Source organism: Sapajus apella, unplaced genomic scaffold (genome assembly GCF_009761245.1).
Source record: "Sapajus apella isolate SASKATOON/1434 unplaced genomic scaffold, GSC_monkey_1.0 scaffold106, whole genome shotgun sequence".
NCBI classification, from domain to species: domain Eukaryota; kingdom Metazoa; phylum Chordata; class Mammalia; order Primates; family Cebidae; genus Sapajus; species Sapajus apella.
The window spans coordinates 5,949,644-6,084,699 of record NW_022437046.1 but is presented as its reverse complement, the minus strand read 5'-3'; the positions used below and the strand labels follow the sequence as shown (position 1 = coordinate 6,084,699).

Here is a 135,056-nt window from a genome sequence, read left to right as displayed (position 1 = left end):
GCTGGGGCAGGAGACTTGCTGGCCCGGAGGGGGGGGTGTTTCGTATGCGCCGAGATCCCCCCTTACACCTCCACCTGGGGAAAAAAAGTAAAATTCCCGTCAAAAAAAAAAAAAAAAAAAAAAAAGACAGTAATAGCAAATCTGCCAGTCATTCTAGGCTACATAGCTAATGGGACCACTCTAGCCACCCAGTGGATTAGCCCGGACTACTTAACCAGGGTGGTTTTATTTTTATTTATTATTGCTGTTGCTATTAATGTTATTATTTTAACCAAAGTGGATTTAGACCACAGAATTGATCTTTATAATCTGACAGCCAAAGGGTGGTCTGTGTCCTAATCTACACATCTTATTGTTTATGGATCATGATTACCAGTAAGTAAAATAATCAGCATTCCATATATAGGAAAAGGCATATGGTTATCTAATTTACTCCTCTTCTCTTGGCTGAGTCTGGGCTCCTTTAGCCCTTGATTTAAGTTAGGACTATTCATGGTTTTCCCTGTTCCAGTGACTTTCAAAGTGTGGTTCCCGGACCAGCAACATTAGCATCAACTGGGAACTCCTTAAAAATGCTAATTCTCAGGGCCCTCTGTGGATCTGCAGTCTGTGTTTTAATAGGCCCTCAAGGTGTTTCTGATATAGCTCAAGTTTGAGAACCACTGCCATAGTTGCTGTATTAACCATTCTTTGTAGTTGCCTATAGGTTGAAGTAGCATATATTACTGATGGAACAGGGTATGATGCATAGAGGCCACATAGAGATTGGAGGTGGAGAACTGCAGTGGTGGAGAAATACAGTTAACTTGGGCCTTCCCTGCAGGCTGGCCTCCCAGAAAAGGAGTTGGCCTTCAAGCTCCATGGAAACTGGCTACAGCCAAATGCTTAAGGCAATTGATCCTACTAGAATGCTGACCAGGCCACTTGTCTGCCATAACAAGACATGGACTTTTGCCCCTTATATTGTCAGGAGAGAGCCTGTGCACTCCTAATAAATGAAGCGGTGGAACAGACCAGAAGCCATGGTTCTACCAGCCACATCATGTATCTGTTGGATTGCTGCCCTTGTCAGGCCAGCCATTCTTTGATGTTTCACCTTTTACTCAAAAACATGAAGGAATAGCCTTCCTCACTGACATTTAGGGGCTTGGTGGATGAGGAGACACTACACCATCATATTCACACAAGGACCAGGCTCTCTTTCATTCCTATGTGCTGACTCCAAATGGAATGGGCTACAGCGGATCTCCACACCTGCTACTGACCCAATAAATGTTGAAGGGAAGATAATATAATTCTTTTTTGTACCCATATAAATTCTTTTTTTTTTTAGACGGAGTCTTGCACTGTGGCCCTGGGCTGGAGTGTAATGGCATGATCTCTGCTCATTGTAACCTCCACCTCCAGGGTTCAAGCAATTCTCCTGCCTCAGCCTCTGGAGTAGCTGGGATTACAGGCCTGTGCCACCATGCCTGGCTAATTTTTTGTATTTTTACTAGAGACAGGATTTCACTGTATTGGCCAGGCTGGTCTCGAACTCCTGACCTTGTGATTTACCCGCCTTGGCTTCCCAAAGTGCTGAGATTACAAGTGTGAGCCACTGCACCTGGCCTCCCATATAAAGTCTTAGTTGAGACATTCTCCTTAAAACCAAAGTCAGATTTACAAGAGAAAAACCAGCAGAAGTTTGACATGTGCTGACATCATATGGGAGAGGGCTCAGTTCCAAAGTATCTTTCTCAAGGCAGTGGCTTAGGAGCCTTGTTTAAATAGCATTTTAACAAAGAGTAAAAAATCCCATAATGGCAAGACAAAGGAGAGCACAGTTGTCTTTTAAGAGGTGTGAAAACGTGGGAAAGCAGCAAAATCTGTTTCCAGGTTTCTCTGGTGCCTGCTGGTGCCCTCTCTGGGCAGATAAGCAAGTGCTGTTTATTGTGAGGAAAGATTTATGTTCTGCCATCAGGCCAGTAGAAGCTGAGACAGAGTGTTCCTCTGTGTTTTCAGTGTCTTTAACAATTCTCAATATTTTGGGGAGAAATATGTTGGTTTCCTTCAATGCTATTCTAGAAAGCCCACTATGTGTGCTGTCTCATCTTTTGGCTTTGTTTGCTCCATGTTATTCAATTATACGAATATGTTGATATTTTGCATTCTTCTGTTGATAAACATTCGGGTTGTTTCCTGTTTGAGGCTATGACAAACAATGCTGCTATGAAGGTTGTCGTATATTTACCCTGATGTATTATAAGCACAAATTTATATCTAGGAGAATGCTGTGGTTTGGATATTGTTTGTTTGGCCTCAACAAGTCTCATGTTGAAATGTGATCCCAATGTTGGAGGTGGAGCCTGGGGAAAGGTGTTTTGATCGTGGGGGTGGATCCCTCGTGAATGGCTTGGTCTCATTCTCGTGGGACTAAATGAGTTCTCACTTTTAGTTCCCATGGGAACTGGTTGCTTTAAAAAGCCTGGCACCTTCCTCCTCCCTCTCTTGCTTTCTGGCTCTGGCCATGTGATCTCTGTGTGTGTCTTCTCCCCATCCCCTTCCACTGTGAGTGGAGGCAGCCTGAAGCCCTCCACAGAAGCAGATGCTGGTGCCATGCTTCTGGTACAGCCTGCAGAACCAAGAACCAAATACACTGTTTTGTTTTGTTTTTTCCTTTAGAAATTACCCAGCTTCAGATATACCTTGATAGCAACACAAAATCCAACTAAGACAGAGATCTTGGGTGTGGAATTACTGAATCATCACAGGTGTATATTTCGCCAACTTTGAAGATAATGACTAAGGGTTTCCCAAAGGGATTGTACCAATTTACAGGTGTCACTAGTGTGGGAGGATACCTTGCTCAACATCCTTGCTAACACTTGATACTGTTAAACTGTTTGATTATAACCAATCTAATGTGTGTATAATATTAATAGTATTTCATTGTGCTTTTACTCATTTGTAAAGTGCCATTTCAAATATTTTCCTCATTGTTTCTATTGTTACCTTTTTGTGTGTATTTTTTGGTTAAAATTCTTTATATATTTTGGATAATTAATCCTTTTTACCTATGTGTTGTAAGCTCTACTTTGTTGTTTGCTAAATTCAACTTTTTATTTTTCGATAACTTGTAGGTTCACATGCAGTTGTAAGAAATAACAGAGAGATCTCCCACCAAAGGTAGTTTCTTTAATGGTAATGCTTTAACAGTTTCCTCCAATAGCAGCATCTTGCAAAACCATAGTACGATATCTTAAGATACAGCCAAGATTCAGAACATCTCCATCACCATGAGGATCCCTCATCTTGCTCTTTTATAGCCATACCCACGGTCCCCTTTCCCCCACTCCTTCCTTATTTCTTTCCTTCTACTTGCTTTAGCTTTATTTTGCTCTTCTTTTTCTAGGTTCTTGAGGTAGAAGCATATTATTGATTTGAGATTGTCTCCTTTTCTAATGTATGCATTTAATCCTGTAAAATTCAATCTCAACATAACCTTAGATGAGTCCCACAAATTTCATGTTGTATTCACTTTCATTCAGTTCCATATATTTTTAAAGTTTATACTGAGACTTGTTCTTTGACCTCTATATTATTAGAACTGTGTTGTTTAGTTCCCTAATGTTTGTAGATTTTTCTGTTATCTTTCTGTTATAATTTCTATTTTGATTCTATGGTCAGAAAATACATTGTATGATTTAAATCAAATTTGTTGAAGTTCAGTTGAAGGCTCAGAATATGATATATCTTGTACACGTTCCATTAGCACTTAAAAAGAACCTACACACTGATGTTGTCGGGAAGGATGTTCCATAACTATTAATTAGATCTTGTTGGTTGATGTTCTGTTTTTCTATATATTGCTTGATTTTCTGCTTCCTTGTTCTATCAATTGTTGAAAGATGAGTGTTGAAGACTTGAACTATTACTGTGGATTTGTCTATTTCTTCTTTCAATTCTATACATATTTTTTGCAATTTTATTGTTCATTGTACACATATTTAGGGTTGCTGCATCTTCTTAGTGGACTGACCTTTTTATCATTATATGATGTCCTTCTTTGTTTCTTATAATTTTCTTTGCTCTGAAGCCCTATTTATCTGAGATTAACGTCACCTCTTCTGCTTTTTTAAATTTATGTTTACATATATAACTTTCTTCATCTATTTACTTTCAATCTGTCTATATTATTATCAATGAAATGAGTTTCTTATGGACAGCATATAGTTGGCTCATATGTTCTAGTCTGAATCTTATACTAAGGAAGTCACACAAAATCAAACCATGTGTCCTGATTTTTATTTATTTATATTTATGTTTTGCCTTTTCTACAAAGGATTTAAGAAAACCTATAACAAGCATATCTACAATGAAACAATAACAAGTAAATACAGGTAGAAAATCAGGACCAAGAAAAAGATGAGCATGAATATGTTGATCACAAGGATTAAGGTATTGCTATACTTAAGCTTACATTTGCAGTCAAACTTTCTGTCAAAGTACCAAAATAATTTGTGTTGTTTGCATTATCAGGACAGAGAAAGAGGGAATATCCCAGTTACTTATGACCCTGGACCAGCACTGTACAATACACTTTCTGCAATAATGGATTCTATATCTGCATTGTCCAGTATGGAAGCCACTAGCCCCATGTGGCTATTAAGTACTTGAATTGTGGCTAGTGACTAAGGAACTGAATTTTAAATTTTATTTACTTTTTATTAATTTAAATTTAAATAGCTAATATATTAGCTACTTAACTGGTAGCTATATTACTCGTCCATTATGTGGCTAGTAGCTACATTACTGGACACCAAAGTTCTAAAGGAAACAATGCAGTATAGTGTAATTGCAATCAAGTGTGCTGTGTTTAAATTTGGCTCTGTCACAGTGTTTGTGACCTTGGAGAAGCTTCTGAGCTCCAGTTTTCAGATCTGTAAAGTGAGTATAATAATAGCACCAGAGTCAGACATGGTGATAAGCACCTGTAATCCCAGCTACTGGGGAGGCTGAGGTGGGAGGATTGCTTGCGCTCAGGAGTTCAAGACCAGCCGAGGTCACATAGCAGGACCCTGTCTCAAAACAAAACAGTATCTACTTTTGTGGTTCTGAGGAAACAGTAATGTATGCAAAGCATTTAATACATTCCCTGGCACATGGCAAACACAGTTCTATTTTAGAATGCTTGAAATTACCTGGTTTGTCAGCAGACTATGACAACTCTGACTCTTTCACTGGCACTAAAAGGAAGGTTTTAAAGAAGAACCAATAACTGGGAGTCTGAGTTGTGCTTAAACCTCTTAGTCAATAACTAGATTCTGGTCCACAGAATCAAACACTGATTTTTTTTTTTTTTTTGAAACAGAGTCTGGCTCTGTCGCCCAGGCTAGAGTGCAATGGTGCGATCTCGGCTGACTGCAACCTCTGCCTCCTGGGTTCAAGTGATTCTTCTGCCTCAGCCTCCCTAGTAGCTGGGATTACAGGTGTCCGCCACCATGCCTAACTTACTTTTTTGTATTTTTAGTAGAGACAGGGTTTCACCAGATTGGCCAGGCTGGTCTCGAGCTCCTGACCTCAAGTGATCCACCTGCCTTGGCCTCTCAAAGTGCTGAGATTACAGGCGTGAGCCACCATGCCTGGCCCAAACACTGATTTTTAAAAACTTTTATCCATTTGAAGTTGCTTGAGGGTACTTTGTTCGAAAACCTGGACCTCTTTTTTCTTCCTTTCAAGCTGCTGAGGGATTAAGCACCTAATATTATCTCTTTCAGCTTGTATTTCAACTCTTCTTCATCATGAGTATGTTAAAAGCAAATGTATTAATTTCAATGACCTTTCACTTAAAAGGAGATTCATTACTTTTAGTAAAAGGGACACTCCTTGAAACAAGAATATATGCATTTGACAAAGATAGTGTCCAAACTTTGGGTTTGATACACTACTGGTGCCCTGTTGACTAGGGTCTGGCAAACTTCAGATGCTGCCAAGAAAGAGAAATCAGAAGCTGGCACCCAACAGTGAGGTGACATATGCTTCCACAGGTCCTGAGTTTATCCCTTTCTTTATGTCACTTTTATCATTGTGTAGATTTAGATAACTGCCTCTTAAAACAACCCTTGACTAGGCCGGGTGCAGTAGCTCACTCCTATAATCGAAGCACTTTGGGAGGCTGAGGCGGGTGAATCACCTGAGCTCAGGAATTAAAGACCAGCCTGCCCAACGTGATTAAACCCTGTCTCTATTAAAAATACAGGCTGGGTGCGGGGGCTCATGCCTATAATCCCAGCACTTTGGGAGGCCGAGGCGGGTGGATCACGAGGTCCAAGAGATTGAGACCATCCTGGCCAACATGGTGAAACCCCGTCTCTACTAAAAATACAAAAAAATTAGCTGGGTGTGGTGGCACGCGCCTGTGGTCCCAGCTACTCGGGAGGCTGAGGTGGAAGAATCGCTTGAACCCAGGAGGCAGAGGTTGCAGTGAGCCGAGATTGCACACTCCAGCCTGGTGACAGAGCAAGACTCCGTCTCAAAAAAACAAAAAAACAAAAATTAGCTGGGTATGATGCTGGGCACCTGTAATCCCAGCTATTTGGGAGGCTGAAGCAGGAGAATTGCTTGAACCTGGGAGGCAGAGGTTGCAGTGAGCCAAGATTGTGCCATTGCACTCCAGCCTGGCTAACAGAGGGAGACTCTGACTCAAAAACAAACACAACAACAACAAAAACCCTCAACTATCCATTCTGCAATCCAAGGACTCAGTGATAAAATTGCTCTTATAATAATGAGAAAGTGGCCTGGAACGGTGGCTCAAGCCTGTAATCAGCACTTTGGGAGGCTGAGGTGGGTGGATCACCTGAGATCGGGAGTTTGAGACCAGCCTGACCAACATTGAGAAACCCTGTCTCTACTAAAAATACAAAATTAGCTGGGCATGGTGGTGCATGCCTGTAATCCCAGCTACTCGGGAAGCTGAGGCAGGAGAATCACTTGAACGCGGGAGGCGGACGTTGCAGTGAGCCAACATCATGCCATTGCACTACAGCTTGGGCTACAAGAGCGAGATTCCAACTCAAAATAATAATAATAATGAGAAAGTTACAAAGGATAGGATAACTACTGCCTAGGCTTCAGGCTGCAGCGAAAGTTGGATTGGCTGTGTTTTTATAACATTACTAACTAAGAAGCCTCTCCTATACACAAAGGCCTAGGTGAACATGTGCCATTTTAGATGTTTAAAGAGCAAATGGGATATGTGTGTGTGTGTGAATACATGTTTGCAAAATATTTGAAATAGGCCTTATGGACTACAGCAAATTGCAAACTCTCTTATGTTATTTTTCGCAGAATTCTCCATATGATGATAGTGTAACAATGATCACTAAGAAACCTTTTACCTGAAGTTGGTTTGCTTCTTATGAAAACTATTAGACTAAGAGACCCTACTCTCCAGACTGAAGCAGGAGTTTTGAAGAAATGACTAGCTTACTTTCAGTTTGCAGTTTTGAAAGAGCTTTTTTTTTTTTTAAACTGAGTCCTAACACAATCTTATTAGAGTTCATTACACTTTTTGCCCAGGATTAGACAAAACCCACAAGACTTTAAACAATATTTAGTGCAAAAGGACCATTTAATTAGCTGAATAATGAGCCTACAAAATCGAGTCAGTTCTGTTGGCTGTTGGGACAATAAAGCTGGGGAGAAAATCTTTCCCAGATATTGGTGGGAACCTGTGGTTTTCAAGACACCACATCAGGTCCTCAAGCCTACCTTCATTACTGATTTTTAACAGCCAGGGTTGAAGCCTCCTACAGAGATTAATTGAACACTTATATACTTTTTGAAATAAGAATGTTATAATTCGACTTATTTGATAAACTCTTTGGTACCCTTTTTTATATTCTGTTTTGCCTGCTTTGGTTTTGTTTGCCTTGCTTTTTGATATACCTTTAAAACCAGGAATAACAGGATCAGACCTGTATTTGCTCAAACTTGGGACCAACCATCAGAGCTTGTTTCACTCTCTGTTGATAAGAGATGAGGGAAAGTCTCTCAAGAAGCAATCAGAATGGAGTTTCAAAAAAAAAATCTTCCTATCACAAAAGACTGTTTAATCCCTTGATTGGCACTGAGTGGGTGCCAACAGTTTAGTACTGTTATGTCAAGGGTTAAGCTAGGGTTCAGAATGGAACTTAGAAGGGAGAGGGTAAATATCTCAAGGTTCAATCGACTCCTCTCCCTCTACTCTATCACCGACCCATCATCCAAGCTAACAATTTCTCTTCAGGATATTACCAGATCCTCCTAATTGGTTACTGGGAGTCACACTCCAGAGAATTCAGCTGGGTCAGAAAAGATGCAGCCTAACTGCCTAATACACTTTAAGGGTTGATGGGTCTGTAGCTTCTGGCTATTTAAGTAACCAACCGATTGACTGACATGTGCCAAGCAAAAGACACAAGTTAGATATTGTCTCTCCTGCAGGTAGATTACAATTAGAAGGGGGAAGCAGAAACTAAAACATTAGCAAAACAAAATAGCCAATTATATTCAATGTGGTAGTACAGTAATAAGAGGTTTATTTGGAGGGATATATAGAACACACAGGAGAAGGTAGTTAATCAAGCCTGGTGGTGAGAAATAGGGGTAAGGATAAACAAAGAAGGCTTCCTGAGTTGCGCCTCACACTGAGAGGAGTGTTAGCCAGGTCAAAGTTGGGAATGCGTAAACCTGGCAGTATGGACAGCATGAATAGATATACAGAATGGTGCAGGGAGTAGAACAAGAGGTTTGCTTTGCTGGAGCTTCAGTGTAATTGGGGGTGGAGGAAAGTTGGGGCAAGATGAGGCTGGAGAGAAAGGTGAGATCTAATTTAAGGAGCTTTAAATTTAGGAATGTGTTTTAGACATAGTCAGATTTGCATTTTTAAAAGATTAACAGTTGGTCTTACCTTGGAGAGGTAATCTGGAAGCAGGGAGGCTCTTTGGGAGTTTGCTGCAGTAACTATCTTAACATAGCAATATTAAGCTGGTTGGCATGTACTGAGATGATTAGGGCCTAGTGGGCATTGAAATGCAAAAAGACAATGACTAGGAGAAACAGGAAGTATCTAACAAGCAGAATTTAGTAACTCTGTGTAAGGCGGAGGGTTGGGGGGTTGCAAAGGAATAGGAGGAATTGAGGATGAGACATCTGTTTCAGATTTTGTCATTTAGTGATTTAGAGCCATAGAAGATGGAGCACATATGAAGGAAAGATAACGAATTTAAGTTAGGGTTTACTGAGTTTGAGGTGTCTGCAGCAGGACATTCAGATGAAGACCAGTGGCTGGCAGTTGAAGATAAAAATCTAGAGCTCAGGAAAGAGGTCACAGTTGGAGAAATGGCCAGAAACAAACAAACAAGCAAAAGCAAAAACAGGCCCACTGTGACCCTTTGAATGTTTGAAACGGGTTTAAAAAAAGTAAGGCAAAGTGGGGATGGTTAAAGGGTACAACAAATATATAGTTAGAATAAATAGGATCTAGTATTTAACAGCACAATAGGGTGACTACAGTTAGCAACAATTTATTGTACATATAAAAATAACTAAGTATAATTGGAACGTTCATAATGCAAAGAAATAATAAATGCTTGAGATGATGTGATTTTTTTTTTCAAGATGGAGTTTTGCTGGAGTGCAGTGGCACAATCTCGGTTTACTACAACCTCTGCCTCCCAGGTTCAAGCCATTCTCCTGTCTCAGCCTCCCAAATTAAGCTGGGATTACAGGCGCCTGCCACTGTGCCTGGCTAATTTTTTTGTATTTTTAGTAAAGACAGGGTTTCATCATGTTGGCCAAGCTGGTCTCAAACTCCTGACCTCAGGCAATCCACCCACCTTAGCCTCCCAGAGTGCTGGTATTACAGGCATGAGCCACCATGCCTGGCCTCCTGATGTGATTCTCACAAATTGTATGCCTGTATCAGAATATCTCATGTATGCCTACTATGAGGTATATAGATAATATACCTATTACGCACCCATAAAAATTTTAAAAGGCAGAAAAAGTAATTAAAAATAAAATAAAGAGGTAGGCTGGGTGTGGTGGGTACATGGCTGTAGTCCCAGCTACTCTTCAAGTTGAGGCAGGAGGCTGCTTGAGTCCAAGCTTGAAGCCCAGACTAGGCAACAAGACTCTGTCTCTTAAAAAATATATAAATAAATAAATATATATAGATGTATACATATTTATACATATACATCTATATATAATTGCATCTACATATACATATTTATATGTATACTCTCTCTATATAATTGCCATATATATGGCAATTTTATGAATAACTGGTATAGAAAAAATAGTTACAGTAATGCCTGAACTAAATTATTAACAAGGATTAAACTTACAGTTAAGTCCTTTCAGTAAGAAACAAACCAAACCAAAAACAAAGAGAGCATACCTTACCGGACATTTGAGAGGTGGGGCTCTGAGCCAAGGCTGGGCATCCGGCCTTAGCTTCAGCCCTGCTCGGGCAGAGTGCCCTTGGCCACGCCCACAGCCCCGCTAGGCCACGCCCACAGCCCAGCTAGGCCACGCCCTCCCACCCGGCCTGCCTCGGGCTGCTCCTCCAGCCAGGCCTCCATCTTAAGAGACGTTGGTCTCCTCAAGCGTGAAGCTTGGATTTGGGTTGGGACTGGGAAGCCTCCGTAAGTAAATGTGTCCAGTTCCCTGCTTCCAACGTAAGCAGCATCAGAAACAGGAGGTTCTGTTAGTATCATTAGTCGGCAGCCAAACCTGAGGCCCTTTGACGCGTTCACTCACTCGTCGGGTCGTTTGTTTCCCCTCTGGAGGATCCCGGGCCTGGACGGACCTTCTGTTCAGTATCTGACAGCAGCGGCTTCGTGTATTTTCTAGTTTTCTAGTTGTGCATGGCGAAGGGGATAAGACTGCTTCGACTATCCCAATCCTGGCCGGCAACCCCTGGGTTTTGACCTCACGAGCAGGGGCATGGCAGTGTCCTTTACTGAGATGGGACAGATTGCAGGAGAGATGGATTTTAGAGAGAAAAAACATCAAGGGTTCCGTTTTGGACAAATTGCCTTTGAGGTGCCTGTGAGAAATCCAAATGGAGCTTTCAGTAGACTGTCAGATACGTGAATGTAGAATTCAGAGAAGAGGTCTGGGAAGGAAACAGTGTTTATTGGTCTCACCTTAAATATTAGGAATTTTCATGTAAACTTGGCTACCCTGGCTGGTGCGTAGACACAAAGTAAAGTATCTGCAGGTATGTAGACAATGGTGGTGGTAATTACTCTGGTGAAAAAGCTGCCTTTTATTCAGTAATCCATGCAGCTTACCATCCTCCCATAGAGCTTTTTGTTCATAACGTCTGCGTTTGGACACCCCAATATTTGCAATTAGTCACACCAAGTTCTAAATATATGCAGTTTAGCCATTAACCAACTGAAAGATTTTTCTCATTTCCATTGTGATTATTTTTCTTTGACCCATCCTTAGGTTTTTATCAATGTTTAATTCCCAAATGTGGAATTTTTTAGTTATGTTTTCCTTACTGATTTCCAGTTAAATTACACTGTAGTTAGAAGATATATTCTTAAGATGTCAATTCTTTAAGTTTATTAAAACCAGTTATGATCATTTTTGATAAATGTTCCATGTCCATTTGAAAAAAAAAAAGTACATTCTACATTTGTTGAGTACAGTGTTCTATAAATGTTAAGACTAGTTTGTAAATCAAGTTTTATAGTCATCTATATCCTTACGGACCTTTTTTCTGCTTATTCTGTTCTTTTTTTTAAAGGTGTGCTTAATTTCCCACCATGATTGTGCATTTGTCCATTTCTCCTTTAGAGACTAGGTAATACCTACAAATTGCAAATTTAAAAAAAATTTCATCACTATGAAATGTCCCTCTTTGTCTCTAGTAATGCTTTGATACCTCAAGGTTAACTTTGCTGGTAATATAGAGAGGTAGATTATATTATTTGACTCCAGCTCTTCACCCTTCCCTTAGTTACATTCTTTGTGTTCCGTGTAACTTTACTGTGCCCACCTACCATGAGGTGACCTGCCCTGATTTTTGACTTTGAGCTCAACCGTGTGAATAGACATCCCATGAGGCAGAGGGTTGAAATGGACATGCGTTTGGGACTTTTCTTGGATAACTTCCAGCACCATGAGAACATACTCAGGTCAACCTGGTTGAGTGACACATGAAGCAAAGCCAAGTCATCCTAGTCATTCTAGCTGAGGCAGAACAGATCAGCAGAACAGATAACCCACTAGCTCAGATGTGTAAGCAATAAACTCTTATTGTTAAATGTGGTTAATACTTTGTCTCTGGTTGATATATGGCATTAACCTGGCAATGAAAACGTGCATATAAAAGGTATGTCATTTTCCATTCTTTTACTTTCAATCTCAGCAAACGAAGCTCTTGAACATATAATAGGTTTTTATTTTAAACAGTTAGACAGTTTTAAAAAATTTGAGCATTTAGGTTTAAATTTGGCATTTATTATTCCTACTTGTTTTCCTGTATTCTTTTTTAAACTTCATTTTGCTTTCTTTTGGAATGATCATTTGTTTTATTCTACATTCCCCCTCTATTAGCTTTTCAAAAAGCTTGTTTAATGTATAACTGGATAAAATAAATTGCATATATTTTAAAATACACTCTTTATTTAAGATTACTCTGGAATAGAGGGTGAATTTGGAAGAACAAGACTGGACACAGATCATTTAGAATGCTGGGGAAATACTGAGGATGAGGACCTGAGTGGGAGCACTGGCTCTGACTGAAACTATGAAACTAGATCATCTCCAAGTTCTCTATTGGCTCTGTGGATCTGTTATTTTAGGCTTTAAGGGGAAGACCAGGGTCACCTAGAAAGTGACTCTGGTAGGCTGACTTACGATCACCCTGAAGATGTCCAACTTCTAATCGTCAGATCCTGTGAATCACAGAGTCTTGCCCTGACATAGTAAAAAGCACTGTGAAAATGTGATTAAGAGTCTTGAGATGGGGAGATTGTCTGGATTCTCCAGGTAAGCCCAGTGTCTTAACAAGGATCCTTGAAAGAGGTAGGCAAGAGAATCAGAGAGAAGGAGATGTGATGATGGAAGCAGAAGACAGAGAAACTTGAAGATTCTGCAGTGCTGATTTTGAAGCTGAGGAAGGGGCATAGGTCAAGGAATGCAGGCAGCCTGTAAGAAGCTGGAAAAAGCAAGTTTATGGATTCTCTGTTAGAGCCTCTAGAAGGAATACAGTACTGCCAACACTTTGATTTCTACCCAGTGAAATTCATTTTGCAGTTATCTCCAGAACTGTAAGATGATAAATGTGCATTGTTTAAGCCACTAAGTTTGTGGTAATTTGTTACAGTATCAGTAGGAAATGAATACAGTTGTTTTCACAATTATTTGGCTTATGAGAACATATTCATTTGTTTGACAGACATTTATTGAGTGCCTACTCCATACCAATAGGGATACATCAGGGAACAAAAAAAAGACCTTATCTTCCACAGAACACACACTTTAGGAGGTAAAGACAGACAGCAAACAGTAAATATCCTAAATTAAATATATTATATAATATATTCCTTTTTTTTTTTCTTGAGACAGAGCCTCACTCTGTTGCCCAGGCTGGAGTGCAGTGCGTGGTCTCAGCTCACTGCAACCTCTGCCTCCCAGGTTCAAGTGATTCTCCTGCCTCAGCCTCCTGAGTAGCTAGGACTACAGGTGCGTGCCACCATGCCCGGATAATTTTTTGTATTTTTAGTAGAAATGAGGTTTCACCGTGTTAGCAAGGATGGTCTTGATCTCCTGACCTCATGATCCTCCACCCACCTCAGCCTCCCAAGTGCTGGGATTACAGACATAAGCCACTGCGCCTGGCCAATATTTTATTTTCTATAGAAAAAATAAAAAGTAGAGCACAGTAGAGATTTAGAAGGAGGGAACAGGTTGCAGTATTAAATAAGGTGTTTAGGGTTGACCTTGTTGAGATGGTGACATTTGAGCAAGGAATTGAAGGAAGTGAGGTAACTACTTTCGAGGGTGAGATAGTCATTTGGGATTTCTTCTTTCTTTGGGCAAATTAATTGGGATGGAGTACCTAATTCTTATATTGAGGATGCTGATGGTAGTCCATGGGGCTGGTGAGAAGCTGTGGGGTGGTTAGTGTTGCCTAGCAACTGCCACCTCTGGCCCCTGTCTCATAAGGAGGGTCCAGGATGGGAATGTGTGATATTCTGGGTGAGAGGAATTACCTGGTTTTCGTATGAGGCCAGTGTAAGAACTAAACACTGATTTTTTTTTTTTTTTTTTTTTTTAAAGACAAAGTCTCGCTCTGTTGCCCAGGCTGGAGTGTAGTGGTGCAATCTCAGCTCATCACAACCTCCACCTCCCAGGTTCAAGCGATTCTCCTGCTTCAGCCTCCTGAGTAGCTGGGACTACAAGTGTGCACCACCATGCCTGGCTAATTTTTGTATTTTTAGTAGAGATGGGGTTTCACTATGTTGGCCAGTCTGGTCTCAAACTCCTGACCTCAGGTTATCTGCACACCTTGGTCTCCCAAAATGCTGGGATTACAAGCATGAGCCACTGTGCCTGGCCTGATTATACTTTTCCAGTGTCACTTAAAGAGGTTTGCAAGGAAATGGAAGGCAAATGTATGTGCCCAATTCCTTTTCTTAAACTGAATCTCCAAGATCTTTTTATTTCAATCTGCTTTTTAAAAAAAACAACAAAACAACAGCAACAAAAAAATTGTAGGTAGCCTTCATTTTCCCTGTCTTTTTCACCTCCCTCCTGAACTTCCAAAATGTCTTTCTTTATGCTCTAAGACTGGGTTAATCACTGTATTCTCCATGCTGCCTAGTGCATTGTACAGATGTTTATTCTAGACGTTATTACATTATACTCAATTGCTAATGTACATCTCTCCCACTATATTTAAGTCTTATCAATAATAGGAGCTTTGACTTATTCATCATTTTGTTCTTGATGCATAGCCTAAGGCTTGATCATTTTAGTGCTCAAAGTGTGCTGAATGGGTAACAGTAATCATTATTTTGAAAGCCAACATTCAGTTTACAATATTTCCAGAACTAAGTCCTTCACTTATATTGATTCAATCAATAATCCCCACAAACCATATTGGTGCATACCATTATCATCCACATTTAAAGATGAGAAAACTGCAGTACAGAATGCTTACATAACTTGCCTAAAGTTGCACAGGTAAATATGGCAAAGCTGGGATCTGAAACCTAGGCAAGGGGCTTCAGAGCATCTTTAAATTATGAACTATTTTAAATATATAGGAAAATATAACCCCATATATTTATAATTGTTAACATTCTTCCAATATTTGCCTTATCTTTTAGATGAAGTATTTGAAAGTGAATTGCAGACACCATCCATCTTACCTGTAAATGATTTGTGTGAAACTCTAAAGGAGTTTTTTTACATAATCATATCATTTTCACACCTAAAATTAACAATAATTTACTAAACTAACTGAATGTAAATAAGTTAATATCCAAATTTCTACCAATTTATCCCAAAAAGTCTTTTCATGGGTTCCAATCAAGATCTATACATCAAATCATATAAGAAATTTCTAATTAAGATAGAATTTATATACACTAAAATTCACCCTTATTTAGTGTATAATTCTGCAAGTTTTGACAAATGCGTATAATTGTGTAAGCACACCACCATCAAGATATAGGACAGTTTTTCTCCTAATCTGTGGCCTGCCTTTTTATTTCTTAAGAATGTTTTTTGAAGACTAGAAGTTATTAATATTGATGAAGTCCAGTTTATCTGTTTTTTCTTTTATGGATTATGCTTTTGGTGTTATACCTAACAAATCTTTGCTTAAAGCAGGGACACAGATTTTGTCTCTGTTTTCTCCTATAAGTTTTATAGCTTTAGGTTTTATTTGTTTATTCATTTAGAGATAGGGTCTCATTCTATCACCCAGAATGGAGTATAGTGGCACCATCATGGCTTGCTGCAGCCTCAGCCTCCCCCACTCAGTGATCCTCTTGCCTCAGCCTTCTGAGTAGCTGGAACTGCAGGTGTGAGCCACCACATTTGGCTAATTTTTGTATTTTCTATGGAAATGGGGTCCCACTATGTTGCAGAGGCTGGTCTCAAACTCCTGGGCTCAAGTGGTCCTCCTGCCTCAGCCTCCCAAAGTGCTGGGATTACAAGCATGAGATGCCACAAATGGCCAGCTTTAGATTTTATATTTAGGTCTGTGATGCATTTAATTTTTACAAAGAATGCAAAGTTGTGGATTGAGGTTCATTTGTTTGCAGATGAATATCCAGTTGTTCCGAACCATTTGTCAAAAAATCTGTCCTTTCTCCGTCCTTTGTAATGCTGTCAAACATAAATTGACCATATATATATGGGCCTTTTTCTGGAACCCATATTCTGTTTCACCATCTCTCTGTCTGTCTTTTTGCTGATTCCACACTGTCTTGATAACTGTGGCTTTATATTATGTCTTGAACTCAGGTAGTTTGAGTCAAAATACATTGTTTCTCAAACTTGTTTTGGATATTCTATTTTCTTTGCCTTCCCATATAAATCTTAGAATCATCTTATTGATTTCTACAAAAAAGGTCCTCAGAGATTTTGATTGGAATTGTGTTGAACCTGTAGATCTGTTCGGGAAGAATTGAGATTATAACAATATTGAGTCTTCTAATCCAAGAACATAGTACTTAGATTAAAAGACTCAGTATTGCTATGAGTCTTTACTTGAGTCTTTGATTTCTTTTATCAGTGTCTTATAGTTTTTAGCATACAGATCCTGCACATATTTTGTTAGATTTCTACCTAAGTATATGTTTGTTGCTATTGTAAATCATCACTTTAATTTAATTTTTTTTTTTTTTTTGATGGAGTCTTGCTCTTGTAGCCCAGGCTGGAGTGCAGTGGTGCAATCTCAGCTCACTGCAACCTCCACCTCCTAGGTTCAAGCAATTCTCCTGCCTTAGCTTCCCAAGTAGCTGGGATTATAGACTCACACCACCACGCCTAGCTAATTTTTCTATTTTTAGAAGAGATGGGGTTTCACGATGTTGGCCAGGCTGGTCTCGAACTCCTGACCTCAGGTGATCCACCCACCTCAGCCTCCCAAAGTGCTGGGATTACAGATGTGAGCTACCGAGCCTGGCTTAAATTTAATTTTTAAATACATGTTTCATCTTGGAATAATTTTAGATTTACAGAAAAGTTAGAAAGATAATACAGACAGTTCCTGTTTACTCTTACCCAGTTTCACTTTTCCCCAGCATTATCATTTTACTATGGTTTATTTGTTAAAACTAAGATAACATTAGTACATTACTGGTAACTAAACTTCTGATATTATTCAGATTTCACCAATTTTCCCACTCATCTTTTTCTGTTTTATGATGTAAATAGTGATTTAAAAATTTTACCTTCTATTTGTTCATTTGTAGTCTATAAAAATTTTTTATTTTTGCATATGGTTCTACCTTGCCAAACTCACTTATTAATTCTAAGAGCCTTTTTGTAGAATTCTGGAGATTTTCTACATAGATAATCTTCTTGTCTGGAAATAGGGCTTTACTTATTTATTTCTATTCTTTACGCCTTTTATTTCTTTTTCTAGCCTTATTGCACGGCTAGCACTGCCAGTACAATGTTAAACAGCATTGGTGATAACAGACATCTTTACTTTGTTTCTGATCTTAGGGAAAATCATTTAGCCTTTAGAAAGCAATCAGTCTTTCACCATTAAGTGCGAAGTTAGATCTTGGCTTTTAATATATTCTCTATATAAAGACATATTTGCCTTTATTCCTAGTGTGCCGAGGGTTTTTGTCAGGAATGGAGTTAGAATTTGCTCAAAAGTGTTTATGTATCTATTTAGATGGCCATGTAGTTTGTCTTCTTTAGTTTGATAATATGGTTAATTAAGTTTATTGATTTTTTTTTTTTTTTTCCCGAAACAGGGTCTCACTTTCTTGCCCAAGCTGGAGTGCAATGGTGTGTGATCTCGGCTCACTGCAACCTCCATCTCCAGGCTCAAGCAATCCTGCTGCCTCAGTCTCCTGAGAAGCTGGGACTACAGGCATATGTCACCACACCAGCTAATTTTTGTATTTTTTTGTGGATAGAGGATTTGGCCATGTCGCCCATACTGATCTTGAACTTTGGGCTCAAGTAGTCTGCCTGCCTCAGCCTCCCAAAGTTGTAGGATTGCAGAAGTGAGTCACCATGCCTGGCCCCAAGTTAATTGATTTTTAAATGTTGAATAATCTTTGCAGTCCTTAGGAAAACTACACTTGGTCAGAAGGTATTGATATATGGTAAGAATTTTTGCACCTGGATTTGTAAGGGATATTGGTTTGTACTTTTCTCATGATATCTTTTTCTGGTTTTGGTGTCAGGATATTAGTCACATAAAATGCTTTGGAAAGTCTTCCCTTCTCTTCTAATGTAAGAGTTTCTATAGAATTGGTATTATTTTTTCCTTAGATGTTTGGTAGAATTCACCAGTGAACCCATTTGTTTTTCTTTTTCTTTTTTTTTTTTTTTTTTTTTTTCTTGAGACGGGGTTTCACTCTCGTTACCCAGGGTGGAGTGCAATGGCGTGATCTCGGCTCACCACAACCTCCGCCTCCTGGGTTCAGGCAATTCTCCTGCCTCAGCCTCCTTAGTAGCTGGGATTACAGGCACGTGCCACCATGCCCAGCTAATTTTTTGTATTTTTTTTTTTTAGTAGAGACGGGGTTTCACCATGTTGACCAGGATGGTCTCGATCTCTTGACCTTGTGATCCGCCCGCCTCGGCCTCCCAAAGTGCTGGGATTACAGGCTTGAGCCATCGCGCCCGGCCTGTTTTTCTTTTTCTTAATGGAAAGACTTTTTAACAACAAATTCAATTCAGTTGATAGACAAATGGCTATTCAAGTTTTATATTCCTTCCTGAGTGAACTTTAGTAGTTTTTGTCTTTCAAAGAATTTGCCAGTTTCATGTATCTATAGAATTTATGGGAATGAAGTTGTGCTAAATTCTTTATTGTTACTCTTTTGATATCTCTAGGGTCTAGGTGATAGTTCTCTCTTATTCCTGATATTGATAATTTGTATTTCATTCTTTTTTGATCTCCTTAATGATCCTGGTTGGAAATTTATTAGTTTTGTTGGTCTTCTCAAAGAACCAGATTTTGATTTCATTGACTTTTTTCCTATTATTCTATAATCTCTTATTGTTATTATTCCTATTCTTCCATTAACTGTGTGTTTAATTTGCTCCGCTTTTACTGATTGTCTAAAGATGGAAACTGAGGTCATTGATTTTGAAATTTTTGTTTTTTTCTAGTATGGGCATTTAGCATTATAAATATCCATCTAAGTACTGCTTTAATTATACCTTACAAATGTTTCTATGTTGTGTTTTCATTTTTATTCAGTTCAAAAGCTTTTAATTTCCGTTTTGATTGTTTTAATCCAGAGTAACTTAGAAGTTGCTATTTAATTTAAAAATATTTAGGATTTTTCCAACTATCTTATTATTATTGATTTCTAATTTAATTCTAGTATTTTCAGTTCTAGTGTTTTTCAAGTCTACTCTATCCCATTTTACTATTATTGAGAAAGGGGTTTTGAAATCCAGACTATAATTTTGGATTTGTCTGTTTCTCTTTGGAAGAGCAATGAATTTTGGTTTATAATACTTTAGGGTTTTTTAAAAAACATTTTGCAGATTTATTAATAAAAATGAGAATGTAATCACATACCAAAACCACATCAGATATGAATAATTATACATTAACTCTCAAATATGTAAATGTCTATGCTGATGGAAGAAACAAAAGGGAATATTAGAGTTTCTAAAAATTTATTTTTATTAATACCTAATGTGTATACTTATTTTTTTAAATTTTTCCTTTTTTTTTTTTTTCTGCCAGAATTCAAGTGGAAATGTGTATACTTATTTATGGTATACATGTGATATTTTGATACATGCATAGAATGTGTAATGGTAAAATCAGGGTATTCAGGATATCTATCACTTTGAACATTTATTATTATTTCTTTGTACTGGGGATATTTCAAATCTTCTAGCTATTTTAAAGTATATGATATATTGTTACCTATAGTCACCCCACTATGCTGTCAAACACTAGAACTTACTCCTCTCTAACTGTATGTGTGTACTTATTGTACTTATTAACCTACCTTTCTTCATTCCCTCCCCCCACCCCAGTCCATTTCCATGTCCTTCCCAGAATCTGGTAATTATCATTCTATTCTCTACCTCCATAAGATCAATTTTTTAAGCTCCCACATGAGTGAGAATATACAATATTTGTCTTTTTGTGCCTGACTTATTTCATTGAACATAATGACCACCAGTACCATCTATACTGCTGCAAATGACAGAATTTCATTTTCTTTTTATGGCTGAATAGTATTGCATTGTATATATAAGCTCATTTTATCTGTTTGTCCATTGATGGACACTTAGGGGTGGTTCTCCATCTTTGCAATTGTGAATATTCCTGCAATAAACATGGGGGTGCAGGTATCCCTTTGATATACTGATTTCCTTTCTTTGGATAACTACCAAGTGGTGGGATTGCTGGATCATATGGTTACTACAATATTTTAGTTTTTTGAGAAACTTCATATTGTTTTTATAGGTGGTACTAATTTATATTGGTGGGAACATAAATTAGAGTGTGTAAGCCCTCTATCTTTGCCAGCTTCTTTATTTTTTGTCTTTTTGATAATAGCCCTTCTAACAGGGGTAATATAATATCTCATTGTGGTTTTGATTTTCATTTTCCTAACTATTAGTGATGTTGAACATTTTTTCATATATCTGTTAGCTGTTTGTATGTCTTCTGATGAGAAATGTCTGTTTAGGTTTTTGGCCCACTTTCTGATGGATTATTATTATTATTATTATTTTTTTTTTTTTGCTGTTGAGTTATTTGAATTCCTCGTGTATTCTGGATACGTTTCCCTTGTTGGATGAATAGTTTGCAAATATTTTGTTTCATTCAGCAGTTTATCACTTTATTCTGTTTGTTGTTTCATTTGCTGTGCAGAAACATTGTAGTTTAAAATAGTCCCATTTATCTATTTTTGTTTTTGTTGCTTGTGCTTTTGAGATCCTAGCTATAAAATATTTTCCCATTCCAATGTCTTACGGCCTTTCTCCTGTGTTTTCTTCCAGTGGTTTTATAGTTTTAGGTTTTACATTTGAGTCTTTAATCCATTTTGTGTTTTTTTCTTTTTTTTGGATATGGTGAGAGATAGGGTTCTAGTTTTATTATTCTGCCTATGAATATCATTTCCTGGCCTCATTTATTGAAGAAGGTGTCCTTTCTCCAATGTGTGTTCTTGGTGCCACTGTTAAAAATCAATTGACTATAAATACGTGGATTTATTTGTGGGTTCTCTATTCTTTTTCATTGGTCTATGTGTCTATTTTTATGCCAAGACCATGCCGTTTTGGTTACTATAGCTTTATAGCGTATTTTGAAATCAGGTGTTGTGATACCTCCACCTTTGTCCATTTTGCTCTGGATTGCTTTTGCTATTCAGAGTCTTTTGTGGTTCCATATAAAGTTTGGATTGTTTCTCCTATTTCTGTCAAGGATGTTATGATTGTTTTGATATGGATTGTATTACATCTGTAGATTGCTTTGGGTAGTATGGTCATTTTTACAATATTAATGCTACTAATCCATGAGTATGGGATGTCTTTTCATTTGTCTGTGTCCTCTTCAGTTTCTTTCATCAGTGTTTTGTAATTTTCACTGTAGAGATCTCCATTTTAATTTCTGATTTTGTTTTTTGGGGGGTCTTTTAGTGGTTTATCAGTTTCGTTTATCTTTTCAGAAAACCAACTTTCTTTTCATTGAATTCTTTGTATTGTTTTTTAGTTTCTATTTCATTTAGTTCGGCTCTAATATTTATTATTTCTTTCCTTCTACTAATTTTGGGTTTGGTTTGTTTTTGCTTTTCTGGTTCCTTGAGGTACATAATTTTATTTATTTGAAATCTTTCTACTTTTTGATGTAGATTTTTACTGCTATAAATTTCCGTCTCAGCATTGCTCTTGCTGTATCCCATAGGTTTGGGTACGTGTGTTTTCATTTCATTTGTTTCAAGATTTTTGTTTGTTTGTTTTTCTTCTTAATATCTTTGTTGACCAATTGTCAATCAGGAGCATGTTGTTAAAATAATTTCCCGAGGTCAAGAGATCAAGACCATCCTGGTCAACATGGTGAAACCCCGTCTCTACTAAAAATACAAAAAATTAGCTGGGCATGGTGGTGCGTGCCTGTAATCCCAGCTACTCAGGAGGTTGAGGCAGGAGAATTGCCTGAACCCTGGAGGCGGAGGTTGCGGTGAGCCGAGATCGCGGCTCCAGCCTGGGTAACATGAGTGAAACTCCGTCTCAAAAAAAAAAAAAAAAAAATTCCATGTTTTTTTACAGTTTCGAAAATTTCTCATTATTAATTTCTATTTTTTTCCCATTGTGATCAGAAAAGATTCTTAATGTGATTCAAATTTTTACAAATTTGTTTAGACTTGTTTTATGGCCTAACATGTAGCCTATCCTGGAGAATTTTTATGTGCTGATGGGAAGAATGTGTATTCTGTAATTGTTGGATAAAATGTTCTGTATATATCTGTTAGGTCCATTTGGTCTTTGTTTTCTTCAGCACATTGAAAGTTTTTCTTTCATTCCATCCTCTCTAGAGTGTAAGATTTCTACTGAGGAATCCACTATTAGTCTGAGTTCCCTTACATGTGACTTGATGCTTTTCTCTTGTTTTTGGAATTCTCTGTCTTTGACTTTTGGTAGTTTGACTATAAAGTGCCTTGGAGAAGACCTTTCTGGGTTGAATCTGTTTGGGGAGCTTTAGCTTCCACTATCTGGATGTCTGAATCCCTTGCAAGACTTGGGAAATTTTTGGTGATCATCTTATTAAATAAGTTTTCTAGGCTTTTCCAAAATGTCATGTAGGGTTTCTTTATTTTTTTCCCTCCCTCCCTCCCTCCTCTCCTTTCTTAACTCCCTTCCTCTCTCCCTCCCTCTCTTTCCCTCCCCTCTCTCCATCCCTCCCTCCTTGCCTGCCTGCCTTCTTCCTTTCGTTTTTGAGATGGAGTCTGGCTCTGTCACCCAGGCTGGAGTGCAGTGGTGTGATCTTGGCTCACTGCAACCTCTGCCTTCCAGGTTGAAGTGATTCTCCTGCCTCAGCCTCCCAGGTACCTGGGATTATAGATGTGCACTACCACGCCTGGCTAATTTTTGTATTTTTAGTAGAGATGGGGTTTTGCCATGTTGGCCAGGCTGGTCTTGAACTCCTGACCTCAAATGATCCACCCACCTTGCCTTCCCAAAGTGTTGGTATTACAGATGTGAGCCACTGTAGCCAGCTGGCCGGCCGGCCTTCCTTCCTTCCTTCCTTCCCTCCCTCCCTCCCTCCTTTTTCCCTCCCCTTTTCCTTTCCCTTCTCCTTCCCTTTTTTGAGATAGAGTCTCACCCTTTGCCCAGGCTGGATTGCAGTGATGCAATCTCAGTTCACTGCAACCTTCGCCTTCTAGGTTCAAGTGATTATCCTGCCTCAGTCTTCCAAGTACTTGGGATTACAGACATGCATTACCATGCCCAGCTAATTTTTGTATTTTTGGTAGAGACATGGTTTTACCATGTTGGCCAGGCTGGTCTCAAACTCCTGACCTCAAATGATCCTCCCACCTCCGCCTCCCAAAATTCTGGGTGTGAAACACCATGCATGCATGCATGCATGCATGGCTGGCTGGCTTCCTTCCTTCCTTCCTTCCGTCCTTCCTTCCTTCCTTCCTTCCTTCCTTTCTCCCTCCCTCCCTCCCTCCTTCCTTTCCCCCCCCTCCCTTCCCCCCTTCCCTCCTTCCCTCCTTCCTTTTCTTTTTCTTTTCTTTCTCCCCTTCTCTTCCCCTTCCCTTTCCATTTTCCTTTCCCCTCTCATTTCCCCCCTCCTTTCCCCTCTCCTTTCCCCGTCCTTTCCCTTCCCCTCTCCCCTTCCCTCACCTCCCCTCCCATCTACTTTCCTTTCCTTTCTCTGTTTCTTTCACCTTACTGGGTTATTTCAAATGACTTGCCCTCAGGTTCTGAAATAATATCTCCTTATTGAATTATCTCATTTGATTTCTGAATTGTTTTTCTGAATTCTTTTATTATTTATCAGTGTTCTCTTGTATCTCACTGAGTATATTTAAATTGTTATTTTAAATTATTTGTAGGCATTTCACACATTTCTTTTACGTTGGAATCTCTTGCTGGAGAATTATTGTTACTCTAAGTTGTCATGTTTCCTTGCTTTTTCATGTTTCTTGTGTCCTTATGTTGGCATCTGCACATCTGCTGTAACAGTTGCTTTTTCTAATTTTTTGGATTGGCTTTCATAGGGGAAGGTTTTTTTTTTTTTTTCCTGTAGATTTATCTATAGTGTTGGTTGAGTAGGGCACTTTAGCTTTGATTCTGGGTTCATGTAGTAGTATAGTCTCCCTGGCATTTCTTTGGCTATAATCAGTATCCTTGGTGTCTGTGATTTTATTAGTGGTTTAGGCTGTGGCTGTTAACTGAGGCTGTGGTGAGGCTTTGCTGGCAATGGGGACATCAGTCAGGTCAATCCTCAGGCCCCAGTGGTGGTGGTAGCAGGCCGAGTGTTCCTGTCCTTAGGCCCCTGACCAGTGTACATAGGCAGTGGTGTTAGCAGGTCTAGGCGGGCCAATTTTTAGGTCTCTAGGTGGCTTGCCTGGGTACTGACAGTGTCAGCAGTGTGCTGGGCAGGTGGGTGGGACCTTGGAGCCCTGGGGAGCATATGTGGTGTCAGTGATGCCAGTCGCTTTCCCAGGTGGCATGCACTGGTGCTATTAGTGACAGCAATAGGATGGGTGGGTCAGTATATAGGTACCCAGGTGGCACATGTGGGTAGGCATTGGTGGTGGTAGTGGTACCAGGTGATGTTGGCTTGCCCGCAGGCCCCTTAATGATGTACATAGGTGCAGGTTGTGGTGGGTGCCTGTGTTCTTAATGCCATTGTGAAGCCACATGCTATATATTTTGTTCTTTCTATCTCTGAAATATTTTTTGTTGGCAAAGGAAAAATAAACATCATATTTCAGTCATTGTTGTTTCGAAGGTTTCATTATTCACAACTGAAGCTAACCCTAACTGATTCCACATGGGAGAGGAAAGAAAGGGAAGAAGCAGCCAGCTGTATGTCTGAGTCACTTGTTAGTCAAGGATTGTATTTTCATATACCTCACTTGGGCCTTTACTTTCTCAACTTATTTCAACAGGATGTTGCAATTTACAAAGCATATTTGTATGTATTATCTAATTTGATTCTTTCAGCATCTATTAGTTGATAAGGACAGGGAATATGGTCCCATTTTAGAGGTAAGAAAAGTAAACCTAAAATGGTACAATGATCACAATAAACAGTCAAAAAGTTAGTGGGAAAGGTAGGATGAAGCTCTATTCTTCTGCCCCAAATCCAATATATTATCCTTTGTTATAAACAGTGTTTTAAAAATTCATCTATCATTGATAAAATTTTCTGTAGAATGGTGGGATAAGGTACATTAAGGGGAGCTACAGTAGATCCTGATTATTTTATTTGTCTTTCCAGCCAAAGGGTTGAATCATGTTTAAGAAGGTCAACAGGATTGAGCCCAAGAGGAACAAGACAAGAAAACCAAAAAAGCTTAATCCATGGATTTCACACATCTCCTGCCACCAACGCTATGTCACCTTCCTTACTGGCTGCTATAGTTGCCTCTGGAAATTCAGAAAATTGGAAAAAACTAAAGTTGGATTTTGTTGCTGCAGTTGGGTATGGACTGATAAGGAGCTGGACCACATTTTCTCAGATGTGGGGAGCATAGACTGGCCCCTGGCCCCATGGGGGCTCTTTACAGTCTCTGGGACTGGGGATGCTAGGGCTCCATTTCTTCCATAAAAGTACTGCACCAATGTTAGACTTATTAAAACATGTACTTGCTTTCTTCATTTTCTTTCACTTTTATTCTTCACTTTTCCTTACTATCTCTCTGTCATCCATTTATTCATTAATTCCCTTTTGCATTTATTCATTCAGTAAATCTTGAAGAAAAAGTGAGGTTGGGTACAATTAGATATTTTTGTCTAGGGATTATGGGGATGCGTTAATTGTAATTTGCTCTCCTCTGTGAATTTCTCTTCTCAGGAGAAAAAAATAGCAAGTGGGCAACAAGGTGCTCCTGTATTATTGGTCAAGCTAGTGCCTGATTTTCCCAAAGGAAGAGCTCTAGTAAGCCTGAGTGGTGGCATGTGGCCTAGCCTCTTCTAGGCCATCTTTCTATTTGTAAGCCATATGTTGGGACCCTTTGGTGAGCAACATGGCATAAGAGATTAAATGATCAGCACATTGAAATGAGAAAAGAAGAGCGAAATCATGTACCTTTACTTATTTGTAAATGTGGTCCAGCTAGGGTCCTAGAATCAGACCAATTAAATCATGAGTTTCTTATACCTGGGGTGGGGAACACAAGGAAAGGGGTAGGAAATGGGAGGTTTCCCTGGAGTAGGCAGGAATGTTCTTCTGTCCCCTATATCTTTCCTGCCCAGATATTTGGCCTCTATGCCAGTCACTGGAGATAATACGAGTGCTTCAGGCATGGTTCCAGCTCTCAAGGAATTCAATCTGCTGTGGGGAAAGATAAGTACACACACATACACAGTCTCCATATAGTAAGAGAAGTGCTGTAACTGTATGTGCATGTGCACAGGCAGGTACCAAGGGAGGGCCAAAGATCACTATTTTAGAAGGTGACGGGTGATTAAGAATTGGATAGGTAGAGAATCGGGGATAGTAAAGAATTGACATTGGAGGAGGAACCAAAGGGCATAATGAGTTTGGAGATTGGTATAGGTTTATTTTAGTTGAAGGAGAGGATATGAATGAAGTGAGGGGGAAAGAAGCTAGAGAGGGAGATGGGTCCAGTGTTGTGTGGTTTTAAGAATTTGACCTCTGCCATGTGGGGAATAAAGAATCCCCAAAGACTTTAAGTTGGTGATGTAGTCTGAGCTGTGTTTTGAATGATTATTTGATTGTGTGGAGGACATATTACTGGAAGGGACAAAACTAACACAGGGAGACTTCTTTGCCTTCAAAGAGAAAGCAGTACCTCCTCCATAATGATAACCTCCATTTTGGCTTTGAGCTTACACAGATCTGGGTTCTAGTCCTGCTGCTGCCACTTCTTAGCTGCATGATCTTGAGTCAATTATTTTACCTCTCTGAGCTTTCTTCTGCAAAAAATTAGTTAATGCCTAACTCATATGGCTCTAATGAGAAATAAATCAACTGAAGGTAGCTTGTAAAATTCCTAGCATTTTACTAGAACAAATAGGTACTTTAAAAAAAAAATTCATTCTTTAACTCTGATTCCTCTTTTCTTCTCCAGTGGGGTAGATTGATGACTAAATGAACTGATTAATGATGAATGAATTAATTACTCAATAAATTAATCACTAAATAAAATGTGGTAACTGGAGAGGCAGATGAATTCAACGGATGATTGTCTAGAGTCAGCTACATTCAAGAAACTATGCTATGTATTGGTAATGCAGAGATGTTCCCTTTCCTCAAAGAGGAAGCAGTGTAGCATCAGATAAAACATATAAATGTGTAATTCCAGTTCAGTGTAAGAAAGATTATAGATAGGTTTATACAGGATTTGGTAGGGGTAAAAAGAAGAGAGTGATCACTCCAGCCTCAGGAGGGTAATACATGGCAGTTGCAACTATGATGACCTTTGGCAAGTGTATATAGAAACTGCTGAGGTAGCAAGGATAAATGGAGCTAAGTTAGATTTCTTTTTTCTCTTCCTAGAAAGAGCAATTATTTTGCCCGTGCCTGATAATTTCATTTGTCTTATCTGTGATGTTGCTGTTCCTGTGGTTAGAAACATCCAACGAATACTTTAACTTTGACTGGTGAGTTTCATTTTTTGTACTTTCATTTGTATAAGGGCATTTTGGTCTGATAGCCACCTGGATTCTACCTCAGGTTGAAAAGATCTGGTGACATAGTAGGGAAGGCAGACAAAACTGGGCTTTCCTCAGCTTATGGGTGAAAGACCTGCCTTTGGGGCTGGGGTAGGATGCTTAGCACCCTAACCTGTTGCACTTTCTTCCACTGTGCTCAGTCTCACACTTAGACCAAACGTGGCTCAGTGGGAAGCTTCATGCTTCCAATGTCCACAGTCCTTCTACTCAGATAATGTTTGCCTGGTATCTTTTCTTTAGTCTCTTTGTCTGAGTTACTGATACCTAAACTAGTTGGTCTTCATGATCTCTGCCTCTGAACCCTGCCTTCTCTGCTGCTTCTATACCCTCTTCCTTCCCGTATTGTTCTTAAGGGGCTTCCTAGGATTCTGAACACAGTGACAGGTATTCCTTCCAACACCCTTTCATGGCTAAACTCCTACTCTGGGACTGTCCCCACCCTTTTAGTTTTTCTGGCTTGATGTCTTCTAACCTTCCTGCAAATCTTACTTGTTATTTGGTATTTGGGGGAAAAAAATTTGTTCAGATATGGGGCTTTTAAAAATGGAATACAGTTATATTTTCCTTTATAGAAGTAAAACATGGTTTGTTATTTTATGTGTAAAATACAAAATGTTAGAAAATATGGCATATGTTTATTCTCATTCTTGAGAGATAATCACTTGGTATATTTTTCTATGCTTATTTTTATATTATTATGCTCATATTGTATACCTAATTTTACTTTTCATTTTTGCTTAAAATAACTAAGCATTTAAACATTTTAAAACTCCTAATGAATATCATTTAAAATGGTTTAAAAATATTTCATGACAGATGCTATAATACACTTAGCCATTTAATTATTAGGCATTATAAGTGTGTCCAGTTTTCTTGTTTTTATAAACTAGTAATGCAGAGAAATCTTTGTATTCTGACTAATGTTCCTAGAATAGATTCCCACAAAGGGCATTATTGAGTCAAGAAGAATAAACATTGTGAAAATGTATTATGCCCCAAAATTAGCCAGGCATGGTGGTGTGTGCCTGTAGTCCCAGCTACTTAGGAGGCTGAGGTGGGAGGATCTCTTGGGCCCAAGAGGCCCTCTGCACTCCAGTCTGGGTGACAGAGCCAGACCTTGTCTCAAAAAAAAAAAAAAAAGAAAAGAAATCATTATGTCTATTGCCGAAGTACTTTCTCAAAATGTTATAGCAATTTCTGTTTAAAATAGAGCTATATGACAGTCAACATTAAATAGTCTAATATTATGAAAGTTTTTTCTTGATGAAATTTTTTTGTTTTAATTTGAATAATTTAGTTTCAGAACAAGTTTATTTAACTAATTTCTTTTCTTTTAAAATTTATTTTCCTCTGCCTACTTATCCATTGGGGGTTATCAGTTAGCCTTCTCATTGGTTCATCTGCAATTTTATTTATGGGCCAGTTTCTGAATTATTCCACAGAACTTGTATTTCAGCTTAAAATATAAATATTATTAGATAATTCATTTCTTTATATTTATAAATTTTAAAATACCAGCTCTGAGATCCATAGTTGACAAGGTTTATGCAAAGTCTAATATCCAAATCTTTCTGCCTCTCTCCCCACCACTTGAGTGGTATCAAAGACCTGGGGCTTACCACAAGACAGCAAAAATAGTGTGGTAGTGGTAAGAGGAAACTCTGGTTATCAAAATGACACCGGTCACTCTGGTCATTATTACTTCCATTACACAATGCCTCAGTTGAACACTTGTCCCTAGCCACTTTTTGGAATTGCTCTTCCAGGCATTCTACAGAAATATTCCTCACAACAGGCTTTTACATTGACCACAAGCATGGCTTGGAACCCTCACCATTGTTCCCAAGACTGAGATGCCAACTGGCCAGCTTCCATGATCTTCCTTGCAGCCATTTCCCATTTGTGATCCTCTTCTGCCAGGATGTAGCATGTAAGTTAGTCACAAGTCTGAGTACCAATGAAGTCTTTGATCCTAGTGCAAAGTTGCAGCATAGTCTTTCATTTTCTTCATACGTTTTTAACTTGAAGACTATTTTGTATAATAACTAATATAGCTATACTAGCTTTGCATGGTTTATCTTTTCCATCCTTTTTTTTCCAACGTTTCTATATCTCATGTTTTGGAAGTTTCGCTTATAAATAGCATATGGTTGAGTTTCTCAAATTCAGTTTGGCAATACTTTATGTTCCAAATTAAAAAAAATCTCTGAACTAATATAATTGCTAATATATTTTATTTGAGCTTACATCCATAATCTTTCAAATGCTATTGTCATATCAGTCCTGTGTTCTTTTTTTTTTTTTTTTTTTTTTTTTTTGAGGCAAGGTCTTGCTCTTGCTCTGTTGCCCAAGCTGAGTACAGTGGCGTGATTTTGGCTCATTGCAGCCTCTGCCTCCCAAGCTTGAGCGATCCTCCCACTTCAACCTCCCAGGTAGCTAGGACTACAGGTGCAAGCCACCACACCCAGCTGATTTTTGTATTTTTTGTGAAGACAGGGTTTCCCCATGTTGCCCAGGCTGGTCTCAAACTCCAGAGCTCAAGTGATTTGCCTGCCTCGACCTCCCAGATTGCTGGGATTACAGGTGTGGGCCAACACACCCAGCCCTGCTTTTTCTTTTCTTTCCCCTCTTTTCTTGCCTTATTTTTTATTAAGTATTTTTTATTACTTCATTTTTTCCTCTATCAACTTAGAGGATATACCCATATTTTCTCTCCTACTCACTCTTGCTTTTTTGTAACTACCCTGGAAATTACAATATGGAATCTTGACTCACTAAAGTTTTATATTAATTAGATTTTAACATTTTTTCTGGACAATACAAGGATCTTGAAACACCTTAACTTCATTTACCTCCTTCTGACTTATAAGCCATTCTCATCATGTATTTTAATCCTACATAATTTTCGAACCACATATGACATTATTGTTGTTTTGTATAGCTCATGTTCATTTAGATTAACCTACATATTTACTTTTTTTAATTGCTCTTCATTTCATCATGCACCTCTGATCTTTCATCTAGAATCTTTTTTTCCCTGTGTAACAAATAACCCCTAGGTGTCCCATAGAAGGTGACTTTGTTAGGAAGAGGAGAGGCCTGAGCTGTGTACGCCATCAAGCCGGTACCTAGAGGGAGCAGACTAATAATGTCTGTTCACACATTTAGATGCTTCAAAGCTAGGATTCATTCCCCCACAAATCACAAACTGGAAAAGTTTGTGCTTACTTCTAGGAAGTAACCCTGAAAGGTTCCAAATCAAAGTGTATTGCATTTATAAGATTACCTTCTCACCTGTAGCCCTATGAAGTTTACGAGCTTCCTGTACCTCAGCCAATTCTTCTAAAGAAAAATTACCTCACAGGCCACACTGTCTCTGGATTTCCTTCCTTTTTTGGATCTTGGCTCCATAGTTCTTTACTGTCTGGTAGATGTCTGATGCCTTCATTTAGGTTTTTCGAAACATTTTGTCTAGCTTTTCTAGTTGTTCCCCTTAGCTAGAGAGAGCAGAATTTTCTGGTAGGGTAATTGTAACTTCCCTCTTTTCCACTCTATGTGTTGTCTCTCTCTTTCTCACTATGTGACTGTTCCTAAGGTTTCTACCATCCATGTGTCTTTTTTTTTCTCATCTACAGTTACTGTCAGCTGACAGTTGGTGATGCTGATATAAAACATTGTAATATGTATTACGGAAAGGTGCAAGAAAGTTGCATCTTACAGCTGTGAGAGGCAGGGAAGGAGTCCTTGAAGTTTTCTTTAAACATTGTGACAGAAACTTTTAGATGAGTAGGTTGCATTGACTAGGCTGCCCCAAAAAATCTGTCTTGGTTGAGTGAGTAGGCCTACATCCAAAATGGAGGTGTGATTATGCTGCTAGAGGGTTATAACATAATGGTCCAGAGCAGAGAGACAACTGCTTAAAAATACTAAGTTAGAAGAAGCCTAAATTGGACACATTCATGTTGAGTAAGCCTACTGCATAGTCATCAGCATTGTATATTCCCAGCATAAAGAAGTGATGGCCAAGAAAGATTTCCTTTTTCAATTCCCACTGATGTTCAGGCAGTCACATAAGCAAACTCCTTCTCACTCTTTTCACTCCCTTTTTTCACACCACTACCAACAAGAGTAAGTATAGTGACTGGGATAGGAAGGAGTAGAAGAGGGAGAGAGAAAAACCAGTTCTTTTTTAGCCTATAATCCATAGCTGGGGGGTGAGAACTTCACCTGAGTTTGGTGAGAGGGCATTGAAGTAAACCAAACTAATAGTAATACTTATATATGATCGGATATCCAAAAGAAAACCTTTTAGGTTGAAAGGGATTAAAATAAAATATCAATATGGCCAGTAAAATGATGAGAAGAAGAATACCATGAAATGACAAACCTTAAGTTTTCCTTATTACATCAAAAGCAAAGTCAATATCATGATTTGGTTAAACTGATTAATTCTTTGGCTACCTCTAGAGTGCTATTAAGGCCAAATTTCAAGTTTTTTTATTTCAAAAATTTGTTTTTCAAAATCTCTGTTTCATTGTTTTGATAACCACCTTTGCTTGGGTTAAAACATCCTACTCTTGTTTCATGGATGTGAATCCTTGCTTTACATCACGGAAGATCTTAAATATATTTTTATTTATTTATTTATTTATTTAGTGGATTTTTTTCTGATTGTTCTATTAATTATGTTTTCTTGGGTCAAAGTTTTTCTATTTGTTGGCTTCATGAGTTTCATTTGTTGACATCCCTTACATGTTTTCTGATTCTTGATTGTTAGCTCATCTTCTACAGAGTACTTTTCCCAGTGTCTTGATCTGGGATACCTTTTGATAGCAAGGCTGTCTACCTGTTTACTTGTTCTTAGCATATCTAATGGTCCTTGTGCAAGGAGAATTTCCTTTCTAATTCCTATTAATGTAGTTGTATGTTCACTAACCTATAGTTTGCATCTTAAAAAATAAAATTTCTCCAGGTTTTGTATGGAGAGGAGGTAATTTCTGTCTTCTTGAGATGAAGATTTGAATTTCTTTGATGTGTAATACCTAGACCAAGTATAAAAGTGTTTCTCCTAACAAATCATTAACAATTTTCTCTCATATGCTACTTTGGGAACACAAAAATTGGGCTTTTTTTTGATAGAAAAAGTCTCATTTGGAAATTTTTTATTTTATTTTATTTTATTGCATTTTAGGTTTTGGGGTACACATGAAGAACATGCAAGATTGTTGCATAGGTACACACATGGCAGCGTGATTTGCTGCCTTCCTCCCCTTCACCTATATCTGGCATTTCTCCCCGTGCTATCTCTCCCCAACTCCCCACCCCGACTGTCCCTCCCCTATTTCCCCCCAACAGACACCAGCGTGTGATGCTCCCCTCCCTGTGTCCATGTGTTCTCATTGTTCAACACCCACCTATGAGTGAGAACATGTGGTGTTTGATCTTCTGTTCTTGTGTCAGTTTGCTGAGAATGATGGTTTCCAGCTTCATCCATGTCCCTACAAAGGACACAAACTCATCATTTTTGATGGCTGCATAATATTCCATGGTGTATATTTGCCACATTTTCCCTGTCCAGTCTGTCATCGATGGGCATTTGGGTTGGTTCTAGGTCTTTGCTATTGTAAACTGTGCTGCAATGAACATTCATGTTCCTGTGTCCTTATAGTAGAACAATTTATAATCCTTTGGATATATACCCAGTAATGGGATTGCTGGGTCAAATGGAATTTCTATTTCTAGGTCCTTGAAGAATCGCCACACTGTCTTCCACAATGGTTGAACTAATTGACACTCCCACCAACAGTGTAAAAATGTTCCTATTTCTCCACATCCTCTCCAGCATCTGTTGTCTCCAGATATTTTAATGATGGCCATTCTAACTGGCGTGAGATGGTACCTCAATGTAGTTTTTATTTGCATGTCTCTAATGACCAGTGCTGATGAGCATTTTTTCATATGTTTGTTGGCCTCATATATGTCTTCTTTTGTAAAGTGTCTGTTCATATCCTTTGCCCACTTTTGAATGGGCTTGTTTGTTTTTTTCTTGTAAATCTGTTTTAGCTCTTTGTAAATTCTGGATATCAGCCCTTTGTCAGATGGGTATACTGCAAAAATTTTTTCCCATTCTGTTGGTTGCTGTCTTCACTCTAATGACTGTTTCTTTTGCCATGCAGAAGCTGTGGAGTTTAATTAGGTCCCATTTGTCTATTGTGGCTTTTGTTGCCAATGCTTTTGGCGTTTTGGTCACGAAGTCCTTGCCTACGCCTATGTCCTGAATGGTTTTGCCTAGATTTGCTTCTTGGGTTTTTATGGTGTTAGGTCTTATGTTTAAGTCTTTAATCCATCTGGAGTTAATTTTAGTGTAAGGTGTCAGGGAGGGATCCAGTTTCTGCCTTCTGCACATGGCTAGCCAGTTTTCCCGACACCATTTATTAAACAGGGAATCCTTTCCCCATTGCTTGTTTTTGTCAGGTTTGTCAAAGATCACATGGTTGTAGATATGTTGTGTTGCCTCCGAGGCCTCTGTTCTGTTCCATTGGTCTATATCTCTTTTTTGGTACCACTACCATGCTGTTTTGATTACTGTAGCCTTGTAGTATAGTTTGAAGTCCAGTAGTGTGATGGCTCCTGCTTTGTTCTTTTTGCTTAGAATTGACTTGGCTATGCGGGCTCTCTTTTGGTTCCATATGAAGTTTAAGGTGCTTTTTTCCACTTTTGTGAAGAAGGTCATTGGTAGCTTGATGGGGATAGCGTTGAATCTGTAAATTACTTAGGGGAGTATGGCCATTTTCACAGTATTGATTCTTCCTAACCATGAACATGGAATGTTTCTCCATCTGTTTTTGTCCTCTCTTATTTTGTTGAGCAGTGGCTTGTAGTTCTCCTTGAAGAGGTCCTTTACATTCTTTGTTAGTTATATTCCTAGGTATTTTATTCTCTTTGTAGCAATTGTGAATGGCAGTTTGTTCTTGATTAGGCTCTCTTTAAGTCTGTTATTGGTGTATAGGAATGCTTGTGATTTTTGCACATTGATTTTGTATCCTGAGACTTTGCTGAACTTGCTTATCAGTTTCAGGAGATTTGGGGCTGAGATAATGGGGTCTTCTAGATATACAATCATGTCGTCTGCAAATAGAGACAATTTGACTTCCTCCTTTCCTATTTGAATACCCTTTATTTCTTTTTCTTGCCTCATTGCTCTGGCTAGAACTTCCAATACTATATTGAATAGGAGTGGTGAGAGAGGGCATCCTTGTCTGCTGCCAGATTTCAAAGGGAATGCTTCCAGTTTTTGCCCATTCAGTATGATATTGGCTGTTGGTTTGTCATAAATAGCTTTTATTATTTTGAGGTACGTTCCGTCAATACCTATTTTATTGAGGGTTTTTAGCATAAAGTGCTGTTGAATTTTTTCAAAGGCCTTCTCTGCATCTATTGAGATAATCAAGTGTTTTTGTCTTTGGTTCTGTTTATGTGATGAATTACATTTATAGACTTGTGTATGTTGAGCCAGCCTTGCATCCCTAGGATGAATCCTACTTAATCATGGTGGATAAGCTTTTTGATGTGCTGTTGCAATCAGCTTGCCAGCATTTTATTGAAGATTTTTGCATCTATGTTCATCATGGATATTGGCCTGAAGTTTTCTTTTCTTGCTGAGTCTCTGCCAGGTTTTGGCAGGATGATGGTGGTCTCATAACATGATTTGGGAAGGATTCCCTCTTTTTGGATTATTTGGAATAGTTTCAGAAGGAATGGTACCAGCTTCTCTTTGTATGTCTGGTAGAATTTGGCTGTAAACCCATCTGGACCTGGGCTTTTTTGGGGTGGTAGGCTCTTAATTGCTGCCTCAACTTCAGACCTGGTTATTGGTCTATTCAGGGTTTTGACTTCTTCCCAGTTTAGGCTTGGGAGAATGCAAGTATCCAGGAATTTATCCATTTCTTCCAGGTTTACTAGTTTATGTGCATAGAGTTGTTTGTAATAATCTCTGATGATGGTTTGAATTTCTGTGGAATCTGTGGTGATATCCCCTTTATCTTTTTTAATTGCATCGATTTGATTATTCTCTCTTTTCTTTTTTATTAATCTGGCTAGTGGTCTATTTTGTTGATCTTTTCAAAAAACCGGCTCCTGGATTTATTGATTTTTTGAAGGGTTTTTTTGTGTCTCTATCTCCTTCAGTTCTGCTCTGATCTTAGTTATTTCTTGTTTTCTGCAAGGTTTTGAGTTTTTTGATCTTGCTCCTCTTGCTGTTTCAATTTTGTCAATAGGGTGTCAATTTTAGATCTCTCCTTGCTTCTTATGTGGGCACTTTATTGCTGTATATTTTCCTCTAGAGACTGCTTTAAATGTGTCCCAGAGATTCTAGTATGTTGTGTTTTCATTCTCGTTGGTTTTGAAGAACATCTTTATTTCTGCCTTCATTTCATTGTTTATCCAGTCAACATTCAAGAGCCAGTTCAGTTTCCATGAAGCTGTGTGGTTCTGAGTTAGTTTCCGAATTCTGAGTTCTAACTTGATTGCATTGTGGTCTGAGAGACTGTTGGTTATGATTTCCGTTCTTTTGCATTTGCTGAGGAGTGATTTACTTCCAATTATGTGGTCAATTTTAGATTACAGCTAGTGCTCGACTGACGACCACGGTCGGGACCACGGACCGGTCATAACACGATTTGGTTGTAAGTTGAGTAGGCTATATGTACAGTTGAAATGGTGCACGCGGGGATGGTAGTGCTGCCAGAAGCTGGTCCGCACTGTCGTATGCCCAGCTGGGCAATGTTTGCACTGCCAGATGCGGAGCATTTGTGGCTAGCAATTGTGGTCGTAAAGTCGAATGGTCGTAAGTTGCACAGGTGGTAAGTCGATCAATACCTGTAAGTGTGATGTGGTGCTGAGAAGAATGTATATTCTGTGGATTTGGGGTGGAGAGTTCTGTAAATGTCTACTAGGTTTGCTTGGTCCAGGTCTGAGTTCAAGTCCTGGATATCCTTGTTAATTTTCTGTCTCGTCGATTTGTCTAATGTTGACAATGGGGTGTTAAAGTCTCCCACTTTTATTGTGTGGGAGTCTAAGTATTTTTGTAAATCATTAAGAACTTGCCTTATGTATCTGGGTGCTCCTGTATTGGGCATGTATATATTTAGGATCGTTAGCTCTTCTTGTTGCATTGATCCTTTTACCATTATGTAATGTCCTTCTTTGTCTCTTTTGATCTTTGTTGGTTTAAAGTCTATTTTATCAGAGACTAGGATTGCAACTCCCGCTTTTTTTTTTTTTACTCTCCATTTGCTTGGTAAATCTTCCTCCATTCCTTTATTTTGAACCTTTGTGTATCCTTGCATGTGAGATGGGTTTCCTGGATACAGCACACCGATGGGTTTTTGCTTTTTATCCAATTTGCCAGTCTGTGTCTTTTGATTGGGGCATTTAGCCCATTTACATTTAGGGTTGATATTGTTATGTGTGAATTCGATCCTGCCATTTTGATGCTAGCTGGCTGTTTTGCCTGTTAGTTGATGCGGTTTCTTCATTGTATTGATGCTCTTTACCATTTGGTATGTTTCTGGAGTGGCTGGTACTGGTTGTTCCTTTCTCTGCTTAGTGCCTCTTTCTGGAGCTCTTGTAAAGCAGGCCTGGTGGTGATGAAATCTCTGAGTACTTGCTTGTTCACAAAGGATTTTATTTTTCCTTCACTTATAAAGCTTAGTTTGGGTGGATATGAAATTCTGGGTTGAAAGTTCTTTTCTTTAAGGATGTTGAATATTGGCCACCAATGTCTTCTGGCCTGTAGGGTTTCTGCTGAGAGATCTGCTGTGAGTCTGTTGGGCTTCCCTTTGTGGGTAACCCGACCTTTCTCTCTGGCTGCCCTTAGCATTTTCTCCTTCATTTCAACCCTGGCGAATCTGACGTTTATGTGCCTTGGGGTTGCTCTTCTTGAGAAATATCTTTGTGGGGTTCTCTGTATTTCCTGGACTTGAATATTGGCCTGCTTTTCTAGGTTGGGGAAGTTTTCCTGGATGATATCCTGAAGATTATTTTCCAGCTTGGATTAATTCTCTCCATCACATTCAGGTACACCTATCAAATGTAGATTAGGTCTTTTCACATAGTCCCATATTTCTTGGAGACTTTGTTCATTCCTTTTTACCCTTTTTTTTCTCTAATCTTGCCTTCTTGTTTTATTTCGTTGAGTTGATCTTCAACCTCTGATATCCTTTCTTCTGCTTGGTCAATTCAGCTGTTGAAACTTGTGCATGCTTCGCGAAGTTTTCATGTTGTATTTTTCAGCTCCATCAATTCACTTACATTCCTCTCTAAGTTATCTATTCTCGTTAGCGTTTCATCAAATCTTTTTTCAAGTTTCTTAGTTTCTTTGCATTGGGTTAGAACATGTTCTTTTAGCTCACAGAAGTTTCTTATTACCTACCTTCTGAAGCCTGATTCTGTCAGTTCATCACACTCATTCTCCATCCAGCCTTGTTCCCTTGCTGGTGAGGAGCTGTGATCCCTTATAGGAGAGGTGTTCTGGTTTCGGGTGTTTTCATCCTTTTTGCGCTGGTTTCTTCCCATATTTGTGGATTTATCCACCTGTCATCTTTGTAGTTGTTGACTTTCTGATTGGGCCTCTGAGTGGACGTCCAGTTTGTTGATGATGAAGTTATATTCCTTCTGTTTCTTAGTTTTCCTTCTAACAGTCTGGACCCTCTGCTGTAGGGCTGCTGAGGTCTACTCCAGGCCTTGCTTGCCTGGGTATCATCTGCAGCGACTGCAGAACAGTAAGGGTTGCTGCCAGTTTCTTCTTCTGCTGTCTTTGTCCCAGGAAACCTATCAAATGTCAGTCTGAGCTCTCCTTTATGAGGTGACTCTTTGGATATATGGGGGTCAGGGAGCTGCTTGAGGAGACAGTCTGTCCTTTATAGGAGCTCAAGTGCTGAGCAGTGAGCTCCGTTGTTCATTCAGAGCTGCTGGGCAGGTACATTTAAGTCTGCTGTAGCAGAACTCATATCTCCCCCCTTTTTTCCCCAGGTGCTCTCTCCCGGGCAGTTAGGGCTTTATTTATGAGTTTCCATTGTGCTGCTGCCTTTTTATCAGGGCTGCCCTGCCCAGCAAGGAGGGAGCCTAGACACTGTCTCAAATTGGGCTTTTTTTTAAGGGCCTATATCTCTCACACAGAATAGAGCGATTAATATGGTGACTGTGATTGCAATTATGTCCAAAAATGCATAGGCACATGGACAAGGAGCCTGCAACAGTGTAAAGTATTAGTTTTGTTAAGGCAGCCAATTTAATGGGATGATTTGTTTCTCTTTTGGTATTCCAAAATTTCTGTATTATATTATTTTTTAAAAGATGACATAATTTTTAAATATGTATTCTAAATAACTTAATATCCTACTGTGTTTACAGACCCCATGAACATTCCCAATTGCCTACAGGACACAACTTTAAAACTCCTCAAATAAGTATCCGCAAAAGCTGCTGTTCACAAACTGCTTCTCTTTTTATCTCTCCATTTTCTTATGCCTCATCTAGTCTGGTTTTGTCCCATCCTTAACACAGATGCTACTGATTTCTGTAGTATTTTAAGAACTGAAACATATTTTTTTTTCAGGGTCACTTTTCTAGGAACAGGCTACTGGTTTTTCTGGTCTATTTTTATTCTGAGTTTAGCTGGGATCCTGACTGCCTACTCTTCATTACTGTTGGTGAGTAATGCTTCTGATTTCTCCCACTTCCTTCCTGAGTAGCCTGATGAGGTGCTCCTGCCCATGGTATAGTATCCAGTTGGTGCTGGGACTTTTAGAACCTAAGATCACTCTTGTCTTAGAATTGGGGTTTACATTAGCTAGTTGAATTTTAGTCACAAGAAATAGGACATGGAAGAAAAGCCTATTCTGTTAGAGGATGTGTCGTGCCAATTTGGCCCTTTGAAAGAGTAACAGAACATCTTTTTTTTCTGTTTTCTTATTTCATAGCCTGCCTATCCTATGGTTCACTCAGTATTGTCACTTTAGATGCCCATAGCTTTACATCAGCAGTATCTTTACTTGTCTCATGTCCCATCTTCTGAAAATCAGTCTTTCTGGGCCTTATAAAAATTTGCTAGTTTGTTAAACCTGTTCTAATGTACAAATGTAGTCACCTAGCCCAGATGTAAAGTACATTTTAGCAAAAGCCTTTTGGCAGTAATGTGACCTTGCTTCTGTTGCCTGACATAGTAGTATCATATAGTGTGAGAAATTTATGCCAGGCAAGAGAAAAGTTTGTGGAAATGGAATGATAACTTTAGACAGTTAGAGTTTTACAGTGCCCATTTATACATAGGGCAGATGACTTTCTCTGATTTCACCATTCCTTTCTCTATGGAATTCTTGTCTGATACAGAAGAACCTAGCCCCCAAATCTATTGCTATTTGCATGAACTTTTTCTTTCAACAAAACTTATTATTATATGAGCAGAACGTTGTGAGAAGTGCTGAGTATAGAGAGATCAATAAAAACTAAGCAGTTTCTGTTTACATGCACTGCACTTCATAGAGGTAGCTATGAGATATAAATTACATTCCTTGTTATTGGAGTGGGATCTTGAAGGGATGTTAGATTTGGACATATAGATATGGTAATGAGGAAGAATATTTTGGGCTGAGGGAGCTTCATGACTATATCAGCAAGACAAAATATAGGATGTCTTGCTGAGAGGGAAAGGTCAGTTCTGTTAGTATTTAGGGCATAATGAAGAATAATGGGAAAACATGGATGAAAAGATAGTTTTGTGAGATTTGGAAGGCCTGGAAAAAAAGGCTAAGACATTTGATATAAATCAGTTTTCTTAGGAAAATTATTCTCGATATTGTGGTTTGGAGGGTGGCTATAGGCAGAGAGACCAATTAGAAACTTTTCTTTTTAATGGGGAAAATGCAGAGGAAGGATGTGCTCTAGGCCAAATTCTGACCAATGAATTGTACCATTTTTATGCACAATAAACATGAAATGGTATAGTTAGGTTCTAAAGTTGGAGTGAATTCTAGTGTCCAGTAAAGCAACATATTTTAACGAACTTTCTACTCTACCCTACCTCTTTTTGGATGCATACAATGGCAACAATAGTGAAAAAGGAGGGAGACCTGGATTCTATTTCTAGCTCTATCTTTAGATTACTATGTAACCTTGGCCAAATCATGTAACTCTTCTGACCTGTTTCATTTTTTTCAAATGAGATAATAATATTTAATAAACTGGTATAATATAGGCCTAAGTAAAGAACAAATGAAATCTACATGAAATTATTTTGATAAAGAGGTAAGTGCCTTATATATCAAATTATCATTAATGTACTAGGCATCTGAGGACTCCAGTTTTCAGTTTCCATCTTCACAGTGACTTGGTGACTGGCTAGATTTAGATTAAAATCCAAGATTTATTGAATCTATACGTGTTAACAACAGTGGTTAACAGTTGTAGCAACAGCCCTGGTTCCCCAAAACAAGAGCCCTTGGAAGAGCTGCCTCCTGACCTTTGTTCTCTTACAAGGGAGTCCAAGGAATAACAGGAATAAGGTTCCTCACAGGGAAAAGAAATGGGCAATAACTCAGGAAGATCATCAGTGTGGTAATTGTTGTGAAATCAGGTATAGCAACAAGTGAGTGTAATACCAGACTGTGAAAGGAATTTGGAACTATAGGAACAGTGCTTTGGGTAGCAACTTGGTGATTTCAAAATAACTCTCTTTTTCTACTTTTCTTTTACAGTTACTTGGATTTTTGTTGCTTTGGGAAGGGATTGAACTATATCTGCACTTGTGTCATAAGGTAGGACATCTGAGTCTGCATAGGAAACCTTAGACCAGGACTAAACCTTAGACCAGGACTGAGCATGCTCCTTGATACTCATTGTTGTGTACAGGGTTACACTCTCTGTTATTGTTCTCCTTGGAGTGAAGAGATTTGCTTACACCATTATAACTGAAATAATTAAATTTCTAACTGTTGCAACTGATTTATGGAAGGAGCTGAACCCATACTTTATTTGTTCTCACTACTTCATGTTAAACTCAGTCTGTAGCCCTGTTCTTCTCATTCCAGTAAAATCTTAGGCAAATTCCATTAATTTCTTAATTTCCCCGTACTTTTTAGTCACAAGAATACTCGCATTTCAGTGATTAAAAGTTTCAGTTCATTGTAATAACCTAAGCTCCAACTTTATTAACCTTAAAATGTTTCCCCTCCCATATTCGGGCCTGATCGAAGCCTGAAGCCCATAGCGGTAGAGAGGGCATGGTGGTCCTTTTACCTTTTTTCCACCTGAGTGGAGTCCAGGGGAAGAGGAGATGGAGAAAAGAGCACAGTCTCACAAGGAAAGGGAGGAAGGGAATCAGGGGTTGATTTCTAGGTAAATGTACAGTTGCCTCTTTCACCCTGCACTTTTTCTGTGTGTATTTTCAGAAATCCTGCTGAGAACCTTGACTGTAACTTTCTTGGTGGAGTCAATGCCTGTCTTCCTATAGCTCCCTGAAATTTCTTTTCTGAAATCCTTTTGACCCTCTCTTGGGTTTGGCTGTCTTTAAAATAACACCAACATGATTTCTTTCACGAGGTTCATATCTGGTCCCCAGAGGACAGTCAGCTTTGCCCCATCATCTGCAGACAGGCAGCATATTTCTGATATAGCATCCTTGTTTTGTTCTCCCCTGGGCTTGAGCAGCCTCAGTGACAGCCTCTTGCTTTTCTATAGACTTTTTCAGGCACAGTTTTTAAAAATTGATACATAGTAATTGGACATATTTGTGGGATCCATGTAATATTTTGATACGTGCTCAAATCAGAGTATTTAGGATATCCATCATCTCAGGCATTTATCATTTTTTCATGTTAGGAACACTTCAACTCTCCCAGCTATTTTGAAACTATTTTTTGAACTATTTTGGAGCTATTTTATATTATAAATTATTGCTAACTGTAGTCACTTTACTGTACTATCAAACACTAGAACTTATTCTTTCTAACTGTATGTTCTCATTAACCAAACTCTCTTCATTTCTTCCACTCTGACCCACCCTTCCCAGCCCTTGGTAACTATCATTCTATTCTCTGCTTCCATTAGATCAACTTTTTTGCTCCCAAAGATGAGGGAGAACACCAGGCATAGTGTTGATACCATTGCTTGTATTTCCCCAAGTCCAGAAACATTCCATACTCTTGAGTGGTACCCTTAAGTCTTGAATTAGTCCATCTGCATTGCTAATAAAGGAATACCTGAGACTGGGTAATTTATAAAGAAAAGAGGTCTATCTTGGCTCATGGTTCTGCAGGCTGTAAAGGAAGCATAGTATGGGCATCTGGTCCTGGTGAGGACCTCAGGAAGCATATGATCATGGTGGAAGGCAAAGGGGGAGCCAGCCTATCACATGGCAAGAGAGGGAGCAAGAGAGAGAAGGAGGAGGTACCAGGCCCTTTTAAACAACCAGATCTCATGTGAACTCACAGAATGAGAACCCACTCATTACTACAAGGACAGCACCAAGCTATTCATGAGGGAAGCTGTCCCCATGATCCAAACACCTCCCACTATGCACACCTCCAGTATTGGTGGTCACATTTCAACATGAGATTTGGAGGAGACACAGGTCCAAACCATATCAGTATCCTCTTACTCAAATGCGAAGCATGAACTAGAAATATAAATTTAGAGTTATTAGGATAAATGGAACTCGAAGCCATGAGATCTTCTAGGGAAAGAATATAGATTTGAAAATTGAACAAATAGGCCTTATTGATAGCAACATCTATTTTGGAGTTGGGATGCCTTGACAAATTAACCAATATCAAGAATACCTATGAGTGAAAACATTCTGATTACCATTCCAGGCTTGTGTCTGTTATAAAAACTATCTGTGCTTATGTTGCCTGTGCCAGTTAACTACTGCTACTTGGCCTCTGCCACAGCAGAAGCGCATCATCCCCTTTGAAATCAGGAAGCCTGCTTGAGTATCAGCATCTCTCACCTTTTTTCAGGCATAGAGGATGGCCACCACAGTGTTTTTCAAGGATGCTGACTCTTTCCTCACCAGTGTCTTCTGAGACCTCCCAAAGAACCCGATATAGGGAGTAGGATAACAGATCATAGGTGATACCATTCTAGTACCTTTTCTTAATAAATCTTTTATTAATTCTTCTATATTATACCAAGAAATTACTGGCATCCCAATTTCATTGAGCATAGGCTACCAATGAGCCTAGGCTTCAGATAACCAAACAATTAGAACCTCTTTGAATTGCTTAATACCTGGATTCTAGGATATTAAATCCAGAATCTCTGGTAAGTACACCCATATCAATAAATTTAGTCTGGTCTAAAATTATGTTCTCTTTTTCTTATCTAATACCCTTAGAATTCATTCTCACACATATTCAACAGGATTTTTGCTGTTAACAGAATTGGTTAACAGAATCTTCTTTTCTAAGCCTTCATCTTCTGAGGCATTCTGGGGTCTATTCACAAAGTCTGAAGGCAATGAGAAGTGCAAGGGGATTATTAAGAGTTGGCATTCCCTTGGAAGTCAACTACCTTGGTTGAGTCTTCAGGTCTTCAAACCAGGAAGGACAAAGCTTATCAGATTTGTGAGCAGAGACCGATTTTATTGGCAAGGGAGTTTTGTGGGGCTTGGAGTTTCAGTTTTATTGTACTCAAAATAAATCTAGGAAGAAAAGAATCAAATGGCATCAACACAAACTCCTTGTAAACATGCTAATAACCTGACCTCTTGGTAAACACACTAAAGGTATTTGTCAACTCCTTATCAGCAAAAATTTTGAGCAGGATACACCTGGATATATCCAGGTTGGTTTTATTGTAAACAAACCTGGAATATATAGGTTTGTGTGGTGGAAGACATGGCTGGCTAGAGTTATATAATTAATGGAGTGTAAAATAATGATACTCCATAACCAAAATGACTCCTGTGAAGCAATGTTTCTTCATAATTTGCTGAAGACATACCTTACATTTTAAGTCTAAAACCAGTATGTATACTAATACAGGAGAGGAAAGACCCTATATAAGTAGCTGCATTTGACATGATCATATCCATTCAAAATTTTTTATTTTTATTTTTTTGAGGCAGTCTTACTTTCTTGTCCAGGCTGGAGGGCAATGGCATCATCTCGGCTCACTGCAACCTCCGCCTCCTGGATTCAAGCGATTCTCCCATCTCAACTTCCTGAGTAGCTGGAACTAGAGGTGTAGGCCACCATGCCTGGCTAATTTTTGTATTGTTAGTAGAGACGGGGTTTCACTGTGTTGGTCAGGCTTGTCTCGAACTCCTGGCCTCAGGTAATCTGCCCACCTCAGCCTCCCAAAGTGCTGGGATCATAGGTGTGAGCTGCCACTCCCAACCAATGGAAAACCTTTTATCTGTTCCCTGTGATTGCCTATATCCTTTAATTCCATGGTGAAGTTTGGTGTTGGGTAAGATCTGAGATCTGAGATTCTTATGAGTCTGGGAATTCAACCTTTGTGTTGTGATGCATTTAGTTTCCTAATAGGTTGTTTAACATTTTTGCATCTATGTACGTAAGAGAAATTGGCCTATACTTTTCTGTTCTTATAATGTCCTTGATAAATTTGGGTTAATGTTTTGTTGGCTTCATAAGATGTTAGAAAGTATTCTCTCTTTTTCTGTTATCTGAAAGAGTTTGTTAAAGATTGGAAAGATTTCCTCCTAAAATGTTTTAGAATTTATCATTGAAGTCAGCAAAGAGTTGTGAGAGACTTAATTATGGATTCAGTTATTTTAGATGTAAAGATTATGGAAAGGAGAGAGCTAAGTACTGTCTAGAGGGCAGCACAGATGTAGGAAAACTATACATTTGAAAGGGAGAAAGTTAAGAAAATTAGGTCTTCTTGGCCTCAGTGTTCTTTCTCTACAAAGTATACAGTGTTCTGGCAGGCAGATTTTTCATCTGTTTAACAAACACTTATTGGATGCTTACTATGTGCCAGACATTCTGCAGGACACTGAGGATGTAATCATAAACAATACCAATATTATCCTTGACCTCATGAAACTGATTGTTGGGGAAAACACATTGAAAAGGCAATTACAAAATATTATTTACTTATAATTGTACTGAGAATACAATTGAGGTCTAAAGAAATGGTGAAGATTTGTAACGGCAACTGTTGAAATTGAGTAAGAGATACTAAGCAATGTTGAGGACCCAGCTGAGGCTGGAGATAGTAAATTAGTAATGGTAAATTAGCCGTGTAATTTTTTCCAGCCATGCTGTACAGCAAAGACTTAGAAGCAAAGAACGTGAATGATTGGTTCCATCTAATATTGGAGATTTGCAGGATGGTGAGATTAAAAGAATGAGGAAGCAGATAAGGTCCCTGACATTGTGAAGACACACGTATGATTCCTAAGAACAGTTCTGATCCAAGCCTAGTGCTTGAAGTCAGGAGATTTTTTTCTGTTTCCCTAGATCCTGATTCTGCTAGTAATTCTTCTGTGTGTCATTTTACTGTTCATTATATGCAAATTCTGGAAAGAAAGGTGGCAGGTAGCTGGACTGTCACTGCAGGTAAGCATCATCCTATAGTTCTAGCACTAGCTGTCTAGATGTGCCCAGCCTGACTTTTGGCTTTCTCACAGATCTTTTCTCCCTACATTCACCTGTTCAGCGTAACTGTGATGATTATCCTTTCCTGGCCTGTAGCCTTCTATGTGGCGCGTTTGGAAAGAGAAGGTATGTCACATAGGGCAGAACCTTGCCTATTGTCTTCAGCTCTGGCTTTGGCTTGCATACTCCACTCAGGAAAAGAGAAGCTTGGAAACTAGCTGCCGCATGCCTTGTTGAAATTCATTTAGTTTGTTATTCAGGCATGTTCCTGTGCCCTTACCCACTACCTCACATGGCCTGTCATAGTATTTCTGTGGCCAAACAGAACTTCTTCTAAAAAGGGATTCTTCTTTTGGAAAAAATAAGATATTTCTCTACCTTATTATACATTGACTGTCTGAAGATGGCTGGTAGGAGACACAGTAGAGACCATTTTAATTTGACTTGACCAGAGTGCTGGTACAAGTCACAGTTCTTTCCATTTATATTCAAATATTAGTAGTTTCAACTAATATTAGGTCAGGGATTTCTGGTTACATCCAAGTAACTCAAAGCAGTCCCCTGTGGGACCATGTCATACCTGAGGACTTAGAGCAGAAGGTTAAATGTCTGTCTCTGTCACTGGTTTCCTCTCCATTCTTTGTTCCAATGTAATGGAATCAAAAGAACTGGATCTGTACACTAAACTGTTTTGAGAATGGTATTATCTTTCACCACTCTTATAGATAAACCAATAGGACCTTCTCTCTGGGTCTCCTTTTTACTCTTGGTTAAATAAGGGGTATTTGCTTTCTGACCTGTGGGGGAATGCAGGCAAGAGAAAGACTGCATAGATAGTGATGCCGTTGTGTGTTTATATAGATATATATATGCTTTTGTGTAGAGGGTAAATTTTAGAAAGTATTTCTGGGGCAAAGGCTTAAAGGGGACAATAATGAACTCTTTTCTTTTTCACTTTCTGAATTTTAGTTAGAATGAGAAGATACAGGATGACACATTCTGAGAAAAAAAGACTCAAGAAATGTAATGTAATCACAAGGTTAAGAGGTTAGAGCTGGAGACTGAAATTTGAAAGTCACTAAAGCGTAGGTGGTAACATAAAAATGTACAAATGGGTAAAATTATCAGAGGTCTAAAACAGTAAGTCTTGGAGAATGGCTGGTCATCACAGGCCTTGTGTACAGGCTCTGTATGTGAATGTGTGCGTGTGCATGAGAGCAGGGGGATACGGAGGGAGGGAAGGAACGAGAGAAGCAAATCACTAATATTTATAGAGAAACTATTATGAGTCAACACTGTCATAACAACTCTGTAAGGTTGGCATAAACAGCAAGACAGCCCCATTTTGCAGAAGAAAATGAAGATTCAGAAAGGTTAAGTAAGTTGTCCTTAGTCACACAATTAGGAAGTGGCAGAACTCGGCTTTAAACGCAGATTTCTGTCTATTAGTGCCCTTTCCACTATCCTATACTGCCTTAAATAAATACAAATATTTTAGGATGATCTTTATGTGCCCTGGGGCTTTCTTAGAATCAGCAAAGCTCCTCCTCCTCCTGAGAAGCTGCTCCTTAACATTCCTTCTCCTTCCTTTCCTTCCTCATCTGTCCCCTGTACAGTTGAGTCCTCTGTCAATTTCTAGTTCCAATAAAGTTGCCTCAGTATATTATACATTATATTTGTACAGTTCTATACTTTTATATCCAAATTCCTGAAAGTAAGTAGAAACGTCACAGAAATAGAAAGTAAATTAGCCAGTACATAGTCAATGAAACCCACGGACTAGGGGTTTACTCAGACTGCTGCTCTGCTTGGGATGATTTTCCATCCCTCTTTATCTTTTTTCCCCTACTTACCCTTCCTTCCAAATTTTTCAGGTCTACAAGTGGCTGTTGGATTACCCTTTCTTCTGATCCTTTTATGTCTCTATTTGATGCCACTGGGGATTAATTCTCCCTGCATTCAGGAGAAGGAGAATTTGGGGCCCAAGCCAACCTTCTTTGGACATAGAGGTGCACCCATGGTAGGTCTGAGCATGATGAACATGGGTGAAAATAAGTATGTATAGGGTATGTGGTTGAGAGAAAACAGAGAACCCCTGGAGAGGAAAAGTGATTGCATTAAGATGGCAAGAGTAAAGAGTTCATTGTAATGGTTGGACTTGAATCCAGACCACCTAACTCCCAGTCCATTTTTCTTTACTGAGCCCATTGACATTGCCATAGATGCACAGAGTCCCAGCATCAGCTTGGAGAGAGGGTATACAGGTTTTGAAAGGAGAGCTGAAGGAGCCAAGCTCTGCTCCCCAAAGTCCTACTGGGCTCTACCCCTACCATAAAAGGAATGCTAAGAGGAGAGACTCTGAGGCTTAGGGCCTGATGTCCTTTTCTTCTACAGTTGGGGCCTGAGAATACCATGATGTCCTTTGAGAAAGCTGTTGAACATGGAGCCCATGGACTGGAGACTGATATATTCTTAAGGTAAGAAAGCAGGGAACTGGGGTGGGGGGAAGAAGGGGAAAATTCAGTGCCATGGAAGAAAACCAGCCTGGTCTGAGGTATAGAGAGAGTAAGCCCTGGGAAGTTTCTCCTGTGTTCATAAGGCATATATGCACATACCACACAGATGAATCACATCTCATAAACCACACCTCTGCACCTCCATGTTTTCAATGACAGGGTTACAAATCAGATACACTCGATACAGTCTTCACACATAATTCAAATATGGCCCATTGCAGACTATGCTTACAACTTTATATACTACCTTATCAATTTATTTAATATCCCTGGGCACTTATTATATTCCCCGCTTTCTTCTGAGTACTTGGGAGATGCAAATGAATAAGATATAGTCATGCCTAAAAGATGTTCCAACTAGGAAGAATTGGAATGTTTACAGATAACTACAGAATAAAGCTATTGTGGCAAGAACCTTCCAGAGAAAAATAAGTATAATGAACCTCAGTGGAGGAAAAGGTCACCTCCAATTGTGTGAAAAAAAGAAAAAATATCTAATATTCTCAAAGTTGTGTTTGGGTTGAGCCTTGAAGGAAAAAATACTATTTTACCAAACAGATGGGGAAGGAGAAATTTCCAGGTAATTCATTCTGAAAAGTTTATGCTCTGTGCAAGACCTTATGAGGAGAATGAAAAGACAAGTGTCAAACTGGGAGACAACATTTGTAAAACACATATTTGGCAAAAGACTTGTGTCTAGGATATATAAACCTTCAAAACTTAACAGTAAAATGGAAACAAAAACAAACCAGACAGTCCAGTTAGAAAATGGGCAAAATACATGTGTAGATACTTCACTGAAGAGAATATACGGATAACAAATACATGAGAAGATGTTCAACTGCATTAGCCTTTAAGACACTGCAAATTAAAACTAACGCTACTCACCTATCAAAATGGCTAAATTACAAAAATAACAAGAACACTAAATGCTGGCAGACAAACTGAATCACTCATATGTTGCTGGTGGAAGCATAAAATTGTATAGCTACTCCAAGAAGGTTTGGCAGTTACTTACAAAACTAAATACAGTCATATCTCACTTAATGATGAGGATACGTTCTGAGAAATGCCTTGTTAGGCAATTTCATCATTGTGTGAACATTGTAGAGTGAACTTACACAAACCTAGATGGCATAGCCTACTGCCCACCTAGGCTATATGGTATGACCTGTTAACTCTTAGGCTGCAAACCTGTGCAGCATGCTACTGTACTGAATACTGTAGGCAATTATAGAACAATGGTAGGTATTTGTATCTAAACATATCCAAACATAGAAAAAGTACAGTGAAAATAACGATATAAAACATGGTACACCTGTATAGGGCAATTACCATGAATCTGGAGCTTGCAGGACTGGAAGTTGCTCTGGGTGAGTCAGTGAGTGACTGGTGAGTGAATGTGAAGGTCTAGGACATTATGTTTACTACTGAAGACTTCATAAACACTGTACACTTAAACTGCACTAAATTCATTAAAAATTTTTCTTCAACAATAAATTAAACCCAGCTTATTGTAACTTTTTGACTCTTTTGTATAACAGTGTAAGCATAAATACACTGTACAACTGTACAAAAATATTTTCTTTCTTTATATCCTTATTCTGTAAGCTATTTTCTATTTTATTTTTTTATCTTTTTACTTTTTAAACTTTTTTGTTAGAAACTAGACACAAGCACACACATTAGCCTAGGCTTACACAGGGTCAGGATCATTAATATCACTGTCTTCCACCTTCACATCTTGTCCTACTGCAATGTCTTCAGGGACAATAACATGCATGGAGCTGTCATCTCCTATGATAACAATGCCTTCTTCTAGAATACCTCCTGAAGGACTACCTGCGGCTGTTTTACCTTTAATTTTTTAATATATAATATAATGTGTATACTCTAAAATAACAATAAAAAGTATAGTGTAGTAAACATATAAACCAGCAACAATTGTTTATTGTCATCATCAGGCATTATATACTATCTGTAGTTGTATGTGCTACAGATTTGTTTTTGTATGTGATTGGCTGTACAGGCTTGTTTACACCAGTAGCAGCATAAAGACACAAGTAATGCATTGTGCTACAGTATTATGATGGATATGAAGTCACTAGGTGATAGGAAATTTTCAGCTCCATTATAATCTTATGGGGTCCATTGTCATATATGGGGTCCATTGTTGACTGAACTGTTGTTATGTGGCACATGACTATATATCCTTACCATACACCCCAGAAATTGCACTCCTGGGCCTTTATTCCAGAGAAAGGAAGACTTAATGTTCATGTAGAAAAAAACTTCACATCAGTTTTCATAGCTGTTTTATTTGTAACAGCTCAAATCTAGAAACAACCCAAATCTCCTTTAAGAAGTTTAATGATTAAAAAGGGGAGTTGGGGAGAGATAGCATGGGGAGAAATGCCAGATATAGGTGAAGGGGAGGAAGGCAGCAAATCACGCCGCCATGTGTGTACCTATGCTGCAATCTTGCATGTTCTTCACATGTACCCCAAAACCTAAAATGCAATCAAAAATAATAAATAAATAAGCTATTCATCCATACTGTGGAATATTACCCAGCAATAAAAAGGAATGAACAGTTGAAAGATGTCGCTATTTGGATGAACTTCCTGGGAATTACGTTGAGTGAATAAAGCAAGTCTCAGAAGGTTATATACTGTATGATTCCATTTGAATATCACATTAAAATAACAACGTTAGAGTTATGGGAAAAAAAATCAAGGGTTTCCAGGGGTGAAGAAGGGAGAGAGGTGGCTCCCACTTTAAAAGGTAACACAAAACTCTTTTTGTATGTTTACTGTTCTGTATCTTGACTGTGGTGATGGTGATGTGTCTGCACATGTGATAAAATTAACACATAATTAAATACACAAATAATTTCATGTAAAATGAATACAATCTGAATGAGGTCATTGATTTTATCAATGTCAATTTTCTTGTTGTGATAGTACGGTATAGTCACGCAAAATGTTACTATTGGGAGAAACTGGGCCAAGAGTATATAGGATTTCTCTATATTATTCCTTTTCCTTTCTTCCTTCCTTCCTCCCTTCCTCTCTTCCTTTCTTCTCTCTCTCTGTTTCTCTCTCTTTTTCTCTTTCCTTCCTTTCTTTCCTTCCTTCCTTCTTTCCTTTCTTTTCTTTTTTCTTTTCTCTCTTGTTGCCCAGACTGGAGTGCAATGGCACGATCGCAGCTCACTGCAACCTCCACCTGCTGGATTCAAGCATTTCTCTTGCCTCAGCCTCCTAAGTAGCTGGGATTACAGGCGCCCACCATCATGCCCAGCTATTTTTTTTTTTTGGAGTAAAGATGGGGTGGGGTCGTTTCACATATTGGTTTTGAACTCCTGACCTCAGGTGATCCACTCGCCTCAGCCTCCCAAAGTGCTCGGATTACAGGTGTGAGCTACTGTGCCTGGCCTCTGTATTATTTCTTACAAACCTATGTGATCTACAGTCCTCAAAAATAGAATTTAAAGAAAAGAATCCCATTAGCTTCTTAAAAAAATTATATAGTCATTCTAAACTCAGAAGATGATCCATTCTGACATTTTAAAACTTTTCTAGACCCTATATCCTGCTCCAGTTTATGCCTCATCTCTTCACTTTCTTTTAAGCAACATTCCTCCAAAGAGTGGTTCGTACTGCTATAGAGGATCAACATCTCTTGTTAGTCTCTACCGTTCTAGGTTCTTTGGCTGGTCTACAAAGTAAATTGACATAAGACAGATTAACAGGAGAAAAATAATTTTAATTATATATGTACACATGGGAGTCCCCCAAAAACTTGAGACTCAAGGAAAAGGCCAGATGATTGAAGGTGGTATAGTTTTCTGAGCCACAGAAAGGAATAGGGACTTGGGGAAGCAGTGACAAATTGTGGGCAGATGAGGGAATAAAATGTATGGTGAATAAAGGTTGCCTTATTATACAGATGTAAGTCTCTTAGTAATAAAATGGTTTCAGGGCAGCTCTCTTCTTGGTACAGATACTTTTACTAATGAAAATTGCCTTTATAAATATAAATTTCCTTTACAAAAGGGCAACTTTTCAGTGCTTCTCTTCTGTCTGCAGTTTCTCAAAACAACCAACTCAAAATAATCAATATACCAAAGAGGTATATATTGGGGTGGCATATTCTGATCTCCTGTAGTCATATTTTAGGGTGAGTGTCCTGAGCCCAAACATTGCCTTTCTTTGTCTTCTCTCAATTCTCCCACTTGTTTTAGATAACTTTGAATAATTTTTGAGCCTATCCCAATCAGGCTTCTTCCATATCACTTCTCAGAGCTCTTACTAAGTTATCAGGGACCTCAAACTGCCTAAACATCATAGTAAATTTTCAGTTTTCATCTTAACCTCTCAGCATTTGAGTATTCCTTCATTTTTGAAACACTGTTTTCATTTGGCTATTAGAATACCATAATCTCCTGATTTTCTTCCTACTTGGCTATTTCCTATGTGACTTCTTTTGCTGGCTCCTCCTTCCCTTCTTGCCCTTAAAATGTTGGAATTTTTGAGATTTGTGATAAAATAGTTGTATAGGATGTCTGATCCCTACCACAAGTTCACCCCAAAGTGAATTTGATAGTGCTCATCCCATTTGATAAATTGCAGCCATGTTGTTCTTAAATGTGAAACAGGTTTATATGAAACCTTCATTTGAACGTGTTGAGAAACATTTGAAAAGGTGGAGGTATTTTTTAAACCTCAAAAGCAAGTAATGTAAACAAGTTGTTTCCATCTGAGAGAAAGCCTATGGGAGGTTCTGAGAAGATCTGTGCAAACCTTTCAGCTGCTGTTATTCCCAGTCCTCTAATAAAATTTTTAGTATAAAAGCCTAGTCAGCCATATACCTCTCTGGAGAACACTGAACTGAGTTTTCTGGGGATTGCAGAAACACACAGATCCTGAAGAAATGTTGACTTCCTTGTGTGGGCCGACAGGAGAAATCTTGCCAACAGTCACCGGAAGTCCATGGAGGCTGAGTTGGAGAAAGATTGAAAGAGCCCAATAAGCTTGTGTGTGCTTATTGCTCCTATTCCCTCTCTGCTAACTCAGTCTCCGCCTAACTTTTTAAGGGAAATAAATGTAAATGTCACACCTAACAAGCATGTGTGTGATAACTAATTTCTCTCGGTATTGCCTACCTTTAGCATCCATGATGAACAAAATGTCAAAAATTTCAATGAAGATGTGCCATGCCAAGCCATATAAGAGCCTGAGGCAAAAGGAAAAATTAGTATACTATCTTATCTTCATTTAAAACTTAATATTTTGTTTATAGTGGATTTTTGCATTGGTTTTGATTTTTTTAAATATTGCATTAAAATAGTATTTATCTTGCTTATTAGTTTTTGGCACCCCTTTAAATTTTAGGCCCATGGCAAATGCACTGTCATTTTGTTATTTGTTTTCTCCTTTCCTACCTCCTTTTGGACTAATGGAGCATTTTTTAGAACTTTATCTCTACTAATGGATTATTAGCTATCCCTTTCTCTTTTTTTTAGTGGTTGAGCTAGAGTTTACAATATGATCTTTAACTTATTTATCCCTTTGAGTGTTGCACATTTTTGTGTAAAGCATATGTCTTTTAACAGTACACTAACATTTCACCTCTCCCATAGTATGACCTGGTGCAATCATGAACCCCATTATATGTTGCTATTAATTTTTGCTTTAAACAGTTAATTCTGTTCTTAAAAAATGAGAAAAACTTTTTATATTTACTGGCACTATTTATTCTTTTGTGTAGATCCAAGTTTCAAATTGTATCAATTTCCTTTTTGCCAAATAATTATTTAAATATTTTTTCTTTACAGGAAAGGTATGCTGGAAATGAATTATTCTTTTTGTTTATATGAAATATTTTAATTTTCCCTTCATTTTTGAAGAATATTTTTGCTGCATATAGAATTCTAAGTGACAGTTTTCTTCAAGCATGTAAAAATATGTTATTTCATAGTTTTCTATCTTATGTTTTGATGAGAAATCTTCTGAATGCTTATCTGTATTCGCCTCTACATATGCCCACCCCTGACCCCAGCTACTTTTTTTTTCTTTTTGTGGCAGGGAAAGAGGTTTAATGATAGGTTCACCAAATGAAGAAATAGGAGGAAGCCTCAAATCCATCTCCCTGAGGAGTTTGGGGCTAGAGTTTTTAATGGTTTTGGAGTGGGCTGAAGTATAGAGATTGTTGATTGGTCAAAGAGTGCAGGGTGAAGTCAAGGGACAGGGAGATGAAGAAACTGTATTCTCATGCTGATTCTGTTCCTCTGTGGGGGTCTTCAAACTGGTCCACATCAGCTGGAATATGGGATCTGAAAAACATCTTAAGCAGTTCTTAAACAGAAGCCTGTGATTCTGATTTCAAAAATCCTATCTATAGAAACAGTGGGGATGCAAATGGTCAATGTCAAGTGACTGTCCTATACAAGGAAATGGTTCAAAGTGTAGCCTGATTAATACATAATTATAGCTATATTTCTGTCCAGAATTCATGTTAACCCTGTGAGGATGATTTGACTTCCGTACCCCTTTACCTTGTTTATCCCTCAGTCCTGAAGTGTGATCATTAAGGAGGAATTGAGCCATGACTGCTTTGGCTGCTTCCTGCTGACAAGGGTCAGGGGGGCCATAATTAGGATTTGAGGAATGAAACTGCTTTGTAGTAGCCTGTAAATGTTCTTGAGTGCCAGGTATAGGCTTCTGATCCTGCACAACAAAAAAGTGCTTTTGTTACTAGTCCCTGTTGTCTGTTGGGAATGGAAAGAAGAGCAAGATGATAATGATGATAAGAGTTTGTAAGGGTAACTAAAATCAGTTTCCCATTCCCTTAGGAAGCCAGCTAAAGACATCATCTAAGAATCTGTGGTACACACCTCTCATAACCATGTAGCTTGTTTGGAAATTTTTTCTATTCACAACAAGTGGTATTAGCTATTGCACAGATAACCCACTTGTTTTGCCAAAAGGAAATCTAATATAATTTAATTATTTAGAACTGCCTGGGCCAAAGAGCTTAAACTATTATGCCTAGCAGCCTTCGTCATTTCAGCATACCACACTTTGGGTATAGGTTGCTGAGCCCCAACATCCTCATCTGAAGCTTCCCTAGAGGTTTCATACACTAAAATCTGAGTTAATGGGAAAATTGAGTTAATAGCTGAGTAGTAAAGGATCCCCGTAAACCAGTTTCCTACTTCTGGGAATAGGCCAGTCTCATTAAACAGTTATGTCTCATTTAAGGAGATAGTATTGCAAATGAGCTTTCAAATGGAAGAAAAACAAATATTAATGTTTGGAGAAATTGATAAACCAGTTTCATGAGAGTCTGGAGGGCAGTCAGTTGAACTGTCTAGATGTTAGATTTGGCCGGGCATGGTGGCTCAAGGCTGTAATTCCAGCACTTTGGGAGGCTGAGGTGGGCAGATAACTGAGGTCAGGAGTTCGAGACCAGCCTGGCCAACATGGTGAAACCCCATCTCTACTAAAAATACAAAAATTAAGCTTAGTGGTAAGCGCCTGTAATCCTTGCTACTTGGGAGGCTGAGGCAGGAGAATTGCTTGAACCCAGGAGGCGGAGGTTGCAGTGAGCAGAGATGGCATCACTGCATTCCAGCCTGGGTGACAGAGTAAGATTCTGTTTTAAAAAGAAAAAATAGATGTTAGACTTAAAGCATCTTCAGTTAACATGGAAACAGGCAGTGACAATCTGATAGATTTTTTTTTTCTTTTTTTTGAGGTAGAGTTTTGCTCTTGTTGCCCAGGCTGGAGTGCAATGCCACTATCCTGGCTCACCGTAACCCCTGCCTCCCAGTTCAAGCAATTCTCCTGCCTCATCCTCCTGAGTAGCTAAGATTTTAGGCATGCACTACCACGCCTGGCTAATTTTGTATTTTTAGTAGAGATGGGGTTTCTCCATGTTGGTCAGCCTGGTCTTGAACTGCCGACCGCAGGTGATCTGCCCACCTCGGCCTCCCAAAGTGCTGGGATTACAGGCATGAGCCACCTTGCCCAGCCTTTGACAGATTTTTCTTGCCTATAGTTTATATATCACAAGATATACTTGCAGGTCCTCAGGAAAAAGATAGTAGTAATTCCATTGAGTCTAAGTCAGAAAAATTGAAAGAAAATGTGACATTAGTTTGGACAGTTTTAGCCAGGAAAGAATTCAGGATTCAGTTCAAATCTTCATCAAATTTTGAATAAATTTTCAATTTTACTTTTTGAATTTTTTTTTCTGCACCTCCTGTCTTTATTAGGACACCATTTACACATATATAATACTGTTTGATCATTGCCTTACAGGTCACTAATGCCCTATTCTTTTTTGTTTCAGTTTTCTTTCTATGCTTTCATTTGGTTAGATTCTAATGCTACATTTTCAAATTCATTGTTCTTTGTATGACCTGCAACATCTGATCTGTTTTAAATTTCATGCAGTGAAATTTTCATTTCAATTATTATATTTTATCTCTAAATTTCCATTTTTTATATCTTGTATGTATATCTTCATTATGTTCATGTTTTCCTTTAATACTTTGTTTACATCTTTATAATTCTGTTCTACATTGTTTAACACCCTTGTCTGTGAATCCTGTCATCTCATTTACTTTTTGAGTTTGTCCCTGTTGAGTAATTTCTCTTGCATATGGTCACATTTTCCTGTTTGTTTACATCTCCAGTAAGTTTTCATTATATGCTGGACTTGTAGTTTTACATTGTTGGGTGCTATGTCTTGTATCCTTTAAAGAATGTTGGTAATTTTCTTGTAGATAGTTGTTACTTCCAGACTAGTTTGTCCTTTTCTTTGGAGGCTTGTTTTTAAGCTCTTTTTTAGAGGATCTAAAGTGGCTCTAAAGCCCTTGTAGTTCTGCTAAGGTGTGATCTTTTGGAGCCTCTAAAGAATGCCTATGTAATCATTGAGGACTCTCCTCTCTTGCTGGATGGAACTTGAATGATTCATACCCCTGTGCAAGCTCTGATTGTCTTAGAACTTTCTGGTAATTTTTCTTCTCTTAGAAGTTTTTCTTGCCAAACCTTGATAGTTTTACTCTGTACACATACAGATTGATATTTGGCCATGCACTTATGGACTTTTGCATATTTTCTTGGAACTGTGTCTGTTTTTGCATAACTCTATTCTTTATGGGACTCTAGCCCACAAATACTAGCTGTCTTGGCTCCCTGCTCACTCTAATCTCTTTCTTCTCATTTCAGCAAGACAGCTAGGTCCCTTTTAGGTTCCCCAAGCCTGTATAGCCTGCTTAGTATGGTCCTGGAACCTGAGGACCTTGCCTTATCCCTTCCTTCATTCACTTTACTTTCAGGCCACTAGTGTACCTGCTATTTTTCTGATGCCAGAAAGCCCCTGAATAGAGAAGCTATTCTTTCACCATCACTAATGTGATTATATATCATGAAAGACTGATCAATCTCTAAAGCAGAAAAATATTGACATCAAAGTGTAAATGACTGATACTTAGCCCTTTTCTAAGATTTGAGAGGGAGTAAGGAGCCCTAGTGACACTTATGACCTTGAAGGACTTTCTGGGGAGCCTGTCTACCAAGGTAGCTAAGTTCAGCCTGTCTACCCCTGCCCCTCTTTTCTACCTCTGCCTCAGTTATGATCATGTGCCTTTCCTCATGCATGACTTTGACTTGAGAAGAACAACCAATATCAGAGAAGTTCAGCCAGAATCTGCCTTCAAGAACCCTGCCTTCTTCAGTTGGGATTTCCTGTCGACACTGAATGCAGGCAAATGGTTTGTAAAACCAGAGGTAAGACACCGTCATCCCAAAGTCCACAAACCTGCATTGAATTCGTTTTTTGTAAGAGATCATGTGCTACTACTGAAGATAAAGGCCACTGATGAAGACAGGCAAGTATACACGTGATTTCATTCCAGTTTGGTAGCAGGACTATGGTATTGGCAGGAGGGCTTCTTCACTAATGGAGTGATTCTAATTGCTGCTTTCTACATTCACCAGAAAGTCTGAAGACAAACTTGTAAACTTACCATTGTCTTATAATTTCTTCATACCCAAATATTTCATAAGCTTTTACAGTGTGCCTAACATGTACATAACATTTTCCTGGGTGAGGCAGACTAGGACACATTTTTTATTTTTTCTTCTTGCCATTCAACAAATATTTATTGAGCACCTACTAGTGCTATGCACATGGAATATAATGGTGAATAAGCACATATCCAGCCTTAATGGAGTTTACATGCTATTATAAGAAACAGACAGTTACAATACATTGTGATAAGTGCAAAACTAGAGTTAATTTCAGGTTGCTTCAGGAGCACACAAGCATGTCTTCTAACTCAGTCTGAGGAATGTGAATGGGAGATTCTGGAAGGAGATGTATAGACTAATAATGGATGTGGTACAATATAAAGCATGTGTTGTGCTGAGTGCAGTGTAATTTTGAGGCAAGAATTAATGGTTTCTCTTGAAGAAGTTGGGGAATACTTTATGCACAGCTACCATTTGAGGTGAGGGAAGATCATTACTAAGGGGAAGCAAGGGCAATAATGATGATGTGTTTCAGAGATTATCCTGGAGCAAGAGGGTGTGTGTGTGTGTGTGTGTGTGTGTGTGTAAGAAGGAGAGGGAGGGAAGGATGGAGGAAAGGAGAGAGGAAGGAAGGGAGAGGAAGTAGATGGGATAGATTGGGAGAACAATCTGGAAAACATATTGATGGGAAATTGTGGCACTGCTTAAATAACAAAGTTTAGAATAATCCCTGAGTGTTTTTAAATGAGTAAAAAGTCAGAATTGCATTTCATAAAGGTCAAGCCTTCTTTTTACAAGGTAGATTAAAGAAAACAAAACAACCTATTTTTTCCAGCTTATTTTATGGCCAAGAATTCATGTGACCTAGGTTCTGTCCAAACAGATATACTCATTGAGACTTTGATTTTGAAAATAAACATATCAACAAGATATGTAGCAGGCATCCATATTGCTAGCATATGTGACAGCAAGAGATAGCATGGTATGAGGGTCAGCTGTGGTAATAGCATCCTTATAGGGTAGTACTGTAATTAGAAAAAGAAATATTAAGGGATTTTTGATTGTGTACTAATGAAATGGAATTTTATTTATATTTGATGTTAATCCATAGGGCTGTTTGATCATGTTTCATGTAAAATAGGGAAAAGTGAAGAATTATGTACCGATGGACTTATCTACTGTGTTAGTCCATTTTGTGTTGCTATAAAGTAATACCTGAGACTGGGTAGTTTATAAAGAAAAGAGGTTTGTTTGGCTCATGGTTCTACAAGCTCTACAAGCATGATACCAGCATCTGCTCAGCTTCTGGTGAGGAAGCTATTATTCATGGCAGAAGGTGAAGGGGAGCAGGCATGTCACATGGCGAGAGAGGGAGCAAGAAAGAGAGAAGGAGGTACCAGGCTCCTTTAAACATACAGCTTTTGCATGAACTAATAGAATGAGAATTAACTCATTACTGAGTGGAAGGCACCAAATCATTCATAAGGGATCTGACCCCATGACCCAAATACCTCTTACTAGGCCTCACTTCCAACATTGGAAGTCACATTTCAACATAAGATTAGGAGGGAACACACATCCAGACTGTATCATCTACTGAGACTCCACTTCATATTCACTGTATTAAATAGTATTAATATAAGAAATAGCTTAAAGTGGATTTGTTATTACTGTAGTTGCTCAGAATATTTGTCTTTATAGGAGTACATAGCCTATAAATGCTATTTCCTTATATGAAAATAATGTGATTACTCTGATATTCTAGGTTTCTGAGTATATGCAGCTTCTGCAATATGTCTCATTATACATAGACACATAAAAACTAGAGGTGCTCCATTAGGATGTATATGTTGAATTAGTTAGCCATAGTTAATATTTTGGCAAAGGTGTGTTCTAGATGAAAAGCTATTATTTTATCTGATATATAATATATGACTCATAAAAGTCTTATTAGGATTTATAGAGTTAAACTTAATCCTAAAATTGAGCCAAAGTTTCATCAGCCTGAGATATTTGATGGAATAGCAGGGTTGATGAATTTTAATTAAAGGATGATTTTTCTTGGTGGTCTTTATTGGAACTTAGTGGTCGTTATTGTTGAAAGACAACAACAGTTCTCTCATGTCAGTGATCATGGTTAGCTACCATGTGCAAACCATGAATTTAATTTTTTCATAATTCTAAGTACATTCAGAAACATTAATACTTAATAATTTAGTAAATAGTATCTTTATTTTGGGTTTTTATTTTATTTATTTATTTTTTTTTGAGATGGAGTTTCACTCTGCTGCCCAGGCTGGAGTGCAGTGGTGCGATCTTGGCTCATTGCAGCCTCCGCCTCCTGAGTTCAAGCGATTCTCCTCCTGCAGTCTCCTGAGTAGCTGGGACTACTCAGGTGATGGCACCCATCACCATGCCTGGCTAATTTTTTGTATTTTTAATAGAGACAGGGTTTTACCATGTTGACCAGGCTGGTCTCAAACTCCTGACCTCAGGTGATCCATCTGCCTCAGCCTCCCAAAGTGCTGGGATTACAGACATGAGCCGCTGCGCCTGGCCTTATTTTTGGTTTTCAAACATTTCTTCAAAACTGTCTCCTGTTATGAATGTCTTGCGTTAGTTGTAAGTGATAGGGTTGGATCTGTTATTGTAACAAATTTTGGTGAATACTTTTTAGGATTAATAGCTCTATTTTAGCATGTTTAGGGTATTTAAGTGCTTTGCTTGTAGCATTTAGTTATCCTATTACAATGGCTGCTAAAGAGCATCCTGAAACCTGGGGTTCACATATGGTTATCTAGAGGACTTTAGGTTTGATCATGGAGCTTTCTTTGCTTTCATGCTATGTGGTTAGAAGGTAGTTGAAATGGTGTTACCATGTGATTTAAAATATTTGGAGGTTTGGGTAGTTTTTTCATAGTGAAGAAATTGATTGAAAAGATTATTCTGATGATTATTGGTTGGGTATGATTATTGATTGATCATGGTGGTGAATTGGTCATTATTTATTAATATATTTATTAGTCTTGAGACTATTGTGAAAATCAGGTTGTTAATCCTATTGATAACAACATAAGAATAGATACAAACATCCTGGAAGTCGATACTGGTAGCTAAACTGAATTCCTGTTTCTCCAGCCCAACCAACACTTCCGTGGAACTTTCTTATATTCTTTTGTGAAAATATAATTATCAAAATTATAAAAATATAATTCTCATGCAGATACATAGTCAGCATGAATACAAGTTTTATTAGCACATTAATGAGAGAAGAAAAAGGGTGACAAAACCCACTCAAAGGAGAAATGACAGCAAGATGTTCAACTAGAAAACACTAGCACTCATCCCTTTCAAAAAGACAGCCAAAATAACAAATAAAAAACCATATTTTAATGAAAATAATAAAGGACAGCACCAGAATACATTAGAGGAGTAACAGAAATCCTGTTGGGGACAGAAACTCGGAATAGCCACATAGAGAGTGAAAGGAAACACCAGGACTCTACCACCCCATCCCCCAACTGAGAACAGCCAGGAACCAGGAGGAACTTCTCCCTATGGTGAAAAGGTAGGCAAGAGGTTCTCAGCAGCCCCCAGCAATATCTTGGACATATTGGGGTCCCCTGCAGTCCTCATAGGCCCTAAGTCCAGCTGGGGTAGCTACCTAGAGGCATACGACTGTGCTCCCCTCAGAGAAGGAGCCAGCTGTGCCTGCCCCATGGCCTACGTGGCTACTGTGCTATGCCGTCTTGGAACTGGAACAAGTGCTGCAGTGTCTTACTCCAGAGGTGAGTAGCCACAGCACCCCTTCATTGCTTATGGCTAAACTACTGGGGAACCACCCCAACAGAGTGGCCTAACATTCCCAGACCAAGCAACTGTTACATCTTCCCCTGTGGATCCAAGCAGCAGATAGAACTGTTTCACCTACCCTTGGGCTAGATACGGAGCTGTGCACCCCTTCCTGGGGATATGGTGCTTTGGTAGAACAGTGCCACCTACCTCTTTCAGACTTGACTATGCCATGCCTCTGGGGTCCTGAGTTGAAAGTGTGCATTGCCCTCTCAAAGCAAAAGTACTTGTCAGAGCCCTGTGTGGCAGGGAAATGGTGCCTGGGCTGTTAAGAACAGTCAGGTCCCCAAGGCCTAAGTAGAGTGGCACATCAACCCTTGGAGAATCAATGTCTTGGCTGAGCTGAGCAACTGCACACTCTGTGGCCGAGTTAACATAGTGCCCTTCATCCCAGGGAAACAAAGTAGTGTCTGAGCAGAGATATCCCATGGGCCCTATCGGCCAAACAATTGTAGTACCCTGCTTCCCTGGAGCTGGACTAACTCTCTAGAGTCTAAGCTGCTGAGATAGTGCCATCCCTAAGGAATGGAGTCACATTGTGCTGCTTCTTACTTCCCATGGCTCAAACAACAGCCATTCTGGTGTATTTGATGCTGCTGCACTTGGCCTCACAGAGGCTGGGATACTGCTGAATCCTACCATCTTAGAGTCTAGTGTCACCACTACATGGCGCCTCATCCCCAGGGACCCAAGTTGCTACTGAGCCCTGTTGGCTCAACCTCCCAAATTATAACCATATCGTGTACCCTAGGCTCAAACCTCCAGAACACACATTTTTCCTTATAGTCAGGTCAGGGCTATTCCCTGCCCAGCAAGAGTATAATCACAGCTACAGCCTAACTTCCTGGACTTAAGCTGCTAGGGGGTTAAAGTCACATATTCTGGTGGTATGGGCAACCTATGTCTAACCCTGTCACAGAGAGTGAAAGGTTCACAGAGAGGCTGGACAGGTTTGTGAAACTCTGATCCTAGGACTCTGCCAATCTGATCACCTGCACCCGGAATCCAGCACCATGGCAGCTGCTTGTAGGCCATGACAGACCTGATACCAAGAGGGATTCCCTCAATGAAGTCTCCTCATTGTAGGGAAAACAAGAATTGGAGGACCCCAAACACCCTGTGGACCAAGGACATTAACAGCATGCACCTCTGCTGTTGCAACAACAAATTTCCACACCCCTAAGCCGCTGAGATGCCCACAGTTATTGTTGATGTTGAATGCAACCAGAGAAGCTACACAGAGACTATACCGCTACACCTACCCAGAAACAGTCACCATACCCTTCTCAACTAGTGCACTAAGACCCAACTGCAGGTGAAAGTCTTTCTTTAGAAAAGCCACTCTAGAAAGTTTGGAAGAGGTGATTATTCTACCAGATGCATAGACATTAGCACAGGGACACAAGAAATGAAAAAGCAAGGAAATATGACACCACCAAAGGAACATAATAATTCTAGTAATAGACCTGAATAAATAAATGAGTTGCTGGAAAAGGAATTTAAAATATTTAACTTAAGGAAACTCAATGAGATACAAAAAAAAAAAAAATACAGAAAGACAATTCAGCAAAATTAGGAAAACAATTAATGATATTAATGATAAATTCAACAAAGACATAGTAAAAAAGAACCAGCCAGGTGTGGTGGCTCGTGCCTATAATCCTAGCACTTTGGGAGGCCGAGGCAAGTGGATCACCTGAGGTCAGGAATTTGAGACCAGCCTGTCCAATGTGGCCAAAACCTGTCTCTACTAAAATCCCAAAAATTAGCTGGGCGTGGCAGTGTGTGCCTGTAGTTCCAGCTACTTGGGAGGCTGAGACAGGAGAATTGCTTGAACTTGGGAGGTGGAGGTTGCAGTGAGCTGAGATCACACCACTGTATTCCAGTCTGGGCTACTGAGTGAGACTTGATCTCAAAAAAAAAAAAAGAACCAAAATGGACACCCTTGCAACTGAGTAATTCAAGTACCAAAATAAAACAATACGGTACAGAGCTTCAGCAGGAGATTTGTTCCAGCAGAAGAATCTCTGAGCTTGAAAGTGAGTCATTTGAAAATTACCCAGATAGAGGAGGGAAAAGGAGAATTGAGAATGAAAAAGAGTAAAGAAAGTCTACAAGATAGGACACTATTAAAAAAATAAGTTTTCATATTGTGGATATTCCCAAGGGAAAGAGTTGGAAAAAGGCATAGAAATACTATTTAAGGAAACAGTAGCTTGAAACTTCCCAAATCTGGGGAGAGAGGTGGATAGCCAGATCTAAGAAGCTCAGAGTTTCCCAAATACATTCAATCCCAAAAGGTCCTCACCAAGGCATATTATAATCAAATTGTTGAAAGTCAAAGACAAATAATTCTAAAAAGAGCAAGAGAAAAGTATCAAGTCACATCTAAAGGAATTCTCATTAGACTGGCAGCAGAAACTGTTGAGACCAGGAGAGAACAGAATGAGGTATTCAAAATACTGAAAGAAAAAATATTGCCAGCCAAAAATACTTTACTCAGCAAATCTATCTTTCAGAAATGAGGGAGAAATTGTCTTTCCCAGACAAGCAAAAACTGGGGAATGCAAAACGACTAGACTAGCCGTACAAGAAATATTCAAGGCATCCCTGAATCTAGAAGCAAAAAGATAATCACCGTTATGAAAACATGCAAAAGCATAAAACTTATCGATAGAGAAGATATGCAAAGAAGAGAGAGAGAAAAAAAATCAAACGTTTTATATTACGGAAGACCATCAAACTGAAGTGAAAAACAAGAAGAAAAAAGGATATACAAAACAAACAGAATACAATTAATGACAGAGAAAAAGAGAGAGAGAGAGATGAGAGAGAGAAAGAGAAAAGAAAAAGAAAGGAAAACTGTAGGCCAATATCCTGATGAACACAGATAGAAAAATCTTCAACAAAATGCAAGCAAACCAAATCCAACAGCACATTTAAAAGATCATATACCATGACCAAGTAGGATTCATTCCAAGGCTGCAAGGATGGTTCAACATAATACAAATCAGCAAACATGACACATGACATCAACAGAATGAAGGACAATAACTATATGATCATCTCTATAGGCACAAAAAAGCATTTAATAAAATTCAGCATACCTTCATGATAAAAATCCCCAACAAACGAAGTATAGAAAGAGCATACTTATACACAGTAAAAGCTAAATATGACAAACCCACAACTAACATTATACTGAATGGAGAAAACTTGAAAGCTTTTTCTCTAAGAACTGGAACAAAACGCTTATTCAAGATAGTACTGAAAGTCCTAGCCAGAGCAGTTAGGCAAGAGAAAGAAATAAAAGGCATCCAGTTGGAAAGGAGGAAGTTAAATTATCCCTGTTTGCAGACATGATGTTACATATAGAAAACCCTAAAACTCCACCAAAAAACCTGTTAGAACTGATAAATTCAGTACTGTTGCAGGATATAAAATTAACATAAAAATCAGCAGTGTTTCTATATACCAACAAACCAGTGGAAAAAGAAATCAAGAAAGTGATCCTATATACAATACCTGGCCCCTCAAAAAATACCTAGGAAAAAATATAACCAAGGAGGTGAAAGATTTCTGCAAGGGAAATGATAAAACACTCACTGGAATGGAAGATATTCAAGTTCTTACCAGCCAGATTAGAGAGAGACTTTTTTGGCCATTCAGACCATTCAGTGAAAACCTTGGAAAGGTCATACTTCAGTAATAGAGCTAAACTAGCTAGCCCTAGGTTAAAGGCTATCTTATACTCACTAAAAATAAATAAAAATCAAACTGGCTAATCATTTAAATACCTGCCAAAACAAACATCAATATGCTTTAAAGGAAGACAACAGAATCAAGACCTCCAACATTATAACATCACCATGTCCAGCATCCAATAACAAGATTATTAGATATAAAAAGAAGCAGGAAAATGTGACTTAAAACCAGGAGAAAAACTCATTTAAAAATATCTTAAAAAGATAGCTCATAAAATTAGCAGAAAGGGACTTTTTAAAAACTACTACAGATGTATCAAGGATTTAAAGGAAAGCAAGAACATAATGAGAGATTATGTAAACTATAAAAAAGGAACAAATAGAATTCCTAGGACTGAAAAACTATAATATCTGAAATTAAACTATAATATCTGAAATTAAAAATTCACAGGATGTTCATGAAAAATATTGGTCTGTAGTTTTCTTATAATGTCATTATCTGGATTTGGTATTAGGGTAATGCTGGCCTCATAAAATGAGTTAGAAATATTCTGTCTTCTTCTGCCTAGAGGAGACTGTCGAATTGTTATTATTTTTTCCTATGTGTTTGGTGGAACTTAACAGTGAACACACTTGGGCCTGGAGTTTCCTTTGTGGGGAGGTTTTTATTTACAAATAAATTTCATCAATAGATGTGGAGAACATTCAGGTTATCTTTTGAGTGGTTGTTGATTGTTCGTCTTTTGAGGAATTGATCTGTATTATCTAAGCTCTTGAATTTGTGGACACAGAGTTGTTTATAATATTCATCTATTATCTTTTTAATGACTGTGGGATCAGTGGTAATATTCCCTCTTCATTCATTTATTCACTATTTATTTACTAAATAACAAATGGGATCTCACTTTGTCACCCAGGCTGGAATACAGAGGCATGATCATACCTCACTGCAGACTCAAACTCCTGGGCTCATGGGATCCTCCCACCTCAATCTCCCAATTAATTGAGACTACAGGCAGGTGCTACCATGCCCAACTAATTCTTTTATTTTTTTTTGTTGAGACAGTGTCTGACTGTCTTGCCCAGGCTGGTCTCAAACTCCTGGGCTCAAGCGATTCTCCCACCTTGACCTCCCAAAGCGCTGGCATTACAGGCATGAGCTGCCACGTCTGGCCCCTCTTCCATTCTTTTTTTTTATTTTTTATTTTATTGAGGCAGAGTCTCATTCTGTCATCCAGGCTGGAGTGCAACGGTGTGATCTCAGCTCACTGGAACCTCTCCCTCTCGGGTTTAAACTATTCCCCTGCCTCAGCCTCCATGTAGCTGGGATTACAGGTGTGCACGACCATGCCAAGCAAATTTTTGTATTTTTTGTAGAGCTGGGATTTCTCCATGTTGGCCAGGCTGGTCTCAAACTCCTGGCCTCAAGCAGTCTGCCCACCTTGGCCTCCCAAAGTGCTGGGATTACAGGTGTGAGCCGCTGCACCTGGCCTCATTCTTGATTTTGGTAATTTGTGTTCTCTCTCTTTTTCTCTGTTCATCTGGCTAGAGATACATAGATGTATTGATCTTATCAAAGAAAGGGTGATTGGTTTCACTGTTTTAAAACTTAATTTCATTGATTTCTGCTCTTCATTTACTTTCTTTTGCTTGGTTTGATTTTATCTTCGTTTTCTAGTTTGCTAAGGTGGAAGCTATAATCTGATTTTATATTTCAGTTGTGAGCATTTAATACTATATATTTAATAACTCTAAGCATTGGTTCAACTTCATGTTGCAGATTTTGATATGTTGCATTTTATAATTTTTGTTTAGTTCAAAATATTTTTAAAATCTTACTTGAGCCTTCTTTCCTGACCCATGGGTTATTTAGAAGTGTTTCTTCAAATTTCTAAATATTTGTGGATTTTCCAGATATCTTATTATTGATTTCTAGTTTAATTCTGCTCTTGTCTGAGTACACACTTTGTACATTTTCTGTCCTTTTTTATGTATTAAGATTTATTTTATAGTCCAGAATGTGGTCTGCCTTGATGACTGTTCCAAGTGCAAATGAAAAGAATGTATATTCTACAATTGTTGGGTAGAGTGTCATTAGGTAAAATTGAGTAATAATATTGTTTAGGTTGTCTTTATGTTTATGAATTGTCTACCTCTTTGTTCTATCAATTACGGAGAGAGGAGCAATTAAGCCTTCAAATGTAATTGTTGTCTTATCTATTTTTCCTTTCAGACCTGTCAGTTTTGCCTCATGCATCTTGAAGCTCTGTTATGAATGTATACATTTAGTATTATTATGTCTCCTTGGAGAATTTACCCCCTTTTCATCATGTGTTGCAAACAGAATAATGACCTCCCAAAGATGCCCATCCCTTAATTCCTGGAACCTATATAAATGTGTTACCATACACAGTAAAAAAGGTCTTTGCAGATGTGATTGAGGTTATGGACCTTCAGATGAGGTGGGATTATCTGGGTGGGTTCAGTATAGTCACACAAGTCCTTAAAAGCAGAGTCTTTCTTAGATGTGGCCAGAGAGATGTAACAGTGGAGAAGAGGCAGAAGAAATTTGAAACATGAGAGGGATTCAACATTCCATTGCTGGCATTGAAGATTGAGGAAGGAGGCTATGAGCCAAGGAATTGCAGGTGGCCCCTAGCAACTGGGAATGGCCCTCAGCTGACAGATAACAGGAAATGGGACCTCGGTCCTACAACCCCAAGGAGCTAAATTTTGTCAAAACACAGAATTAGCATGAAATGGATTCTCCCATAGAGCCTCCAGAATGGAACACAGCCCTGCCAACACCTTGATTTTAGCCAAGTGAGACTCATACAGGACTTTTGTCCTTTTACAATGAAGAAAAGACAGTTTATTCAGTAAGTGGTGTTGAGAAACTGAACGTCCATGTGCTGAAGAATGAAATTAACCCTTATCTCACATATACACAAAAATCAACTCAAAATAGATGAAAGACTCAAACATAAGGCCTGAAACTAAACCTACTAGAAGAAAATACAGGGAAAGTTTCCACAACCTGGTCCAGGCAATGTTTTTTTGGATATGACAAGTGGAATTACATCAATCCAAAAAGCTTCTGCACAGCAAAGGAAACAATCAATAGAGTGAAGAGACATCTACAGAATGGAAGAAAATATTTGCAAACCAAATACCTGAAAATATATAAGAAACTCAAACCACTTAATAGCAAGAGAAAAATTTTGTACTTTAAATGCTGTCTCTCTTGGCCTACAAGATTTATGCTGAGAAATGAACTGATAGTCTTTTTGGAATTTTCTTGCATGTAAAAGGCTTCTTTTTTATTGCTGCTTTCAGGATCCTCTTTGTCTCTGAATTTTGACAGTTTGATTACAATATGTCTTAGTGTATTCTTGTTTGGACTGAACCCAACTGGAGATTTTTGAGCTTCTTGTACATGGATATTTATGTATTGTCCCAGCTTTGGGGAATTTGGGGCTATTACTTTTTTTTAAATATGTCTTTCATTCTTTTCTCTCTCTTCTCCTTTTTAGATATCTATAATATGAATGTTTTCTCTCTTGATGCTCTCTTCAACCCAATAGGCTTTCCTCATTCCTTTTTATTATTTTTCTCCTCTGACAATATATTTTCAAATAACATTTCTTCAAGTTCACAGGCCCTTTCTTTTAGTTGATAAGTTCTGCTATTGATACTCTCTATTGAATTTTATATTCATTTCAAAATGTGTTTGATTTTTTAAAATAATTTCAATCTCTGTTAAATTTCTCATTTTGTTCATGTATTGTGTTACTGATTTCATATCATTTCTTGCAAGGCATATTAACTGGTAACAAATTCACTCAATTTTTATTTGTTTAAAAAAGTCATTTCTTAACTTTTGAAGGGTCATTTTGCAGGGCACTGAATTTTAGGTTAGTAGTATTTTTCTCTTAACACTAAATATTTTACTCCACTCTGTTCTTGCTTGCATGGTTTCTGAGGAAAAGTCAGATGAAATTCTTGTCTTTGTTCCTCTATGAGTAAGATATTTTTTCTTTTTCTTTTTTTTTTTCAAAATGTTTTCTTTATCTTTGTTTTCTGTAGTTTGAAAATGTTATACCACAGTATAATTTTTAAAAAAATTTATCCTGGTTAGCTTTCTCTGTGCTTCCTGTATCTGTAATGTCTGACATTAATTTGGGGTAAATTCTCAGTCATGACTGTTTCACATATTTCTTCTTTTTCTTTCTTCTCGTTTTGATATTACCATTGCACATATGTTACACCTTTTATAGTTGTCCCACAGTCTTTGTAGATTCTGTTCTGATATATTTCACTCTTTGTTCTCTTTGCTTTTCAGTTGATGGAAGTTTTTATTGATCTATCCTCAAGCTCAGAGAACCTTTTCTCAGCCTTTTGATTTTTGATAGTTTGATTATAATATGTTTTGGTGTATCCTTATTTGAGCGTAATTGGAGACATTTAGATGTCTAGCATACTAATAGACTAGATTAGGAAACTAGATGTCTAGTCTATTAATAAGGCCATCAGCCAGGTGCAGTGGCTCACACCTGTAATCCTAGCACTTAGGGAGGCCAAGGCAGGCAGATTGCTTGAGCCCAGGAGTCCAAGAGCAGCCTGGGCAAATGGTGAAACCCTGCCTCTACCAGAAAAAGAAAATAGAAAAAATTAGCCAGGCATGATAGAGTGTACCTATAGTCCCAGCTACCCAGGAGGCTGAGCTGGGAGGATCACCTGAGCCCAGGAGGCCAGTTCTGCAGTGAGTTGTGATTGTACCACTTCATTCCAGCCTGGAAAAAAGAGTGAGACCTTGTCTCAAAAACAAAACAAAACAACAAACCATCATTTTCATTACAGTGGCTTTTTGTTTTTATCTCCACCATTTCTTTTTTGTTGGTTCTTAGGCTTTCCATCTCTGCTTACATTGTCCATCTGTTCTTGCATGCTGTCTGCTTGATCAGTTAAAGCCTGTAGCATATTACTCATTATTTTAAATTCTCAGTCTGATAATTCTAACATTCTTGCTATGTCTGGTTCTGCTGCCTGCTCTGTCTTTTCAAATTATATTTTCTTTTGTTTCATTTTTTTGCCTTTTAGCATGCCTTATAAATTTTTTCTTGATAGCTAGACATAGTACAACCATGTGAAAGGATCTGCTATAAATAAGCCTTTAGTAATGTGGTGGTTAGATAGGGGTTGGTGGGGGGAGCAAGAGCAAGTGTTCTATACTCATATGATTAGGTCTCAGTCTTTTAGTGAGCCTGTGTTTCTGGGCCATGAACTTCAAAGGTGCTTCTACATTTCACCACCTTCTAGTCCCCCTTAGATGGTACAGGATGGATATAGTAGGCTGGACTTAGGTGATTCTTTTCCTACAGGTCAGTTAGGCTCTGATAAAACCCCAGCAAGTTAGTCTCTGGTTAAATAATTTCTGTTAAGGGAAGGCATTGTTAAGAAGCAGAGTGCTCTGGCATATTTCAAACTGTTTTCTTTTTCCTCTCTCTGCCAGAAACATGAGGAGATTTTTCTCCAATGTTTGTAAGCTTCAGTTCAAACTACTGGAGCTAAAACTCACAGAAGTGGGGGCCCTCCTATAACTTGGTATCCCCTTGAATTTTTTTAACTCTCAGACGTCCACACTAAGCCTCCAGGAATTTGTCAATGATGGTTCAAGTTTTCCTACTCCAGCACTGGTTTTCTTAGTGGTTTCCATTTATTAGTCTCATTGTGGTAAGCTGTGATTCATCTCCCTTCACCTGTCTATCTCTCCAATTTTATGGGCAGCAGTTTGTCCTGTGTTCTAACCTCTATTACAGATGCAAGAAGAGTTGTTGCTTTTTCATTCTGTTCAACTTTTCTCTTGATGTTAGGATGAAGTGGCATCTTCAAAGCTACTTACATGTGGAACCAGAAGCCAGAAGTCTATCTGGTTATTTTTTGAATCAATATAGTAACGGTCATATGAGCTGTAATTTGATAATGTGCAATAGAACCTTCTGGGGCTTCTAAAAACAATTTGTTCATAGTACATTTCTTCTGGTGGTTCTTTTTGCAAAGTAGGTTCCTAATATATCAGTTTAGAGGGGAGAGGTCAAGAGTTTGAGACAGGCCTGGCCAACATGGTAAAACCCTGTCCCTACTAAAAATAAAAAAAATATTAGCCAGGTGTGGTGGTGGGTGCCTGTAATCCCAGCTACTCGGGAGGCTGAGGTAGAAGAATTGCTTGAACCTGGAAGGTGGAGGTTACAGTGAGCCAAGACCACACCATTGCACTCCAGCCTGGGCAACAAGAACAAAACCCATCTCAAGAAAAATAAAAATTAAAAATAAATAAATAAATATATAGGGAAAGTACCATAGAGAAGGAAAAGATTTTCTTCTGACACTGGTCCCAAAGTAATAGTTTTATGTTCAGATATGGCAAAAGACAAGATTGTTAGATATTCCCACTACTTGAGTGGTTGTAGTACTCTGGTGATATGATTTTTGTTTATAGTAATGCAATTAATGGTAGTTGTAGTGGTACCCATATCAACAAGAAAACTGTATTGTTGTTCACATGTAGTTAGAGTTCTCATCAGAATTGTCTATTCAGTGGAATGTTAACTTGATGTGGCATCACTGAACAGGTTTAATTGTCCTTCTATTTCTTAACCTATATTATATATTGGCTCTTCCAATAACCTTTCTACTTGTAATATGTGTACACAGAGTCATAGAGAACAGAGAACCGTTTGATCTTATTTTTATTAGAAGAACCACATATTTCATCTGGAGAACCAGAAATTTGTTTTTATTTCCAGCTTGTTACTTCCTATGGCTTTTTGAAAACATTCAACCACATGTTGGATATAGTCTAAACAGGCATTTATTCATTCAAATTTTATTTTTCAGGCTCTCTCCTATTTTATATACAGAAAAAGAGGCACAATGTACTTCAGCTGTTAGGCCTACCCCCATAATACTATTTAAACTCAGTCTATTTTTAAACTCTTGTATTAGTTTATTATTTACCATCTTTGTTATTTCGAATTTTGGGGCTTATGTTGGTCTTTCCCATAAATTCTTTTAACAATTTTTCTCACAAGAAGGTTTAACAGTTAAGTGAACCAGTGGTTTAGGTCTGGTAGTAGCTAACAAAATCTTGAATTCTGAAGCATATTTCTATTTTCCTGAGAATGAAGAAAACCATTAGTTGTGGTTTTTAATCAGATTTAAAACATGGTTTAGCTTAACTTCAATGGTCTGCCTTCTGGCCTAGCAATTTTCTGGAGATACTGTGAATGTGATTGTTTGTTTCCCAAGAAAAATGTACAAAAAGGCAGCTTATTTAGGAGGTCAGAGGAAGAAGAAGAAGAAATAGGAAAGGTGTGAATGAGAATGAAGATAAAGTTGTATAGAGAAAAAGGGAGATTACTTGAGTCTTGAGAAAAGGTGAGGTAGATATTGCTTTCTTCTCCTGAGAGGTAACCTTTTATCACTGCCTTCACTCAAATGATCTAAAAACTGGCAAGTGATGATAAAAGTTGCCATCTATTAAATTTATGTAGCAAACATATGTGTGTTCTCCCATGTGTTAGATGAAATGCTGTGCAGTTCAAAGATTATATGACAGTTCCTGCCAAGAGGGAGTTACACTGCAGTAGAGTCAGTAGAGAGTGAAGGAACTAATGTGAATTGTATACTTTTCTGTCTATGTACCAGACATACTCCCAGGTCCTTCAAACATTTTTATCATTTTTAATCTTCAAAATAATCTTAAGAAATATATAGGTTGTTCTTCCTCTCCTCTATTTTGTAATTTGGGCAATGATGACTTGGAGAATTTAAATTGTTTTATTACCAAGGTTGCATAGCAAGAAGCATAGTGAGCCAGGACTGAACTTTAATGTACTAAGACATGTACAAATAACTATAGAGCCAGAATGAGATATACAATTACAGAGGCATAAAAATAGACCATTGGGCTTTAAAGCCATTGAAGTCTCTTTATTTATTTTTTTTTTTTAGAGACAGGGTCTCACTCTATTGCCCAGGTTGGAGTGCAGTGGTATGATCATAACTCAATGCAGCCTCAAACTCCTGGGCTCAAGCAATTCTCCTGCCTTAGTCTCCCTGTAGCTAGGACTACAGGCGTGTACCACCACACCCAGCTAATTTTTAAGTTGTTGGTTTTTTCTGTTTTTTTTGTTTTTGTTTTTGTTTGTTTGTTTGTTTTGTAGAGACAAGGGTCTCACGCTGTTGCCTAGGCTGGCCTTGAACTCCTGGCCTCAGGTGATCCTCTTGCCTCAGCCTGCTGGAATTAAAGGCATGACCACAGCACCAGCCTTGAAGTCGCTTTAGTTCAGGAAGATAAAAGGAAAGCTTCATGAAGGACATAGCATTCGAAGGGTAGGATTTTTAACAGGTGGATATGGCAAGGAAGTCAAAGGAGGCGTAGAGCTAGTATTAAATTCAGTTGAAGCCAAAGGATGTGTTCTTCCTATTACATAAAACTAGAATAGCGAGAGCCCATGTGGGAAGCCAACATGATTGAAAAGGGATGTATTATCTTGAGTTATGGGAGAAAAGGCTGGAAAGGAAGGTCAGGATAGAACATGAAAGACCTTCAGTGCAAATACAGCAGGTTCTAGGATATAAAAGAGTCCATTCCAAACACTGTAATTATTAATGAGATTAAATTTTATTTCTCTCTTTCTCACCTGTTATCTAGCACTAGTATTTCAGGGGGCCTGGTGGATTGAATGATAATGGAGCAGCTGAGGTAGAGCTGGATGTAGGGCTACATAGGAGGAGAACTGGAAAATGCTTTTGATGTATTTATTAATATATTTATTTTTAGCTTAGGCCATTCTACAATATGAAACCTCTATCAGAGGCAGATAAAGAAAGAGCAAGAAATCAGTCAATTCCAACACTAGCTGATTTGTTGACACTTGCAAAGAAGAAAAGAAAATTTGTGATATTTGATCTTCGTAGCCCTCCACCAAAACACCCTCTCAGACACACATTTGTCCGCCAAGTAGTAAGAGTGATCCTTGCCTCTAAAATTGAGCAACATCTGGTATGTCTTTCTCAGTATTTATGATACAGGTTGGGAGGTGGGTACCATGTCATAGGAGCACAGTGGTTGAACTTGACCTACCTTGTAGATCTTCCCTGGGATCCTTAGGTAATTTTACATGGAAATGAAGATTGTTACTTATACAGCATGTGGTAATCTAGGAATGACCCAGTTAAATTTACCTCAGTGGGGAAAACCATTGAGGCTGTTTGCTATTCCAAACCAAATGAAATATGAGCACCTTGTTAAAGAGTAATATGTATAATAACTATCTAATGTGACCTGTACCACACCAACATAGATCCATTAGAAAGTGCCTTGGTAACATTAAGGCTTTGAAAACTTGGCATGATGGATGATGTAGAAACAGAGCTGGGTCTCATTTGAGCAGAGATTTGCTTGTGATGTTTTTCAGAAGCAACTCTCTGCATTTAGGCAGTCAGTTGTTCCAAATCCCATAAATTCTCAGAATATGGGTGTGCTATGAGTGAAACAAATATGTCTTTTTACAAATGGAAGCATTTCATAGATAAGTCATAATACCATCCCTGTTGGCAGGAAATGACTCCTCTCAAAGATGATTTTTTAAAATAAAATAGAAACAGGGCCTCCCTATATTGCCCAGGCCTGTCTTGAACTCCTGGGCTCAAGGGATCCTCTTGTCTTGGCCTCCCAAAGTGCTAAGATTACAGGCATAAGCACCACACCCAGCCTCAAAGATTATTATTATTTTTTCCCATTTATTTATTTTATTGCATTTTAGGTTTTGGGGTACATGTGAAGAACATGCAAAATTGTTGCATAGGTACACACATGGCAGTGTGATTTGCTGCCTTCCTCCCCATCACCTACATCTGGCATCTCTCCCCTTGCAATCTCTCCCCAGCTCCCCACCCCTCACCGTCCCTCCCTTATTTCCCCCCAACAGACCCCACTGTGTAGTGCTCCCCTCCCTGTGTCCATGTGTTCTCATTGTTCAACACCCGCCTATGAGTGAGAACATGCGGTGTTTGATCTTCTGCTCTTCTGTCAGTTTGCTGAGAATGATGGTTTCCAGGTTCATCCATGTCCCTACAAAGGACCCATACTCATCGTTTTTGATGGCTGCATAATATTCCATGGTGTATATGTGCCACATTTTCCCTATCCAGTCTATCGTCAATGGGCATTTGGGTTGGTTCCAGGTCTTTGCTATTGTAAACAGTGCTGCAATGAACATTCGTGTGCACGTGTCCTTATAGTAGAACGATTTGTAATCCTTTGGATATATACCCAGTAATGGGATTGCTGGGTCAAATGGAATTTCTATTTCTAGGTCCTTGAGGAATCGCCACACTGTCTTCCACAATGCTTGAACTAATTTATACTCCCACCAACAGTGTAAAAGTGTTCCTATTTCTCCACATCCTCTCCAGCATCTGTTGTCTCCAGATTTTTTAATGATCGCCATTCTAACTGGCGTGAGATGGTATCTCAATGTTGTTTTGATTTGCATTTCTCTGTTGACCAGTGATGATGAGCATTTTTTCATGTTTGTTGACCTCATGTATGTCTTCTTTTGTAAAGTGTCTGTTCATATCCTTTGCCCACTTTTGAATGGGCTTGTTAGCTTTTTTCTTGTAAATCTGTTTTAGTTCTTTGTAAATTCTGGATATCAGCCCTTTGTCAGATGGGTAGACTGCAAAACTTTTTTCCCATTCTGTTGGTTGCCAATTCACTCTAATGATTGTTTCTTTTGCTGTGCAGAAGCTGTGGAGTTTGATTAGGTCCCATTTGTCTATTTTGGCTTTTGCTGTCAATGCTTTTGGTGTTTTGGTCATGAAGTCCTTGCCTATGCCTATGTCCTGAATGGTTTTGCCTAGATTTTCTTCTAGGGTTTTTATGGTGTTAGGTCTTATGTTTAAGTCTTTAATCCATCTGGAGTTAATTTTAGTGTAAGGTGTCAGGAAGGGATCCAGTTTCTGCTTTCTGCACATGGCTAGCCAGCTTTCCCAACACCATTTATTGAACAGGGAATCCTTTCCCCATTGCTTGTTTTTGTCTGGTTTGTCAAAGATCAGATGGTTGTAGATATGTTGTGTTGCCTCTGAGACCTCTGTTCTGTTCCATTGGTCTATATCTCTGTTTTGGTACCAGCACCATGATGTTTTGATTACTGTAGGCTTGTAGTATAGTTTGAAGTCCGGTAGTGTGATGCCCCCCGCTTTGTTCTTTTTGCTTAGAATTGACTTGGCTATGCGGGCTCTCTTTTGGTTCCATATGAAGTTTAAGGTGGTTTTTTTCCAGTTCTGTGAAGAAGGTCATTGGTAGCTTGATGGGGATAGCATTGAATCTGTAAATTACTTTGGGCAGTATGGCCATTTTCACGATATTGATTCTCCCTAACCATGAACATGGAATGTTTCTCCATCTGTTTGTGTCCTCTCTTATTTCGTTAAGCAGTGGCTTGTAGTTCTCCTTGAAGTGGTCCTTTACGTTCCTTGTCAGTTGTATTCCTGGATATTTTATTCTCTTTGTGGCAATTGTGAATGGAAGTTTGTTCTTGAGTAGGCTCTCTTTAAGTCTGTTATTGGTGTATAGGAATGCATGTGATTTTTGCACATTGATTTTGTATCCTGAGACTTTGCTGAACTTGCTTATCAGTTTCAGGAGGTTTGGGGCTGAGATGATGGGGTGTTCTGGATATACAATCATGTCGTCTGCAAATAGAGACAATTTGACTTCCTCCTTTCCTATTTGAATGCCCCTTATTTCTTTTTCTTGCCTGATTGCTCTGGCTAGAACTTCTAATACTATATTAAATAGCAGTGGTGAGAGAGGGCATCCTTGTCTGGTGCCACATTTCAAGGGGAATGCTTCCAGTTTTTGCCCAGTCAGTATGATATTGGCTGTTGGTTTGTCATAAATAGCTTTTATTATTTTGAGATACGTTCCATCGATACCTAGCTTATTGAGGGTTTTTAGCATAAAGGGCTGTTGAATTTTGTCAAAGGCCTTCTCTGCATCAATTGAGATAATCATGTGGTTTTTGTCTTTGGTTCTGTTTATGTGGTGAATTACGTTTATAGACTTGCGTATGTTGAACCAGCCTTGCATCCCCGGGATGAAGCCTACTTGATCATGGTGGATAAGCTTTTTGATGTGCTGTTGCAATCAGCTTGCCAGTATTTTATTGAAGATTTTTGCATCTGTGTTCATCATGGATATTGGCCTGAAGTTTTCTTTTCTTGTTGAGTCTCTGCCGGGTTTTGGAATCAGGATGATGTTGGTGTCATAAAATGATTTAGGAAGAATTCCCTCTTTCTGTATTGTTTGGAATAGTTTCAGAAGGAATGGTACCAGCTCCTCTTTGTATGTCTGGTACAATTCAGCTGTGAACCCATCTGGACCTGGGCTTTTTTTGGGTGGTAAGCTCTTAATTGCTGCCTCAACTTTAGACCTTGTTATGGGTCTGTTCAGGGTTTCAGCTTCTTCCTGGTTTAGGCTTGGGAGGAGGCAAGAGTCCAGGAATTTATCCATTTCTTCCAGGTTTATTAGTTTGTGTGCATAGAGTTGTTTGTAATAATCTCTGATGATGGTTTGAATTTCTGTGGAATCTGTGGTGATATCCCCTTTATCGTTTTTTATTGCATCAATTTCGTTATTCTCTCTTTTCTTTTTTATTAATCTGGCTAGTGGCCTGTCTATTTTGTTGATCTTTTCAAAAAACCAGCTCCTGGATTTATGGATTTTTTGAAGGGTTTTTTGTGTCTCTATCTCCTTCAGTTCTGCTCTGATCTTAGCTATTTCTTGTCTTCTGCTAGACTTTGAGTTTTTTTGATCTTGCTCCTCTAGCTCTTTCAGTTTTGACGATAGGGTGTCAATTTTTGATCTCTCCTTGCTTCTCATGTGGGCACTTTATTGCTGTATATTTTCCTCTAGAGACTGCTTTAAATGTGTCCCAGAGATTCTGGTATGTTGTGTCTTCATTCTCGTTGGTTCGAAGAACATCTTTATTTCTGTCTTCATTTCATTGTTTATCCAGTCAACATTCAAGAGCAAGTTGTTCAGTTTCCATGAAGCTGTGTGGTTCTGGGTTAGTTTTTGAATTCTGAGTTCTAACTTGATTGCACTGTGGTCTGAGAGACTGTTTGTTACGATTTCCATTCTTTTGCATTTGCTGAGGAGTGATTTACTCCCAATTATGTGGTCAATTTTAGACTAGGTGTGATGTGGTGCTGAGAAGAATGTATATTCTGTGGATTTGGGGTGGAGAGTTCTGTAAATGTCTATTAGGTTTGCTTGGTCCAGGTCTGAGTTCAAGTCCTGGATATCCTTGTTAATTTTCTGTCTGGTTGATCTGTCTAATGTTGACAATGGGGTGTTAAAGACTCCCACTATTATTGTGTGGGAGTCTAAGTCTCTTTGTAAGTCATTAAGAACTTGCCTTATGTATCTGGGTGCTCCTGTATTGGGTGCGTATATATTTAGGATCGTTAGCTCTTCTTGTTGCATTGATCCTTTTACCATTATGTAATGTCCCTCCTTGTCTCTTATGATCTTTGTTGCTTTAAAGTCTGTTTTATCAGAGACTAGGATTGCAACTCCCGCTTTTTTTTTTTTTTTTTTTTTTTTGCTCTCCATTTGCTTGGTAAATCTTCCTCCATCCCTTTATTTTGAGCCTTTGTGTATCCTTGCATGTGAGATGGGTTTCCTGGATACAGCACACTGATGGGTTTTGTGTTTTTATCCAATTTGCCAGTCTGTGTCTTTTGATTGGGGCATTTAGTCCATTTACATGTAGGGTTAATATTGTTATGTGTGAAATTGATACTGCCATTTTGGTGCTAGTTGGGTGTTTTGCCCTTTAGTTGAGCTGGTACTTGTTGTTCCTTTATATGTGTAGAGTCTCTTTCAGGAGCTCTTGTAGAGCTGGCCTGGTGGTGACGAAATCTCTGAGTACTTGCATATTCCCAAAGGATTTTATTTTTCCTTCACTTATGAAGCTTAGTTTGGCTGGATAGGAGATTCTGGGTTGAAAGTTCTTTTCTTTAAGGATGTTGAATATTGGCCCCCACTCTCTTCTGGCTTGTAGAGTTTCTGCTGAGAGATCTGCTGTGAGTCTGATGGGCTTCCCTTTATGGGTAACCCGACCTTTCTCTCTGGCTGCCCTTAGTATTTTCTCCTTCATTTCAACCCTGGTGAATCTGACGATTATGTGCCTTGGGGTTGCTCTTCTTGACGAATATCTTTGTGGTGTTCTCTGTATTTCCTGGACTTGAATGTTTGCCTGCCTTGCTAGGTTGGGGAAGTTTTCCTGGATAATATCCTGAAGAGTATTTTCCAGCTTGGATTCATTCTCTTCGTCACATTCAGGTACGCCTATCAAACGTAGATTAGGTCTTTTCACATAGTCCCACATTTCTTAGAGACTTTGTTCATTCCTTTTTACCCTTTTTTCTCCAGTCTTGCCTTCCCATTTTATTTCATTGAGTTGATCTTCGACCTCTGATATCCTTTCTTCTGCTTGGTCAATTCAGCTGTTGATACTTGTGCATGCTTCACGAAGTTCTCGTGTTGCATTTTTCAGCTCCATCAATTCACTTATATTCCTTTCTATTTTGTCCATTCTCATTAGCATTTCGTCAAATCTTTTTTCTAGGTTCTTAGTTTCTTTGCATTTGGTTAGAACATGTTCTTTAAGTTCACAGAAGTTTCTTACTACCCACCTTCTGAAGTCTGATTCTGTCAGTTCATCACACTCATTCTCCATCCAGCCTTGTTCCCTTGCTGGTGAGGAGTTGTGATCCCTTGTAGGAGGAGAGATGTTCTGGTTTCGGGTGTTTTCATCCTTTTTGCACTGGTTTGTCCCCATCTTTAAGGATTTATCCACCTGTCAACTATGTAGTTGCTGGCTTTCAGATTGGGTCTCAAATCTTTCAGATTGATGTTCTGTTTGTTGATGATGAGGTTATTTCTGTTTCTTGGTTTTCCTTCTGACAGTCTGGCCCCTCTGCTGTAGGTCTGCTGCCTGGGGTTCACCTGCAGCAGCTGCTGAACAGTAAGGGTTGTTACCAGTTTTCTTCTTCTGCTATCTTTGTCCCAGAAGGATACCCGCCTAGTGTCAATCTGATCTCTCTTTTATGAGGTGTCTCTTTGGATATATAGGGGTCAGGGAGCTGCTTGAGGAGACGGTCTCTTCTTTATAGGAGCTCAAATGGTGAGCTGTGAGCTCTGTTGTTGTTCATTCAGAGCTGCTGGGCAGGTACTTTTAGGTCTGCTGCAGCAGAACTTATAAACTGCTTTTTGTTTCCAGGTGCTCTGTCCCAGTGATTTAGGGCTTTATATATGAGTTTCCGTTATGCTGCCGCCTTCTTTTTTTTCCTTCAGACCTGCCCAGCCCAGCAAGGAGGCAGCCTAGTCACTGTCGGCCTATAGAGGCTTTGCTGAGCTGCTGTGGGCTCCGCCCCGCTGCCGAGTGGACTTCCCTGCAGTCCTGTTTATATGGGTGTGGTTAGAACTGCATTGGCGATGGTGGCCCGCCTCTGTTGAGGCGGAGTCTCTCTGCTATGGTGGGTTGCCTTGGCAACGGCGGGCTGCCTCAGCAATGGCGGGTTGCCTTGGTAACGGCGGGCTGCCTCAGCAATGGCGGGTTGCCTTGGCAACAGTGGGCTGCCTCAGCAATGGCCAACTACCTCCCTCATGGCAGGCTGCCTCGGTAATGGTGGACGCCCCTCCCCCACAGAGCTGGACCGTCCCGGGTTCAGCTGCGCTTGCTGTGAAAGTCTTAATCCAGAGTTTCTGGTTGCTGTTCTTTTGTGGGGGTGGGACCAGCCGAGCCTGATCGCCTGGCTCCCTGCCTCAGAGCCTTTTTTAAGTTGGTGTTCCAGTCACCTGTTGAAGAGGCGCCGGGGTCTGTTTGTTTCCCCCCGCGGCCACTCACTGCGCTGGCTTAAACAGCGGCACTGAGGTTTGTGGTGCTTTTTTTTTTTTTTTTTTCTGCCCTGGAATCTACTGTCCTGGTTCTCTGCTCAGTCCCCTTTTTGAACCGGCAAATGGGTGACTTCCCGTGGCTCCAATCGCCAGCCAAAAGGGCACCCGGACCGGTGTATTTTGTATGGAGAACCGGAGAACCGCTGCTCCGGGGCACCGACAAAGCAGCTGCGCGGGGCAAAGCAGCAGCGCCGGCTGGCACAGCCGCACTGGCCGAAAGAGCTGCGCTGGCGACCGTGGAGCTCCTCCGCCCGGGAATTTCCTAGTTTGTGGGCAATAAAAACGCGGCGTCCACTCACCCTCTGTGCTTTCACTGGGAGCTGCAATCCTGAGCTGTTCCTAAACGGCCATCTTGGATCCTCCACCCAAGATTATTTTTAACATCATTAACCAGAAGAAATGTTTTTGATTCCCACTATTCATCCACATCTACCAACTAATCTACTTTGCTTGTATGAGTCTTTGTATATATAGTAGGCCCTTGACACTTGATGTTAACGGGTAAATGGACAGGGTTGTGAGAAAACTCAGCTCCTGAGTTGCCCTAGTGAAAGACCCATTATAAGAGTTTATTAGAAAATGGTAGGCCATGTTGACTCTTTCACCAAGGACTAGAATCTCTTTCTGTTCTCTAAAGAATACTACCTGTGCTGGAATGGAGCTCCCTCCATTCTCTATGGGGCTGTTTGTACCTGAACAGCTGATTATCTACTGAAGGATTTCTTATTTCTCCTTGCAGATTTTTTGGTTGCCAACTCATGATATGCGATATGTCAGGTCTGTGGCTCCTGGTTTTCAGCATGTGGACCGTTTTGTATCCATTGAAACCCTTGCTAAAAAAAATATCAGCATAATAAATGTTGACTACAAGAGGTTATTCCCTAATGGGTTAAGGTAAGTGTTTGACCACACCTCTCTTGGCACATATTGCCTTACACAAAATACACATTCTAACTAAACACTTAACTTCCCCTTTCGATCTCAGAATTTCTTTGTGGGCTTATCTTCTTTGAATCTCCTACTTTCTTTTTCCTACCCCTTCCTCCCTCCCTATCTATGCCAACAAACATTTATCAAGTGTTGAATATGTCCCTGGAACATAAACTTCAGCCTCTCTTGTATGCTCTAATCTCTCACCATTCAGCACACTTTTTTTGTATGCTTGGCATTTCTGTTTTTATATGAAGGGCAGACGTTGAAAAGTCAGAACTCAAAACGTTGTTTATTTCCTCCTACCATTACCAGATGGATTGCAGTCCCTTGTAAATGACTTTGTGATCCAGATAGCCATATTTCTGGAAGGGATAATTAAGAATATAACAAAACCGTTATTTAAAAATGTACAAATAGCTAAGCATGAGAAGAAACTAAAATTATTAACCACTGTATTTATAAAAATACAATTAGAGACAAATTTTCAGAATTCAAAGCACCTGGGAATAAAATGATAACTTTTCCAAGCTTATCTGTTATTAATCATGCTTAATTTAATCCATGTCTTCTTTGTCTTAGATTTAAGGTTAATTTTTTATACGATTCTAAATGCTTTAGAGACAAACTCTTTCTTGGGGAGGGAGGGAAGGAGAGAGGTAGATAAATAAATAGATAATAGATTAGAAAGAGAGAGATAGATAGATAATAGATATCTAGAGTCTCCTTTGGATTTCATAAAAGGCTGTTGCATGCATCTTTGTTTCTGTTCCTGCTTTTTCTGCTTTTCTGGCCATAGGTTGATCATGATCATATAATAATGTCTTTTTTTCTTTTAGCATTGGAAAATTATATATGTTTTACTCTCTAATTCCCATTCAGAAGATTTTTCTTTACACAACTGCTCCTCTATTTTGAGCATATTTCTATTTTCTTCTACTTTTTTTCAAGTAGAAGATGGCTCTAGAATGATTTCGTTCTCTCTTAATCCTGAGATTAATCTAGTAGTTGAAAAATAATTATGACTTCCATTTATTGAGCTATTAATATGTGTCAGGTTCTATATTTGCTAGACCTGGCCTACCCATCAACTACTCTGGTCACTTTGGACAAGTTTCTAATTGTCAGTTTTCTCCTTTGTAAATTAGAATAACAGTGATACCTACTCATGGAGTGGTTAAAAGGTTTCGTGAGATTTCTTGCCACTTGAACTGAGAGTGCCTTATAAATGCATTATTTTAATCAAAAGTATATGAGTACAGAGTTGCCCTCTGTTTTATTTGTGATGCTAGAAAGCTTTTAAATGTTTTAAAGAGATTTTTTAAAATTTGTAGTATTTTTAGTTGACATCATAATTGTATATATTTATAGGGTAAAATGTGATGTTTTAATGTAAATATACAATGTGCAATGATTAAATCAAGCTAATTAACATGTATGTCACAACTTTTTCATGTTAAGACATTTCATATTTACTCTCAGCTATTTTGAAATATACATTATCATTGACTATAGTTATCCTGCTGTGCAATAGATCTCAAAACATTCCCTCTATCTAACTGAAACTTTATGCATTTTGACCAACACCTGCCCTCTCCCTCAACCCTTTGGTAACCAACATTCTACTCTTGGCAACCAACACTAGCCTTTGGTAACCAACATTCTACTCTCTTTTTCTATAAGTTTGACTTTTTTTTTTTTTTTTTTTTTTTTTTTTAAATGACAGGGTCTTGCTCTGTCACCCAGGCTGAGATGCAGTGGCATGATCATGGCTTACTGTACCCTCCATCTGCTGGGCTTAAGCTATCCTCTCACCTCAACTTCTCAAGTAACTGGGACTACAGGCGCATGCCAACACTCTTGGCTAATTTTTAAATTCTGTGTAGAGGCGGGGTCTTACTCAAGCAATTCTCCCACCCCCACCTCCCAAATTGCTGGAATTATAGGTGTGAGTCACAGTACCCCGCTGTAAGTTTGACTTTTTTGTATTCCACTCATAAGGGAGATCCATCTCCCACCACCATCTCCCAATTCTCCCACCTCCACCTCCCAAAGTGCTGGAATTATAGATGTGAGTCACCATACCCCACTGTAAATTTGACATTTTTTGATTCCACACATAAGGCCATGTCCTGAATGGCCTTTATTGTAATTTGGTATATTCCTTCTATACATAATCTGTTGAGAGTTTTTATCATGAAAGGGTGCTGAATTTTGTTAAATGCTTTTTCCACATCTATTGAGATGATCATATGGCTTTTGTGTTTCATTCTGTTAATGCAGTGTGTCACATTTATTGATTTGCATATAACGAACCCTTCTTGTATCCCAGGGATAAATCCCACTTGATTATGGTGAATGTTTCTTTTATGGCACTGTTGAATTCAGTTTGTTAGTATTTTGTTGAGGATTTTTATATCTAAGTTCATCGGTGATATTGGCCTGTAATTTTATTTTCTTGTAGTGTCCTTATCTTGCTTTGGTATCAAGGTAATGCTTGCCTAGTAAAGTGAGTTTGGAAGTGTTCTCTCCACTTTAATTTTTTGAAAGAGTTTGATAAAGATTGATGTTAGTTCTTCAAGCGCTTGGTGGAATTCAGAAATAAAGCCATTATGTCCTGGGCTTTTCTTCGTTGGTAGACTTTGTATTACTTTTTGAGACTCCTTGTTATTGAACTTATAGTGTTTTTTTAAAAAAAACTTTAAATAAAAAAACTTATTGAGGTGAAATTCACATAACATAAAATTTTAAAGTGAACAATTCAGTGGCACCTAGTACATTTACACTGTTGTGCAACTGCCACCTTTAGTTCTAATACATTTTGATACTGGAAGTTTTTATTTTCTCTCTTTTTCTTGATCGGTCTTGCTAGGGGTTTATGAATTTTATTAATCATTTCAAAACACTGAATTTTGGCTTTGTTATCTTTTTCCTATTGTGGCTTTACTTTCCAATTTCATTGATTTCTGCTCTTTATAATTTTCATCTTTCTACTGACTTCAGTTTTAATTTGCTGTTCTTGCTAATAGATGGCTTTTTCAGTGTAGAAAATTAGGTGACCTGTTTTAGATCTTCTTTCTAATGTAGACATTTAAAGCTATAAACTTACTTATTTTTTATTTTTATTTTTTGAGACAGGGTCTCACTCTGTCACTCAGTTTGGTGTTCAGTGGCATGATCTCGGCTCACTGCAACCTCTGGCGTGGGTCGCTGTGCCTGGCCTTAAAGCTATAAATTTACTGTAAGCATTGCTTTAATTTTCTCCCACAAATGATGTTAATATATTATTTCTTTGTTATCATCCAATTTAAAAACTTTTCTCATTTCTCATTTGACTCATGGATTACTTAGAAATGTATTGCTAACGTTTTAAACATTTGAGGATTATCTAGCTACTTTAGCTATTGATTTCTGATTTAAGCTTATTGTGACCAGAGAACAAACCTGTATAATTTCAACCCTTATAAATTTTATGGCTTAAATTTTAAACTTATTTTATGGCTCACCATATGGTTTGCTTTGGTGAGCTTTCCATGTCCCCCTGAAAATTATGTGGCCTCTTCAGTTGTTGGGTTTAATATTCTATAAATGTCAATTAGTTCAAGTTGATTGATAGGCTTTTTGAAAATTTCATATTCATTTTTTCTTTCTTTTTCTATTGAGCTGATACAAAGGATTAGATTGCAGATCAAACATACACATATCAGATAACTTACCTACTGTCAAGATTTATCTTTAAGTTCAAGAATATAGCAGGCAATCAAGAGTCTCAGACAAAGCAAGGAGAGACATTGATTGTGGCTGTGCAGGTATCTTCATTTATTGGACACATACTCTGTGGCCCAGAGTAATAGATGAGGCCCCCAAGTGAGTTTGTACAGGGTTAACTCACTCATAAGGAGAGCAGTTGAGTCATGAAACATCTCTATTTGATAGTCCCAGAGAGTTATCTAGTTTATGTATCATTCTCCAGGGACCCATGCCTCATAAATCTGTTCTATGTTTATTTACAAAATATGTAATAAAGAAATACTTAATCAGGAACATCCTTTTAAGAACATTATATATAAGGCCACTCTTCCTAGTAAATATTATTATTTTGTTTACTAAAGATCTAGTTATTGTGTTGAAGAGGAGACTTCTCAGACTTTTCAAGATCAAGACTTCTTCCTTCTTTCTTCTGGGAGAAACCTCCCCAATTAAAAAAAAATGAATGATTCCTTATACTGACATCTGTCAGTTACCAATATATATCCAATTGTATATATCTGTCAGTTACCAATATATATCCAGCTGTTAATGTATCCAACTGTAATTGTGATTGCTGATTTGTGTTTTTCTTTTTTCCTTCTTGTATTTTGAAACTGTTTTATTAGGTGCATTTGCACTTAGAATTATTAGATCTTGGTGAATTGGCACCTTCATTATGAAATGTCCCCTGTTTAAGGTAATTAATCTTATCTAAAATTTACTTTTTCTTGTATTAATATTGCTGCACTGGCCTTCTTATAATTTGTGTTTGCTTAATATGTCCTTTTCTATCCTTTAGCTTTCAACCACTTTGCATCTTTAAAGTACATCTTTTATCAACAAAATTTTGTCAGTTCTTTTATATCTAGTAGGACAATCTCTGACTTTTAATTGGAATGTTTGGTCCATTAATATTTAGTTCACATATTAATACAGTTGGGTTTACATTACCATCCTTTTTTTTTTTTTTTTCTATTCTTTCTATTCATTGTGGGGTTTTTTGGTCACTTCTTTTCTTTCTTTTTATTTTTTAATCATTTTTTGATATTTCATTCTATCTCTTCTATTGTTTTTTAAGTCTTTTTTTTTTTTTTTTTTTTAAATAGAGACAAAGTCTCGCTCTGTCACCCAGGCTGGAGTGCCGTGATGTGATCATAGTTCACTGTAGTCTTGAACTACTAGGCTCAACCAATCTTCCTGACTCAGCCTCCAGAGTAGTTAGAACTGGAGGTATATGCCACCACACCTGGCTATTTTTTTAAAAATTTTGTACAGACAGAGTCTCGCTCTGTTGTGACGCTGGTCACAAAATCCTGGCCTGAAGCCATCCTCCTGCCTTGGCCTCCCAAAGCATTGGGGTTATAGACATGAGTTGCCATATCTGGCTCCGGCTGACTTTTTACATCTTTGGATTATTTTTTACTGATTTCTCTAGGAACTATAGCTGTGCAGTTACTCCAGCACTATTTTTTGAAAAGACTATCTTACTTCCATTGATTTGCTTTTGCACCTTGGTCAAAAGTCATTTGTCACCTTTGTTTGAGTCTATTTCTGGGTTTTTGTTTCTGTTCCATTGATTTATGTGTCTATCTCTCCTCTTATACCACACTAGCTTGATTACTGTAGCTATATAGTAAGTCTTAATATCAGGTAGAGTGATTCCCTCTCACACTATTTTTTTCAGATTATTTTAATATAGAAGGGCTGTGTTTTTCCATATAAATCTTAGAATCCACTTGCCTGATTGTACAAAAAACCCTTGCTGGACTTTTTATGGGATCTTCATTAAACTTACAGATCAATTTAGGGGAGAATTGGCATCTTTACTACATTGAATTTCCAATCCATGGACACATATGTCACTCCACTTGTTTAAGAAAATGGGCGAAGGATATGAGTAGACACTTCTCAAAAGAAGACATACAACTGACTAACAAACATGAAAACATGCTCAGCATCACTACTCATCAGAGAAATACAAATCACAACCCTGATGAGATACCATCTCACACCAGTTAGAATGGCTATTACTAAAAAGCCAAAAAAATAACAGATGTTGAAAAGGTTGTAGAGAGAGAATGCTTAGACACTGTTGGTGGGACTGTAAATTAATTCAGCCCCTGGGGAAGAAGTTTAGAGATTTTTCAGAGAATTTAAAATGTAACTACCATTTGACCCAGCAATCCCATTACTGGGCACCTACGCAAAGGAAAATAAATTGTTCTACTAAAAAGATACCTGTACTTGTATATTTATTGCAGCATTATTTACAATAGCAGAGACATGGAATCAACGAAACTGCTCATCAGTGGTGGATTAGATAAAGAAAATGTGGCACATATACACCATATAATACTACGCAGCCATAAGAAGGAATGAATTCATGTCCTTTGCAGCAACATGGATGTAGCTGGAGGCCATATTCTAAGTGAATTAGTGCAGAAACAGAAGATTAAATACCACATGTTCTCACTTATAAGTGGGAGCTAAACATTGGTTACACATGGACATCAAGATGGAAATGATAGACACTGGGGAGTCCAAAATGGGGGAGAGAGGGAGAAGGGCAAGGGTTGGAAAGCTACCTATGGGGTACTATGTTCACTATTTGGGTAGCGGGTCCAAACCCATTTTTATTTAGTATCATGTGATATAGCCATGTATTAAACCTGCACATGTATCTCCTGAACTTAAAATTTAAACAAACAAGGAATGTGATTGGCTTTTGAGTTTTGGTTTCAAAAGGCAAAAGTACGTTACTTTTTACTATTTTTTGCTCATTTTATTTTTAAAATTTATGTTGTTTGTAGGGACTGGCTCATAGATAATTCTAACATGTTGGGTAACTAATTGCTAGCACCTCACTGTTAAGGAGGCACTGTTATTATTTTACAGTTTCTACACTGAGGCCAAGAGTTCACTAAGCTTGTATATGAGAGAGCTGGGATTCAACCCTAGGCTTCTACAGAGCAGTTTCCAATATGCCATACCATTTCAAAGTTGAAAAAAAATTTTGAAGGCACTTATGTGGTATGTTTTCTGAGAAATCAAATCCCTGAAAATGACAACTTAGCTAGAATTACTAGGTGTTCCTCCACTTATTTTCTTCCTGTCTCTATAAACAGTGCACAAGTATCCACTGACATATAGCGCCATAGGAAAAATTAGGTTTTATTCCCCCTATTTTCATTACTTGCAATAATTCTTTATACTTAAAACTTAATAAGTTCACCAGATTGGTACTCATTTATTTATTTTTTCAATTAATATTTGTGGAGCCTGGTGTTATGCTAGGTACTGAATATCCAGAGATAAATAAGATACAGTCTCTGCTTTTATTTTGCTTAGAGTCAAGTAAAGAAGACTGATAAGTGGGCAGATCATTTGAGTAGGGGGTGATAAGTGCTCTGATAGAAGCGAATATATAGGTGCTGCTACACAATACCATGCCAGAGCCAGCCCATATCAGCTTATTATTAAATACTCAGAACCTACAAATTGATTCTACCAATGGTAGCTTACAATTGGCTATGGTAGGAGTGTTTATAACATGGAAATTTGCAAATGCTATAATAGGGCTTTCCTTTTCTTTTTCCTTTTCCCCATTCTTTGTTTCTTTATTTTCTTTTTTTTTTTAATTATTTTTTTTCTTCCTTTTTATTATTCTCCTTAGGACATCTGGTTTACCAGCACACCACTGTTGCTACAGGAGCAGAGGTGCTAAATCCAATCCATTATCTCATTGTAGCATGAACCCACCATGTCGCAAACATGGTGGCTGTTCCCCTTTTAGATTATGAGAATGAAACTTGGTCTAAATTCCCTGTGGGTTCTGTTTTTGTTCCAGAGATTATAAAGCAGCTAACATCCATATCAACATATATACCGTCAATGAGCCTTGGCTTTTCTCACTGGCATGGTGCTGCAGGATTAACTCAGTGACCACAGACAACATTGGGCTCCTGAGTCAGCTTAATCACCCTCACTTCTTCATGGTAAGCTGGTTGTCCAGATTGTTCTTCCAGGCTTGGTACAATAGCAGTGCAGGTCCCCCAGCCCTGTGTTGCCCACTATGCTGTCCCCTAGGGAGCCACTTAAGAGCACAGATTTCTATGAATATTGGAGATGTGGTATTTTCCATTCTCTCACACAGATCCTTCCTGGATTTTCAGGCAAAATTTAGTATTGTTGTAGCAATTGACATTTATTGAATCCTTACAATGTGCTTTACATGCATTATGTCATTTTACCCTTTGAATTGGCCACTGTTATTATCTTCATGAGGAAACCGAAGCGCAAAGATATCTGTGCATGTGGTCTCGTGAGGTAGGATTCAGAATGAGGCCTGACTTCAGAGTTTTGTTATTGTAGCCCCACCTTTGTAAAGGCATGGCAACAATTGACAACAGCATGGAGAGTGGGGAGAAAACCAAGCATACTTGACTCTGAATTGGAAACTGTGTGCCCTAACAAATTGCTTTGGAAGAGGGTAGCCAGTGTCTGGTTGCCTGGCCTGATTGCCTGTTCTAGGTCTTCTGCTGCTTACTGCCACAGGCTTGAGGACCTGAAGACCTGGTTTACAACCCCAGCCAAATCCTATCACTCACTGTCTGTGGAGGGAGCCCCCAGCCAACCAGTTACTGCTACAGAACCTGGTCTTATCTGTATAGAAAGTAGGTTGACTGAGTGGGACACAATAGCATACAACAGAAAACACTTTAATTTTGTTCCATTGATTCTTTAAAACTTGTCTGTGATCTAGGCCTTTCTCTGTCCTTGAATGAAATTTCCCTCAGGTCCTGTGGCTTTTCCGAACACTCTTAGATAACTTTTAAAAGTTCACTTTTAGTCATCAAAAAGCCTCACTTCAGAATTAAAGTGTCCAATCCCAAGTAATAACCCAAACTCCAAACAGTTTTGAAATTTAAAGCCTTTGACAGAGAAGCCTAAGAGGGGAGGGGCCTCAAGTTACCTCCTCCATATCTCCACCCTCACTGGCCTGGGCATCTGACCTGTTCAGGGTCAGAACCAGGAGAGAAGGTATCAGGGTCAAGGGCACAGTCTTACAGGGTCAGTACTGCATCCAGGCCCTCTGGTGGAAAGGAGAAATTGCTAACTTCTTACCCTGGTGGCTTGGGCAGCTTTCTGGAGATGACCCTGAAGGGAACTTCGGATGGCAGGTCACTTGGCACAGGTGGAGCCTTTCCACCCATCTATCCCCATAAAACTCCCCTTCATGTATATATTATGTATTTTTCTAACATTTTTAAATTCAGTTATTATGAAAATGCGTAATTTAGAAAGCAGCTACCCCTGCATAATTCTATCCCCCTGAATCAATAATGTCTTAAAGTTGTCCTTTTAGGAGGTACTCATTTACTTAAATGATGCTACTATTTCTGAATGCATTTTTTTCATTTTAATATTCAAGTTGATGATAAATCCACGTAATTCAAAATTTAAAAAGTATAAAAGGATATATGTAAAACAAACAAACTTCCTTCCATGCCTGGCCTGAGCATTTTTAAAGGACCCAATGCATGGTTCCCAGCTTATGGCATGTGTCATTTTATTCAGGGAGGTGGGGCTGGTATCCCAGAGGTCTTTACAGGCAGCCCACACTCCAGAATTAGACTGATTCAGATCTAGATTCAGATCTTGGCTTTACTACTTACTGTGTAAATGTGGAAATATTAGTTAACCTGTTTGTGGTTTTTGGTTTTTTATTTTGTTTTTTCTTTTTGTAAATTGGGGATAATAATAGTGTAGTAGAAACCCTTGTGTCCAACATAATTTGGTCTGGTCATTGGTCTCATAATTGAGAAAATTAAAACAAGAAATCATTTAAAAATGATATATAGTTTATCAGTTAGCTTTTAATGCTTAATAAAAATATCTAAAACTTAGTGTCTTAAATATTTATCATGTCTCAATTCTGGCTGATGGCTAGGTGGTGCCTCTGGCTTGAGCCAGGTCAGCTGGGCTGGATAGTCTACGATGCCTTGTTCATTTGTTGAGAGTTGCACCTGGGATGACGAAGTTTCTCTTCATGTTGTCCCTCATTCTCAAGATGGCTGGCTGAAGTGTGTTCACCTGGTAGAGACAGGTTCCCAAGAGCAAGAGAGAGCAAGCCTCAAAGCACATGCACTTTTAGGTTCTCCCAGTATTGTGTTTGCTTAGGTTCCATTGGCCAAGGAAAATCACATGGTCAAGTTCAGATTCAGGGTGGGAGAGAAACAGACTTCACCTCTTGATAGGGAAGTACAGCTAAGTCATGTTGTGTAGGGGCCTGCATGTAGGTTTGAAAGGAATTTTGTGGTCCTTTTTATAAACAGCATGCCACACACATACCTCACAAATTTTATTTTAAAATATTCATTCACCTTTTGACATAGCCATTTCTTTGAGGATATTTCAGCTGATTGAGTTCTATTTAAACATCCAAATGAACTAGCTATGATTTCTAATTGTTGTTTCTTTTAAACAGAACAAGAACTTAAAGTCATTAGGAGAATCAGTCTGAATGAGGAATCCACCTAGATTTTTATAATCCCCCAAAGGCTTGTAGTGTTTCACGTACACATAATCTAATTGCAGTTTATTCTTTAATGATCTATTTTGTCCTTAATTGAGTTTTTCAAAGCATTTGACTTAGTTTCTTTGAAAATGATACACTTTTGTCACTCAGATCTCACATATTTAAGCAGCATCTAATTACATTGCACTATTACAGTAACAAGTTTAGTTGGCTTAAGCCATTTGGGAAACAAGGACAACTGATTCTTCGTGAACATTCTACTCATCTGGCAGGCCTCCTGGAGCAAGCAGCTGACTATAGCAGCCCTCAGTCAATATTTTTCCCAGAGGGGATTAAGAGCCTCAGTTCAGTGGAAGTTGGTTAAGAGTTTCTACTAGTAGGGCTATTGTGAGGCTTAAATGTGAAAATACCCCTGAAGTGCTTAGAACACCTACCTGGCTCCTGTTAATTGCTCACTGTTAGTTGTTGTTATCATTATTATCATGATCATTAGTGTCACTGTTGTTGTTGTTAATTTTATTATTCAGCTCAAGGGAAGACCTTGGGATAGGGTGGAGAGTGGCCTGAGAGAGGATAAAATGTGCCAGCCCTAATAGCATCAAGTAAAATTGGAGAGGGAGCCTTGGAGCTGGAAAGGAAGCATTAAACTCAATGAGAGGACCCAGAAGACAGACCTCTGGGAAACAGGTGACTTGGGCAAGGAGCATAGAGGAGGGGCATGTAGGTAAGGGAGAGTTACACTTGAGTCTTAGTAATTGTAGTGTGATGCTTTAGAACAATGGTTCCCAAATGCTGGCTCAAAGACACGTAGCTTCAGCGTCACCTGGGAGTGTGTTAAAAATGCAGACATTCTCATTCCTTAGGTCTCTAGTGAAACCCAGAAACCTGTACTACTAAAAGCTGCCCAGGGAGGCTTGGCTACCTAGCCAGGTTTGAGAAGCCATGCCATGAAAACAGCAGTAGAAGTCAAGAATCTGGACTGTGGTATTGAGTCCAGAATAGACTTGTGTGACTTTTCTGAGACCCCCTATGCCTTCTGTCTTGAGAGATGAAAAGTGAAATGAAAGATGTGTTCTGTTCCCTCTAGAGCCCCCTGCATGTATAAGGGTGATTGTTAGGACACTTGCAGGGATTCTCTGTGTTGGAGAATGCCACATCAATCAAGGTTCCTTGGCCTATCTATCCCCTCTTCCTCTCTTCCTCCACCCTTGGCAGCAAAGCAAGGGACTTAGACCATATGATCCAAATCCCTTCTAACTGTAAAGTTCTTTCACTATGGTTTGTTTTATGTTTTGCAGACACCAAGGTCCTATATGTTCATGTGGCTCCTTGCAGATATCATTTCCCTACTTTTTATTATTACCATATTTCGTTTTCACTGGTAAGTATATAATTTTAAATGAAGTTTTTCCAAAATAAAATAAATGGATTCTTGTAGGAAATTGAAAAAAATAACAGTTATACTCTTCCCATAACCCCACATGGCAAGATGGCATTTATAATCTGAACCTCTCTTCTCATGCTGTCTATGGTTCCTCACATCCCTTTGACCTCCCCAACACAAGACAATATTTTCAGGATAAGGACTGTCACTAAAGCTTAGTCAAGCCTATTACTATGGATTCAATGTGAAGCAGTTGAAAGGACAGGGCTTGAATATTGCCCAGAACAAGTGCCTCCATCTTCCCACCTTCCATGAAACTGGGTATAGCAATGTGCAAAGAGCAAGTTTATGAACCAGGAAGACTGGGTCTTAGCCCTGGCTTTGTCCCTTAATTGCTAGGTGACCCTGAAAAAATAACTGCTCCTTTCTGGGCCATAATCTATTTTTCTTTTTAATGGAGTCTTACTCTGTCACCTGGGCTGGAGTGCAGTGGCATGATCTCAGCTCACTGCAACCTCTACCTCCTGAGTTCAAGTGATTCTCCTGCCTCAGCCTCCCAAGTAGTTGGAATTACAGGCACCTGCCACAACCCCTGGCTATTTTTATATTTTAGTAGAGATGGGGTTTCACCATGTTGGCCAGGCTGGTCTTGAACTCCTGACCTCAGGTGATCTGCCTGCCTGCCTTGGCCTCCCAAAGTGCTGGGATTATAGGCATGAGCCATCACACCTGACCCATAATCTTTTTATCTGTACAAGAAAATAACATTTGAGAATCCTTGCAGGCAAATGCTATAAAATTGCAAGTTTCAAGATGAAATGGGGAAGAACATCCTGTAAGAGGAACGTTAGAGGAGACCATTGTTCTTTAACCCCTTCATTTTTCATGGTTGGTCTGCTTCCTTCTAGGCGGAGAGAGACTAAAAAAGAAAAATTGCTTGAAACCTCCAGAAATTCCACAGGTAAAGTTAGAGGCCTAGCTCACTCCTGTCTCTTCATGCCTACTCATTGCTTTCAGGAGACAGAGGCTGCTTTTCATGTCCCCAACAAGAGCTGAGGGTGTTTGGAAAGTTGTGGGTGGGGTAGGGGCCGGGACCAGGGGAAGTATAGGCTGAGCACAGATTCTGGAGGACCCTGTACACCAGGCCTCAGATTTTGAATTTCATCCTCTAAGCAATGAGGCCCCCTGGAAGATTTCAAGCATGGGTGTTCACTTCTTCATATATTCATGTGTCATACAGCCACTAAGTCCACGCTTTGTGCCAGGCACTTAGAGAGGGGCTGAAGATAACTGAAGGATGTCTGTGGAGGGTGGCTGGAGAGAGGGGAGGGGCTGGCCCTCAAATAGCAGTGAGGAAGCAGGTAAAAGTATAGCCGTTGACATCATTGAGCCAGGCATCTAGGTCCAGGACAGAGTGGCTGCCATGCCCATTAGGGGGAAGGTGCTTTTTGGGTGTCATTTGTGGGTGATTTATGTTGGAGGCTAGAGGAAGAAAACTTCAGCAGTTCTGGAATTGCTAGACTAGAGGCAAGTCACTGTATATTGGCAATTAGGAGATGGCAAGTGAGTATCACACAAGGAAGCCATATGTAAAGGGCTAAAGAAGTGAACTAGGCCTAGTAACAGGAAGGGATGCTAGAGTTTATTTCTCTGTGGGTTTTGATGATGGTCACACAGTGATTTACTAGTTTTGGAAGCCAATGCTGTGTCAAAGGAAAACCAACTAGGAGGCAGAAGACTGTGAGATGTGGGATATAATTTCCTTCCGAAACTCCTGGAGACTTAAGTAAAGGTGGAACAGTCACAAAATCATGAGTTAATTTAATTTCTTATTGACAATGGTGAAGCTCCTGATATTCCATGTACCACATGGCAGATGAGTGGAACTGATACAACACTTAGGGTTGCAGGAATGAATCCACAGGGATCACGAAAAACTAAGTTTAGAAATTTGAATAAATTAAATAGAAGGCAATGGTCTTTCATATGCTGCGAAACTGAAGGTTTAAGCCGAATTTACCCAGATCTCTCTGAGGCAGGGAGATCTAAAGTTATATGAGTTACAAGTTACAAGATTCCAAGTTACATGGAAGTTAAGATCACTCTACTGGCTGTGTTAAGAAGTCTGAAGCTAACTAATGACTCCAGCTAGCTTATGATTATATCAGTAGTTGTTCCTTAGTAAGCTAGGGCTGCTATAACAAAATACCGTAGACTGGGTGGCTTGAACAACAGAAATTTATTTTCTCACAGTTCTGGAGGCTTGAAGTCCAAGATCAAGGTGCTGGCAAATTTGGTGAAGAGCCCTAGTGAACACTGTCTTCTTAGCTTGAATACTGATGTCTTCTCACTGTGTGTTCACATGGCCTTTCCCCTGTGTGTGTTTGGGAGAGTGGGATCTCTGGTCTCTCTTCCTCTTCTCATAAGGACACCGGTCCTATTGGATTAGGGTGCCACCCTTATGGCCTCATTTAACCTTAATTACCTCCTGAAAGGGCCCTGTCTCCAAATACAGTCACACTGAGGGTTAGGTCTCTGACATATGAAATTGGAGTTGGGGAAACATAACTCAGCCCATAACAATAATCCAGCCAAGAAGTGATAGAACATGGAGATGAGAAGGAAACATGGTTGGGAAAGAAGTTTTGAAAATAAAATTGAAGAACTATATAAACCTAGATAAAAGAGGTGGCTATAATGCCTTAGAAAAAGTACTCCGTTAACTTGACCTTACCCACTACCATGTTGAAATGGTGATAAGAAAAGTGAGTAGAAAGTAAATTAAGGATTTTTCCTGTTTTTAAAAGCTCTTTGTTGCCTGTTACAGAAACTGGTTTTTCTTGACCTAAGCAGAAAGAAAAGGCATTGGAAAGCTATTTGGGTACCTCGAAGAGATACCTAGAAGGTACAGGACCAAGTTTAGAATCAGGGAAGGAACAAGGAAGACTAAAAAGAAGCCAGGACCTCAGCCATAATGACAGCCCAGATCCATTCCAGTTGAGGAGAATGGAGCCTCATCTACTAAATACAGAGTTCCATACCACCTCCAGGGTGGGCATGTACTGCTGCATCTACTGATGCCACATCCACCACCAGAAGGCATTCATTGCCTCTCTAGTGTGAGGGAATATTTTTCAGCAATTTAAATGAGTCAAGTTTGTTGTCTTTTGTCTTAGGTAGTTTCTTATGTAAAGTTTTCAGTTTTCTTACTCCTGTTCCTCTGTAACATGTCTTTTTTCCTTTGGCTACATTTTACGATTACTCCTTTTATTATTGGTTTTTAGTAGTTTGATTATGGCTTACTTTGGTGTGCATGTGTGCATGTGTCAGAGAGAGAGAGAGAGAGAAACTATCTTGCCTAGAGTTTGTGAAATTCTTAGATTGGTTGGAGTATAATTTTTATCAAATTGGACATACTTTTAGTTTTTATTTCTTCAAATATTTTTCTGCCTCTGCTGGGATTCTGGTTACACATATTAGACATGTGTATTATCCCTCTGGTTACACATATTAGACATATGTATTATCCCATAGGTTACTGAGACACCGTATTTTTGTTTCCTTTTTTTTTTTTTTTTTTTTTTTTTTTTTGAGACAGAACCTTGCTCTGCTGCCCTGGCTGGAGAGCAGTGGCATGATCTCAGCTCACTGCAGCCTCCAACTCCCAAGTTCAAGCAATTCTCCTCCCTGAGCCTTCTGAGTAGTCACATTTTAAATATTTAATTAATTTCTTTTTCTTTATTTTGGATATATTATATTGCTTTGCGTACTAGTTTTTTGTTTTGCTTGTTTGTTTAGAGGCAAGTCTCACTCTTTCGCCAAGTCTGGAGTACAGTGGCATGATCATGGTTCACTGCAACCTTGAACTCCTGGGCTCAAATGATCCTCCTGCCTCAGCCTCCTGAGTATCTGGAACCACAGGCACACACTACCATGACTGGCTAATTTTTTCAAAAAAATTGTAGAGATGGCATCTCACTATGTTGCCCAGGCTGATTTCAAACTCCTGACCTCAAGCAATCCACTTGCCCTGGCCTCCCAAAGCACTGGAATTACAGATGTGAGCCACCATGCCCAGCCTATGTTAGTTTTTTATTGCTATATTTTAAAAATTACTTCAAATAGCTTAACATTACAAAAATTTATTATCTCACAGACACAAATTTATAAAGGTTAGACAGTTCCTTTACTTAGTCTTTCCAGGCTAAAATCAGGGTATCAGTTGGGGCTGCAATCTTATTTGAAGTTTATGGTCCTCTTCCAGGCTAACTTCTTGTTAGCAGCATTAAGTTGCTCATAGTTGCAGAAGTGAAGTCATCTCTGTTTTCTTAATGGCTGTTAGCAGGGTTTTGCTCTGAGCTTCTAGAAGTGATCCTCAAGTCCTACCCACATGGTCCTCACAACATGGCAGCTTACTTCTTCAAAGCCGACAAGAGAATATATCTCCAGTCTGCTATGATGAAGTCTATGTAATGAATGTAATGTAATCATTGGCGTAATTATCCCAGAACCTTTGTCATGTAGCATAACCTAATCAAGAGAGATAACTATCCTAATATATTCACAGGTCTCACCCCACTCAAGGGAAGGGGATTAGATAAGGGATATAAACCAGCTGTTGGGAATCTTTAGGGTCATCATAGAATTTTGCCTCCCATACCATGTCTTCCACTTCACTTATATAATATTTAATTTGCTGTTGATTTCAATCAGTGAAATTTTTATTTCAAATATTATAGTTTTTATCTCTAGAACTTCCATTTGGTTTTTTTATATCTCACCTTTTCCCCCTCATTGTGTTCATTTTCCTTTAAATATTTAAACATAGTTATAATCATTGTTTTAATATTCTTATCAGCTTATTCCATCACCTCTGTTATTTCTGGCTCTATGTCTTTCTCTCACTCTCTCTCCCTTTTTTTTTTTTTTTTTTTTTAAAGAGGCAGGGACTCATTCTGTCACCCAGGCTGGAGCATAGTGGTGTAATCCTAGCCCACTGTAGCCTCCAGCTCCTGGGCTCAAGCAGTCCTTTCACCTCAACCTCCTGAGAAGCTGGGACTACAGGCACATGCCACCGTGCCCAATGTTTTTTTAAAGAGATGTGGGTCTCACTATGTTGCCCAGGCTGGTCTTGAACTCCTAGACTCAAACAATTTTCTCTGGGTCTATTTTTATTAACTGATAATTCTGGATATGGATCACATTACCCTGATTGATTCTTAGCATGTCCAATATTTATCATTATTTACCATATAAATTTTAAAATATTCACTGGTTAATTTTAAAATAATTTTTAAAAACCTATTTATATATAACATAAAAGTTTTTGAAACAAAATGTCAGTTCTATGAAACAAAAACAGAGAAGTATGTAGTTGTACATTTTTATAAATCTCTCTAATGTCTGGATTAATAGATGACAAGAATTCTCATATCTGCTTCTGCATTTAGTCTCTTCAGTGTCACCTGTAATGTGATCTCTGGAAAACTCCACCATACAGTGATTAGAGGATGAAAATGAAAATGGCAAATAACATATTAATGTTATTATGAAGATAATTTGGGCCTCATGAACCCCCGAAAGGGTCTCAGAAACCTCCAGAGGTCCCTAAATGATACTTTGAGAACCGGCTGATCAGAATGTTCATATGTATCAGCAAAATGGTATACATAATGTCCTCTTCCTGAGGATATTCATTATTACAGGTGATTGGAGCTTCTGTAGTCATATTCCTTAATAATTTTGTGCTCCTATTTTTAAACTATATACTTAGCAATAGTTTAAAAATAAGAGCACAAAATTATTCATTATTTGATGAAATATATGAATATAAATATCCAAGAAGCTCAAGATAGTCCAAGTAGGATGAATTCAAACCCACAAGACATATGAGAATAAAACTGTTGAGAGAGAAAAAGATACAGGAACTTAGAGACAGTAAAAACTTATAAGGCATGTGGAAAACAAATAGCAAAATGACAGAAGTTTCTCCTTATTAGTAATAACATTAAATGTAAATGGATTAAACTCTCCAATCAAAAGATGGACATGGGCAGAATGGTTTAAAAAAAAAACATGATCCAACTGTATGCTGTCTATACGAAACTCATTTTAGATCCAATGACACAAACAAATTGAAAGTGAAAGGTTGCAAAAGGATATTCTATGCAAATAGTAACCAAAAGAAAGCAGGGGTTGCTATGCTAATATCAGAAAAAATAAACTTTAATCAAAAAAGCCTTTGCAAAGGAAGGCATATGATTGATCACAGAAAACTACAAACTTTACTAAGAGAAAGAATACCCAAATAAATGGAGCAATATATCATGTTCATGAATTAGAAAACTTAATATCATAAAGATATTGTCATGGAATTGATCTAAAAATTCCATTCAAATCCAATAAAAATTCCCTTTTTCCTATAAAGCTGACAGAAAAAATGAAGCTCATGTTTGTAACTGTTTCTTCCAGATTGAATTACACTTGGGTTAAAAAAAGGCTTTGAATATTTATAATTAAAAATTTTTAAAAATTACACTAATAAAAATAAAAGGTAAATCTCAGCAGAAAACAAAACAGAAACAAACAAAAAACCTGAGTTCTGAGCTTACTTCTTTGGATTCTCACACTATTCTAGATTTTGGCCACACAATTTATCTCTATATTGTAAATGCCTGGATAATTTTAAGATGTTTTCTTGTTTTTGCATATCATCCAGTTTTTAATTTGTCTTTGGCAGGAAGATTGGTCTTGATCTCCTAGCTCTATTATTTGAAGTATCTACCATGTATTTTTTTTCTGTTGACAAAAATTATTTATTGAGCATTTACTATGTGACAAACACTTCTGAACACTGTATATGTAGCGGCAAGCAAGACAAAGTTTCTGTCCTTAAAAAAGTCCTCACTTTAATTGAGGATGTATTCATTTTTCTAAACTAATTTAATGGCTGTGAATACATGAACTTTGAGCAAACGTCAGTCTCTGTTTTCTGAGCCTCATGCGGTAGACTCTTAAACCCCAGCCTCAGGCTGAATTGGAGGATCATTCTGAAGCTTGTACAAAGCCTGAAGTAGAGGGGAGAGCTTGGAGGAAAAAACCTGAAAGGCTAAAGGAGTGGCTAACACTTAAGAGATAACTTGAATTTCACACATGACTGGCAGAGAGTGGAGAAAGGACATTTGAGGAATCTGTGTTTATGTCTTTTCTACCCCACAGATACTCACAGTGGAAGTGAGAATGAGAAAGATTTGCACATATACGTTAAATCTCCTGCCCGAGTTGTGGAACGTCCTTGGACTCTAGCAGCCCTCCACCCAGCCTTACCCAAGAGCAGAAAGGAACACCAAGGCCATTCCAATTTTGCAGCAGCATCCAAGAAACTAGTACCTATCAAGAATGCTGTCACACCTCTGAAGCCTGCCAAGCACTACATTCAACCACCAATACCCACCATGGTCTTTGAACTCACCCAAGCGCCCACCAGGCAGGCTACTACTAGTGAGGCTACCTTTCAAACTACATTGCCCACCCCGAAGGCAGATAAGCCAACAATGCCCCCCGTAGAGGTCCCCTATCCTGAAATAAGAGACCTCTAAGATATCCTCATGGCTGAATACTCCAAAGGATCATATGTCACAATATATTTCACTGCATCTGACATATATCCTCCTATGAGATGTTTCCAAAGAAGAATTAGCCACATCTCGCCTGCTTCTTCCTCTTCCTCTCTCTGCAGTGGTGGGAAGTGGTTGATAAAGGCACACAGAAGGGCCATTGAGGCTCTCGGGAACAATTCTGCTCTAGCCTTTCTATCAAGAATGCATCTTAAGGGGCTAGGCAAGGGTATAACTGCTGTGTGTGGTCTTGGAACTGGAGCTGGTTGCTCTCTGTCAAGTTTTTCTCATCCTAACACCTCCATAGTATTCCCTGCTAAGGGAGTGACTGTGCATATAAATAAAGGCAGCCTCTCAGGAAGCCAGAGGTAGTGGTGTATTCTTTGGACCCCTCTGTGATCAACCAGGGTGATGAAGGCAGGGGGATGGGGCAATAGTGATGCCATCACAGTGATCTCATTCTCTAAGCCAGAGAACGAGAGGCGGCATGGTCAGGAACAAATATCTCATCCGCATCACACATTATCTGCTCTAGTGTGCAGTGGGATACTTCCTGATAGCTTGTGGTTTGCTGATACCCCAATAAGATGATGGGCAGAATCCATGCTCACTCAATAGCTTTTGGTCTTGAGGGGAAAACAGAGCTTAGAACAAGTATCTGAAGCCCCTTCTGTCTGTGAGCCCAAAGTTAGAAGCAGCAAGCTGAGTTTTCCCACTTACACATCCTTTCTAGGCCTGGGCCTCCCCATCTTTATGATGGTGGTGTAAGGCAGACAGCCACAGCACCTTCCTTCTGGTTCAGATTTCTCCTGGGCTACCTGTGGAGCTGTGTCCTCCAACAGCCACATTACCATCCCAGAAAGCAGGGTTCTCTGGTTTGGGGCCTCCATTTACACACACCAGCTGGTCCTACAGTAACAGCTACGGAGATCAGGCACATAGATGCTGATGACCCAGACACTTGAGTATGTGAAGAGAAGCAGGACCAGGCCCTGCTGAAGTATCATGGGACCTCAAGGGCAGATCACAAACGCTTCCCCTAAGGGGATTGTTCACTGTCACTTCTCTAGGTGCTCATCCCCACCACAGCCCGAGGATGCACCACCCCTAAGTCACACCTTCCCTATCTGAAGCACTCACCCACAGATCAACTCCAGTCATAGCCAAACCTGGTTGTCCCATGCTGGTCACACAGCAACATTTTACAAGCACCCACTAGACATGAGGATTTATCCCAAGGCAGCATTGTTCTTGGGGTTCTTGGACATGTCTTGATGAGCCAAGATGTTTTTGGCAGGTGCAAGGGCCACTGTGGCTCCACTGGCCCTAGTTATGGCCCAGAAGCTGATTCCTCCTCTAGACCCCCAACCCATGCACACTTAGGTCCCCACCTCCCAGCATGATGTCCAGCATTTCCTCCCAACCTACCCCAATCTCAGCTGGTCCCTTTAAAGCACATCTTGAACTCAAGCTCCCCAATCCCCAAACCAGACCAGCTTGGCGCCAGCAGGTACAGACCAAGGAAGTCATGTAGGCCACTCTCCTGCAAGGCCCTGTCCTGACCCCACATGCCTTCCCCTTCCACCTCCCCTCCCCCAGCAAAGACGCTGTCAGGCCAGAGGATGAAACATATTTTATGCTCTGAGGTGATCAGGGGAGACTTGAACAGGGGCCCAGTACTCACACAGCAATATATAAAAGTGTTCTGTCTCCCTCATCCCACCTGCAGATCCAGTCCCTTCAGTTTCAGAGTAGTCAATGCATATTTGGTTTGGTTGTTCCAAGTATGGAGAGCTAGGTTGTCCTCTTGATTCCTCTATCCCATTGGTACACAGAAAGTCAAAGGAAGTTGCATGGTGGGGCTGGTATGAGACAGGAGACACATCTAAGGATCATAGGCTCTCACAACTGGGAGCAGCAAGCTAGGACTAGACCACCCCAGGCGCCAGAAGGATGGATGGTGGGAAGTTCTACATCCCAGAGAGACGCTTCACTGGAAGAACATCAGAGGCCCAGTCGGTATGGTCAGGGGTGGCTGGCCAGCCTAGCCTCTATGCCAGGATGGCAGAGGTCTTCCCCAGCTGCAGGGGTAGCTGATGGGCCTGGGCCCGCTGCTGCCTGGAGAGCAGACACGGAACCAGCACCTCCCCCTGACTGTTCACTTGCCGCTCCTGGATCCCCGCTGTTTGCTCATGGCTGTGAGCATCTGGCTAATGTAGGAGGTCAGGAGGTCATCCATCTTATAGCCCTGGAAGCAGGGGCAAGAAGATAAGCAGAGCACATGGTGGGATGGGGCCAGCCACTCAGATCATAGCACAGCTCCCAGGAATCTGCAATGGGCAGAACCCAGGACAAAGGCAAATCCCTCCCACTCAGGGCTCATCTCCCGTCTGCACAGTTGAAGGGTTGGATTCATCCAGCCAGATGGCTAAGGTTCTACACTGTTATGACCCCACATTAAGCCCCTAGCTTGTGGGTTCCTCGAGTCATGGATACCTCCCTCCAGGAGTGACTCTACTGGCTCTCAGCTGAACTATGCCTTGGATGTTTGAGCTCGGTCCAGGAGGTCTCATTGTTAATGGTTCCACTGTGGAATTTGGGGGCTAAAGGGCTGTCACCACAGGCTCAACCCCCAGATACTGAAGGCACTCAAACCAGTTGTTGAGTGAGGGGTCTGTTCCTCAGCCCCAGATTAAGTCCCTTCCCCAGACTTAAGTTGAGCCTCAAACTGACCTGATGTTGGCCCCAGCCTGACCCTTGCCAATGAACCCAGGCCCAGTCACACACTCCTGCGTTTGTTCTAGGCCCTGGGAGGCTGGCTAAGCTGCAGGCAAGGCAGGGAGCCCACCAGCCCAGCAGGACACGCCCTCACCAGTGACGTCTCGCAGAGCAGTTTGCTCCCGCGCACCAGGTTCCCAATGGTGATGTGGAAGTAGGTATTGCCGCTGCTCCAATTGGAGATCTTGGTGAAGGGGTGAGTGGTGAGGATGTCCTGGGGGAGCAGAAAGGGCATGGAGAGGCACAGCCTGGGCCCTGTGGCCTCACTTTCCCACACACACCCTCACAGAAGGCCTTGGGCCCTCAGAGGAGCCCACGGCCCAAGGGAGAGGCCAGCTCTGACGTGGAGCTGCGGTGGGAAGCAGGTGCCTTCCCCTCCACACCTTGATTTGGACATCCAGGGAAGTCTAGGAGGCTGTTGGGTACTTGGGGCCAGAAATGGGAAACTGGGAGGCCTGAGGGAACTAACACAGTGGCCTGGATGAGATGGTCCAGGGAGAGTTTGAGGAGGGAGCCAAGAAGACAGGGCAGAGCCTTGGGGAGCACGGCATGCAGGAGCAGACACAAAAGGGTCAGAGAAGGAATGACCAAGACACATGAGAGCCAGGAACGCAGATGCATGAAGCCAACGGAAAGATGGTGGTCACAACTGTTCTTCACCACCTGTCCAGTCAGACCCTCTGGGTGTGCAGCGGACTGCTCTGGCCCAGAAACAGATGCACAGTCACCCCTGCACAGCCGGCCACCCCGAGCTGCATGGGCAGAGCATCCAGTGATGATGAAAGGCCAAGTACTAAAAAGAGCTCGGATTCCATAGGAAGGAGTTTGTTAGTAACTTCAGGAGAGCACTTTTGGTGGAGCAAACATTGGGTAAAGTCCCAGCAAACGCTGACAGTTTTTGCAGCCATGTGGCAGGTGGATGAGCCTGGAGATGGTGGCTAGGATGGCTTGCGGGGTTCATTCCAGGACTGTGTCTGGGGTTCAGGCAGAGGAGCCTGCCTCCACTCGCCTTCTTGTCCCTGCTCACCTTTGTTCTGGGATCGATGAGGCTGACCCCATACTTGTTGATGGCAATTAGGAGGATCTCAGGGAAGTTTGGCTCTGTAGTTTGCTAGAAAAAAAGATGAGAAGCCATCAGATGGGACCCAGAGCAAGAAAAGCATTTGGAGATAGGAATGAAGTCTGGTCCCAGCTGGGATAAGGTCAGCCTCTCCTGTTGCCTGTGTGGTACTGATGGCCCTGCCATGACCTCATGGTCTCCACCTCCGCTGGGCCCTCAGTGCTACCCCACATCTCTATATGGGTCCCCTGGACCATACTCTGCTTTGTTCTCCCTCTCAGCTCAAAGGCATCCCATCTTTAAAAAGCCTCCTGAGCCCTGCACCTGCCTCCGGCTACCTACCTGTTCTTGCACAGCAGAGCTTCTCAAAAGGCCTCTCATCCTAGCTGTGTGACCAGACCATCCCCATCCTCTCACACCAGCATCCTCACCATTCTCCTGCCTCTGTCCTGCCCCTCAGACCCCTCTTCCACCCAAACCTGGGAAACTTTCTGGCCATGTCACCCTGTGTTCAAAACCCTCCAAGGTGGGCCGCCCCTGCAGGAAACCCAGCCCCTCAACTGCTTGCCAAGCTGCTGCTCACCACAGCCCGCTCGCTCCCGCCCTCCACCCAGCCACACTCCACTACTTCCATCTCCTGCCCAGACCCAAGTTCTTATGCCTCCAGGCCTTTATCCATGCGGGACCCCTGCCAGGTGCACTCTTTCCAGGGTCTCCTTGGAAAGCTCAGATACCACCTCCTCTAGGAGCCTCCTCAGACCCGCAGACCTCTCTGCCAGCCGGGCAAGGGCTCCCCACTGCCACAGCACAGGCCAACCCCCATTACCCTGACCTGTTTACATGTCTGCCTCAGCTGCCAGGCTGAGCTTCTGGTCCCTCTGACCTCAGGACTTAACCCAGCTAAGACACCAAGCCAGGACAAGGCTGAGGGTGCTGCCCTCCTTCCCTCGCCAGGGCAGGTGTCCAGAGCCATGGCTGTTTCTCAGTCCTGGGGAGGAGTCTCTGTGCCTTCTCAATGCCCCTTCCCTCCTCCTCTGCTCTGAGAAGCCCACGGTGTACCTTCACCTCGAAGAATGCTGAGCCAAAGGTGGGCCACTTGAAGATGAGCTTCAGGAAGGCCAGCTTGGCCTCCTCCTTGGACTTCCCCGCATGCTTGTTGAAGTAGGCAACGATGGACTGGGGGGACGGGGGGTCAGGGCTGGGCTCAGTCATGGGGACAGGCCTGCTCAGCGCAGGCCTGCTTAGAGCTCAGAGTCCTCCCCCCACCACCCCCGCCCACTCTGGCACCATCTGCACCGTTAGGACCAGGCCTAGGATGGAGACCTGAGGGCTGTGAAGGGCTCTTCCCATATTTCAGCTAATGGACTCCAGACCTCCCTTCCTACCCCCAGGCAGGCAGACCAAGGAGTATCAAGGACAAGCAGGTCACCATGGTAACCAGGACAGGGCAAATGACTGCCAAGTGGCCACTGAGTCCTTGGCATGGAGGACTAGAGGATAAGGCAGGCGGAGGAACAAGGTTGGCAGCCTCATCGTGTACAGGAGCCACAGATGCACCTCTCCGGACTGCTGGCCAGCGCCTGCCGCCTTGACTCCTGGGGTGCCCAGAGGCCCATTCAGGGCCCCTCCATTCCCACTGCCCACCCCATGCTCACCCGCTTCCAGTCATCAGGCGAGACCTGCCGGATAAGGTCCTGGGGCACCAGCTCCCGCAGCAGCTTGGGGATGCTGGGGAAGTAGGACTTGTCCTCCTCGAACTTGACCCTGTAGATCAGGGCCCCCAGCTGCAGCACCTCCTCCCGCGTGCACTTGTGGTAGCCTCGGAGATACTTGGGCAACTCCTGCCAGAGATAGAGCAGGTCACAGGCGTGGAGGGACCAGGCAGAAGTGGGCTCCTTTCCCACCATACCAAGACCCCAAGGCCGAGGTCTACCTTACCCCGCATGTGGGCCCACCCACCTCTCCAGCCTCAGCTGAAACTGTTCCCCCAGGGGAGACGGCACAGGACAGGGACAGAGCAAGTCTGCCTGCACAGACTCAGCACTTGGCAGTTGGAGCTCATGCCGTGTCTATTACCTCATTTCCCCTGTAACAGTCCAGCGAGGTGAGCGGCCCCATTTCAAGATGAAGAGACTCAGAGTGACCAGCTGGGGACTCTGAGACGTTTCATACCCCTCACCTCCTGGGCCCTTCCTCTTTTGGAAGAGCCTCTCAATCTGGCCTCTTTGCATTGGATTCTCTTGAGACCATCTGCTTTCAGCAGCAGCAGAGGCCCTCCCACCCCCTTGAACTTCCAGACCCAAAATCAGAGGAACTTAGGCTGGAGAATGGGCCCAGAGCAGAGATGAAGACTCTGAAGGGCCGGCGCTGTCCACAGGCTCCTAGAGCCTCAGGATCATCTTATCCATGATTTCAAAGATAGGGAAACTGAGGGTGTCCTGAGGACACATTGTTGGTCAGAGACCTGAGTCAATCATTTCCATCTTATACACCCATCCACACGGTTATGGGTCTATCTACCTGCACGTCTCCCTCCATCCATTTCCCTCTGTCCATCCATCTGCTCACTCATCCACCCACTCACCTACCTACTCACCCATTTACTCACCAATATCTACCCATCAATTCATTCAGCATTCATCTGCCCATCCATCTGTTCATTGAGCCGCCAATTCACCTATTCACCCATCCATCAATCCAACAAGCACACGTTGAACATCTGTGAGCCAGGCCCTTTAAGCAACAACGCCTACTCTCCCTACGCTCATGGAACTTGCAGTCTCAGGGCAAGAACAGACATCAAAAATCATTCCAAACAGACACATAATAACAACCTTCAGAGGAATTGTTCACAGTGCTATAAGAGAATATAACAAGGTGACCTAATCTAGGCTTAAGGACAGGGCAGACTTTCTTTAAGATAAAATGGCTGATTCCCCTGATTCCCTTAGTAGCTGAGGGAAGGAACTGGGGAAGAGCAGCCCAACATTACAAAGGCCCCATGGCACACTCAAGATGTGGAAACAGTCCAGCTGGAGTGAACTGAGCCGAGGAGAGCCGGGTACAAGGCAAGGCAGCAGGAGCAGGTCGTGGCACCACCAGGCAGGCCATGGTCAGGATGAGGGTAATGCCCTAAGAGCAAGGGGAAGCCACCGGGGGATCTGGAAAGCAGGATGACCGCCCTGTGGAAAAAGGATGGAAAGGGACCAAGACAGATGAGGAGAACAGGGAGAAAGTCGCTGACCCAGTTGGGAAGGTGGTGATGGAGAGACGTGGGGGACTTTTGAGACATCCGGGAGGTACAGTCATCAGGTAAGTGATTTGGGGTGTGCGGGAGGAGAAGCAGATGTCAAGGCCAACTCTTGGGGGAACTGGCAGTCAAGGGGCATGCACTTAGTGGGCAGCATGGAGTGGGCGGGGAGGGCATAGGGGAGAGGCAGATCCCAGGTTTGGATGAGGGTGGTCCTTCTCACGCCCTGGCCAGTGTCCTCTCTGCCACGGCAGCCACCATCCCTGCCTCCTCTGCCCTTCAATGCATCCTGTTTTTTCCAGAATGGTAAGCAGGCTGAGCCCAGAAAAGGGCATTAACCTGCAGTCATGAAAACCTGGAATCAAACCCCAGTTCCATCAGCTGTGTGATCCTAACCATGGCACCTTGGCCTCTCTGAGTCTGTTTGTCCCTCTGTCAGATGGGGACAACATGCCTGCTTTTTGGGGTTAGTTGGCAGGACAGAATGAGAGAAGAGTGCCAGACACATAACAGAGGCTCAGCATGCAAGCTTCCTGCCTGGCTTCCTGCAGGTCCCTGCGCTAGAAACTGTTTGCACAGAGGCCTAGGAATTAATTACCCAGTTACAGCAGTAGAGTCTCCAAGTCAGAGGACAGCCCTGCACTGAAGGAGGGGTCTGAACAGGTAGGGACTGGAAGCTCAGAGGAGGAACTGCCAAGCCCCTAAGGGCCGAGGAGTCAGGAGACACAAGGGTCAGGGGTTGCGCCATCCCCTGGCTCCAGTGGTCTTGGCGGGAATCCCATTGAGGCCAGGCTGGTACAGGCCCCACACCTGGCAAGGCCAGTGGGTCTCTGCTTTCAGGGCCAGAGTACAGCAAGGCTAGCCATGCATGAAGGCAACTAGAGTGCCCACCTGGTAATAGTGGAAGATGGAATCAGCCATGGGATCCTTCCCTGGCACCGTGGTGGTCCACAGCTTCTTCATGAAGAATACCTGGTAGGTGAGTGAGGGCACGATTCCTGCAGCACAGGGCAGTCAGTCACCCAGAGGGTCCCCACACAGACAGGTGCTCATGCCCCAAGCCCAGCCCCAGCCCCAGCCCCAGCCCCAGTCCCAGAGGAGGTCCTCGCTCAGGCCCGCCCAGGTCGGCCTCACAGCACAGCCTTGCTCTGGGCCTCAGATGCTCCCAAGACCTGGCCTCATTACCGTCCTTGACGGGCCGAGCTTTCTTTATCCAGTCTGTCAGGTGCCGAACGAAGTCAAAGAAGAAGTCATTCTCAGGCACGCTGATGACCTGGGGACAGGGCCATTGAAGCGCACTCATTTTAGTTCAAGCAACATTGAATTTTCTGACCTTCCCACCTAAGGCCTGTCTGGCAGCTCCTTCTCAGGGAAGACTCCACTCCCGGCTGGAAGGGGTTTCTGTGTGTCAGCCCCACCCTGCCCCATGTGCCTGTTAAGTGTCCCCAGAACAGCCTACTTCTTTTTTTTCTTCTGAGATGGAGTCTCATTCCATCGCCCAGGCTGAAGTGCAAAGGTGTGATCTCAGCTCACTGCAACCTCCACCTCCCTGGTTCAAGCAGTTCCCCTGCCTCAGGCTCCTGAGTATCTGGGATTACAGGCACATGTCACCATGCCCGGCTAATTTTTTTTGCATTTTTAGTAGAGATGGGGTTTCACCGTGTTGGCCGGACTGCTCTCAAACTCCTGACCTCAGGCAATTGGTCCGCCTCAGCCTCCCAAAGTGTTGGGATTATAGGCATGAGCCACTGCACCTGGCCAGAACAGCCCGCTTCTTGCCGGGAGTGATGGTCATTCCATTCAGTGCCTGGGACACTGAATGCTGCCTTAGGCCCAAGGGAAACTGGCCAAGAATGCGGCCCAGCCCCTGGCTTGGACATTCTCTGGCATCCATGTCCAGCTCCTCCCACAGACTCTGGGCTCCCCTAGGTCTAGGACCTCAGCAGGATCACCTCTGGGTCCTAGTGTCTGACACAGAGACAGTCACGAAGTGAGGAGACAGACACAGATGCATGTAAAGCCATCAGCTGGCAACAGGATGGGGTACCTAACTCAGTCAAGGAAGCTTTCCCACGGAGGGGGCTTTAGCTGGGCCTGTAAGACTTCCAGGGACAAAGGTATTGGCAGTGGGGTGATGTGAGAAGGTGGCAGGGGCATGAGCTTTAGAGTCACACCCACCTGGAGCTCAGTCCCTGCTGTGTGACCTTGGACAAGTTACCTAACCTCTCAGAGCCCTAGCTCTGTGATCTGCCAAGTGGGGATGATCACACCTTATTTCAAGGGTTAATTTGCCCCAGCATGGCAGTGAGGGACGAGTCAAAGCAAATCTGGAAAGAACATGTGTGTTGGGGCAGGGTGAGGAGTCTGGTGTGTCAGAACACACAGCACCTGGGCACCCCTAAGAGGGTCTGAGTACGTGCAGTGCCTCGGAGGAGAGAGAGCTGGGGGCAGCCACTCCACATCAGGGGAGGCTGTAGGGATGGGAGAAGATGGACAGATGCCAGTGCCCTCTTCCCTTCTCTCCCCTAGTCTCTCTCTCTTCCCCCTGCTGTCCATAAGTTCTTATGGCCCCAGAAAATTTCCCAACAGGTGGGCTGGTGGCAAGTAGGTAGATGGCGAACCACTCACCTTGTCGGCAATTTTGACAAAGAGACTGAATCCCTCTGAGGACTTGAGGAGCAGCCGAGTGGCGATGTTCTGGCAGAAGTCCTTGGCCTTGGTGCTGGACTCCACTTCGAAGGCCTGGGAGGGGTGGTGGGCACTGGGCTCTGGCAGGACCTTTCCCTGGACCTGGTCCTCTGGGGCTTCTCTGGCTGGGCCTCCTACACTGAGCGCCCTCCAGGGCCAGACACCCTCCCGTGGGCCCAGAGCAAGGCATGGCATTTAACAAAAGGAAAGGGCTACTCCTGTCTGGGCCTTCCCTGGCCTCCTCCTCCCGACCCTCCAAGCAGACGTGGCCTTGGTGTCCAGAGTCCTGGGCCAGGCTATACACGCCTGAGTGATGGTGGGGGTCCAGGGAGCATAGCAGGAAGGGATGACTGGAAGGAGGAGACTTGACGAAGAGGAAAAGCAATCCCAAAAGCAGAGGAGAAAGCAGCCCGGACCAATGGGCGGGCTTGAGCATCTGGGGAAGATTAGATGGAGGGAGGAGAGATGTCTGGAGGCACAGGAAGGGATTTTAGGAGGTCTTTGGTCCTTGCAACTGAAATCCTCTTGTGGCATTTGTGAGTCTCCAGCCTCAGGCAAGTTTCAAAACAACTCTTCAAATGAAAAGTTTATCTGAATGAGACACTGTGTTGAGACAGGCAGGGGCTGGGGACCATGGGGGCAGCATGACTGCAGGCGTGACAGACCGATAGGACCTCTGGCAGATAGGACTAGGATGGAGGGACCCTCAACCACCTCAGGTGGGGAGGAAGGAAGGGGTGCCGAGGTTCTGCCTGCAGGAAAGTAGGCTCAGGTGACAGGGGAGGCCTGAACCTGGGGGCCAGTGGGGACCTGCACAGGGAGGTGCAAAGCCAGTACAAAGCCAGCTCACAGGGAGAACTGCTGTTCTCCAAGGCAGGTCCTCCTCAGAGAGAGGGAGGAGGGGGCCCTTCCGAAGGAAGCTGCTCCAGGAAGCAGGGGTTGGATCAGGGATCAAGGGCTCCTGACCTGGGGAGGCGATGGCCTTCTTCCTGAGCCCTGACTCCACTAACGTGCAGGAAAACGAGGCAGCAAACGTGGGGTGGCGGGGGAGAGGCGTAAGGCCGCCCTTGGTGTCCACCCAGGAAGCCCGGCCCTGTCCTGGGAATCTGTAGAGCCAGAAGCCAGCGGCCCTCACCTCGTCGGTGTCGTCAGGGAAGTAGACCTTGTGGAAAATCTGGGTGGTCTTGTGCTGGATGGCCTCCACCTCCACCAGGTGTGGGGGGTACTTTCGGGACCCATTTCTGAAAAGGGGGCAGGGCCAGCAGCAGGCAGCTGTGTGGGACTGCGGAGACCAGGGACTGGCATCCTTGGAGGCAGACAATCCCAGTTCTGATCCCTGCCCGCCACTTCCTATGATATGACCAGCCACTAAGCCTCCCAGAGCCTTGAGCTCCTCATCTGTAAAATGGGATGGTGGCTGTGGAAGGGACCAGCGAAGTGAAGGACGCAAGTGCACTTGGAGAGTATGAAGCAGGCCCAGGTGTCTGCCTACCTGCTAGCCTGGGAGCTCTGGGCTGAGCACTCCTGAGCCGCTGGACTCTCCAGCTGCATCTCAGGCAGCTGCGGGGCCTGCATCTCCATTTAGCTGGCAGCTGAGGTACCCCAGGGGTGGGCGCCAACTGCTGTGTTGTCCTCATCCCCCAAGGGGCTCATCCCACTAGCCCAATGTGGCCAGGAGCCTGCCCCAGTGCCTGCCCCTGCCCCTGCCCCTGGCAGCCGCTGTACCTCAGGGCTTTCTGGAGCCGCTGCAGGCAGTCGATGGCGAGTGGGCAGTGCTTTCGGGACTGCAGGAAGCGCTGCACGTGGGGCAGGAGGATGTTGCTGGGTGGGAAGAGGCCCGTGCACAGCCAGAGCAGCTCCCAGCCGCGCTCCTCGCTGTACCTGCAGGAGGAGGCGTGGGATCCAGCAGGGACAGCCACCATCAGGAGTCACAGGACCCATGCACCCCTGGGTGAGGGGGCCACACACCCCTCAGCTGCTCATCACAGCAGCAGTGGCCCTCCCTGACCCTTACCCTGTCTGAGGACCTCTCACCCCATCTACAGGCCCCTCTTCCTGACAGCCAGATGCAGCTGGTGCTACTCAAAGTGTGCTCAGCGCACTGCGCCAGGTTACACTACTACCAGTGCACGTGGATATCAGGGGCTTGTGCCAGAATAGAAAGCTACCAAGTTACCACGCACTCTGCTTCAACTGAGGCTTTTTGTTTGTTTCCATAGCAAGACTTTCTCCATGAAGGAAGCAGTGTGATTTATATTCAGGCAGAAGCTCTTTGATTTACCTACACTTTAAGTATCGACAAGTCAGACCAGCCCCACCCCAGGATACTTCAGCCACCACTCTGAGCTTCTTGGGCCTGACAGCAGGAAGTTTGGAGGGCTTCTAGGAGGAGGTGGCATTTGATCTAGGCTTTGAAGGATGAGGCAAATTACAGTATGCAGAGAAGGGACTGAAAAGTTTTCCTGGGTGTGGGCGCGGCAAGTACAAAAGTTTGGCATCATCAAAAGAGCTGACGTGTAGTTTGAGGATGGATTTGTGGAGGATGTAGAGGGTGACACAGCTGGGAGGAAGGCAGTGGGCTAGGTCTAAGAAGAGAGGTGTAGCTTCTCTCAGGCTCTGAGAGGAGCCTATGCCTGACTTCCTAATCGTGCCTCGGGCTGCCCCAGGGGGAGGAGAAGGTGGCACCCTTTGGGCATTGTGCCCAGCACCCAAACTCATGAGAGTTTTCAGCCCATGCTTCCAGTGGACAGCTGGCCCGGCCTGCACCAGGGAGGGGACACTTGACTGTGCTGGACCTGCAGGCAGACAGCAGGGTCTAGGCAGGGGAGGGGCACCCAGAGGAGGCTCCAGCCAAAGCTTAGGAGGAGCTAGGGCTCTTCCACTTAGAGGATGGACTCAAAGGAAGACAGCCAAAAACCTCCCAGTTCCTGCCAGGCCCTCCTTGGGCCTTGGGGCCAAGCTAAGATGTGAGGGGTCCACGGGCAGCTCCCGGCTCTGCATGAGGAAGGTCTGAGTCCCGGCAGAGCCAGTGGCTGCCTCCGGAGCCGCTGGGGCCTGCCCCTCGCCCGCCCACGGCGCCTGGCTCACCTGATGTGGTTGTCGGTCAGCTGCTTCAGGATCTGCACATACGCCTCATCCTTCAGGGGCTCAGCTTTCAGGGCGCCCTCAAAGATCTGGTCAGTGAGCTCGTTGACGGAGCGTGTCCTCTTGGATGGGTAGTCACCCATGTACTTGAGCACGGGTGGGGGCTGTTAAGGAAGGGCTCGGCCGAGTAGAGGAAGCACTGGCCTGGGGTCTGGAGGTCCCACTCTCCACAGGGCCTGCCTCCTTGGAGCTGTGACCCTGGCCTCAGGCTGCGCACTCACGAAATGGGTGTGATCTGCCCCACCGGCTCTCCTCCTGCTCACAGCCACCAGCCCCACATCCCAAGCCCTCACAGCAGCTGGGACGGACTGCCCAGATGGCCAATCTGACCATGCCACTCCCTGCCCAATGGCTCGCCCTGGCCTTGGGACACAGCCCAAGCTTCCTCCCAGGGTCGGGAACCCTGCCTGTGCACAGTCTTCCCATCCTCTCTGTGCTGAAGCGCCAGAGCCCGGAACAGCCCTGCTTTGTGTAACTCGGGGACTTGCTGCTGCTCCCTCCCTCTCGAACACTCCCCACCCCTTTCCCTTTTGCCTGCCTAAGTCCTTCTCAGCCTTCAGGCCTCAGCCCAGATACCACTTTCTCCAGGAAGCCCTCCCTGCCCCCTCCAGGATGGGTCAGTTTACAGCGCTGCCTGTTCTGGTCCATCTCGGCACTGATCTGGATGTGCATGTGGCCCCATGAGGCCAGGGGCTGGGCTGGTCCCTGCGCTACCTCCATGTCTGGCCCAGCATAAGGCACCCAATCTACCTGGCACCTGGGTGACAGGGTCAGAGGAGACAGTGGGTGAGGCACCCCTTTGCATAGCAAAAGGTGCCAGGGAGGGAGTCCTCTATCAACCCTTCCCACGCCACAGCAGGCCCTCAGGAGGAAGGCGGTGTGCAGACGAAGACCCTGCCTGGTCCCTGGCTCCCCTCGGTGCAGCCCCAGGGCACGGATATCAATGAAGGCCAGGCAGGCCTCCTGTGAGAGCTCCTCGCTGCCCAGGAGCTTCTTGAGCAGCGCCTGCTTGAGCGGCTCCCGCGTGTGGCTCCACAGCCGGTCCTTGCCTCGGGCCTTGGACACCATGACACGGCTCAGCGTGTGCTTGGGTGGGGGCCTGCCACAGCACAGGGACCGTCAGCAGTGGCCCCATCACCAGCAGCCCTGGGGAGAAACCCCCAGGTTGTGAGACCCCCACCCCTGCCCACACCCTGTGCCTGGAGACTAAGGGTGGGGATCAGGCCCTGCTCTTCCCTGCTCTGCATGTGGCTGGAGACTAGTCACTGGCGGTTGCTGGGCTGTCCTTTCTCAGTTGTGAAACAGCGGCGAGAACACCCCAGGCTGTGCCCCAGCCTCCCCCACCACCCTGCACCCCTGCAGAGCTCAGTGCATACTGCTTCCTCCAGGAAGCTTCTCACTGCCCCTCCATCCTCATCACAGTGTTGGACACACAGAATCCCAGCTGCCTGCTTCCTGCCCGCTTCCCCACCAAGACTGAGTCTCCAATGCCCAGGACCAGCCTGGGGTAGATGCAGTGACAACTCTTAAATGAAAGAAGAATAAGTCGAGACATACAGGATGGGTCACCTTGGTGGACAGAAACAGCCCTCCAGCTCCCTCTGACCCAGGCCCTGCTCACAGGTAGGACTTCACAAAGCCACCCCAGCACGCAATCTGAGGGTAGCGGAAGCCTACAGCTCCCAGCCCCGTGGCCCCCATCCTTCCCTGGGAGGCATCACCTGAAGTAGTCATAGGAGAACTCCTCCAGTGTGTAGGGCTTGGTGCGCACCTCGGGCTCTGTTGTTTGCAGCTGCAAGAGCCGGATGACGTCCTGCCTCTGGTCGGGAGTCATGGTGACCAGGGCCTAGGGGCCAGGAGACAGGAGACTCAGGTCAGCTCTGCACTTGCGGCCACCAGAACCAACACGGTATACCCTGGAGCCTTTGGGATTCGGGGAGACTCTCCGGGGGGTGGACCCCATGCTCCATTCTGACCCTGGGAGCCCATTCCTCCTTAGGGTCTCTGAGGTCCTTGCTGCCTCCTTTGTGCTGAGCTCAGGGCCCTTCCCTTGGTGTCTGATCAGGTTGGGTCAGTCTGAAAGGCCGGACGAGGCAGGAGGACATGGTGTGAGAGCTGCCTCGTCCACTGAGCCTGGCTTAGGAGCCACTGGGGAGGTTGGGCTGTGAGTCCCCAGAGTTGCTCTCAAGGTGGCTCCAGAAGAAGCAGGGACCAGCCCTGCCCCCGCTGTAGCCCCACTGCCTGTTCAGACAGTGTGGGGGATACCGCTCTCTCCAGTCCCCGCCCCTGGCCCCACCCCTTGGCCGTTCCTCATCTGATGCCATTTCTAGGCCCCTCCCCACCTGGCACAGGTTTGAGGGCTGCCCCAACTTTAAATGTGTGGTCCCGTAAGATCCCAAGATCATCTTCACAGATGCACTAGACCATTAACCTATTGTACCTCTGTGTGGAGTGGATGAAGAGGGGTCTAGTGGTACCTCCCACCCATCTGCCGCCCCAGGCCACATACCACAATCTCCCGTGGTGGCATGGTGACAGTGGGCATGACGTACACACAGTCAGTGGGGAAGTCCCCACGCTGCTTGGTCCTCTCATTGATGCCGTTGGCCCAGCCTGAGTTCATGACCTGCTCGCCCGTGTCGTGGTCCAGGATGATGAGGTCTCCCTTGGCAAAGCTGAGGAAGCCTGACTCCTCACCTGCTGCAGAGCAGAGGTGAGCGGGACCACGGGGCAGAGACAGAAGCTGAGTTGGAACATCTTTATTTTGGTTGATGATCTATAAGCCGCTACTTCCCACAGAAGAACTGAGGTGTTGTCATCTGTGTCTGCCCACCTGCCACTCTGCCTCCACCTTGTCACAACTCCCCATACAGACACCACCACCAGAGTGGGCCACTCTCCCACTCAAAAGCCTTCCACGGTTCCTCATTGCCTTTGGGAGAAAGCCCCGCACTCCTAAGCCTGTTGTGAGTGGGCCTCCCTGGACTCCTTCCACCTCGTCCCTCCTCCCTCGCTGCGCCTGTTCCCAGTCAAACCAAGCTGTTTGCAGTTCCCCGGACAGGCCAGCTTTCTCCTGCCTCTGTGCTGGCTTCAGCTCAGCTCTCTGCCCGCTGCGCTCTGCTCACATGGGCTTCCTTTCTAGACCCCGGTATGCATGGGGCCTCTCCTCCGGGTTCCTGTGGCTCTGGACTTCCCTGCTTACTGCACCATTACAGGCTGTCACTGTCTGCTTCCCACCCTCCTCCCCACTGAGGACAGGGTGGGGTCCATTTCATCTTCATCTTTCCCACACTCTGCCAGGACTTCAGTGGCCTCAGGCAGGGTAGTTGTTACTGCTGTTATCACTTGAAGATGGTGGGTCTTTTGAGAACACTGAGAAGGACCCCTGATCTAGCTTAGAGAGGGGACAGGAGATGAGTATTGAAGAACCAGGAGGAGGGAGAGAGAGGAGGCTCCCCGCAGGGCACACATTGAAGGCACAGGCTTCTGCTATTTGGTCCAGCTGCAAGGGAAAGATAGGAACAAGGCCCTAGCAGCCTTGAGTGCCAAGGCCAAGGCCATGGGACATGGTCTGTGATATGGTTTAGATATATGTCCCCTCCAAATCTCATGTTGAAATTTGATCTCCCTGTGTTGGTGGTGGCCTAGTGCGAGGTGTTTGGGTCACAGGGGTGGGTCCCTCACAAGCCGTGTGGTGCTGGGCTCACAGTAATGAGTGAGTTCTCCCTCTATAGAGTCCCTGCGAGAACAGAAAAGAGCCTGGCACCCCGTCCTCTCTCTCTTCTTTCCTTCGGATACAGGAACCTCTTCTCCTTCTGCTGTGAGTGGAAGCTTCCTGTGGCCTTCATCAGAAGCAGATACTGGCCCCTTTCTTTCTTTCTTTTCTTTATCTTCTCTTCTATTCTATTTTCTTTTCTTTTCTTTCATGAGGTCTCACTTACCCAGGCTGTAGTGCAGTGGCACAATCACAGCTCACTACAGCCTCCACCTCCTGGGCTCAAGCAATCCTCCTACCTCAGCCTCCTGAGAAGCTATGACTACAGGCACAGGCCACAACACCCGGCTAATTTATTTAACCTTTTGTAGAGACGGAGGTCTCGCTATGTTGCCCAGGCTGGTCTTGAACTTTTGGCTTCAAATGATCCTCCCATCTCAGCCTCTCAAAATACTGGGATTGCAGGCATGAGCCGCCATGCCCAGCCAGCACCATGCTTCTTGTAGTGCCTGCAGAACTGTTAGCCAAATAAACCTTGTTTCTTCATAAATCTCCCAGCCTCTGGTATTCCATTATAGCAATGCAAATGGACTAAGAAAGTCTGCATGACACCCTGAGCCCCAGTGCCAGGCAGCCCATGCCAGCAGCCACTCACCGGGGTTGGGGTTATCCTGCAGGGCCACAACATACTTAGATCTCTTCCGGAGTCCCTCTAGGAAGGTGACCACCAGGTCACGAATGTCCTCGGCGTTGCTGGAGGTGAAGGTGTATTCGTCCCCCTTGATGGTGGCCAGCGTGAAGCTGGGGGCAGTCATTTTCGCTCCCCTGCAGGACCAACACGGAGAACAGGGCCCCGCCGGGGTCAGTCCTGCCCAGCCTGAGTGAGGCGCAGCACAGCCAAGATCAGAGCAGCCCAGTGAGAGCCAGACACTGCACTCCCTGAAGGAGACCAAGGCCAGTTGAGTCAGACATGGCCCAGCCAGCGGGGGACGTGGCCCAGCTCAGCACATCTCAGGCTAAGTCAGAGCTGGCCTGGCCAGAGGCAGGCATGGCCCAGAGGGAGACCCACACTGGCCTGGCCCACTTCTTCCTTGCCTGTCTAATTTCTACTCATCCTTTAAATCTCAGCCTACATACCACTTCCTCCAGGAAGTCCTCCCTGCCCTACCACAGTCCTCATCGTACCCTGCTTTAAAATGGCCTGTTCAATGCCTGTCTCTCCTCTTTGACTGAAGATCCAAGAGGACAAGGACTGCTTGTCACCACTGCATCCTATGTGTCTGGCATGTATCTGGTCAGAGCTGGACCAGTCTGATTCCAGCCCCTATCAGATGCAGCCCAGAGACACTGCTACAAGCCCCAGGTGGTGGAGGAGGGAGCCACTGCACTGCTGGGAATGCCAGTCAATCCCAGCAACCCGCCCCACCATCCCATCTGCGTACACTGCGCTTTGCAGTTTATAAAGGGCTCTCCCATCTACTATTGCATTTCTTCCTTACCACTGTTATGGGAGGAAAGTATTAAGACTCCTGTTTTAGGAACGAAGACATAGAGTGAGTCCTACCCAGACCCCTGAACCCCAGGCCACACTCGCCTGCCCCTGACTGTCCTGACCACCTGGTCCTGTCTCAGAACAGCCTTCATGTGCTGTGAAGCCCATGCCCGTCCTTCCAGCAGGAGGAGGTGCCAGAGAGGTCTGCACAATGCGGCACAAACTGCCCAATCACGTGCAACCAGGGCAGGCCACTTCGTGTCTCTTCGCTTCCTGTGACCCACAGGGAAGCTTTGGCCCCTCTCCTTCCCCGCTGTCCGTCTGCATCTCCATGCAGCCCTCCTCACCTGCTGCTGGACACGGCCATGATCTCTGGGAAGGACAGCTCCAGAAGGACCTGCTCCTGCTCATCCACAAAGTACACGCCTGTCCAGTTGACGGCCACAATGACATCATTCTTGGGGAGGCTGGGGCCTGGGGTCCAGACCAAGGCACTGAGAGGGAGGCCTCCTGTCCCCAGGCCCAGCCCTTCCCAATCCTCCTAACAGCCAGGCAGGTGGCAAGGGTGGCAGTACACTGATTTCCATTTACAGATAAAGAAACTGAGGCTCAGAGAGCACAAACTCCCCACATGGCAAAACCCAAAGTGCAGTGCCAAGAGAGTGTTGAATCAGGAAATTGGTTTGGGTCCCACTCCTGCCATTGGTCTTTGTGCAGCTTTGGACAAGTCCCTGCCCTGCACTAAAGTGAGATCTGGGGAGAGGCTGGACTGAGGCCCAGGGTTCCCTCTGGACTTGGTGCTTGGTGGTTCAGTGAACAGCAGCATCAGCACAGGGCCTGGCACAGAGCAGGTGCACAGTAACAACGGCCCAAGGGTGGCTGAGCCAGTGGCCTGCGTGGGTTTGTATCTGCTATTCTTGACTTCATGGAGTCAGCCCAGCAGGGCCGTCCCTGCCTGAACTCTGGGTCACCCTGTTCTATACACAGTACGTGTCTTAATGATTCAATCCTCACTCAGTTTTTCAATCCAGTGTGCCACTGAGCACATAAGATGTGCCATGGAGTCACTACTGGGTGTGGGGAGGCAGGACCCGCACAGCCGCATTGACCAGAACAGACCAAGCAGCCCGCAGGCTGGAGTTCCTCTGACAGGGGCCCTGGCTCAAGCCGCTTCCCTCCCCTGTTGTGGGCTGAGACACAAAGTGGCTGACCCAGGCTGACCCAGGGACTGGGAGCCTCACAGGCTGGGGGTACCTGAGAATTTGTAGGCTTCATAAAACCTGGAGAATAGCAAGGGCCACTTGAAGCGGGCATAATTGACCACATCCTCTTTGACCTTCTGGGCATCAGTTCTCCTCTGGGCATAAATCCCCTAAAGGGACAGAGTGACAGAGGACAGAAGACATTGTATGAGTGAGTTTGCTCTACAAATCAGCAGCCGCTGCCTTCTAGCCAGGAGCAGCCTGGGGTTCTCACACCTCCTGTGCATGGTGGCCTGGCCCTGCTCCCATCTGTCTGCACCCACCCTGTTCCACCTTTCTCATTCATCAATATCAGTGAGCACTTGTGAGTGCAGCCTCTATGCAGGTGCTGGGGCCCAAAGTCAGAGAAAATATAGCTGCCCCTCCAGAAAGCTCCCAGTTCAACAGAGACAGGGAAGCAAGGATTCCAGCCAGAGCTTGTGGGAGGCCCAAGGCCCCCAGTTAGCAGGAGGCATGTGCAAGGCAGACTGGGAAGACAGGGAATGGGGACACAGCATGGGGAGCCAGGTCCCGGAGAACTGTGAGTGTAGCCACAACTGCAAGAAACCGATCTGGCAAATCTGGGAGTTAGATCAGTGTGTCAAGGGGGAACTGGAACTTGGAGGTGAGGTGAGCCGTGAGGGGTGCTGCCATGCTCTTGGTAAGATACAAGGCCAGACACAGTGGCTCATGCCTGTAATCCCAGCACTTTGGGAGGCTGAGGCAGGCAGATCACCTGAGGTCAGGGGTTTGAGACCAGCCGGGCCAACATGGTGAAACCCTGTCTCTACTAAAAAATACAAAAATTAGCCAGGCATGGTGGCAGGTGCCTGTAATCCCAGCTACTCAGGAGGCTGAGGCAGGAGAATTGCTTGAAACCAGAAAGCAAAGGTTGCAGTGAGCTGAGATCGAGCCATTGCACTCCAGCCTGGGGGACAAGAGTGAGGCTTTGTCTCAAAAAAAAAAAAAAAAAAAAAAAAGATACAAAAGCACCAGCATTGTGTTTCTCTAAAAATATTCTCCCAAGCCCTAATGAGAACTCTGGGGTGTTGGGGTGGCATTGGAGGGGTCAGAATGAAAGCCTGGCCTTTATACTATGTAGACACAGGTGTAGATAAGGGTGCCTGTGTATGCCAGCTCACAGACGGCCCCATCTCCACCCACAAGAGAGGCCATGAGGGGTGCCATCCTGAGAGCAGTGAGAATTCAGAGACAAAGGGCTCGATGTCACCAACCCAAGCTCAAACGACTCAGAGAAAAGAATACATATGTAGGCGGAGATACAAATCACAGAGCAAGTGTGGCTGTCACCTGGCTAATCTGGGAAGTGAAGTGCGCCCAGCGGTCCTATTTTTTTGAATGTGGAACTTCTCTGTACATTCGAAATTATTTCAAAATAAGATGTTTTCAAAACACTTCTCTGTTATGGACTGAATTGTGTGCTTCCTTCCCCCACCCGCCATATTTGCATATTAAAGTCCTCACCCCAGCAACCAGAATGCAACCCTATTTGGAGATAAGGTCTTTAAAGAGGTCACTAATGAGATCTTTGGGGTGGGCTGTAATCCGATATGACCAGTGACCTTTTGAGAAGAGGATATGTGGATACAGAGGTGCATGTGCACGCATCACCGTGTGGTGACAGATGGAGAAGACTGCCATCTGCAGGCCGAGGGGAGAAGCCTCAGGAGAAAGCACCCTGTGACCATCTTGATCTTGGAGCTCCAGGCTCCAGAACTGGAATGAAATACATTTATTTCTGTTGTTGAAACCACCTAGTCTGTGACACTTGGTTATGGCAGACCTAGAAAATGAACAATGCACCCTCCCACCCTACAAAAACTGTGATTGCCAAATGAGGGGCCTGGCCCAGGGCTCCAGGAGAGACATGCCGAGGAGCTCCAGTCCAGGAGAGACCCAGCTCAGCAGTGGGCTCCAAAGGGCAGAAACCATGTCTGTCCCACAAAGCGCTGTGTCTCCAGGTCCTGGTATGATGCCCAGCACATGGCAAGTGCCCAAAATAAAATGAATGCATAATAACAGCAGCCCACACACATGCCACAATGGCAGTGAACCCCGAGAGAGTCCTTAGGGAGGAGGGGGTGGAGGCTGCAGCTGTTTGAGAGGCAGCGGGACAGGCTGAAGCAGATGCCGAGGGAGAGGAGGTGGCTGAGGATGAAGAGCAGGGCTCTCACTTGAGGGGCACAGGGGTGGCAGGGAGGACACGCTTCTTCTCTGAAGGGAGGCTCAGTGGGGTGAGGGCCTTGGGGAAGCAGGCCTGGATGAAGAAGCTGGCACAGGGAGCACTCAGGATTCAGGGGAGCAGAGCCTTGTGGGGAGCTGACCAGAGAAGGCACAGACCTCCCAGGTGAGGACAGACGCCTCACAGTCTGTGGCACCCTCAGACTGTGGAGCCCTAGACTTATGTGCAGGGACAATTCTCTTGCACAGCCAGTGCCATGGAAATGAGGAGGCCTTGGGTCCCCTACCAGCAACCAGTGCCCCACCTTCTCCCCATCTGAACACCCCTGCTCTATTTGGACAGGTCCTTAGCTTAGGAGGGAACCACTCGTGGCTGGTTATGGGCCTGGGCTCCAAGCAAGGCGGTCAAGGGGGTCTGTCCCTCAAGCTCCCCAGGCAGGAAGTTGGGCTGAAGTTCTTTTAGGAAGAAGGAGGTGCACTTCCTGAAGCTGTGTCTAGTGGCCACCGCCACTCCTAAGCCCTGGAAGCTGCAGCACCAACAAGTGGCTGGCACAAGAGCAGGAAAGGGGGCCCCGATACCTGTGGCCCCACAGAGGCTGCAGGGTTAAGTGTGATCCCCTCTGTGTGCCTGGCACACAGATGGCAGGAGAATGAGTGAGCTGATGGCCAATGAAGGAAGGGCCACTGGGAGGCAGGAGGTCAGGTGCCATCCCATCCCCTGCAACCCCAACAGACAGGTTCAGGTGAGGACTGGGACCTTCTTGGTTGTTTGAGTCCACGTCCCTTCTTTACAACTCCTCCCAGCCCTTCTACCTTCTTGTGGGCGGCAATGGCCAGCTGGGCCCACTTCTCCAGCGTCTTCAGGGGTGTGATCTCACGGTCAGGGATGTAGGTGGGCACGAGGTTCAGGAGGCGCTCCAGGATCATCTCAGAGCCATAGTCCACAAAGTATTGCTGGGAGGCCAGCTCAGCCAGGTCGTCCTCCTAGGTGGGGGGAGGCCTTGGTCATGCATTGGCCCAGGCCCTCCAGGAAGCCCTTCTAAACCACCAGAGGCTCCAGGCCTCTCTGCCTGCCCTGCCTCCGGTAGCTCTCAGAGCCTGGCCTTTGGGACCCAGGCTTCTCACTGATTCACCAGGAAATTCTTGTCTGCTCAGAGGAACCATGAGCTCCCCAAAGGTAGAGCCACACCCTCACTTTTTCCTGGGTCCCTTTAGCACTGGCATGGAGCTGGACTCTGCCCAGGGGCACACGAAGTGACCCAAAAAACAAGGCAGCCCATCAAGTAGCCACTGCACACTCAGCCCTGTGAGACAGTGACTGGAGCCGACAAACAGCAGAGGAGGAAGTGTCTGCCTTGGAGAATGGGAGACCTGGGGTCTGCTGGAGGGTCAGAGTGAGAGGAGTGTATCACTGTGACTGGCTCCATCACAGTCGTTAAGCACTGGGGGGTAGTTAAAGTGGTTAACAGCTGGCAGGATCTACTGCAGAGGGTTCAGAGAGCCAAGTGGCCACTGGGCATCTGCCCCTTCTCTGCCTGGCCTGGTGCACAGCAGCCCCAGTGATGCCTACCTAAGGCTCCGCAGGCCTCCAGCAGCAAGGGCATAGAGAAAGGCTCTTGGGGATCTTGAAGGCAACAGATATTTTCAAACTAGCTTGGAATATTTCAGAATTTTAGCAACTGATGTGTCTATACTAATGCATTCTGCCTGAACATCTGCTTCCCACCACCAGTACCACCATTATCACCACCATTATCATTTTTCTTTTTTTTGTAAACCAAGCAAAAGTTTTATTGGGGAAGTACAAGTACACTCCAGGAGAGAAGTGGGCTGACCCTGCTGGAATCACCCCCATGACATTGTGCATTGTGATCATTTGTTGCCTCAGTTCTTTATCCAGTTCTCACCAAAGTTTGCAGGATCCTCCCTTACTGTGCTTAATGCACATGCATGGGAACCAGTGATCAATACCAATCCTATCTAATGGTGGCACTTCTTCTTACCGCCACCCCAGGAAGGTAGAGCAGACAATTTTGTACTTGTTGTGCCTGCTTGGCTCTCAGGAATTCCCTTTTCACCTTTTTCCTTCCTTATCAGGATCTAGTTTACAACATTCTGATAGCTCAACCATGGAGTGAGTACTGGGCATCCTAAGACATGTTCCGGGGAATTCTTTCCAACATGGCTACCTCCCCATCGTACCTGCTCATATCTGACTGTCTACTCCTACATTTCCCCCTCAAGGAGCTGGGACCCAGAAATCTTTTGGGAGATGGGGCAGAGGTCATTCTCTGTAGCTACTTCCTGCTGAAAAGGGCCATTGAGGGTCTTCAGGTTCCTTCCTCCTTGCTTGTCCTCTTTGAAGAAGGGAAGCAGTGCTGGATGATGGAGAGAGAGGTGACAGGTGTTCCCTGTCCAGCATGTCAACCAGCACTGGCAACATTTCGTGCCTTCAAGGAATCCGCGGATGGCTTCAGACAAAGCTTTCACCATGGAGAATACCGAAAACGTGGTACTTCTGTCCAGCATTATGAATGTGATGACTGTGGCATGGCTTTGGGGCATATCTCACAACTTAATGGACATCAGAAAATCTATCAGGTAGGGGAAGCCCACAGATATGGTGAAAATACAAAGGACTTTAGGCATAGCTTATCATTTACAATGCTCCAGAGAATTTGTACGCTATATAAACACTTTGAATGTAACCAATGTGGCGAAACTTTTAACAGACTTTCAAAGGTTATGCAACATCAGAGCATGCACAGTGGACTGAAGCCATACAAATGTGATGTACGTCAAAAGGCCTTCAGGTTTCTCTCATCCCTCCCAATACATCAGAGGTTTCATGTTGGCCAGAGACTAAACCTGACTCAGCATCAAAAAACTCTTACTCAAAGGAAGCCCTTTTCCTGTAACTTTTGTGGAAACCTTTTGCTATTTCTCAGAAAAAACTCAACATCTATTAATTCATACTAGAAAGAAATATTACACATGTAATTATTGCAAAAAGGAATTCAATCCATACTCCAAATTTATTCTACATCAAAGAACTCATAGAGGAGAGAAACCCCACAAATGTGATGTTTGTGAGAAATCTTTTAAAAGCATCTCAAATCTTAATAAACATTAGAAAACTCATACTGGAGAGAAGTCCTTTTCATGTAATGAATGTAAAAAAGCCTTTGCCCAGTGCAAGGATCTTCCTCGCCACCAGCAAATCCATATTGGAAGGAAATCTTTTGTTTGTAGTAATTGTAAAAAGACCTTTGCCAGGATGTCAGATCTAATACAACATCGAAGAATTAGCACAGGAGAGAGACCTTACCAATGTATGACTTGTGAAAAAACCTTTAAATATCGGCCAAACTTGACTAAACATCAGAAAACTCATTCTATAGAGAGGCCCTTTACATGTAATGAATGTGGGAAGACCTTTCACCTTAACTGGGAACTTAATCACTATAAAATAATTCAGACTGGAGAGAAACGCTATGAATGTGGCGAATGTGGAAAGCGTTTTAACAATAATTCAAATCTTAATAAACATAAGAAAATCCAAAAAAAACACAACCAACAAAACTACCACCACTACCTCAACCATCACCATCATCACTACCGACACTGTTACTACCTCAACCCACCATCACCATCATCACTACCAACAACACTATCACCACCATCATCACTGCCTCCACCATCACCACCACCATCACTACCAACAAGACCATCACTACCTCCACCATCACCATCAGCACCAACAACACCATCATCAACATCATCACTGCCTCCACCATCACCACCATCATCACTGCCTCCACCACCACCACCATCATCACTACCAACAAGACCATCACTACCTCCACCATCACCATCAGCACCAACAACTCCATCACTACCTCTACCAATGTTACCACCACCAACCATCCTCTTGATTTCCATCACCTCCTTTCTCATCCATCCATCACAATCACCAACAGAACCATAGCAACCATTACCATTATCAAAAACAAAAGAACCGCGTAACTCCTGTCCACAGAAGGAGAAAAAAAAATACACATTTGCAAGTTCTGATCTCGAGGAATGGCTACCTTTCTCATTTAGAGCAGTGCTTACTAGACTCACTCAGAACAGTGCAGCAGGTCCTGAGGCACGTCCTCTGTGGCAGCACAATCACTGCAGCAGTGTGGGGGCCTCCTCTACCGGCGGAGTTCAGGACATTCCTCAGAAGCCCTTGCTCCCGCCATCTCGCCTCTCCTGACCGCCCCCCTGAGGTAGGCCGTGTACATTTAGGAGCCTGGAGAGTGCCTGACCGCAGTCAGGCTCACCTCAGCCTGCGCTAATGATGGCTCACAGAGGAGCTCTAGGCCCAAACGTGGAAAACAGGCGGCTGTGAGTCAAGCCCCCCTGGCGGAAGATCCGCTCCTGCTCACCTTCTCACATCTGTACTCCCCAAACTTGACTCCTCGCACCACCTGCTGGTAGATGAGGTTGGTGGCCACGTTGTCCTCGGAGGGGCTGTGCCAGGGCGTGAAGACCTCTTTGCGGAAGAAGAGCCTCCAGGGGGCGTTGCGCTCCTGGGCGCCCTGCTCCTTGGCGTACTGCTCGCACTGGGAGATGGCGTCCATGACGTGGTCGCTGCCACTGCCCAGGGAGGACACCTGCGGGCACAGCGGGGAGGTGAGCAGGCACGGAGTCAGGGAAGGACTACGAGGAGCCTCGACGGTGCCAACGGTCAGTTCAGACAGGAAACCGAGGCCCAGAGAGGGGCAGGGATGCGTGCAGGGCCCACAGGAGGCAGACCAGATCCTAGCCCTGGGCTCTGAGCCCACCGTTGCCTTCCTAGCCTCCGTTCTGGGCACCATAACGAGGAAATTCCCATTTTCTAGTGGAAGCCTTTTGGGAAACTGGACAGTCTCCCTGGAAACACAGGGGAATCGGTGAAAAAAATCCAGGCAAACTGTGTCCAGTCACAAGGTACCTCCCTGCGCGTGCGGGCAGGGGCCCCTCTGCTGCGCACGGTGTTGCCGGGGGTGGAGGCAAAATCACCCAAGCCCCACGTCCCGCTCCGCTGAGGCGGCTCCCACCTCCGAGGTGAGTCTGCGGGTTGCCCTTGTTCCTGCTGCTTGAGGGCCAAGTGTGAAGGAATTCCCGCTTGCTGAGGACTTTCTCCATCAGCCGCCATAGCAACCGGACAGGGAATTCCATTCCCATTTGCACGCGAGGGCTGCGCAGGCCTCCCATCTCCCTGTGCCATACCCTTCCTTCAGCTCCAGGAGAGGATAACTGGGCCTGGGCATGCAGGGCTGAGGGCATCCTACTGCTGGGTTTTCTCTCTGGTGCTGAGGAGCTCTGGGCGGTTCTAAGGAGTCGGGCAGAGGGCTCAGGGGGAAGTCGAGGTGCTCTAGGGTGAGTAGCCCCGGCCAGTAGGAGGCAGCACTGGACTGCCCGGAGTGGGGCTGGGAGGAGGCTCATACGGGAGGCCATACCTTGTCAAACAGGGCAATGTAGAGGGAGAACCCGAAGCGGTCCTTGAGAGAGATCTTGTCGGCCAGCGCGTTGCAGAGCTCCTTGGCAGTGGTCGCTGAGTCTGTCAGCAGGGTCTTGGTGGTCCCGTCCATGAATGTCACAGGCAACATGATTGGCTTCTTGGACTTGGTGGCCTGGAAGTGCCCCAAGAGGGTTTGTGGGGTCCCTTCCCTTCAGACCCACTTGCCCCTCTGGACTCTGGCTCTCTGTTTTCTGTGGGGTGGGAGCTTCCCCGGAGCCCCAGGCCCCAGCACCTCACTGGGACACTGCCTGTCCCTGTCACAGGTGTCTAGGGAGCCCTGCTGTGCACCCCACCCCAATGGGACCTTTAGAACCCCTAAGCCAGGGCCTGGGATTGAGAAGTCAGGACTGACATGGGCCAGGGGCCTCTGATTCACTTCCTATAACCTTTACCATGTGGCAGGTAAAGCCATTGAGACACAGAGGGACTCTCCCTTGCGCAAGTCACCTTGACCATAAGTCCAGCAAATGAACTCCCTTATCCTTTGGGAGCTTTTCTGCTCCCATGGGCCTGGGATTCCAGAACTTGAGGGTGGGTGCTTGAGGAACCACAGAGTCCCGAAGCAGGGAGTGTTTCTGGGGCACCTGAGTGCACTGGACACACACACAAGCACACACGCACTCATGCACATGCATGCACACACATACACACACAAGAGCACACACGTACACGCACACACAAGCACACACTCGTGCGCACACGCACTCAAGCACATGCACTCACACGCACGAACCTGCAGCTCCAGCCAGCTGGGCGGCTGTGTCCGTGTTCCATTGACAAAGGTCCTCCTCAGGCGCTCCTCACAGTACGGGGCATAGCCAGGAGGGCCCCCATGGATGAAGTTCCGCAGGTACTGCAGCCAGAGCACCCACTGAAGCAGCCCCACTGCGGCCCCAGGGCTCACCATGTGTTTTGTGAGGGCAGCCTCCAGGCCTTCCCCGCCACTGGGAGGCTGCTCCTCCAGGCCAGGCTGCTTTCGGTGGCTTCCCTACCCTCACACCTCCACTGCCTATTTCCAGCCACATCTGCAGCCTCCCCAACCTCCCCCTAGCTCAGCCTAGTGGCTCCTCCCCATACCCCTTTACAGCATCAGCCAGTCAGGTTAGTTCTGCCATGACCTGCTCCACTCTAACCCCAGAGCTCAGGGCCTGCCCCAAGACAATGGTGCAGAGGGCCCAGGACATGCTCCTGTCAGATTCAGCGTCCTCCAAAGTAGAATGGTGCTGAGGGGAGTGTGGGGCAAAGCAGTGGCTTCCCGCAAGGAGGGGGTGCTAGGAAGATGGGGCCCAGCTGGTGGGGTGGCCAGGTGGGCCTTGTGACCAGGCCCTTTGGAGCCCCTGGCTCTTGCTCTCCCCACAGTGCTGGGACAGGGCCTGGCTCCCCTTTCCACTCCAGGAGGCCAAGCACTTTCCTACCTTGACAAACTTCTCGGAGGGGGCGAAACAGCCGACACAGAGAGACACGAGGATCCAGCCCCGGGCATAGCTGCTCTTGGAGGGGTTGTGTGTCAGCTGCTTGCTGATCTGGCAGTAGATCTCATCCCTGGACAGGCAGTGGGGCAAGGGAGAGGGAATCACCCAGAGAACAGCCCCGGCCCCCACCTCCTCCCAGCAGACGGTGGGACACCACATAGCTGTCCTCTCCAATTTGCCAAGACCACCCAGGAGGAGGCAGAGTGACGCTAGGTGGCAGCTCTGACTTTGGAGACAGGATCATTAGGCATAAAGCACATCTCCAACTCCGATCCAGATCCCACAGCCAGGGTCCCACCATCCAGGGTGGTGAGTATCCTGCTCTGGACTCAGCGGCCACGACTACTGGTGACCATGCTGATGAGCAGCACAGTCACTGCCTCGCCTCCTTCCTGACCAGTGGTGGCCCAAGCAGGTGAGTTCTCCTCTCTGACACCAGCCCATAGACGTGGCAGCAGGTACAGCTTCTACCCATGGCAACAGACAGAGCAGAAACAGGAAAAGCATCCTGGGGTGTCAATGGGGGATGGAATGAGTAGAAACTTTGTCTCTGGTATATTTCTGTGATGTTTGAACATTTAAGGCATATGTCTATACTGTTTGAATGTATGACTTTTGTAATGGGATGAAAACAATCAAGGTAATTTTTGGTGTTCATTTTAAAGGAATCCTTACAAGTCTGCTGTGAAGATGAATGAGCCAAGGCTTATGACGCACCTAGCATAGTGCCAGGTATAGTGAGCCCCTTATAAATGCCACCTGCAACTACTGCTGTCCTTGTTCTTGGCAACAGCTCTTCTCTTCTGCAAACTGGATACTCTAAGACTGCAGCTACCTGTTCCAGGACAAGGGCAGGATCCATGACGATGCAGTGACCGCCAGGGGGCACTCACTGCTGCTCTTCTCTCTCAAAGGACAGGGCTGGGATTACCTAATTCAGTGGCTCACCAGTTTTGAGTTTACAATTTCAAAGTAAATTTGGAAGTTACCCATTTTTTATCATGATAAATGAGAACATTTATAACACCCACAACCTGCCCACTATCTAGATCCCAATTATTTCATAAACAAAGGTAATTTTAAATATTCCAAATGTAGGAAGGGCAAAATCTCTTTAAAGAAAACAAGCTTAGTTTTAGAAACATCCCTCCTTTTCTCACCTTGCCACAGACTAGTGAAATGTTATCACCTGCAGCTGGGAGTCCCCATTCACTTTACAGATGGGGGGACCGAGGCCGAGAGCAGAGAGGGATTAGCCGTGCAAGGCCCTTCAAAGAACTGACACCTCAGCCTTTGGACTCTTGGTTCAGGGCTCCTGGCACTGTGTTTTCTAGAAGTGTCAGCTTTAGCTATGATGGTGAGATAATTTGGAGGCAAATTCTTGCCCCTGAGACATGCCTGCAGCAGCTGCCTTTTCCTCCTGTTGGCAGGTGACCCTGGGTGGTCTGGCCACCTCTGGTGAAGTAGTGATTGGCCTTGAGGAGCAATGAAAGGGGGGCCTGGCAAGAGGTAGGAGGTCAAGTGACCCCTGGGCAAGTCTCTTCCCTACTCTGGACCTCAGTTTCCCCATCAGGAAAGTGGGGCTCGATCCCCGCCCGATCCTGCTGTCCTCCCAACCAGCACACACACATTCATAGCATCAGCTCTCCCGACTGACCTGTCCTGTGCAGAGACTGTTCTCAGAAAAGTCCTAGCCCTCCACCAGCTGAGTTGATTTTTTGGTGGCTCCTGGTGACTCCTGGGTCTTCCCTTCAACTCCCCAAAACCCCAGGGACCTGGGTAAAGGCCTCTCCTGGGCCTGGGGGGAAGGAAGTACTTGCAGGATTCCCAGGCACGCAGCCCACAGTAACCCTGACCATGGGCCCAGGGTGGGTGACTGCAGGTGAGCTGGCGGCAGGGGGTTAAAGCAGGAAATGCATGTTGGATGATGATCAAAGCTACCATCCACAGGGCGCTTACTATGCTCCAGGTCTTGTGCTACACACATTTTAGCTTTATCTTCCCACAAGCCTATGTATGAGGTCACTACTGCAGGCACACCTCTTTTTCTTGTACTTCACTTTATTACACTTCACGGACGTTGCATTTTTACAAATTGGTTTATGGCGACCCTGCATGGAGCAAGCCCACCAGCCCCATTTCTCCAACAGCATGTGTTCACTTCACTTTCTGTCACATTTTGGCAATTCTAGAAATATTCCAAACTCTTTCATGATTATTAGATTTGCTATGGTGATCTGTGATCCGCAATCTTTAATGTTCCTATTGTAATTGCTTTGTGCTCCATGAACCATGCCCACAGAAAATGGCAGACCCAACTGCTAAATGTTAGGTGTGTTCTGACTGCTCTACCAACCAGCCATTCCCCTCTCTCCCTCTCCTCAGGCCTCCCGATTCCCCGAGACACAATCATATTGAAATTAGAACAACTAATAACCCTACGATGGCCTCTGGGTGTTCAAGTGAAAGGCAGCGTCACACATTTTTCACTTTAAATCAAAAGCTAGAAATGATTAGAGAGGAAAGCCGAAGCAGACCAAAAGCTGGGGCTCTTGTGCCAAGCAGTTAACCAAGCTGTGAATGCAAAGGAATAGTTCCTGAAAGACATCAAAAATGCTACTCCAGTGAACACATACGATAGGAAAGTGAAACAGCCTTATTTGCTGATATGGAGAAAATTTTAGGGGGTCTGAATAGATCAAACCAGCCACAACATTCTCTTAAGCCAAAGCCTAATCTAGAGGAAGGCTCTAACTCTCTTCAACTCTATGGAGGCTGAGAGAGATGAAGAAGTTGGAGAAGATAAGTTGGAAGCTCACAGAGATTGCTTCATGAGGTTTAAGGCAAGAAGCTGTCTCCAAAATATAAAAGTGGAAGGTAAAGCAACAAGTGCTGATGGAGAAGCTGCAACAAGTTTTCCAGAAGGTCTAGCTAATACCATTGATGAAGGTGGTTACATTCAACAACAGATTCTCCATGTAGATGAAACAGCCTTCTATTGTAAAAAGATGTCATCTGGACTTTCATAGCTAGAGAGAAGTCAATGCCTGGCATCAAGTCTTCAAAGCCCAGGCTGACTCTCCTGTCAGGAGCTAATGCAGCTGCTAACTTTAAATTGAAGCCAATGCTCATTGACCATTCCAAACATCCATCATTCCAGGACCCTTAGGAATGATGTACAAGGAGAGTAATGTTGTTTTCATGGCTGCTAATACAACATCCATTCTGTAGCCTATGGATCAAGGAGTAATTTTGGCTTTCAAGTCTTATTTAAGAAATACATTTAGGCTGGTGTGGTGGCTTACACCTGTTACCCCAGCACTTTGGGAGGCCAAGGCGGGCAGATCATGAGGTCAGGAGTTCA

At 42.5% G+C, this 135,056-nt stretch overlaps 2 protein-coding genes across 6 annotated transcripts in view; one reads left to right on the top strand and one right to left on the bottom strand.

The window, feature by feature from the left end:
* The first annotated feature begins 25,616 nt into the window (after positions 1 to 25,616).
* GDPD4 (glycerophosphodiester phosphodiesterase domain containing 4) lies at positions 25,617 to 103,181 on the top strand. The gene is made up of 16 exons (XM_032259156.1): positions 25,617 to 25,891; positions 27,932 to 28,035; positions 39,725 to 39,818; positions 41,862 to 41,921; positions 46,593 to 46,691; positions 46,763 to 46,856; positions 47,700 to 47,777; positions 48,605 to 48,750; positions 49,125 to 49,207; positions 58,887 to 59,043; positions 75,688 to 75,909; positions 83,621 to 83,775; positions 91,409 to 91,556; positions 95,398 to 95,480; positions 96,392 to 96,444; positions 102,702 to 103,181. Exons 1-16 carry the CDS (start codon positions 25,703 to 25,705, stop codon positions 103,079 to 103,081), a joined length of 2,145 nt encoding a protein of 714 aa, XP_032115047.1. The 5' UTR covers positions 25,617 to 25,702; the 3' UTR covers positions 103,082 to 103,181.
* Positions 103,182 to 104,713: 1,532 nt separating this feature from the next.
* Positions 104,714 to 135,056, bottom strand: part of MYO7A (myosin VIIA) — a 90,896-nt gene continuing 60,553 nt past the window's right edge. For 4 of the 5 annotated variants that reach the window (XM_032259152.1, XM_032259148.1, XM_032259153.1 and 1 more), the window contains 22 exons: positions 131,636 to 131,762; positions 130,954 to 131,073; positions 130,159 to 130,332; positions 129,103 to 129,330; positions 125,483 to 125,653; positions 122,481 to 122,598; positions 121,574 to 121,700; positions 120,390 to 120,559; positions 118,529 to 118,719; positions 117,741 to 117,865; positions 116,961 to 117,118; positions 115,963 to 116,116; positions 114,601 to 114,756; positions 114,011 to 114,116; positions 112,816 to 112,929; positions 111,373 to 111,460; positions 111,079 to 111,185; positions 108,593 to 108,778; positions 107,997 to 108,113; positions 106,905 to 106,988; positions 105,972 to 106,091; positions 104,714 to 105,347 (listed from right to left, as the gene is read on the bottom strand). In XM_032259152.1, the coding sequence (XP_032115043.1) occupies positions 105,258 to 105,347; positions 105,972 to 106,091; positions 106,905 to 106,988; positions 107,997 to 108,113; positions 108,593 to 108,778; positions 111,079 to 111,185; positions 111,373 to 111,460; positions 112,816 to 112,929; positions 114,011 to 114,116; positions 114,601 to 114,756; positions 115,963 to 116,116; positions 116,961 to 117,118; positions 117,741 to 117,865; positions 118,529 to 118,719; positions 120,390 to 120,559; positions 121,574 to 121,700; positions 122,481 to 122,598; positions 125,483 to 125,653; positions 129,103 to 129,330; positions 130,159 to 130,332; positions 130,954 to 131,073; positions 131,636 to 131,762 (3,031 nt within the window). In that variant the 3' untranslated portion in view covers positions 104,714 to 105,257. The remainder of the gene's footprint in view (positions 105,348 to 105,971; positions 106,092 to 106,904; positions 106,989 to 107,996; positions 108,114 to 108,592; positions 108,779 to 111,078; positions 111,186 to 111,372; positions 111,461 to 112,815; positions 112,930 to 114,010; positions 114,117 to 114,600; positions 114,757 to 115,962; positions 116,117 to 116,960; positions 117,119 to 117,740; positions 117,866 to 118,528; positions 118,720 to 120,389; positions 120,560 to 121,573; positions 121,701 to 122,480; positions 122,599 to 125,482; positions 125,654 to 129,102; positions 129,331 to 130,158; positions 130,333 to 130,953; positions 131,074 to 131,635; positions 131,763 to 135,056) is intronic. The other variant, XM_032259150.1, reaches the window with a different exon arrangement.

Bases quoted from the DNA above. Each gene is read 5' to 3' on its own strand.
- GDPD4 (XM_032259156.1), top strand. From the start codon at position 25,703: ATGTTTAAGAAGGTCAACAGGATTGAGCCCAAGAGGAACAAGACAAGA. The intron at 75,910-83,620 runs GTATGTCTTTCT...TTCTCCTTGCAG, and splicing joins CTAAAATTGAGCAACATCTG to ATTTTTTGGTTGCCAACTCA. The intron at 96,445-102,701 runs GTAAAGTTAGAG...TCTACCCCACAG, and splicing joins AACCTCCAGAAATTCCACAG to ATACTCACAGTGGAAGTGAG.